We start from the raw sequence: 144,179 nt of genomic DNA, 5'->3' as shown, positions 1-144,179 counted from the left end.
ACTCGACCCAGAGGTGTTGCAGCACTTTAAATGTCCCATTGATTGTGGAGATGAAGAGATGTGCCCTGGATGACAGGTTGTTAAGCCAACTCCAGGACTTGAACCTGGTTCAACAGTGAGAATGTTGGAAGCTCCGGCAGTAACCCCACTCTGTCTCCTCCACATGAAACACTGGGTTTAAACTGCATATAAACCCCCCTTCTGGTGGAGGCGCGAGGTTCGCTTTTCATACTGCAGGAGCTCAGACAGTGCAAAGGTCTGTCCCTTGGTCCTGCTGCGGTGGCCTTTTTGCTGCTAATTATTTTTGAAGCTGCGGCATTTCCTTAACTTCGCTGCACTCGTGGGCACCGAGTTCGGTCACATGCCATCTATCCCTTCAGAGCATTCATACATAAAACAAATGCTCAGTGCCATGTTTACATCTCCAGTTCCAGACTTTGCCACCAAGGAAGAAGGGGATATAATCAAAACACCGGATTCAATAGGCAAAATATTCTTGATTATGACATCAGCTGGAGCCGGGTCTCCTGGTCCGCATTAGGAATCCCACAAGAATAAGACCAACGGTCCTTCATCCTGGCAAGACTCAACTTAGTGACCACAGGATCCGCACAATACACTGTTGCAGAATCTGGGGGTCACGACCAACTTTCAGAGCCGTGCTACAAGACGTTCCTTCTATAGTGATGAGGCACAAATGTATGACGTTACAACGCATACATTTACAATGCATACCTTTTCAACGCAGTTTTTACAACGCAACATCCTTTACAATGCATGCAGTTACATTGCATACCACTACAACAATTTCTTAGAAAGTACACTTACAACACATTCAATTACATTGCATTATACCTTTACATCGCCTACCATTACAAAGCATGCCATTATATTGCATTTAAAATAAGTGTTGTATAGTGCAGGGGTAAAATGACTATTTTAACTCCAGGGGGTGCAACAGTAGGGTAAGTGTTGGATAGTGTAGGGGTACTATACGTTGTTATGTTTGTGTTGTAAAGACATGCAATGTAGTGTCATGCATTGTAGTGACATGCAATGTAATTTCATGCATTGTAGAGACATGCAATGTAATGGCTGCATTGTAGTGACATGCGTTGTAAAGGATGTTGCGATGCCTGCGTTGTAAATGTAGTTCGATGTAATGATTGCGTTTGTAAAGGTTGTTTCCCACGAGGCACTTCAACATAGTCATACACTTAACATTAAATGTGCATTTGGCCAATGTGACCGGGATGACTATCCTCTTGTCTGACTACCTCATGTGGTTAGAGCGAATCAAGCAGCACATATTGCCTTGGTGCCACCATTTAACAGAAAACAAGCCCAATGCAGTCTTAAAAACAACTTCCAATAATCACTGTGAAAGTTGTCTCAGTACAAGATATTCACACACAAAGTCTGTGTGTGTCTTCAACAGGAACAGCCGATGTTCCCTTTGTACTTCGCAACAGCAGCATATTACTGCAAATGACACAACTTTCAAATGTCCAAATGAAGATGAAGCAGTGAAGGTTCCGAAAACAGATGAAAACAAAAAGGGTACAAAATAGAGACCTTACAAATGAATATATTTGAGAACACATTTTCTAAGAATAATCAGAGATGAACAATGCAAATGTGCACAGTAGTCAATGTGTCTAAACTTTGATCAACAAATATCTTTGCCCGGGATGTCACTTTACTTTGCCTTTTAAAACAAACTGTCAAGCTCAGACTTTTAACCTCTTTACATTTAAAATTGGTTTGACATTTAATGTATTATTATGTAAATATATACTCACACTCATGTGAAGAAGTTGTCAATAATATCTTGACTGAAGTCAATTTCTTCCTCTTCATTTGGCATTTCATCATCCTCAGCCCGTGGTTCTTCATGGTCACCATGCTCTGCGTTGTATGGAATGTCCCCCCGCAGGGCTATGTTTTGCAACATGCAGCAGGCCATGGGGATTGGCACACCTTATCAAGTGAGAAGAGGAGGGCTCCACCAGTCTTATCCAGACAGCAAAATATGACCTTCAGGAGCTCAAAAGCCCGCTCCACTGGCCTCAGTGTTCTTCCATGGACCTTACTGAAGCAGGCTTCCCTTGATGTGGTTGAATTTCTGAGCGGTGCCCACAACCATGGTCAATTAGGATAAGCTGAGTCTCCCAAAAGGATAAAAAAGGCAGAGTCGAAATATGCAGCACGATTTCTGTGAGAAGTTGGCCTGATAGGTAGTGTTTCCAATTCTGGAACCACTGGTTATCAGTCCAAACAAACCCCAAAGATGTCAGGTTGTAAGTCAACCTTGTAGACAAGCTATCCTAGTGGTAGCATGGACTAAGCAGCCTTAAAGGCTTAACTTAAGAGGTCGTGTTAAGCGAGCTGTTTCACCACATACAATCCTGTAATCAAATGAAAGGACACCACACAAGTATATATTATAAAAATATATGTATTTATTTCTAAATTACTCCCCAGTACTCTTTATGAGGAAAGGGGCACAAGCGTTAAATCAAAAGCACTGTTACACATATAAAGTTGCACGTTTATGGATGAGGGCGGGTGGCCACTCAGACCATATATTAAAAAAGTGGTATAAGTAACACTTATCGAACAATGGTTAGGCCTAGGGCCTAGAGATTCGCTGGGAGCAGTCAGGACAAGCAATGAAGAAGTCGGGAGTAGCCCACAGGAGACGGGTGCAGCACGGAAAGTGCGGCGCGCACCAATGCACTGTCAATGGTGCGTAAAAGTCAGTTAAAGTGAATTAAAAGATACTTCCGCTGAACCTAGGAACACAAAACTTTAGACACAGACCCTAGAGGTGTGTACCAGTGTAAAGACACCGGCGTTGCAAAGTTACCTCACCCACAGGCCGTGGGTGCACAGGGTCGAAGTGGCGTCGGGTTCTGACACGCAGGTTCTTGGTGCTTGAAGCTGTTGCAGCTGCAGGCGATGTGAAGCAGAAGTGTCCGGTGGATCCAAGGGTGGATCTGAAGTGGTGAAGACCTGAAAGCAGAGGGGACAATGTTCAAAGTCACTGACCAGTGACCACCGTGGAACCAGATTGGAACCAGGCAAAGTCGGGTGCAAACAGGTGATCAGGGGTTGCTTCTCTCTGCAGCCACGTGGACACGAAGAGGTCAAGGACGTCCAGGAGTCGATCACGAGCTGTCCCTCGAAGGCTCTAGCTGATGGCGGTGTCGGCAACTCGATTGAAGCAAACAAGCTTTAGCTAATGCAAGCCACGGGGAAAGTGAAAAAGGCTTATTACTCAGACCAGCAAGGTCAGAGCGGGTACTCCTTTCTACAGGAGCGAGGGCAGGTCTGGAGCAACCAGACCCACAGTGTAAATCGTAGGTTTCGTCGCCAAGATGGCCGCTGACCACGTGACAAGCGGACGGGATGGCGAGTCGAGTGGCACAAAACAAAAGGGCCCCACGCAGATCGTGGAGATGCTGGAGGGTTGATCTTTGGTGCAAATGCTGCTCGGTTATGGGGCTTCTTAAACCCCAAAGCACAGAGTCGAGGGTGCCTCGGGTGCTGCGCAGTCAGCGTCTCGGGGGTCTTTCAAGATGGCCGCTCCCACGTCTCTCGGTGCCTCCACGGGTCCCTTCTTTGCAGGGACTGTGGATCGGGCTGGGAGAAGTCTGGGAAGCTGGGTCTTGTCAGGCTGTGCACTCGGGCTCCGGCGGGAGGCGGCGGCAAAGCAGACGTCGAGGTGCTGGGTGATGCCTGTGTTCACAGGGTGGCCCCTCCTAGGCCACAAGGGAGATGCTCTTCAGTCTTCTGTCATCAGAATGTCGAAGTCCAGTCGTCTTCTTAGTTTAAAGTTGATTTCAGGATGATCTGAGGTCCGTTGGGACTGCTCCCCCTCTTATTCGAATCTAGGGGGTTGGACATCCTGCTAGGTCCCCTCCTATGGGTGGGACCCAGGAAGGGGGTGGTTACACCCCTCTCCTTTGATCCTGGCCGCGCTGGGACAGGGGCTGGGAGGCCCCAGAACCGGTTTGGCCGGATCCTGCAAGGGGCAGCCTTGTGCTCCCCAGGCAGTGTCTGGTTTCATTGAAACCTCCCTACTCCAATCCACTGTCTCCTGTCTGGGGTGGTTTGACACCGCCCTGTGACAGGAAACTCTTTGTCCAGGCCTCCTCTGCCGGGTTTCGGTCAGCAGCAGGAGGTCAGACCCGTGTCTGTGGCAGGGGCATCCATTTTGTGGATCTGAGGCTCATTTTAAATCAACCGCGTTTCAGTAAAGTAACATGTCTTCTCCCTCTAGAAGGGTGGAATGCTACCCCCGTCGCCAGAACTGGCGAGGGGGTAGTATTCCAATTCGTATGACACCTTACACGACATGTTTTGATAAAGCCAAACCAAAGTTGCTATATAACCGCGAGGATTATAATGCGCTTAAGAGTATATGGTATGGCATTATCCCGGATCAGCTTAGGGAGTTGTTCCCGACAGCTGCAGACAGGCTCAGCTCACGCCAGAGCACCATCTCACATAAAACCACGCACTCTGCCTCCAGGATTGATGAGGCCTTCCATAGGAGTGGCTTATAGGCTATATATGTGTCCAGATATAGGTTTAGATATAGGTATACTATATCTAAGCAAGGGGTGATTACACCCACTTGCCCCAGCTGAGTGATCAGCCAGTTGTGTCAATTTAAGAACCAGCCAGGGGTGGCAAAAGATATGCTGCAGCCCCTGGTAGGCCTTGGATGCACCTATGCCCTGGGCACCTATAGTGCTCTGTACAGGGGCTGATAAGGTGACCCAAGCCAATCTAGTTATGCACCTAGGGTACATGGAATCCATTTTACAGAGAGAGCAGATAGCCTGGGGCCCTGATTAGCAGGGAACCAGGCCAACTAAGTCGAAAACCAGCTAAACACAGGGCAAAAAATCTGGGGTAACCATAGTCAGGTAGCCACCTTCCTACATAACCCCCCCCCAAACGAAAGGAGATAAGGCTATCCTTGGCCAGGTAAGCCTTTATTGCCTGAGTGGCCATATAAGGAAGTACCTGCACTAGCATGGGTACCCCCTGTCTCATGGTCCACTAAGCAGTCCCTCACCCTAGGGGTATTAGAGGGTCTCCACCATAGGGAATCACTACCTTGGGTGTGTTTATGCAAAGTTAAAGGCTGGTTTGGATATGGAGTATTGAAGTGAGGCTCCACTATTTTTGGGCTCAACTTCCTCCAATTATCTTCCACCATATGTGCCTTTCTTTCTTCAACTGAGTTGCACTGAGCTCTCAGGGTCAACCTCTGGCTACCTAAAGCTGGAGGCTGGGTCCCTCTGTTTGGCTTGCTGGAGGGACAGTTCAGGTTTGGGCCCTTTGGGTCCCAGGTTTGGCTGTGCCCAACAGAATCCATCTGTGGGAGGTCCCTAACTGTTTTTAAGGGGGCTCCCTCAGGAGTTTTTAAAGTTTTCACCTTACTAGGCCTACTAGTTTTGGTGCCCCTAATCTGTTGATGGGGGTGCTTTATTTGACAGGGGGCCCTCTGGGTCTCACTGTCCTTCTTGCCCTCTGCAGCCCTGGGCTGACTGAGGCAAGGTAGAGAGGGGCAGGTTACCTGCTCCAGACTGGATCCCACCTGAGAAGGGTCCACTGCCATCAGAGGCTCTGTCAGGCCAGGCCTAACAACCTCTGGGGCAGTTCCTTCATCAGGGGTAAGATCAGTTCCCTGAGGAGGCTGATCCTGTCCTAATGTCTGGTGAGGGGGAGATTTCTCTTCCTCCTCCATGCTCTCAGTTTGGGTGGAGTGATCCATCATTTCAGGCTTCACAACACACATATCTGTTTGAGTTTGGGCTGTGGCCATCACAGCCCCACCAACCTTTTCAGGAGGAGACTCAGTTTGGGTCTCTGCTGTTATCATAACAGCTTTGCTACTCTGTCTTGGAAGAGCTTCTAGTAAAGATGGGGCCGAGAGTTGCTCAGCCCTACCAACCTTTTCAGGAAGGACATCTTGAATTGGGGCTATAGCCAGTACAGCCCCACTAACCTTTCCATTGGAATTTACCATTCTAGAATGGATTTCCTGTTCAACCTCAGCCCAGGCTGAGATTTCCAAATCATTACCCAGTAGACAGTCTACAGGCAAGTTTGGTGACACTGCCACTCTCTTTGGGCCAATGACACCTCCCCAGCTGAGACTTACTACTGCCATGGGATGATTTGTTTGGATGCCATCAATGTTTGTTACCTGGTATGTGGCACCTGGTAAAAGTTGTTTAGAGGGGACTATACAGTCAGCCACCATGGTGATGCTAGCCCCTGTGTCTCTAAAAGCTTCCACTTTCAAACCATTGATGATGGGTTCCTGTCTATATTTGCTCAAGGTATTTGGGCAAACAGAGAAGTTGGCAAACCCCATGCCAGTCTCATAGACAAGATTATTTGGGGATGGAGACCTGGATAGGCCAGGGTCCCCTTGGGCTCCAAAAGTAAACCCACCCAGATTCCTGGGTGTGCTCCCACTTCCTGGGGGATTACTGCTGACAGTAACAGGAGGTGTTGGAGCTGGCTTTGGAGGTATGTTTTCTTTATTGCCATTCTTGGGACAACAGCTGTCTGTTTTGTAATGCCCAACCTGTTTACAGGCATGGCAATAAGGCTTTTTCTCTGTTGAAGAAGTGTCTTGGGACCCACCCCCCTTCTTGGAGTTTTGGGGCCCTGGGGAAGTGTTTTCTTTACTTTTATCCCCCCCCCTTATCTTGAGGCTTGGTAGACTCCTTCTTCTGGTTATTGTCCTGATTCTTAGGCCTAATCCTGGTTCTGACCCACTTATCTGCCCTCTTTCCCAATTCTTGGGGAGAGGTCAAATCTGAGTCCACCAGGTGCTGGTGTAAGAGCTGGTTCTGACAATTACTAAGGATCTGCTCCCTCATAATCAAATTATACAATCCTGTGAAGTCATGTACTTTGCTGCCATTCAGCCAACCCTCCAGAGCCTTAGTTGCACAATCAACAAAATCAGTCCAGTCCTGAGTCTGTGTCTTCTGGGTATCTCTGAACTTTAACCTGTACTGTTCAGTAGTTAAGCCAAACCCATCTATCAGAACACTCTTCAGGACTTTGTAATTGCTGGCATCCTCATGTCTGACAGTGAGGAGCCTATCCCTCCCTTTCTCTGAAAAGGAGTACCATAAGATTGCTGCCCACTGTTCCTCAGGAACCTGCTGTACCATGCAGGCTCTCTCCAGAGCAGTCATCCATTTGTGGATGTCATCCCCTTCCTGATAGGGGGGCACAATCTTTGTCAGGTTTCTACTATCATAGGACCTGGGTTTTTCTGTAGGAACTTTGCTGCCACCAGTGGCATCTAAGCCACTTATTTTCTGTTCCCTAGCCAAGGTAAGTTTAGCTTGAGCTAAGGTCAGTTTAGCTTGAGCCAGAGCTACCTCCTCCCTCTCTATCTGGAGTTGGACAGCCCTCATCCTGGCCCTATGCTCTTTTCTCTGGGAGGAAGTCATTCCTCTTTGAGATTCTCTTGAGGCACTAGAAAGGTGAGAGTCCCTTGACAGAGATCTCTCCCTTCTATTACCTGGGAGAATTTGGTTATGAGATCTGGAGTGGTGCTGGCCCTCTCCATTCCCATGTAGGTCCAAGTTGGCCTGGTTAAGCCTGGCAACCTGTACCTGGTTTCCCTGCTGATCCTGATCTTCAGGCTCTTCTACATCAGAGCCTTCCTCTTCCTCTTCCTCCTCCTCTTCTTCTGGAAGATTCTCATTCTCAGGGGAGTTTATCCCTTCACCTGAATCTAAGGGAGCCTGACTCACCTTATCTAGATCATCCTTTTCTAGGAGAGCTATTAGGGAAGGAATGGTAGGGCCTCTGCCCTTTTTTAGCCCCCTGGCTGTGCACAAGGCACTCAGGTCTTTGTGGCTAAGGTTGTCATATCTGGATGTTGTCCCTATAGGATCAACTTCTACAGGAGCAGAGCCTGAGGCTCTACCTGTATCAGACATGACTGCTAGTGAGGTGTAAGTGGTGCACTTACCTACACTAAGTGGTTTCCTACTGTACCTTGCTAGTGAGTTGTAGTCAGGGTGTGCTAATCCCTTTAATCTACAACTACTAAGTTCAGTAGAACTTAATATGCTAAGCTTTTGATTTATATGTACCTAGAGGTACTTGATGTGATCTTTCAATTTGATAAAGATTGCAATGGTAAAACAAACAGCAAGCTCAAATCCGCACCGCTGCACACCAATGTGAGAAGTTGGCCTGATAGGTAGTGTTTCCAATTCTGGAACCACTGGTTATCAGTCCAAACAAACCCCAAAGATGTCAGGTTGTAAGTCAACCTTGTAGACAAGCTATCCTAGTGGTAGCATGGACTAAGCAGCCTTAAAGGCTTAACTTAAGAGGTCGTGTTAAGCGAGCTGTTTCACCACATACAATCCTGTAATCAAATGAAAGGACACCACACAAGTATATATTATAAAAATATATGTATTTATTTCTAAATTACTCCCCAGTACTCTTTATGAGGAAAGGGGCACAAGCGTTAAATCAAAAGCACTGTTACACATATAAAGTTGCACGTTTATGGATGAGGGCGGGTGGCCACTCAGACCATATATTAAAAAAGTGGTATAAGTAACACTTATCGAACAATGGTTAGGCCTAGGGCCTAGAGATTCGCTGGGAGCAGTCAGGACTAGCAATGCTGAAGTCGGGAGTAGCCCACAGGAGACGGGTGCAGCACGGAAAGTGCGGCGCGCACCAATGCACTGTCAATGGTGCGTAAAAGTCAGTTAAAGTGAATTAAAAGATACTTCCGCTGAACCTAGGAACACAAAACTTTAGACACAGACCCTAGAGGTGTGTACCAGTGTAAAGACACCGGCGTTGCAAAGTTACCTCACCCACAGGCCGTGGGTGCACAGGGTCGAAGTGGCGTCGGGTTCTGACACGCAGGTTCTTGGTGCTTGAAGCTGTTGCAGCTGCAGGCGATGTGAAGCAGAAGTGTCCGGTGGATCCAAGGGTGGATCTGAAGTGGTGAAGACCTGAAAGCAGAGGGGACAATGTTCAAAGTCACTGACCAGTGACCACCGTGGAACCAGATTGGAACCAGGCAAAGTCGGGTGCAAACAGGTGATCAGGGGTTGCTTCTCTCTGCAGCCACGTGGACACGAAGAGGTCAAGGACGTCCAGGAGTCGATCACGAGCTGTCCCTCGAAGGCTCTAGCTGATGGCGGTGTCGGCAACTCGATTGAAGCAAACAAGCCTTAGCTAATGCAAGCCACGGGGAAAGTGAAAAAGGCTTATTACTCGGACCAGCAAGGTCAGAGCGGGTACTCCTTTCTACAGGAGCGAGGGCAGGTCTGGAGCAACCAGACCCACAGTGTAAATCGTAGGTTTCGTCGCCAAGATGGCCGCTGACCACGTGACAAGCGGACGGGATGGCGAGTCGAGTGGCACAAAACAAAAGGGCCCCACGCAGATCGTGGAGATGCTGGAGGGCTGATCTTTGGTGCAAATGCTGCTCGGTTATGGGGCTTCTTAAACCCCAAAGCACAGAGTCGAGGGTGCCTCGGGTGCTGCGCAGTCAGCGTCTCGGGGGTCTTTCAAGATGGCCGCTCCCACGTCTCTCGGTGCCTCCACGGGTCCCTTCTTTGCAGGGACTGTGGATCGGGCTGGGAGAAGTCTGGGAAGCTGGGTCTTGTCAGGCTGTGCACTCGGGCTCCGGCGGGAGGCGGCGGCAAAGCAGACGTCGAGGTGCTGGGTGATGCCTGTGTTCACAGGGTGGCCCCTCCTAGGCCACAAGGGAGATGCTCTTCAGTCTTCTGTCATCAGAATGTCGAAGTCCAGTCGTCTTCTTAGTTTAAAGTTGATTTCAGGATGATCTGAGGTCCGTTGGGACTGCTCCCCCTCTTATTCGAATCTAGGGGGTTGGACATCCTGCTAGGTCCCCTCCTATGGGTGGGACCCAGGAAGGGGGTGGTTACACCCCTCTCCTTTGATCCTGGCCGCGCTGGGACAGGGGCTGGGAGGCCCCAGAACCGGTTTGGCCGGATCCTGCAAGGGGCAGCCTTGTGCTCCCCAGGCAGTGTCTGGTTTCATTGAAACCTCCCTACTCCAATCCACTATCTCCTGTCTGGGGTGGTTTGACACCGCCCTGTGACAGGAAACTCTTTGTCCAGGCCTCCTCTGCCGGGTTTCGGTCAGCAGCAGGAGGTCAGACCCGTGTCTGTGGCAGGGGCATCCATTTTGTGGATCTGAGGCTCATTTTAAATCAACCGCGTTTCAGTAAAGTAACATGTCTTCTCCCTCTAGAAGGGTGGAATGCTACCCCCGTCGCCAGAACTGGCGAGGGGGTAGTATTCCAATTCGTATGACACCTTACACGACATGTTTTGATAAAGCCAAACCAAAGTTGCTATATAACCGCGAGGATTATAATGCGCTTAAGAGTATATGGTATGGCATTATCCCGGATCAGCTTAGGGAGTTGTTCCCGACAGCTGCAGACAGGCTCAGCTCACGCCAGAGCACCATCTCACATAAAACCACGCACTCTGCCTCCAGGATTGATGAGGCCTTCCATAGGAGTGGCTTATAGGCTATATATGTGTCCAGATATAGGTTTAGATATAGGTATACTATATCTAAGCAAGGGGTGATTACACCCACTTGCCCCAGCTGAGTGATCAGCCAGTTGTGTCAATTTAAGAACCAGCCAGGGGTGGCAAAAGATATGCTGCAGCCCCTGGTAGGCCTTGGATGCACCTATGCCCTGGGCACCTATAGTGCTCTGTACAGGGGCTGATAAGGTGACCCAAGCCAATCTAGTTATGCACCTAGGGTACATGGAATCCATTTTACAGAGAGAGCAGATAGCCTGGGGCCCTGATTAGCAGGGAACCAGGCCAACTAAGTCGAAAACCAGCTAAACACAGGGCAAAAAATCTGGGGTAACCATAGTCAGGTAGCCACCTTCCTACAATTTCATATTATTCAGCTTGAAATCACCCAAACAATATTATGTCAGAATGTACTTACCAAAAAGCCAGGCCCTCTCACATCCAAGTTGTGATACACAAATCAAGTAACCAGACAACTTGCACATTGATTGAGTAGAAGTGATTCTGATTCAGTCAATGAAAGTGTAAACAACATTGTGCTATTATCGCATTAAACCACAGTAATGTACAACATATAATTATTGAGTAGCAATCGAGTTTTGTATGCATAAACAAAGTAACCACAACTGTGAGTTCTGGTGACCCACTAAACAATAACAAACACACTATTTGACCATCTAAAAAGGTGGCTGCCTGACCTTGCCACTTAGACATTTGGAATTAGTCCACCGCAGGGGAAGTTGACTGCCTAGTAGGTGTGAAACTCCAAAATAAACCCAGTCATAGGCTAACGTGTGTGAAAGCAAAGTGAAAGCAAAGTATGGCAACCAATGGATATGTCCATCGTCATTGACTATGGAGTACGTTGTGCACATGTACACAGCGTTTTGAAAAAAGCTAACTTGTCTCTTAACACTGAAGCCAACAAGACCACCTCAACTTTTGCTGCTGTTTCTGACTTTTGGATGCCTGGGAAAGCAGGAGACAGGGCCCCAGCTTTCTCACCAGAGGAGCTAGATTTTCTGGCAAAGGAGGTCCTGCCCTTGTACAGCCAGTTGAAATACTTTTATACCCTAAAACATGTTACAGGACATCGCAGACATGGAAAAGTTTACAATATAGCCCAAGTGGGTTACTGGTATGCATCGAAAATAATACCAATTAACCTGTTTCCATCACAGACACGCATGTGCTACTAGACTGGCTGCAGCATAAAAACTTGTCTACTAAGCATAATAATGTAAATAATTAAATCAAACGCAATGCTCAATGCACCCACAACCAAGAAAATGTAATCACAGTAGTTCGCATATTTCTTGGCTCCTTAGGTAAAAATGTGCCTTACTATACCCATAACTAAGGGGTAACTTCCCGCACAAGTGGGCTAGTAGTCTCACTCACTGCTCTCTGATCTTCAAGTCTTCTCTGAATGCACATGCATTCTCTCTAACCTGAAAAATAGAGCAAATAAAATAAAACATTAGTTGTCTCGTCACCAACTAATTAAAATAATATACAAAACATATTGGCTTCAAAATTGACTATTTTGTATTCAAACTACTGGCACATCTTGGCATTCACAGTATTCCTAAGGTTCAAAGCACATATACATAAAACATTGTAATGTAATTACAGATTTAAATACAGCTCTCATCAGCATTGAGCCCCTTTGGCTCCATGCTATCCAATGCCAAGATATATTTGGATTCAAGAATCCTAAGTTTCTTTTCTCTGCCCTTCATCAGCCTTCATACCATCAATCACACTGTGCTTTATGTCCTTCGTCTCATTGTTGTGACAAGTATGGTAATGCCTTGCTAATCTATAACTTTGATCATTGTACTTAACTGCTCTCAAGTGTTGTAGGATACATCTATGTACCTGTAAGGTGGTACTGGCTACATACAGCTTGTCACATCATATTTCAGCACATATACTATGAACTCACTTTTGCAAGGGTAGTGTCCTTTCATCTTTTGGGTTCTGTTATTAATGGAGAACTCATTAAAAATGCCCCTGTTTTTACAGGCTTAGCATTTGCTGCATCAGAAAAAGCCATCTAACGGTCATAACCAGGTTTCTTTTTCCACTCTCACATCACAGTGCGCCAGCCGGTCACAGATCCAGTCTGCTCTTTTGAATGTGATCAGCAGGTTTTTGGGTTTGTCTACGCCTATAATGGGGTCACTTTTTAGAAGATGCCAGTTTTTTTGTAGTATAGTTCTGAGTTTATTATGTGTGGTGTTGTACGTTGTACGTTGTGATGAAACAGTATTCCACTTTCTTCTCTATTCTGAGCTTCTTTTTATAAAAGAGAGTTTCTGTCTATATCCTCTCTACACTCTAACTCGCTCTAGATAGGGCGTGTCTGTTGTATCCTCATTCCTGAAACGTAAGAGTCATATCTTCTTTTGCTTTACTAAAGCTCTTGTCTGAGTCAGATTGATTTGCATATAGCCATGTCTAAACTGGGGTGGCAGAGTGGGCTAAAGAAAGGTGATGGATTAAACCCAGATCTTTTGACTGGGTGTGAGTGTTTGATTGGTTCAGATGCTCCATCCATTACCACCCCCTTTTGTACCGCGTTTGGCCGCCATAAGTGTGGCAGGGTATGCTCAGACGCGAGTCCCTTGCTCACTTTGCCACTGGATTCAAGCAAGCCGGGCTGAAGACGGCTGGAATGCCAGAAACCGGTCCTCGGAAGCTTGTTTCCGGTCCAGGGAAGGCATGGCTTGGCAGTTCGGGATGGACTGTTCCCATGAGGCACAGGATCAGACTGATTTGAATATAGCCATGTCTGAACTGGGGTGGCAGAGTGGGTTAAAGAACGGTGATGGATTAAACCCAGATCTTTTGACTGGGTATGAGTCTTTGATTGGTTCAGATGCTCCATTGCTCCATCCTTTACCACCCCCTTTTGTATCACTTTTGGCCACCATAAGTGTGGCAGGATATGCTCAGACGTGAGTCCCTTGCTCACTTTGCCACTGGTTTCAAGCAGGCCGGGCTGAAGACGGCTGGAATGCCAGAAACCGGTCCTCGGAAGCTTGTTTCCGGTCCAGGGAAGGCATGACTTGGCAGTTCGCGCTGGACTGTTCCCATGAGGCACAGGGTCAGACTGATTTGCATATAGCCATGTCTGAACTGGGGTGGCAGAGTGGGCTAAAGAACGGTGATGGATTAAACCCAGATCTTTTGACTGGGTATGAGTCTTTGATTGGTTCAGATGCTCCATCCTTTACCACCCCCTTTTGTACCGCTTTTGGCCGCCATAAGTGTGGCAGGGTATGCTCAGACGTTAGTCCCTTGCTCACTTTGCCACTGGATTCAAGCAAGCCGGGCTGAAGCCGGCTGGAATGCCAGAAACCGGTCCTCGGAAGCTTGTTTCCGGTCCAGGGAAGGTATGGCTTGGCAGTTCGGGCTGGACTGTTCCCATGAGGCACAGGGTAAGACTGATTTGCATATAGCCAAGTCTGAACTGGGGTGGCAGAGTGGGCTAAAGAACGGTGATGGATTAAACCCAGATCTTTTGACTGGGTGTGAGTGTTTGATTGGTTCAGATGCTCCGTCCATTACCACCCCCTTTTGTACCGCTTTTGGCCGCCATAAGTGTGACAGGGTATGCTCAGACGTGAGTCCCTTGCTCACTTTGCCACTAGATTCAAGCAAGCCGGGCTGAAGACGGCTGGAATGCCAGAAACCGGTCCTCGGAAGCTTGTTTCCGGTCCAGGGAAGGCATGCCTTGGCAGTTCGGGATGGACTGTTCCCATGAGGCACAGGGTCAGACTGATTTGCATATAGCCATGTCTGAACTGGGGTGGCAGAGTGGGCTAAAGAACGGTGATGGATTAAACCCAGATCTTTTGACTGGGTGTGAGTGTTTGATTGGTTCAGATGCTCCGTCCATTACCACCCCCTTTTGTACCGCTTTTGGCTGCCATAAGTGTGGAAGGGTATGCTCAGGCGTGAGTCCCTTGCTCACTTTGCCACTGGATTCAAGCAAGCCGGACTGAAGACAGCTGGAATGCCAGCAACCGGTCCTCGGAAGCTTGTTTCCGGTCCAGGGAAGGCATGGCTTGGCAGTTCAGGCTGGACTGTTCCCATGAGGCACAGGGTCAGACTGATTTGAATATAGCCATGTCTGAACTGGGGTCGCAGAGTGGGCTAAAGAACGGTGATGGATTAAATCCAGATCTTTTGACTGGGTGTGAGTGTTTTATTGGTTCAGATGCTCCGTCCATTACCACCCCCTTTTGTATCGCTTTTGGCCGCCATAAGTGTGGCAGGATATGCTCAGACGTGAGTCCCTTGCTCACTTTGCCACTGGTTTCAAGCAGGCCGGGCTGAAGACGGCTGGAATGCCAGAAACCGGTCCTCGGAAGCTTGTTTCCGGTCCAGGGAAGGCATGACTTGGCAGTTCGCGCTGGACTGTTCCCATGAGGCACAGGGTCAGACTGATTTGCATATAGCCATGTCTGAACTGGGGTGGCAGAGTGGGCTAAAGAACGGTGATGGATTAAACCCAGATCTTTTGACTGGGTGTGAGTGTTAGATTGGTTCAGATGCTCCGTCCATTACCACCCCCTTTTGTTCCGCTTTTGGCCGCCATAAGTGTGGCAGGGTATGCTCAGACGTGAGTCCCTTGCTCACTTTGCCACTGGATTCAAGCAAGCCGGGCTGAAGACGGCTGGAATGCCAGAAAACGGTCCTCGGAAGCTTGTTTCCGGTCCAGGGAAGGCATGGCTTGGCAGTTCGGGCTGGACTGTTCCCATGAGGCACAGGGTCAGACTGATTTGCATATAGCCATGTCTGAACTGGGGTGGCAGAGTGGGCTAAAGAACGGTGATGGATTAAACCCAGATCTTTTGACTGGGTGTGAGTCTTTGATTGGTTCAGATGCTCCATCCTTTACCACCCCCTTTTGTACCGCTTTTGGCCGCCATAAGTGTGGCAGGGTATGCTCAGACGTTAGTCCCTTGCTCACTTTGCCACTGGATTCAAGCAAGCCGGGCTGAAGACGGCTGGAATGCCAGAAACCGGTCCTCGGAAGCTTGTTTCCGGTCCAGGGAAGGTATGGCTTGGCAGTTCGGCTGGACTGTTCCCATGAGGCACAGGGTAAGACTGATTTGCATATAGCCATGTCTGAACTGGGGTGGCAGAGTGGGCTAAAGAACGGTAATGGATTAAACCCAGATCTTTTGACTGGGTGTGAGTGTTTGATTGGTTCAGATGCTCCGTCCATTACCACCCCCTTTTGTACCGCTTTTGGCCGCCATAAGTGTGGCAGGGTATGCTCAGACGTGAGTCCCTTGCTCACTTTTCCACTGGATTCAAGCAAGCCGGGCTGAAGACGGCTGGAATGCCAGAAATCCGTCCTTGGAAGCTTGTTTCCGGTACAGGGATGGCATGGCTTGGCATTTCGGGCTGGACTGTTCCCATGAGGCACAGGGTCACAGGTTTGCAAATAGCCATGTCAGAACTGGGGTGGCAGAGTGGGCTAAAGAACGGTGATGGATTAAACCCAGATCTTTTGACTGGGTGTGAGTGTTTGATTGGTTCAGATGCTACGTCCATTACTACCCCCTTTTGTACCAATATTGCTTTGGGCACTGTGCCACTGCTGATCAGTGCCACAGTGCAAGTGCTCCCTATGTTAAATTGGTACATTAATTGGATTCCATGTTTGGCTTATTTGGGTTACTGTCAGTCCCTAGTATAGTGCACCAGGAGTGCCAGGGCTTGTAAATAAAAATGCTGCTGGTGGGCTTGCAGCACTGGTTGTGCCACCCACAGAAGCGGCCTAGTAAAATATGTCTAAGGTCTACCATTGCAGAATCTGCGTGCAGTCTGGTACTGTCATGCTGACTGCGTAAGTACACCTACTTGCCAGTCCCTAAAACCTTCCCTTAACTTCATGTTAGTCACCCCTATGGTAGGCCCATGGGCAGGGTGCATTGTAAGCATAAGGTAGGACAAGCCCTGATGTGTGTGGCATGTCCTAATAGTGAATTACAGCCATTTTCGTTTTTCACTATTGGCAACCTGCTCTCCTTAGGCCAGAATGGGCTGCTGGAATTATTACACTATATAATCCTAACAGACTCAGAGAGCATGCTGGAAAGTCGTGTTTAGTATCCCTGAACTCAGAATTTCATAACACATCCTTTAGGATGGATGGTTTTTAGATTCTGAGTTTGAAAATAGCACTTTTAGAAAGTGACTAGTTTCTTGTCTAACTATTTACCGGTCTCTGCTGGTTTGGTGTGTGTGACAGGAGCTGGGTGGCTCCAGAAGTCTGAGTGAGTCAGTGTGGGGTGAATGAGGCATTTGCGTTTAGAGTGGGGGAAGAGTAGTTCCTGATAACCTGCCCTGCCTGACACAATGCTGGCTCCACCTCCTGCCGGGCGACTGATGGCCCTGCCCCTGCCAGTGACAATACTGTCTCCACCTCCTGCCGGGCGGCTGAAGACTCTGCCCTGCACAGTGAATAGGCCAGGTGCCTCGGCCTGGCAACACCCACAACAAACCCAGGATGAGGGAAATCTCCCTGCATAGACAAAGGGATCAAAGCAGAAAAGGGGTATAAGAGAAGGACTCCTGAACTAAGGAATTTAGATCACTTCTGACAAGGAAACCTATACCAAGGACAAGAAGCCTGCTGATCCAAGGACTTGCCTGCCCCTTCTGTTTACTGGGGGGAATCCTGCTTTTGCTTCTTTATTTTTGCCAAGAAACAAGGAGAGAGGAACTGAGTGTATACTCTCAAGCTTTGCCAAACTACTCGGGGGCACCAGAGTGCCAGTGTTACCTCACCCACAGGAAGCGGGTGCAGTGGTGCCAAAGTGTGTAGGGATTCTGCAGGAGTCCAGATGGAGCCTTTGAGTGTTGATGCTGCAGGCGACCTGATGTGAAGAGTTCCGGTGGATCCAAGGGTGGATCTGAAGAGGTGAAGACCTGAAAGCAGAGGGGACAATGTTCACAGTCACTAGCCAGTGACCAGCGTGGAACCAGGAAGGAACTAGGCGTTGTCGGGTGCCAACAGGTGATGTTGTGAAGCTTGTCTCTTCAGCAGCGTGGAGTAGGCGACGATGACGACGACCAGGAGTCACTCACGAGCTGTCCCACGTAGCTCTAGTTGATGGCGGAGTCGGCTTCTTGATTGGAGCAAACAGGCCTTGGCTAATGCAAGCCACACAGGAAACAGAGAAGGCTGCTCACTCTAACCAGCAAGGTCAGAGGGGTTGCTGCTTTTGGGAGCAGCAAGGGCCAGTCTGGAGCAACCAGACCAGCGGTGGAAAGTTGTCATTTGGTCGCCAAAATGGCCACTAGCCAACGGACTAGTAACCGGATAGACGCGTCGAGTAGAACAAAGCAGAAGGGCCCCACGCAGATCTCGTGAGAGTTGGAGGGCTGGTCTTTGGTGCAAATGTAGCTCGGTGGTGGGGCTTCTCAAGACCCCAAGCACAGCGATGAGGGTACCTGAGGGGCTGCGCAGTCAGCTTCTCGTGGATTTTTCAAGAGGTCCGGTCCCACGTCTCAGGTCGCCTCCACTCGTCTCAGCTTAGCAGGGACTGTGGATCGGGCTGTTAGATGTCTGGGAGTCTGGTTCTTCTCAGGCTCTGGGCTCCGGCTCCGGCAGGAGGCGACGGCAAAGCAGTCGTTGATTGCTGGATGGTGCCTGTGTTCACAGGGTGGCCACTCCTTGGCCACAAGGGAGATTCTTCAGTCTTCTGAGCAGCAGAACGTCGAAGGTCCAGAGTTTCTTCTTCTTGTAGTCGAATTTCAGGGTAATCTGCCGTCTTGGGACTCAGCTCCTACTTTTAAGCCAATTCTAGGGGCTGGACTACCTACTAGGTCCCTCCTATGGGTGGGACCAGGAAGGGGGGTGGTTACACCCCCTGTCCTTTGTCTAGTTTCGCGCCAGAGCTGGGGCTGGAGTGCCCCAGCACCGGTTTGAACTGGCCTATGCGCAGGGACACCTTGTGTGCCCCGGGCATGTCTGATTCTATTCAGCCCTACCTAACCAGATACACCAAATCCTGTCTGGGGTGGTGCTAGCACCTCCCAAGGCAGGAAACCCTTTGTCCAAGCCTCCCTCGCTGGAAGGACTCCCAGCAGCAGGAGGTCAGACTTGTGTCTGTGGTGGCAGCATCCATTTTGTGATGCTGAGGTTCTGTTTAACTTTAACCGGGGTTCAGGTTCTGTACATGTTGTGTCCCTCTAGAAGGGTGGAATGCTACCCCCATCGCCAGAATTGGCAAGGGGGTAGTATTCCAATTCATATGACACCTTACTCGACATGTTTTGATAATGTCAAACCAGAGTTAGCATTTACCGCAAGGTTCATAATGCACTTAAGAGTATATGGTTTGACGCTATCAGGAAACAGCTAAAGGACATGGTTCCAAAAGCTGCGACAGGCTCAGCTCATGCTAGAGCACCATCTCACACATAATAAAGCACTCTGCTTCCAGGATTGATAAGGCCTGCCATAGGAGTGACTTATAGGCTACTGTGTGTCCTTGTATGTGTTAGATATAGAGATACTATGCCTAACGCAAAGGGTGATTACACCACCTTGCCCCAGCTGAATGATCAGCCAGTTGTGTCAAATAGTAAGGCCAATCCAGGGATGGCACAATACGTGCTTCAGCCCCTGGTAGGCCTTGGATGCACCTATGCCCTGGGTACCTAGGGTACACTGTACAGGGGCTCACAAGGCGATCCAGGTTCCAATTGGTAAGGCACCTAAAGTGCCTTGGCATAAATTTAGAGAGAGAACAGCAGGCTGTGGGTCTGATTGGCAGGCCCACAGCCACATTAAGTCATAAACCAGTGAAGCAAAAAGCAAAAATGTGGGGTGACCATAGGATAGCAGACCCTACTCTCCTACACACAGCACCTCTGTGGTAAATCATTACATTTACATTACACAGCGCCCTTTAGCAAACCTTAGTCTATGCAACTGGACGTGGATATTCAGCAATTAGTTTGTTTCCTCAAATGACCCTGAGAAATTCTTTCTAGCCAGCTGCAGTCCATCTGACTTATCTCCTAATTTCTACCTTGGTCCTGGGGTCAAGCAACATAGCTCGGTACATTTAAGACTCTACAGCTGTGTAATTTCCAAAAACAGTAAATATTTCCACACAGCCAAGAGTGAACTTGGATCCCCACCTACAAGGAGAAATATGCTGCTTCTTTTTCAAGATCCTCGTTCTTGCATCTTCATAACTAAGTCATGGGTCCTGCTGGTCTGAAGAGACAATTAGAGCTCCTTACTGGCTCACCCGTTACACCTGGGAGTTACGGGTAAGGTCCAGTAGTACAATTACACTTCAGGATCTCATCTGGTTCTAGTCAGGGTCAATTGTCTAACCCCATTGGGACATGGCCTTAATCGGGTCTATTGGCATGTAAGCCCCTATGCCATTCTAATGTACGCCACTCCACTCTATACAAATGTAATCTAAAACACTCTACTGAACACTCCACTCTATGCCAATTTGATCTATACCACTCTCCTGTGTGCTACTCTACTCCACTCTATTTCACTCCACCCTACTCTACACTTTGCACTCTACACCACGCCACTAGACTCATTGCCCCTCTACTCTACACCACTCTACTCTATAGCATTCCACTCTGTGTAACTGAACGCCACTCCACTCTAAACCATGTCACTGTACTCCACTCCGCCCCAATTTATGCCACTCTACTCTACACCACCCTATGCCATTCTACTCTACGCCACTCCACTCTATACCAATGTAATCTAAACCCCTCTGGTGCACGCAACTCCACTCTATACCAATTTAATCTACGCCGCTCTACTCTGCGCAACTCCACTCCACGTCACTCCACCCCACTCTAGTTTATGCCACTATATGTCACGCAATGGCACTCTACACTACTCCACTCTACTCTATGCCACTCCACTCTACACTACGCCACTACGCTCTCATAGCTGCCAACTGCCTCGTTTTTGCAGGTACAGTCTCTTCAATTGCACTTGAAAGGAATGTCAAACTTTAGCCGAGCTGTAAAAATTCTCCAATGCAGCTAAATGGGAGAATGTTTCCAACTCAGCTACTTTGGCCTTAAGTTTGAACTGCCTGTCTCAATTACCCAGCATTCTCTCTTTATTGAGTAGACCCCTAGATTCTGTGACTGGGCGGAGCTTTGGGACAGTGGGTGTGGTACATTTTCAAGTAAATAATTGAATCGAGTACTTTAGGAGCGCTGACTGCAAGCGCGACTAGAAGACTGGTAATTCTCCTGAGGCGGAAGCCGGGAGAGGTGTTTGTGCTTTTGAAAACTTGCTTTTAAAAATGAATTGTTTACTGTGTTTTTAAACTCACCCTACCTGCTGCTCTTGTGCAATCACGCCCAGCGGACTCTAGCGCTGACGTGCATCCACATTTAGGCTTGCCGCCATTTGCCCGGCACCACGAGGCCACGCCCACCACCCTCAGGCCACGCCCCCGAATCGAGTACTTTAGGAGCGCTGACTGCAAGCGCGACTAGAAGACTGGTAATTCTCCTGAGGCGGAAGCCGGGAGAGGTGTTTGTGCTTTTGAAAACTTGCTTTTAAAAATGAATTGTTTACTGTGTTTTTAAACTCACCCTACCTGCTGCTCTTGTGCAATCACGCCCAGCGGACTCTAGCGCTGACGTGCATCCACATTTAGGCTTGCCGCCATTTGCCCGGCACCACGAGGCCACGCCCACCACCCTCAGGCCACGCCCCTAACAGTATAATCATGTGCAGTTCCCGGCCGCGCAGCGGACGAGCGCAGCGGGCGCGCCGTTTGCGCGCCGAAGGCGCGCCTAAGGCAAGCCCGTCTGCGCCCGTCCGCGATCGTACTCGGTCTAGGGCTATACTCCATGCCCCTCAGGACGTTTACTTACGGTGGACTAAGCAGGAACTACTCACCTTACGCCCTAATATTGCTGAGTCCTGCAAGCACAACTTACGAGTGGAAACCAACATGGGCTGCGAATACTGTCACTTCTCCTATGACCTTGGTAAGAACACGACCAGCACGGACCACATCATATACTGTGGTCTGATCAATGTACGCTCGTTACGGAAACACAAATTGGACCTATATGACTTACTCACAGATAAGCAATGGGATCTTGTGTTTCTAACAGAGACATGGCTAGACAAGGACTCTACACCTGATGCCCTGGAGGCACTTCCTGCAGGATATACTATACATAGACAGGACAGACCTACAGGTAGAGGAGGGGGCATTGCAATTGCAGCTCGAGACAACCTGCAATGCCAACTAGATAGCTCTCCCACCCTGGACAGTGAGGCAGGGAGCTTCACTATTAAAGTGAACAACAGCTACACGTTAAAGGGTGTGCTAATTTATAGACCCCCAGGCCCTATAGCCAAGTTTGAGGAAAGCCTGGTCGATTGTATTATGGAAACCGCACTATGTAGTGATAAATTTCTGGTACTCGGTGACCTTAATTTACATTTTAATAATCCCTCAGACGTCGCCAGTAAGAATTTTAGCCAGGCATTAGGTGCCCTCCAACTGAATCAAATTGTTAACGGTCCAACTCATCAGTTGGGTCACCTGCTGGACCCCATATTTGTTAATTGGGGGGAAGTAGAAGCTTTGACCCCTATACCTATCCCCTGGTCAGATCACCATTTGGTCCCTTTGTCTATACGGATTCCGGGAAGCAGACCCTCACAGCCAACAGCAATGTATCATCTTAGGCGGAAATGGGCCACCTTCTCTCAGACCAAATTCTGCGAGGAGCTGACTAAAGGAGGGAGCCCCGGGGGGGAGGACGCTGACACGGCCAACACTAATCTTTGCACACGAATTAATAAGGCATTAGATTGCACCGCCCCTCTCTTAAAAGCTAAACCGAGCGGCCGTGCTCATAAAACTGCCCCATGGTTCAATGATGAACTAAGAGTCCTGAAAACCACATTGAAAAGAGCGGAAAGAGAGTGGCGTAAGACCCCCTCCAAACAAATCAGAAACGCCTACCTGACTGAGAGGCGACTTTACCATGGCCTAATTAGAAAATCCAAAACAGTCTACTTCACGTCCAGAATTAGTGAAGCTGGCAACTCCGCGAAGGAGATGTTTGCGCTCTATAAAACTCTTTTGAGTGGGAAATCAGCCACTGCCCCGGTCAACTGCTCTCCCGAAACGTGCGATAAAATCGCAGACTTCTTTGCAGAAAAAATAGACAAAATCTATTCGGCATTCCCAAAGCAGCCCATAAATGGGACTGAATTTGAGGAAGGTCCAAGGGATTGGGGAAACAGACTCAGACTGACCAACTTTGTCACCCCGCCTACAGAAGATTTCCTTAAAATCTGCAGATCGGTGAGGTCGGGTTCTCCCCGGGACCCTACCACCCCTAAACGTCTGGCAGATAGTATGGTGGTATTAGAACCTTACATCAGACACCTACTAGACGTGTCTTTTAGCACCAAGACCGTACCCAAAGACTGGAAAAAGGCGGTGGTTCTACCCCTAAGGAAGAAACCAACTATTAGTTTCGAGAAACTAGAAAACCTCCGTCCTATTTCGCTCCTACCCTACCTGGCCAAAGTAGCCGAAAAAACAGTCAATCTGCAACTGATGGACTTCGTGGACAAGGCTGCCCTATTACATGATACTCAGTTTGGCTTCCGACCGCGCCATTCTACGGAGTCTGCACTCCTCACAGCTGTGGAAGCCCTACGTCAGGGGGCGGATGAGGGCCATACCATGGCCCTCATCCTATTGGACCTGAGTGCAGCTTTCGACACTGTAGCTCACACCACCTTGCTACAGTGTCTGAATAACGGAGGAATATCTGGAGCTGCACTCCAATGGATTCAATCCTTCCTGACTGGGAGAAGCTTCCAAGTCCGCCAAGGTGACCACTACTCAAGAGACATAGGATTGAGCCAGGGCGTTCCCCAGGGATCGTCCTTGAGCCCAACCCTGTTTAATCTCTACGTCTCTCCAGTGGCTCCGATTGCTATGAGTCATGGATTGAACATTGTGTCATACGCCGATGACACGCAGCTGGTTATCTCCCTCTCACGTGCACCCGGACTTGCTATGGACAGCTTCAGGTCGTGCATGCAAGATCTTGCTACCTGGATGTCCACCAACTGCCTTAAACTTAATGGCAACAAGACCGAGGTGCTCGTGGTGGGGGGGAATCCATCTGTTTGGTCATCGGCGTGGTGGCCCCCATGCCTAGGAGAGGCCCCCATTCCTCGCCAGGAAGTCAAAAACCTTGGCGTTTGGCTCGATGCCGACCTGTCCTTTGGACCCCAAATAGACCGAGTGGCAGGCGTCTGTTTTGGCGTTTTAAAAACCCTTCGGAAGGTCCTGGCCTTCCTTCCTAGCTCTGCTCGTAAAACGCTAGTACATGCTCTCGTGACCTCACGCCTAGACTATGGCAACCTGCTGTACCTGGGAGCCACTGGCAAGGCAATGAACCGCCTCCAGGTATTACAGAATGCTGCCGCCCGCCTTGTCTTAAAAATCCCTAAAAGATCGGACTCCAAAGCTGCCTTGCAGACCCTCCACTGGTTGCCAGTGAGAAGCAGAGTGGAATTCAAAGCCCTCTGTACCTGTCACCGCATTCTTGCTAACAAAGCGCCAAAACCTTTACAGAACCTAGTTACCAAGTATGTACCATCTCGAACTCTGCGCTCCTCAAACGGAGGCCTACTTGAGGTACCTAGGGTAAAAAGGGCCCGCATGGGAGGGCGCTCGTTTCGACATCTGATTGCGAAGAGTTGGAACGCCCTGCCTACCTATCTCCGCCTAGACCCATCTGAATCTAGCTTCCGGAAGAACCTAAAGACTTACCTGTTTGCAAGATAACAGAGCCCTCTTTTCTTCTGCTTGGAGGTTTCTTCTCAGTCTTAGCGCGGGGACACGCTTTTAGCGTAACCAGGCGCTCTACAAGCTTCCCTATTATTATTATTATTATAGCTGTGCTGCAAAGTGTCCCTGGGATTTTTTTTCACATGTTGCCGATTATGCTCCCTACTCTACACCACTCTACTCTACGCCACTCTACTCTACGCCACTCTACTCTACGCCGCTCTACTCTACGCCACTCCACTCTACGCCGCTCTACTCTATGCCACTCCACTCTATGCCACTCTACTCTACGCCACTCCACTCTACGCCACTCCACTCTACGCCACTCTACTCTACGCCGCTCTACTCTACGCCACTCCACTCTACGCCGCTCTACTCTACGCCGCTCCACTCTACGCCACTCTACTCTACGCCACTCTACTCTACGCCACTCTACTCTACGCCACTCCACTCTACGCCGCTCTACTCTACGCCACTCCACTCTATGCCACTCTACTCTACGCCACTCCACTCTACGCCACTCCACTCTACTCTACGCCGCTCTACTCTACGCCACTCCACTCTACGCCGCTCTACTCTACGCCGCTCCACTCTACGCCACTCTACTCTACGCCGCTCTACTCTACGCCACTCCACTCTACGCCACTCCACTCTACGCCGCTCTACTCTACGCCACTCCACTCTATGCCACTGTTTGGCACTCCACTCAAGGCTTCTCTACGCCAGTTGACTCTATGCCTCTCTGCTCCACACTCCGCTGCGCCACTAACTTTCAGCAATGTTAACCAACAGCCATGCTGCAGGACAACATGGCTAAAAGACATTGGCAAAGCCAATAACTCTCAGATAGGCAAAGCCTATTGGCTTTGCCAATGATTGTTCCTAAATCTCTCTCTTCTCTGTTCCCAAACAACGGGCGTCGGTGTGACACAAAGGTGGGCCCCGAAACTCAAGGGCAGGATTAGGGGCACATATTGTGATATACCACCCCGCAGTCCCCATGAGGCACTGGAGCTCTGGGTGAGGTATCGAGAGGGTGACGTGTCCTGCCAGGAACATCACTTATTATAATACACCCCCAGCCTTGATAAAGGGTGACTATCCAGGCCTCCATGAAGCTGCCAGTGTTTATTAGACAGGGCAAGGCTCTACTGCGCATGCGCGCTGGGCACTAAAGCACGGTCTGGGGCGTCACTGCTTTGGGGCATGCGCGTTGGGCACCACAAGCGCTCCTCGGCAAGAGGTCTCTCGTACGCATGCGCACCAGAAATCAGGGCATGCAGGATCGCTGGGATCAGCGCATGGGCGTTGGGCACTGCGAACGCTCGGTGGAGACACCTTCCCACGCATGCGCACAGCTCGAGGCGCCGAGGAGCCATCCAGCAGTGCGGCTCCGCGCATGCGCACAGCGTGCCACGAAGAGACGCTATCATGCAATGCGGGGATTTGCGCATGCGCCCTAGTGCTTTTGTGCTCTGCTGTATACCACATGCTGCTGGCTGTGCAGGAAGCAGACTCACCTTCACGGCACCTGACACATGCCCTGGGGGCGTGCTGACTCAGTGAGGGGGCCTGGCTGCTGATCATAACCGCCCTGCCCACCCCTGCAAGCTGATCACCCACCTGCCTGACCCCAGCAGGCCTCACTGGAGAGGAGCAAGAAGACCCCTGCAGCAGAGGAGCCCCCACCCCCTTACCAGAGAGGAGCATGCAGACCCCCTGCAGAGGAGCCCCCCAGCTGCAGCCAGCAGAGGTGAGCCATGCCCAGGGTGCCCCTTCACCTGCTGATGAGTGAGAAACAGTGTGTTTGTCATTCTCAATACTCAGTGAACCCTGGCAATTATCCCTACTTTTGTCTTAATCATTTGAAATGATTGCTGTGTTGGTTCAGATTTCAGGATTTCAAAAGGTTTAGAAGATACCACCATGCACTAGTTTTTGCATGTTTGTTTTACTGGCAGGACATATAATACAGTCCAGCAGTAACACAACCTGCCAGGTGGGGGCACTAGGCATGCTGCCCCCAGGAGGAGGTGGATGGATGCTTACACATGTCTAACCACTGGCAGTCGCTGCGGGTACCTCTCCAACCATCACTTGTCACTCACAATGGCACGCTAGCAAAAAGTACTGACCCTGCTCCTCATGGTAACAACCTGTCTGCGAGGGCCCCCAGATGGGACGGCAAGCAACCCCACAACTGGTTCTAGCCATAGGTCGGAGAGTGTGGGTTTCAAGGGGCGCAACACCCCTAGACTTTTTTGATATTATTAAACAGTTCCTCCACTTTTTTAGGTCGCAGTCTGCCAGACAGCGCAGCTGTCTCGTTTGCTAAAGACATCTTGGAGCCATTCAGAATGTTGACCTATGCATTGTGCACATTGCTTGCCATTGACTTTGTGGTTTGTAACTCATGTTTTCTTGCTTTCCATTTTCGGACTTTATTTTTTTTAGGCTGCCCAGCTTGAGTTCGTACCTTCCCTTGTCCAAAGCTTATTTACAGTGCCCTTCCTTTTCTGTGAAAAGGCCTATCAATCTTGTTCTTATCTCATCACATTTGCTGTGCATGCAAAGACCGAGGTCAAATGTCAGGTGCTGTCTTCCGAAAGCGCTTGTGTAGTTTTCTTGCTCTCCCTTCAAAGTTAGCAGATTTATGAGACAATATTGCTGTGTCCTGGGGCAGGAAATAGTTTTTTTTCTAGAACTCGACAACCTTTAAATGAACTGTGTAAGTATTACAGAATTAGGAACACAAACAAAGCAATTTTTTTTATTTCTGAAGTTTGTTGGAAACAAATATTTTGATATGATCAAAACAAATCATTACACTAGGTGATGCAATTTCCACACACTTTTGTCTGTGCACTGAATAGTTTTATTAAGAAAACAGTATGTCTATGCAAATGTAATTGTCATTTCAAAAGAAAATATGTTGTCAGTAACGACAGTGCAATACCACACCATGCATACTCAACTCTACGCCACTCAACTGCATTCTGCACCACTCCACTCAACTGCATTCTGCACCACTCCACTCTAAACCGCCCTGCTCTACCCTGCACCACTCTACTCTATGCCAATACACTCTTTGCCACTCTACACCACTGCACTCTTTGCCACTGCACCCTACACCACTCCAGTCTAGGCCACACCAATTTACTTTGCACAACTCCACTCTACACCACTGTACTGTACTCCAGTCTGCCATACTGCACCACTGCACTCTACGCAATACACTCCACAACAATGCACTTTACTCGGTAACACTCAACTCTATGCCCCTGCACTCTACGGCAATCCACTGTAAGTCACTCTAATCTACTCTGCACCACCGCACTCTACATCACTTTATGCCATTAGACTCTATGCCACTCTACACAACTGCACTCTACCCTGCTCCACTCTATGCGACTTCACTCTATTCTGAGACAATCCACTCTACTCCGCTGCACTCTAAGCCACTGTACTCCACTCTGCGCCACTCCACTCTGTGCCACTGCACTCTACGCCAATCTACTCTTAACCACTGCACTCTGTACATCTATCTGGTGTCCTTTTCATTGGAGATCGGTCCGTCAGAAAAGAGCTGGAGGGCCTATCTGGGTGAATCTACAGGGGGGGACGAACCTTGAGATCAGGGCTCGACAAATCCACTCGCCCGATTGCATTTGCGAGGGAGAATGGATCAGGATGAGCTATTTTTAGGTCCTACTCGCCCTTTCTGGCGAGTAGGAAGTAAAACTAACTTTTGTCCTCTGTCTTTGAAAACAGAGCAAAAGTGACAAGATAACATGATTTAAAGGCACTTTTATTGCTCACAAAGGGAATGAGCAATAAAGATGCCTTTAAATCTTGTTATCTTGTCACTTTTGCTCCGTTTTCAGAGACGGAGGTCAAGTGGGTTGCAGTCAGGTCGAGGGGATTTTCCAAGGTACTAGACCTGCAGGACTAGTACCATTTTTCGGATTTGTCGAGCTCTGGAGATGCTCGGGCACGTAGAGACACTGGTGGTCCACTTCTCCACTAGCTGTGGGGCTCAGGTGCCTTGCTGGAGACACTGTTTAGGGGATCTACTTAAAGAGGCTGCAGGCAGCGACTGGAAGTTCAGTCTGTCCAGACCCAAGGGTGGGCTGAACCCTTTGGGTCTCAGAACCCCGTGGGCATGGTCACCTCTATAGGACGTGGGCTGTGGGGCATGGGTGCAGAGGTACTTTGAGGTGATGGCTGACGGTGGTTGGCGACACATTTTTTTAGCTTTTTTTGCAGGTCTCGCTAACCCTGAAGTCCCTCGATGTGCAGGTCGGACTTCCTTGGCGTTGGTATCCGTACTGGACATAGCAAGCCATGGTTGCTGCAAGGGGTCCAGTACCCCTGGTATTGGTCCTGTGCGGCTCCAGTTGGTCCTGGCGTCGCCACACTTGGAGGGAGGATGTATCTGACCTGTAGGAGCCCGGTGACCTCTTTCTGGGCAGCTCCTGCGCCCGTAGTCCCGGTGACTGGCTGGTCAGTGAACCGGATCTTGCTTCCTCTGTGCCTGCGGCTGCAGGGAGTAGCTCCTTTACTCCAAGGGAGTTTCTCAGGCGATTGGCAAAGCACCAGCTGCCCTCCAGGTTTCTTCGAGTCTCTACAGCAGCAGGCCAAGTCTGCTTCTTCCATGACTGTCGGGGGCAGCAGGCAGGCTGGCAGGGTTGGCATCAAGTCAGTCGTTACTTCTCTGCTCCTGTGACAGCACTCTTTTTTTTTTTGTCAACTCCTTCTATTGTCTGTTGAAATCTGAACTCCTGGTATTATGGGGTCCACTAAATACTCAATTTAGGGGCGTTAAGGGGAGTGAGGGGTAGTAGCCAATAGACTACTTACCCCTGTGGTCACGACACCCACTAGATGACCACTTCCTTTGGGGAGTGGGCATCACCCTGTCCCTGAATTCCTAATTCCACCACACACAAGATGGAGGAATTCCTAACTTTTTGTTCACTTCAGGCTGCTGACACTAGAGGTGTATCCAGCTGGCAGTGCAACACGTCTCCTGCATAGCTAGTTTTCCCACCTGTCCTGGGGCCAGATGGGCTGGCATCTCCCCTGTCTGGGGAAGCATTGGGTTGCATAGCATAGGTGGCAGAGGCTTTTGAAGCCTCCTGCCCTGATATACTGATTTACCAGCCTTCCTGGAGGAGGAGGAGGTGTAAGCACCTCTCTCCAGAGCAGGCATTGTTTCTGTCCTTCAAGAGTGTGAACTCCCACCCCTGAGAGTCAGAAGCTTGTCTGTGCTGGCAGGCTGGACTGGACTAGTAGGGTTCAGGGGGTACCTTCTATGGTACCCTCTGGGTGCATGTATGAATAAATCCATCACTGGATTCAGTGTGGGTTTATTATTCTGAGGTGTTTCAGTGAAGCCATTCTGTAGCTGGAAAACTCGTTTTGACCAGTGCCCAGCACATACCTTAAGATGGCTTCCCTGTTCACTTGTAAATTCCAGCAACAGAATTAGACATCACTGTGGCATATCTGCTCATGCAGCTATGTCCTCACATATAATATACTGCACCCTACCTTAGGGCTCAAAGGACTGCTGTAGGGGCGACTTACATTTATTAGATGCAGTGACTTTGGCATAGCACACAGGAGTGTGCCAGGTCGTGTTTTCTCTCATGGTTTGCCCCATGCCACTTAGCCTGCAATGGCAGTCTGTAAAATTTGTGAGTACGTGGGGTACAGTTTACTAGGGACTTAGTGGGGTGTTAAAATCCTTAGCCAATTGTAGCACAATTAGACATCAGCTTGTTGTAGTGAAGGAGCACTGGCCCTGAAGTCTGGTTAGCAGGCCCCAGTACGCAGTCCGAGTAGAAAAACAGCATCTAGTAGCTAAAAAGGGGCAAAAAGTGGGAGGACAACTGCAACAAAAGTCCAGTTTCCTACAAGATGGGAATACAGCATTGTTTTACCATTGAATTGGATAGATACTGTTCTGTGCCTCCCTGTGATGGGTCTGGAGATTATTAAACCAGAATGAAGTCTCTCACGTATTATCCTCTCTACAGGAGACCACATTTGCAAGGGATGGAAATCAAAAGCTTAACTCCCAGTCAATCAATCAATCAGGGAATTGTAAGCGTGCTACTCACCCGTGAGGGTCTCAAGGTTCAGGTGGGGGGGAGGGGTCCACAGATCTGTTTAGCCGAAGAGCCAGGTCTTGAGGGTCTGCCTGAATGGGTTCAGGGAGGGGGCCCGTCTGATGTCTGCCGGTAGCTCGTCCCAGGTCTTGGCTGCGATGTGAGAGAAGGATCTTCTGCTTGCTCTGGCTCTGTGGATGCGTGGGGTTTCGGCCAGTGCGATGTTGGAAGATCGGAGGTTTCTTTTGAGTACGGGGAAGTTGATTCTGTCGTTGAGGTATTTGGGTCTGTTGTTGTGTATGCATTTGTAGGCGTGAGTAAGGATTTTGAAAGTGACTCTTTTCTCCACAGGGAGCCAGTGGAGACTTCATAGGTGTTGGCTGATGTGTTCGTGTCGGGGGAGGACGAGTCTGGCATCGGTGTTCTGTAGTGTCTGGAGTTTGCGGAGTAGGGACTTGTTGATGCCGGCGTAGAGTGCGTTTCCATAGCCCAGTCTGCTTGTGATGAGTGCGTGGGTGACTGTCTTCCTTCACTCAGGGGGGATCCACTTGAAGGTCTTGTGGAGGTTGCAGAGGGTGTTGAAGCAGCTGGAGGTGACGGCGTTGACCTGTTGGTTCATGTTGAGCGATGAGTTGAGTACGATGCCGAGGTTCTTGGCGTGGTCTGAGGTGGTAGGTGGTCTTCCAAGGGCAGCCATCAGGTGCTGTCCCATGCAGAAGGGGTGATACTGAGGACGAGGACTTCTGTCTTCTCAGCGTTGAGCTTCAGGCAGCTGTTGGTCATCCAGACTGCAACGTTTTGCATTCCTTTGTGGAAGTTGAGTTTGGCAGTGGTGGGGTCTTTGGTGAGGGAGAGGATGAGCTGGGTGTCGTCGGCGTAGGATACGATGTTGAGGTCGTGTTGTCGGATGATGGCTCCGAGTGGGCCATGTAGATGTTGAATAGGGTGGGGCTCAGTGATGAACCCTGTGGGACTTCGCAGGTGATTTTCGTGGGGTCGGAGAGAAAGGGTGGGAGTCTGATCCTTTGGCTTCTTCCAGTGAGGAATTATTGGATCAAGTCTAGGGCTGTTCCTTGTATGCCTGCGTTGTGTAGTCTGGCGACTAGTGTGCGGTGGGAGATGGTGTTGAAGGTCGCTGATAGGTCGAGTAGGATGAGGGCTGCGGCGTGGCCTTGGTCCAGGAGGGTGTGGATGTCATCTGTGGCGGAGAGTAGGGTGGTCTCTGTGCTGTGGTTGCTTTGGAATCCGGATTGGGACAGGTCGAGGACGGCGTTCTTTTCAATGAATCGTGTCAGTTTCCTGTTCACTGTTTTCTCTGCAACTGTGGCTGGAAAGGGGAGGAGCGAGATGGGTCAAAAGTTCTTGAGTTCGATGGGGTCAGCTGTGTGCTTCTTGAGCAGTGGTCTGACTTCTGCGCACTTCCAGTCGTCTTGGAAGGTGCCTGTTTTGAAGGTGGTGTTTGTTGATGGTGCGTTGTTGTTCGGTTGCGTTGGTGGCCGCGGCTCTGTGGTAGATGTGAGGGGGCATGGGTCGGTGGGAGCCCCCAGGTGGATGCTTTTCATGGTCATGTTGGTGTATTCGGCCGTGATCGGTGTCCAGTTGGAGATGGTGGGCTGGCTGGTGTTTCTGGGGGGCGGGCTGTCTACGGCGCTTGGTGGATGGTCGATTAAGTTGTCGTAGAGGTTTTTGGTCTTGAGGTGGAAATAGGTTCCAAACTTGTCGCAGAGGTATTGGGATTGGGTGATGTCTGTGGCTTCGCTGCGTGGATGGTGAATTCTTGAATGACACTGAAAAGTTCCTTAGAGTTGGCCAGGATTTTGTTGTGGATGAAGTTCCTCTTGGTGGCTCTAATCTGGTTGTGGTAGTCCGTCATGGAGTCCTTGTAGGTGTTGTGGTTTTCGGTTGTCTTGGTATTTTTCCAGTTCTTCTCCAGGCTTCTGCAGGTGTGTCTGGCTTCTTGGAGAGCGGTGGTGAACCAGGAGTCTTTCCCGGGGCGTTGACTGTCGGGATTGGCATTCTCTTGCTGCGGCGCTTGCGTTGGGTGCCCAGGTGTGGTTGTCTCAGGTGAGGGTGGAGTTAAGTTGCTCGTCGGTAACCTTGCTCCAGTTCCTTCGTTGTGGGTGTGGGGCTGGTTTGGGTGCCTTGGGTTTGTTGATGACGAAGTGTATGCAGTGGTGGTTGGTCCATGGGGGCTGTGTTGTGTGGCTGAATTGGACGCTGTTTCCTGCTGTGATGTTGTGGTCGAGGGTGTGTCCTGCTCTGTGGGTCGGTGTGTTGACGAGTTGTTTAAGTCCGATGCTGGCATGGTTGTCACGAAGGATAGTGGAGTTGGGGTCGCTGGGGTTGTCGAGGTGGAAGTTCAGGTCTCCAATGAGTATGTAGTTTGTTGAGGCAATGAAGTCGGTGATGGTGGGGGTGAAGGGTATTCGGGGGCCTGGGGATCTGTAGACAAGGGTTCCTCTGAGTGTGGCTTTGGGGGTAGTCTGGATCTGGAAGTGCAGGTGTTCGGCGGAGGGGAAGGTTTCCCTGGAGGTGGTGAGGCGGAGGTTGCTCTTGTGGGCAATGGCGGGGCCCCCTCCTGGGTGGTTGGGGAGGTCTTTCCTCTGGATCTTGTATCCGTCTGGGATGGCGTTGCTGATGTCGGGGGCAGAAGATGCTTTGGTCCAGGTCTCGTGAAGAACGCGATGTCAGGAGAGAGAGAGTCGAGTAGGTTCCAGATTTCCATGGCGTGTTTGTGTATGGAGCGTACGTTGAGGAGGATGCATTTTAGGGTGTTGGCGGTGCTGGCATCAGTGGTGTTGGAGGCCGCTGTGGGGTGAGGGTCTGGCGGCAGTGGAGGCAGGAGGACTGGCCGTGGGTCGTGTTCAGCGAGGCCTGTTGGCATTCTCTAAGTCTTCCAGGGTTGAGTGCGATGAGTGTGGTGGTGTCGTAGCGATGGGTAGTGGGAGGTCCAGGGTTCCTGGCGCTGGCCGCGGTCGGGTCGCGCTCTGACGGGGTTGCCTTTGGCACGCCTTCGGCACAACCGGGCTTCTATGAATGATATCCGATCTCAGTTTGAAATCCTGAAGTGAACTCTCACCGGGCGCTCTTACTACGTATTTCAGTAACTGACGTCCGAGCAAAGGATGGAATCCAGGCGGGAGATTGCAGGAGGCCCTCTTTACCACATATTCCTGAGATTGAGCATGAAGTGCAACGACGGAATGTAGGAACAGGACCTCTTAATGTTATTATCTATGAATTACCTCCTAGCACAGGTTGGAATCCAGGAGCAGTTAGGGTAAGAGAGGGCAAAATTGCACCGGGTTTTGTGCCTGTTAAACTAAAGAGAAAGAAAACTAAACGCTAATGACTAAACTGACACTAAAATTATTTTGATATATTCTAATATTTTATTGTTTTTTTATATCAACTTTTTTATAGAAAATATTTTTTGTCTTATTATAACTTAGTACATACAAAAATCCATTACATATAACACAATATATGTGAATAATGACAAACAGTCCAATTAATTTATAAAATACAGAAGTGCATTCCCATTTCACTTTGAACCGCGCGAAAGCGCAGTCTCGTCAGAGACCTATTGTGAGCGACTCTGCTTTCCAGGAGAGGGGACAGGAGCTGGCCGCGCGCTCGGAATTGAGCGGGCCACGCGCACGCGAACGCGCTCGCTGTGGCCAGCTCCTGTCTCCTCTCCTGGAAAGCTCCAAGACCCACGCATGCGCACACACAGAGAGACAGTCCCCACTGTCTGCTCTCCCCATGCGCACACACACAGAGACACAGTCCCCATGTCTGCTCTCCCCTCTAGCAGCCATACCCAGCCCTTTTAAACTTACCAGGCCAATCTTGGGGGACTCCGCTCTCGGCACGCGGCAGAAGCAGGCACCGGGCATGTGCTTCGTGCCCCCTCCGCAAAGTTCACGTTGTGGCTCTTGCCAGCTCCTTTCCAGGTGCTCCCCCTTGGTCAAGGGAGCCCCGCAACACTTGCGCAACCACCTGCTGGCGGTCCCGGGGCTCTCCACCGCTCACAGGAGCCCCGAGCCGCGAGACGCATTTACTCCGCCTGCCTCCTCTTCCGGTCCGGACCCGGCCCCGCCCCCGTCACAGGCGACCTTGCCTGACTTCCGGTGCGGCGGGATTCCGGGGGCATTTTCTGCACTATTCATCCGCCCATCTATGCGTGTCTGTCGGTTTTTCTTTCAGTCTGTTCCCCGATTCCCCTGCAACCCTCCGCCTGTCTGTCCAACCAACCGTCAGACTGCAAGAGTAATGACCGGGCTAAAGGAAGGAGAAAGGGTGAAGAATCGGAAAGATTGGAACTGAAATAACAAGCCAAAAGCTTAAATTCTGGAGTATGAAAACACTAGGAGAAACTCAAAGCGTTCTGATGCTCTGAAGGCAGAAAGAACCTCCCTTAAATAGGCCTCAGCCAGGAAGAGGAAACAGAATCACATGGATCCCTCCATAATAGTTTGGGTTGAAATGTGAGTTGGAATGGTGGCGCCATTTTGGATTTGGAAAATACATAGACTTCCAGAATCCCTACTGACGGATTCTGGGACAATTTGGGCAGGAAAATGGCCCCAAGGAACTGTCTGGACCCCCTATCGCTAGGAGAGCTCTCTGGAGAGCGGGTGCAGGAGACCAAGCGCGAGATAAGTGTGGGATAGGGAATCGCTGACACGCCAGTGCTGCTGTGTGAGTGTAGGCAATGCATTTCACCACGCATGCTTCAGCCAAGGGGATTGTGCATGGCTAAGGCAGCCCAACAGACCATTTATTTCAGGGCTTTGCAGGCAACAAGTTGTAGGGTGAACTTTCAGGGTACACTCTTGCATTTTGAGTCCAGCCCAGGCCATAACCTTTCATCAACCTGGTGCCCACTGCCCTTTTCCTCTCCCAGCTCCTCAGCCTGGCAGCTGGCAGAGGCAAGAAAAGCCAGCACATTCAGGGAACAGAGGCAGGAAAACGAGCACAAACAGGGAACAGAGGCAAGAAAAACGATCACAACCAGGGAACAGAGGCAAGAAAAACAAGCACAATCAGGGGCAGAAGGCAAGAAAACGGGCACAATCAGGGACCAGAGGCAAGAAAAACGAGCACAACCAGGGAACAGAGGCAAGAAAAAACGAGCACAACCAAGGAACAGAGGCAAGAAAAACGAGCACAACCAGGGGGCACAGGCAAGAAAAGCGAGCACAACCAGAGAACAGAGGCAAGAAAAATGAGCACAGTCAGGGAACAGAGGCAAGAAAAGCGAGCACAACCAGGGAACAGAGGCAAGACAAGAAAAACAAGCACAACCAGGGAACAGAGGCAAGAAAAAAACGATCACAATCAGGGGGCAGAAGGCAAGAAAAACGAGCACAACCAGGGAACAGATGCTAGGAGCCTATGAAGTGTTCACATATGTTGAAATCAAGCATTCATTCTCGATTATGTCTGCACCCAAGCATCCTTTTACTCCTTAGACTGAGGCTACCAATTTGGTCAATTGCTCTGTCTTCCATTTTGCTCACAGAACTGAAAAGCCTGAGGCAGAAGAATTGACATTGGCGCCTTACCTCACCAATGACTGGCGTTATTTTGTCTTAGAGACCATTTGCTCCTACGTTTGTATGCCAGGATGCATTTAGCCTGAAACGATTTCCCACATTTTAGACATTGAATTTTATGACTCCTTGTCAAAACAAAACGGCGCTCTGCACTTTACTACAACAACCTTCAGTGTATCCACAAAGGAAGAGAATCCGAGACGAAGCTGGTAAGGTAGAGTGACCGCATTATTTAGATTGGAGTGTAGGAAAGAACGGACACATTGGCAACAAAAACTGCCTTGACTGGGCTCCCACTGCAGCCTGAGGTCACCGAGGCTCGAGACCTCATCCTAATGAGTGGGACGTCCAATTTAAATTCATAATGCCATTGTTTGTCAGGCGCAAGGTCAGGTGGGGCTTCAAGGCCGCCTCCATTTTGAAATCTAGAGGCTTCGCTACCGGGGCAAAACCGGCTTACATTATAAAGTACTTTGAAATAAAACGCTCCGGCGAGACAGAGTTTATCGCAACATTTTTTAGAATCCTAAAACACACAAAGCCGTTCGTTGCTCTGTGAAACCGGCTGAATGTGTGTCAAGGCTGCAATTGCATGGCCTTGTATGTGCTTTGAGTCACATTCCTCTGCAGCCAGAAGCATGAATAATTATCATAAAGAATACCTTAAAGTAGGCTTATCAAAATAAATGCAGCACGCTCGATGGTAGCACAATCTCAAGCTGTCTCAGAAGCGATAAGGAACAAGCGCTCACCATTTGCACCATGTTTCCCCGAGGTCAAGCAGAAATGGATCGGAGAAACGCCCCGTCATTTTCAGACTGGGGGCGTGTTTTTCTTCCTGTGACAAGCTTTGGAAGGTCTTGTCGGATATGGGGCTTCCGTGTCACCTCTTGCAGATGGTTGTTAGACTCCACGAGGACAATTATGCCAGAATCCGTTGGGGGAGCCAGGGCCAGTTAACAGAGAGGGTGCCAGTTAGCAGAGGGGTTCGCCAGGGCTGTGTGATGGCCCCGACATTGTTCTCCCTCTTTATCAATGGGGTGGTAGACCATTTGAGGGAGGAACCTGCCGATGCCCCAGTCCTGGCCGGGGAAAAAAACCCTACCCTACTCTTTGCGGACGACACCCTCCTAATGTCCAAAACCCCATCGGGTTTGCAGAAACTCCTCGACTGCTTTAGTTCATTTTGCAATGAACGTGGGCTAACTGTAAATACTGCAAAAACAAAACTGATGGTGTTATCCTCTAAAAAAAAAAAGCCAGGAAGATTAACCTTACCCTAAACGGGTCAGTACTAGAGGTGGTGGAAGAGTTTGACTACCTGGGAGTCAGGTTGAGTAATAATATGAAATGGGACTCCCACGTAGCACAAATGCTTTTAAACCTAAAAAGAGTCTCAGGAATTATCCTAAGGAACCAACGGTTGTCCATCAGTAGGCCAATAGCTGCAACCCTTGCGGTCTACGAAGGAAAGGCACTGGCCTCTGCGGTCTATGGCTCAGAACTGTGGGGGTGTGAGAATGTAAGGGATTTGATAATGGCCGAGAATAAGTTTGTGAGAGATTTGGTCTCACTTCCTCTATCAACCCCATTGAAACCCCTGTTTATCGACATGGGCAAGCGATCAATTGCAGACAAAGTATGCCTCCGCCCTTTACTGTTTTGGGTGCGACTGAGAAGGACACCTGAATTATCAAAATATGCCTTGGTATTGGATGAGCTGATTGCCCTGAATGTCTCAAATAAGATAAAATGGCTAAACAATCTGAGACAGTTGGTCGTGAGCTTAGGAATGGTTGAATTCTGGAACTCCCAGTCCCCGCCCAATAAACAAATTGTTAAGAAAATATGTTGGGAGTGGGTTGACTCAGAGGAATTAACAAGCACAAAGTGGGGGCAGTTGATGAACCAATTCCTTGAGCATGAGCCAATGAGGAGGTTAGTGACCTTTTTGGACTACATACAAATCCCAAGAGACAGATCCCTCTTCCTGAAGATGAGATATGGTATACTCCCCCTTAAGAAGTTCACAGAGGGGTGGAAAGGAGTGAGGGACTACGATCTCACTTGCCCTGGCTGCCCATGTAAGAAAGAATCCCTGCCACATTTCCTGTTTGCTTGTAAGGCTTATAAGCTTCCTAGAGCAAGATGGTTGAAACCTGTGTGCAGGGAAATGGGCGTCAGAGATTTTAGGATTGTGCTGCGTATTTTTTTATCTGATACTACATCACTGTATATTGTTTGTGGGATTGCAAAGTACTTGGCCAGTGCTTGGTTTATTCGGTCTAAATTGTTATGTAATATCCAAAACTAAATGCCCACCCTTTGAGATGATTGAATTTTATAGGAATGCACCTTCTCTGTAATAATTTTAATTGTAAATAGTTTTTAAAGTCTTTTTAAGAGATGACGAATGTAATACTTGTAAATTGGTTTTATGTATATCGATGTTCGTACTTTTATGATATGAAACATATTGAATAAAGTATTACAACAACAACAACAAAGGAAGAGAATCCGAGACGAAGCTGGTAAGGTAGAGTGACCGCATTATTTAGATTAGAGTGTAGAAAATAAAGAACACATTGGCAACAAAAACTGCCATGACTGGGCTCCCACTGCAGCCTGAGGTCACCGAGGCTCGAGACCTCGTCCTAATGAGTGGGACGTCCAATTTAAATTCATTACGCCATTGTTTGTCAGGCGCGAGGTCAGGTGGGGCTTCAAGGCCGCCTCCATTTTGAAATCTGGAGGCTTCGCTACCGGGCAAAACCGGCTTATATTATAAAGTACTTTGAAATAAAACGCTCCGGCGAGACAGAGTTTATCGCAACATTTTTTAGAATCCTAAAACACACAAAGCCATTCGTTGCTCTGTGAAACCGGCTGAATGTGTGTCAAGGCTGCAATTGCATGGCCCTGTATGTGCTTTGAGTCACATTCCTCTGCAGCCAGAAGTATGAATAATTATCATAAAGAATACCTTAAAGTAGGCTTATCAAAATAAATGCAGCGCGCTCGATGGTTGCACAGTCTCAAGCTGTCTCAGAAGCGATAAGGAACAAGCGCTCGCCATTTGCACCATGTTTCTCCGAGGTCAAGCAGAAATGGATCAGAGAAACGCCCCGTCATTTTCAGACTGGGGGCGTGTTTTTCTTTCTCTCCTCTTCCCATTGGCTGGAATGTAAACAACAGGCGTGTTTTGACTTGTTGTTGTTTACATTCCAGCCAATGGGAGGAGGAGAGAAAGAAACGAAAAAACACACCCCTCAATCTGAAAAAGACGGGGCTTAAATTGAAAGACAAACCTCTTCTCCAATGGCTGGCCGCCGTTTAGGAAGCCAGCCAATGGAGAAGAGGGGCGGGTTTAAGCCCCATACTAAGAAACATAAAATCTCGCCAGCGAGACTGCCCAAGCGCAGCCTTCGCTAGCCGAGACCTAACAACACAAATTTAGCTAAAAACCTTTGTGAAATTGGACTATGAACACGTCCGGGACTTGGCGCTTACCATTTTAATTGCAGCTTTGGCGCTGCATCTTCCTGTGCCTTTCTATCGCTAGCAGCACGTCACAACAGTCTGCGGTAACTATGTTGTTTCTGCTTACATTTCACATGCGTTACTTAATCAGGCATTCCCTATAAGTGTTTGAATGTTTGCTTTTTCCAGAATGTTGTTACTTTATTTTTCCAGGCAGTATATTACTCTTATCTCCCCTCTCTCATAACCTATTTCCCATTGACTTGTTCTTCAGCACTGCAAGGTCATACCAATGCCAATAGCGCTATGCAAATATAATCACACCACTGCAAGTAAAAAAACAAAAGTAAAAAACATTGTCATTTTCGACGCCAACAGCTCTAACTTGAAAATATTTGCGAGACCTATTGCATTGCAAATGCTTGTTTTTGGGGGGGTTTTATATAGCGCAAACTCGACCCAAAAGTATCCAAGCGCTTTACATGAGCATCAGTTGCGTTACAGACGACACATTCATTTTGTTTGGCACGGGGAGATTAAGTGATTTGCCCAAAATCACAGGATGTTGAGTGGCCCTTCTGAGACTCGAAACTGGTTTCCCAGCTTCAAGGTCGGCCACTCTAGACATTAGATCATTGAATAACCTTCCCCATAAATTACCTAAAAAAAACCAATATCTAGGGGGATAAAATGTAGCTGGAAATAATGGAATGTGCAAAGATGGAAAACAGAGAGGAGCACAAATATAACATTTTAATATGGTATTTAAATAGAAAAATATATAAAATATTAAAACTCTGGAGGGCACTCGGAGACTCTAATGCACGTCATTTGCATCTGTGCCTTTTTAATGCCACTTAGAAGGTTTTGAATGCGGCCAGTTTTTCTGCAATTAAATTTGAGAACATGTCATGATGCCATTGCTGCCTGCCAATCTGGGAAACTCCACCCACTATTTGCAGTGTATATGCCCGGCAGTCAAACACTTGAATGACACAAGCAGCATTGCCCGGTTCAAGACCTCAGATGCGTCTGGACCTCGAAAGTACAAATGGAACCATCAATCAATGATACATTTACTAATTTGTTAATAATTGTACTCCATCCATTTGACTGATTAGTATTTTTAGAATGTAACTGTATTAATTGAATCTTAAGTATAAATATTGGATCTTTAACTTCAAACACACCTTACACACTGCACAAACCACACACGCCTTACACACTGCATGAACCACACACCTTACACACTGCACAAACCACACATGACTTACACATTGCATGAACCACACACACCTTACACACTGCACAAACCACACACGACTTACACACTGCATGAACCACACACACCTTACACACTGCATGAACCACACAAGCCTTACACACTGCATGAACCACACATGCCTTAAAAACTGCACAAACCAAACACGCCTTACACACTGCATGAACCACACACGCCTTACACACTGCACAAACCAAACACGCCTTACACACTGCATGAACCACACACGCCTTACACACTGCACAAACCAAACACACCTTACACATTGCATGAACCACACACGCCTTACACACTGCACAAACCAAACACGCCTTACACACTGCATGAACCACACACGCCTTACACACTGCACAAACCAAACACACCTTACACATTGCATGAACCACACATGGCTTACACACTGCACAAACCAAACACGCCTTGCATAAACCACACATGCCTTACACACTGCACACACCAAACACGCCTTACACACTGCATGAACCACACACGCCTTACACACTGCACAAACATGCCTTACACACAGAATGAACCACACACACTTTACACACTGAACATACCACACTCGCCTTACATACTGCACAAACCAAACACGCCTTACACACAACCCCTATGCACTCAATGCTATAAATATGGCTATTCCTTGGACCAGAGAGCTCCATGTGAGAGATAGTCATTAGAGAGGTATATTCTAGGATGAAAGAAATTGTGCTCAGCATACATCAGAGTTCAGTGCGTGAAGCCGCTCAGTGACTCATGCACATGTATCTTCCACTTCCAGGTCACCGGCCATGACGCATTCTCGTGTTTCTCCCAAGAGGAGTGGGAGCTCTTACAGAAGTGGCAGAAGGAACTCTATGAGAACGTGCTGAAGGAGATCGACCAGGCCCTGGTCTCCCTGGGTAAAGTCACTTTACATTGTTAACCATTCCTCAGAGCTGTGGGAGTCAAGTGGGAGCTGCTCGTCACTTTGTGTCCCCAGACCAAGGGCTTGATATTCTGGCTTTGACTTGTCCTATTGAACTGTGAGATTGTACTGTATTCATGCTGTAAACACAAGTGATATGATTTGGTGGAGGAAGTTTGGAATCTGATGCATAAAAGCAGAAATAAAATGAATATGAGATTGTGAAGTGTCAGGAGAGGCCTGCAGTCAGCTCTTCCTTGCAGCCAATGATCGAGCAGGTGAAGGGCATGGCGTCCGTACCCTGGTGAATGCACAGGGATCGACAGGGTGAACCCTTGGTCCTCCGTGGGTGATCTCTTTCAACTGCAGACACAGAAACATGTGATCTTCTTGTGTGGAACACATAAACATGTGATCCTCTGGTGTCTGCTCACCGAAGGAGTGTAGAAAGTGATGTCTGTGGCCTATGGAGGCTGAGAGACGGTCCTGGTCTCAATGCAGGGAACTGTGACTCCCACAAGCGCGCGCACACACACACACCCACTGACTCTCTTTCTCTATCTCTCTTTCTCTCTCTCTCTCCATGCCTTTCTTTCTTAATCCAATATCTTTTGTTTAACCTGCAGTTTGTGATATGTCGTCAGTCTCACTGCATTCTCCCTTTCTGTCTATTTCACACACCCTCTGCCGCTCACCCCTTCTTTCTCTCTCCCCCGCTTTCTCTCTCTCTCACACACACATTCTTTCACTCTTTCTCACACACAAACATACTCTTTCTCTTACTCTCTCTTTTTATCTGTCTGTCTCTCTCTCCCATGAAGGAAGTGACTCGATCCCGGGTCACTCGCGACCACCTCTCAGCCTTCCATACAAATGAAGAGTCTGTCAGAAAGTAGAGAATTCAAACCAAGTATATTTATTCAGGTACACTAGAGTGGAGCCCAGTCTGCCCAGTGTCTGGGGATTGCTGCAGAGGGACTGACATCAGCAAGCATGGTGATACATTATTTACGATGATTCAGAACCAATGAAGGCACGCCCAGACTGGAAATTTCTAGATGGAGGCAGCTACACAAAGGAGGTACAAAAGTCGAAGTTTCGATGCTATGACCGGGCACGCAGTATCTCTATGCCAAGGTCGTTCTGCCTGTGCCCATCGCTGGACTAGCGGAAGCAGGCCACTATCTAGTGGTAATGGTATGCGTTAATGGGACCAGTGTATTCATTAGTACAGCAAGACCGAACCTTGAAGAAAACGAAAATTACCAAGGCTGCTTCTCGGAAAGATAGAGAAAAGCTACTTTTGATCATTGCTCAAAATGGCAGCCAAACATAAAATGGTGCTGCAAATGCGAACTTATGCAAACAATATATGTAAACAACACAGCTAAAGCATTTTTATTCTAACACCCACCCACACACTCTCTTTCTTTGTTTCTCTCACACACAAACACTCTTTCTTTCACTCACTTACTCACTCACTCTTTCTATCGGTCTGTCTCTCCCTCCCTCCCTCTGTTTTATTTACTGCATTGTCTGTGGCCCTAACTGGAGTCTGAGACGTCCCCATTTTTTGTGCAGGGAACTGTGACTCTCTTTCACTCTGTGTCTCTCACACACCCTATTTCTCCTGCCCCTCTCCACCTTTCCACCTCTCTCGCTCTCTTACTCCAATGTCTTCTGGTTTTACCTGTAGTCTAATATGTGTCCTCACTTTATGGATCCGCGCACACATGGTGAAGGAGGTTACTAATTCTCTTAGTCCGAGACGTGGAGGGCCCAGGGTACTCTTTGTGTCAGGTTTTTGTTCTTATTTGCAAATGACCCACTTCACAACATGGCACATCAAGGTTTTATTTGATAATGAAGGAGGTGTGGCCTTCTCTCAGTTTAGACTGACACAATTTCCGTTGCTTCCTCTGTTCCACTGTCTCCATTTATTTTTGTACCTTAAACTTTGCTTTCTTTTGGTCAAATCACTAATTTTCACTCCCTTTTTTCTCCTGCTTTTTCACTGTTCTATGGTATGACCTTTGTATTTATCTCCTTAATTTAATTTAATTTATTACATTTATAAAGCGCCTGACTCACCCCACATGGGGTATCTCCGCGCTAAGGACCAATTTTTACAACAGCACTGGGAAGAGAAAGGTTAAAACAGCTGAGTCTTAAGTTTTTTCGGAAAAGACAAGTAGTTAGTTTCATGCCGAAGATCTAATGGCAGTTGATTCCACAATTTGGGGGCCAAATAGGAGAAGGATTTACCTCCCAATCTAATACGAGGAATAGTGAGCAGACTTTTGCCTTCAGATCGAAGTGAGCTCATCGGGGAATATCTAACTAGTTTTTCTGTCAGATATGCTGGGCCCATAGAATTAAGGCCTTTAAACACCAGGCAGCCACTTTGAAACTTGCGGACAGGAAGCCAATGTAGGCTGTGCAAGAGAGGGAGGGAAGGAGCACGATAAGGAGCGCTGGTCACCAGGCGGGCCGCAGTATTCTGCACCACCTGCAAGCTTTGTAGGTCAGAGTCCTTAGCGGATATCAGCAAAGCATTGCTAAAATCCAATTGCCTCAGGACCAAAGCGTGAATTAGTGTCCTGCGAGTTCTCACCGGCAGAAAGTGAAAAATCTTCCGAAGCAGACTCAAAGCATGGAAACAAGATCTTTCGGCTGCAGCGATGTGACCCTCTAAGTTGAGGTCTCTGTTGACTAGAACTCCTAGATCTTTTACCACAGTCGTTGGGGTGGAGCAGCACCCGATTCTTCAGGCCACCATCCAGGAGACCATCTCGAGATGGCATCCTTAAACAGCATGATCTCTTGTTTTCCCGGTGTTCAATTGCAGAAAGTTTCTTTACATCCAAAGGGTGATGGTTTTCATCCCTTTGGAAAACACGTTCTGAACATCAGGGGTAAATTTGTTATAAGTAAAGATCAGCTGAGTATCATCTGCGTAGGAGATTGGGAGGAACCCAATTTTCCTAAGCAGAGCAGCCAGTGGGGCAACATAGACATTAAACAAAGATGGACTAAGACAGGAGCCCTGTGGCAAACCTTTCGTTACATGACTGAGTTTAGATTGGAATGGGCCTAGATTAACTGTTTGGGTCCTGTCGGTGAGAAAGTCCTGTATCCACTTCAGAGCTAGGCCTTGGACTCCTATACGACAGAGTCTGTCTACTAGGATTTGGTGAGATATAGTGTCGAACGCGGCGGACAGGTCAAGCAGTATCAAAATCACTGCCTGACCTGCATCCGCCAGCATTCGTATATTATCAGTAACCTTCACCAAGGCCAGTTCGGTGCTATACTTTGGTCGGAACCCGGATTGGGAATAATCCAAACAGTTGGAGGATTCCAAAAAGGCCGACAGATGTGTCTCTCCAAAAGTTTACTATATAGGGGGAGCAAGGAGATGGGGCGGTAGTTGTTAATGACATCAGAGGCCAACTTCGTGTTTTCAGGGATAGGCATTTTTTGGGCTGCTCTCCAAGCTTTAGGCAGTTTACCCTCTATGACGGAATGGTTTAGAACAGAGCAGATAGGTTCAGCTAATTCTTCTGCCAATTTCTTAGCAAACTTTGCAGGAATTAAATCAGTGGGAGAACCTGATTTAACGGAATTTAATAGTTGTATAGTGTCTTGGGCTGTAAGCAGGGGAAATTCTTTTAAGACACCCTGATCCTCCGGCTCGGATAGTTGGTTGATATCAGCATCATCTTTATGCGTTGGGGATGAGACTATTTTGCTATAAATATCTTCTATTTTTTGGGTGAAGTAATCCTAGATGTTGTCGCAGAGGGATTGGGTAGGTTCTTCTTCCGTATCAAGGGTTTTTGGATTGACAAAGGTGTTAAGGATCTGAAAAAGCATTTTGGGAGAGTTACCTGATTGTTCCAACTGCTTGATAATTTGGTTTTTGCGCGCTTTTTTTATGTTTTTATGGTAATTAAGCAGAACCGTTTTGTAGTGTTCTTTGCTTACCCCATCTTTAGTGTGCCGCCATTTACGTTCAAGTTTTTTGCGGTTGCTCTTCTCTTCCCTTAGCTCTGGGGTATACCAAGTAGCCTGAATACGGTTTGTCCTCATATTCGACATTTTCTCTGGGATTATAACATCAAGAGTGGTTTTTATAGTGTGATGAAAGGACTCCAGATGATCCTCCACTGTTGCTGGAGTGGGAACATGCCTATTTTTAGTGAGCACTTAAATGTATCTGGAGATAGTTTCTGCCAGTGTCTGAAAGTCTTTTTAGACGGAAGTGTCTTCACTTTCTCTTTCCTTACACTAAGAATGTCAAAGGAGATCATAGAGTGGTCAGACCAAATTAATGGATCGGTCGAGATATAAGCAAGGTCTGTTGAATTTGAAAGAACCTGATCCAATATATGACCTGCTTTGTGGGTGGGGGCGTCATTCCTTGTTGTAAGATTAAGTGATGTCATTTCCCTTGAAAAGATAATCGCTTCTGGGTCTTCTTGGTTATCATGATGTACATTAAAATCTCCCAAGAAGATAAACTTCTCTGAGGATATGACATGTGGTGCAAGTATGTCCAGCAGGTTAGAGATGGAATTAACAATAGGGCCAGGGGGGCGATATACAAGCGCTCCCTTCCAGCTCAGCTGTGGATGAAAGGCCAGTCTAAATACTAGGATTTCGATGTTATCTGAGCTGAATTTATCTAAAGCGGTGGCCTTTATAGGATCTTTGTAAATAACGGCAACTCCACCGCCTACTTTGTGAGACCGGTCAAGTTTTAAAATGTGGTAGCCTGCTGGTATCGCAACCGCAATATCAGGGGCAGAGGTAGGTCTTATCCAAGTCTCCGTTAGGAAACCTATGTCTGGAGCTAAGGTGGAAAAAAGATCCCAGATATTTATAGCATGTTTGGGAAGTGAACGGACATTGGCTAGGAAGCAGTGCCAGTTAGTTTTAATAGGCTTGGAATCAGTGCGCTGTGTGGCTAGGGATCCTGTCCTCTGCGAGGGGGTTAGGCTCTCAAACCTACACTTAACGCATGTGAAACTGCCCTCGATGTTAGAGGGGGGTCGGTTGGTACAAATAATACAGTCACCATAGCCCAAAGTGTGCCTTGTTGTCTTCCTGATGTCCAACAGCTCCAATCTGGAGTATTTGTGATCTTTCCTGCGGGCCCCTGTGTTATCCCTCCACAAAGATGTAAGGGGTATGGCGTCTGGCGGCGACCAGGCGCGGACGGGCGCAGACGGGCTTGCCTTAGGCGCGCCATCGGCACGCCCGCTGCACGCATCCGCTGCGCGTCGCCCAGCACATGCTTTTAAGTGGTCCAGGCGTTTGAAAACTAGAACGCAGACCCTAGCTCGGAAGGAAGTATTTCTCAAAGCCACTGAAAGTAAAGATCTCCCTCCACAGAAAACGAGCGGTGCTCGCAGTGGACCGGGGAGAGTGAAGAAAGTCCCTGATGTCTAAAAGTTAAAAGTACTAAAGGTTCGTTTTTAAAATAGTATCACAGTAAAATAGTATCACGTTTCAATTTTAAGCATATGAGACATTCAGTCATGCTCCTAACACTTGCTCGTCTTAACACGTCCTAACACGTCTTCTGTGGACATTGCTCTGTTTTCTTTTAGTTTGCCTCTGTTCCATTTAGAGTATGGTCTTTGTAATAAAAGACAATGAATCAGTTTGGCATTGTTGTTAACCGACTACACATTTCCAAGCTGAATTTTTTACTTCTGTCCCGACTACTACCATTTGACATCTGCTCCAACCACTACGGCTGTCTGTCTGCCACAGCCACAGCCATTGGACTTTTACTACACCACAGCCATTGGACGTCTGCCACAACCACTGCCATTGGACGTCTGCCACAACCACTGCCATTGGACTTCTACTACAACCACTTCCATTGAACTTCTACTACAACCACTGCCATTGGACATCTGCCACAACCACTGCCATTGGACATCTGCCACAACCACTGCCATTGGACATCTGCCACAACCACTGCCATTGGGCGTCTGCCACAACCACTGCCATTGGACGTCTGCCACAGCCACAGCCATTGGACGTCTGCCACAACCACTGCCTTTGGTTGTCTGCCACAACCACTGCCATTGGTCGTTTACCACAACCACTGCCATTGGTCGTCCACCACATTCATTGCCATTGGTCGTCTATCACAACCAATGCCATTGGTTGTCTGCCACAGCCACTGCCATTGGTCGTCTACCACAACCACTGCCATTGGTCGTCTGCAACAACCACTGCCATTGGACTTCTGACACAACCACAGCCATTGGACTTTAGGGGGGCACTTTTCTCTGCTCTTTGTGGCATGGGTTTGTCTCTACACTCACTTCCCTCGTCCCTCGCACCTTTGTCTTCTGTGTGCTTCCTCTTCCAGGTCTGTCTCTGTTGTTTGCCTCTGTGGCTGTCTGTGCCTGTGTGCTCTTCCATCTCTGGACCGCTCCCTCCTTGAGTCCAGCTCTTTGTGTCTATGTGTTCTTGTCTCTTCACTTCTTCCTGTAGGCCTGTGTCTTTACGTCTCTATTCATTGCTCTCACAGCATCTAGCTCTGTTCTTTTTTTCCATCTCATTGTGCTTATGTGCTTCTAGGTACACTGCATTCTCCATGTCCCTCCGTGTGCTTTTGTTCTCCCTGTAAGTCTCTGTTCTTTTTTGACAGCCTCCTGTGGACACTGCCATTTTTTTGCATGTATTTGTATCCCACACTGATTTTCTTGGTGTTTCTATTATAAAAAAAAACACATCTTGCAGTAAATGTCAGTTTTATAGTCCAACATTTGACACTTGGGAGAATATCACACGTTTCTCAAGTTTACAGGAGGTCCTGTGAAGAGTGACTGGTGTCGGTTCTCTTTTGCTGACAGGTCCTGTGCTCGCCACCGTCTTTTCTTTGAGAGCCCAAGGGAAGCAAGAGCTGTTGTCCAGGGACCACCAGGAGTCTTTGAAAGGTAGGTAAGAAGTGCCATGGAAGGGACTTGGCAGAGTTACCAAGGATGCTCCCCTCCGCTCTTAGGGGTCCAGAAAGACACACATTGGTGCCCAAATACCTTCCCACTCACAACATATATGTCTCACATATGCACAGACATGCACATGTGCTCCAGCACAGTCCTGGGAACGTACTACAGATAAAGTAGGTCACAAAGGGGCTTGACATGTAGTTTGCAAAGGAGGAGAAACAGACAAGAACCTTTGGGGAAGCTGAAGCCGTAGACATGGTCAGACAACACACATATGTGAGTAGATGCTAACCCAGCGACACACACAGACGTGCATAGATGCTAACACAGCGACACACAGACACATAAACACATAGATGCTAACCCAGCAACACACACAGACGTGCATAGATGCTAACCCAGCGACACACACTGACGTGCATAGATGCTAACCCAGCGACACACACACAGACGTGCATTGATGCTAACCCAGCGACACACACAGACACAAACACATAGATGCTAACCCAGCGACTAACACAGACGTGCATAGATGCTAACCTAGCGACATACGCAGACTCGCATAGATGCTAACCCTGTGACAGACACACATATGTGCGTAGATGCTAACCCAGCGACACACACAGATGTGCATATATGCTAATGCAGCGAAAGCACACACAGACGCGCATAGATGCTAACCCAGGGACACACACAGACACATACACGCATAGATGCTAACCCAGCGACACACACAGACACACATACATGCGTAGATGCTAACCCAACAAAACACATAGACACACATAACTGCAGCAGTGCTAACCCAACACGTTCACACAAGCACCCTAATGCCACATTCTTACACTGACACCCTTATGTACACATAAGCTCTGCCAGAGATAAGGCAAACACAGAGAAACAGACATGCACACTCGGAGGCACACAGGGGTGTGCACCTTGAAACACATCATCACACAAACAGAGGTGTATAGATGCTGACCAAAACAAACACACCTGTGCAAAGGTGCACATTCAGAGAAACACCCTAATGAACACAAACAAAAGTGCACACATGCTTACTTAGAGACACACTTTGAAGCAGAGACACAAAGGTACACATATGCTTGCCCTGACCCATTCACACTGCTGCACATACAGGCACACAGGTGAACTCTCTGCAGACACACTAACACACCCAAATAAAAGTGCACAAAGTTTCACAGAGACCACACTCACACAGAATCTGCTTTGGGAACTCAGCTGATGTTCTGGGAAGGGGAAGGACTTCTGAAGCAAGTTCGGTCCCTCTGTCCCTCTACAGACCCCTCTCCCTGCTTGACTGGGGGAGCAGGAGAGTCAGAAGGCGGGCAGCGAGCTAGCTTGCTGAGTGGAAGCAATAAATATAGGGCCCGATTCACAAAGGCAATCTGAGACAAAAGTTTAACTTTACGACGTTTGGTATACACAGAGTTATTTTAGGATGCGTATCTTTACGTCCGCAGTCGGGCAGAATGAAGTGAAATCAATGGGCCGGAACGCAAGTTTAGCAAAAAAGACCATTAGGAACGTGAGATAAATGGTAGAGGAGGTCATGAAAATCAGTTTGGGCAGGGAAAAGGGTGTGGCCGGACACTACATCATATCCCACAAATGTTTGCTCTTTTGTTTCATGGTACAAGCAGTCCATGATTTGCGCCCCCCTCAGTGTTGACTGTAGGGCAGAGGAGGAGGAGGGCAGAGGCTGGGGCAGAGGAGGAGGAGACCAGAGGTGGGGTCAGAGGAGGGCAGTGGAGGGGTGCAGAGGTAGGGATAGAGGAGGAGGAGGGCAGTGATGGAAGGCAGAGGTGGAGCAGAGGAGGATGGCAGAGCTGGGGCGGAGTAGGGTGAGGGCAGAGGATGAGGAGGGCAGAGCAGGAGGATGAAGAAGAGGGCAGAGGCTGGGGCAGAGGAAGAGCAGAGGAGTAACGCATGAGGACACGAAGGACTCCCCGCAGACATCTCTCTCTTTTGTGGTTGTTGAAGGAGGCGAGAACCGCAAGAGTGAGCGGCCGGCGAGGCTCACGAGTAACACGGAACCAATACTTTTAGCAGGACTGTTGGGTTCCCCACATGCGGAAAAGAGACCCTTGTGATATAAGAAGGTGCAAGAATAAGAGCGAGAGAGACTGTGGAGGGGAGAGAGAGTACGAGACTCATGGAGAAGGGGGGTTATTGGAGCACTGAGGGTCTCTGGGGGACCTGAGAGTACAGAGGGTGCAAAGGAGGATGAGTGTGAGAGTACAGCGGGTGTGAAGGAGGATGAGTGTGAGAGTACAGCGGGTGTGAAGGAGGATGAGTGTGAGAGTACAGCGGGTGTGAAGGAGGATGAGACCCTTGTGATATAAGAAGGTGCAAGAATAAGAGCGAGAGAGACTGTGGAGGGGAGAGAGAGTACGAGACTCATGGAGAAGGGGGGTTATTGGAGCACTGAGGGTCTCTGGGGGACCTGAGAGTACAGAGGGTGCGAAGGAGGATGAGTGTGAGAGTACAGAGGGTGTGAAGGAGGATGAGTGTGAGAGTACAGAGGGTGTGAAGGAGGATGAGTGTGAGAGTACAGCGGGTGTGAAGGAGGATGAGCGTGAGAGTACAGAGGGTGTGAAGAAGGATGAGTGTGAGAGTCCAGCGGGTGTGAAGGAGGATGAGTGTGAGAGTACAGCGGGTGTGGAGGAGGATGAGCGTGAGAGTACAGTGGGTGTGAATGAGTGTGAGAGTCCAGGGGGTGTGAAGGAGGATGAGTGTGAGAGTCCAGCGGGTGTGAAGGAGGATGAGTGTGAGAGTACAGCGGGTCTGGAGGAGGATGAGCGTGAGAGTACAGAGGGTGTGAAGGAGGATGAGTGTGAGAGTACAGAGGGTGTGAAGGAGGATGAGTGTGAGAGTACAGCGGGTGTGAAGGAGGATGAGCGTGAGAGTACAGAGGGTGTGAAGAAGGATGAGTGTGAGAGTCCAGCGGGTGTGAAGGAGGATGAGTGTGAGAGTACAGCGGGTGTGGAGGAGGATGAGCGTGAGAGTACAGTGGGTGTGAATGAGTGTGAGAGTCCAGGGGGTGTGAAGGAGGATGAGTGTGAGAGTACAGCGGGTGTGGAGGAGGATGAGCGTGAGAGTACAGTGGGTGTGAATGAGTGTGAGAGTCCAGGGGGTGTGAAGGAGGATGAGTGTGAGAGTACAGAGGGTGTGAAGGAGGATGAGTGTGTGAGTACAGCGGGTGTGAAGGAGGATGAGTGTGAGAGTACAGAGGGTGTGAAGGAGGATGAGTGTGAGAGTACAGCGGGTGTGAAGGAGGATGAGTGTGAGAGTACAGAGGGTGTGAAGGAGGATGAGTGTGTGAGTACAGCGGGTGTGAAGGAGGATGAGCGTGAGAGTACAGAGGGTGTGAAGAAGGATGAGTGTGAGAGTCCAGCGGGTGTGAAGGAGGATGAGTGTGAGAGTACAGCGGGTGTGGAGGAGGATGAGCGTGAGAGTACAGTGGGTGTGAATGAGTGTGAGAGTCCAGGGGGTGTGAAGGAGGATGAGTGTGAGAGTACAGAGGGTGTGAAGGAGGATGAGTGTGAGAGTCCAGCGGGTGTGAAGGAGGATGAGTGTGAGAGTACAGCGGGTGTGGAGGAGGATGAGCGTGAGAGTACAGTGGGTGTGAATGAGTGTGAGAGTCCAGGGGGTGTGAAGGAGGATGAGTGTGAGAGTACAGCGGGTGTGGAGGAGGATGAGCGTGAGAGTACAGTGGGTGTGAATGAGTGTGAGAGTCCAGGGGGTGTGAAGGAGGATGAGTGTGAGAGTACAGAGGGTGTGAAGGAGGATGAGTGTGAGAGTCCAGCGGGTGTGAAGGAGGATGAGTGTGAGAGTACAGCGGGTGTGGAGGAGGATGAGCGTGAGAGTACAGTGGGTGTGAATGAGTGTGAGAGTCCAGGGGGTGTGAAGGAGGATGAGTGTGAGAGTACAGCGGGTGTGGAGGAGGATGAGCGTGAGAGTACAGTGGGTGTGAATGAGTGTGAGAGTCCAGGGGGTGTGAAGGAGGATGAGTGTGAGAGTACAGAGGGTGTGAAGGAGGATGAGTGTGTGAGTACAGCGGGTGTGAAGGAGGATGAGTGTGAGAGTACAGAGGGTGTGAAGGAGGATGAGTGTGAGAGTACAGCGGGTGTGAAGGAGGATGAGTGTGAGAGTACAGAGGGTGTGAAGGAGGATGAGTGTGTGAGTACAGCGGGTGTGAAGGAGGATGAGCGTGAGAGTACAGAGGGTGTGAAGAAGGATGAGTGTGAGAGTCCAGCGGGTGTGAAGGAGGATGAGTGTGAGAGTACAGCGGGTGTGGAGGAGGATGAGCGTGAGAGTACAGTGGGTGTGAATGAGTGTGAGAGTCCAGGGGGTGTGAAGGAGGATGAGTGTGAGAGTACAGAGGGTGTGAAGGAGGATGAGTGTGAGAGTACAGCGGGTGTGAAGGAGGATGAGTGTGAGAGTACAGAGGGTGTGAAGGAGGATGAGCGTGAGAGTACAGAGGGTGTGAAGGAGGATGAGTGTGAGAGTACAGAGGGTGCGAAGGAGGATGAGTGTGAGAGTACAGAGGTTGTGAAGGAGGCTGAGTGTGAAAGTACAGCGGGTGTGAAGGAGGATGAGTGTGAGAGTACAGCGGGTGTGAATGAGGATGAGTGTGAGAGTCCAGCGACTGTGAAGGAGGATGAGCGTGAGAGTACAGAGGGTGTGAAGGAGGATGAGTGTGAGAGTACAGAGGGTGTGAGAAGAAGAAGAGTAAGAGATGCTTGTGAAAGAGAGAGGGGATGTGAGAGCAGAATCTGAAAGAGTACAGGTGTGAGAGTCCAGAGGGTGTGAAGGAGACGGTTGTGAGAGTACAGAGGGTGCGAAGGAGGATGAGTGTGAGAGTACAGAGGGTGCGAAGGAGGATGAGTGTGAGAGTACAGAGGGTGTGAAGGAGTACAGGTGTGAGAGTCCAGAGGGTGTGAAGGAGACGGTTGTGAGAGTACATAGGGTGCGAAAGAGGATGAGTGTGAGAGTACAGAGGGTGCGAAGGAGGATGAGTGTGAGAGTACAGAGGGTGCGAAGGAGGATGAGTGTGAGAGTACAGAGGGTGTGAAGGAGTACAGGTGTGAGAGTACAGAGGGTGTGCGCGACTGTAAGCAGACAGACAGGTGGTGACACTTGTGAAGGTGAAGAGAGATGTGAGAGCTGAAGCAGAGGAATCATGGATTCTCCATCCTCTACCAGCAGGTGCCAGACTTCACAATCCCGGTGACTTACATAAGATGAACAAAGAGGAAATCATTCATCTAAACAATATTCCAGAGACTGAAGGACAAGAAGGAAGGGAGTGCCTTGCTGAAGGTAAGGACTAATGGACACTATGTGTGCAGTCTAAAACCAAAGCGCCTCACAGCCGCCTCTGATTTGTAGGTCCCCTTAGGAATAATGTTCAGCAGTGACGAGGTTGTATTCGTGAAAAGATCCGACTCCCAGGAAGAAATCATTTTGATATGAAATACTTATGCTTATACCGTGGAGAATGTGTAGACACACTTATGAGCTACCTTTGAAGATGTGACACAGATGGCCGGATTGTGTTCCGCGTCTCCTGCCTTTCGCATTTAGCAGAGGCGCTGCCACTGGCTTCTGTCTGAGATCAGCCTTTGTGGGGTGGGATGCCTTCAGGGGAACTCTTTGCGCCTTCAATTAATATTGACCGGGTCTGGTGGCTCAGTGGACAAATGCATCCACTGCAAGGGCCTGTGCTCGACCTCATGGTCACAGGTTCAAATCTTTGCGGGTCCACTCAGCCTTTCATCCATCTTAGGTCAATAAAATGAGCACAATTGAGTTGGATAACAATAAAACATCTGTTATTCTGCACCAAGATACCTACGTGTGAACATGCGCTTTACAAATACATGTGTTATGTTATTGAAGCCAAGTGTGAACGAGCGGAGTGCACTGAATACTAAGGCGACACCATAGTGGGGGAGCCTCCTCTCTGCCTTGGATCAGTAAGGTAACGTTGCCGGCCCGTCTGTGGTGGCGGTGGTCTCTGGATGACTGACACATGTCTGTCTGAGCCCTAGGTTCAGGGATTTGCATAAACATCAGAAGTTAGCTCCATCTGCACAAGGAGAGACCTTGTCCTCCTCTGCAGGTCCAGGCAGACCCTTGTCTCAGTGACTCTCTCCTCATCCGTTCCACTCGGGTTTCATGAGTAGAGGAACGAGACGGAGTGAGAGTGGGCATTGATGCCTCCTCCTGCCATTTAGCACAGGTTCTTTTGGAGATGACCGCTCGTCCTGACTCTGGCCATTAGATCCTTGTTTGGTAGAACCGCACGGCAAACTTTGGACCAACGCCCATCTTCCCAGGACTGGCAAGATGTAGGAAAGTGGGTTTCTGTTGCTGTAACCCCCCACTTTATTGCCACACTACTGATGCACTTTCACTTGATGTGCCCTGGATCCCTGCCAATCAGGTTTCCTGGGCCTGTGTTCTTTCCCCAAAACTAACCTAATGGGCATTACTGGCCACAGGTCAGCCCCTGGTAAATGGTACCACAGATACCCAGGGCACTGTGACCAGGGAAGACCTCTTAGGGCTGCAACACTTATTGTAAATGTAAATGTAAATGTAAGGTGTTTTGTAGCGCGCTCAATTACTACCGGAGTATCCTGGCGCGAATGACCGCTGGGGAACCCGTCCTGGCTTTCCCTGTGAGATGGTCCCGTGCTGGGTATCTCCAAGGTGAAGCCAGGCATCCCTGGCGTCTGTGGGGGGCCGTTGTAGAGATGAGGCAAGCTTAATGCCCAGAGTTACCGAGTGTGATCACTGCCCAAAGTGGGCACCGAGGCGAGAATTATCAGTCCGCTGACCCTGGTCCTCGACCCTGCCGCGTCGGGAATCGAACCCTGGTCCCGGGCCGTTCTCAGCCTCCGGGTCTGCCGCCTCTAACCAGTGAGCCACACCTCTCTATTGTGCCACCCTTAGAGGCCCTGTGCCTCCACACACACACACACACACACTGCCTTTGCAGGCTGAGTGTCTTGGTGCAGAACAAACTGAAGAGCCTACAACCCACTACCCTGGCATAAATCAGTCACCCTTCTAGCTGGGTGCCCTATGCCAGTGGTGAGGGTACAGGAGCACGAGCCCCATACCCCTACAGTGTCTAAATCCATTCTTGGACACTGTAAGTGCAGTACTGCCATTTAGAGTATATGGTGCTGGGAGTTTGTCATTTCAAACTCCACAGCACCATAATGGCTACACTGAAAACTGAGAAGTTTGGTATCAAACTTCTCAGCACATTAAACCCACACTGATGCCAGTGTGAGTTTTAATGAAAAATGCACGACAGAGGGCATCTTAGAGATGCCCCTTGGAAAACGACAAGCTTCTGTTGGGTTCCCTGACAGGTACACACCAGCCTGCCACCACGAGACACGTTTCTGGACCCTGTGGTGGGAGCATTCGCTCCCTGAGCCCAGAAACCAAGCCTTTCCTGGGCAGAGGTGGTCACACCTCCCCCAGGCCGGGAAGAGTCATCTGTGGCAGGGGAGCTTCAAAGGCCTGGCAGCCTTTATAATGTGACCCCCATCCTCTCCTGCGATCAGGAGCAGCCCCCTTCCTGTCTCCCCTCCTTTTCGACGAGAAGACAGGCGGGAAAAACTAGCCAGCCCAGAAGGTCTGCTCACCTCTGCCAACCCAACCCCTAAGGTGGGTGAGGCGAGGTGAAGCCCACTCTTCAATGCACGCCATCTTGCAGATGGCAGGCCTTCCCCAATCAGGATTAGGGATTGTGCCAATTCCCACACCTGGGGTGAGCACACTAAGAGTGTAGTTGAAACCCCTAAATGCCCCCTAAATACAGTATTTAGGGGGCAGCCCTGAACCAAGAAGACAGATTCCCGCAACCTAAGAAGAAATAGGACGAAAGAAGATGCCCAGCAGAGGAGACTGCAGAGAACAACTGACTTGGCCCCGGCCCTACCAGCCCGTCTGCAATTTCCAGAGATCCTGTGGCAGAAATCGTCTTGGGAGGACTGACTGCCTTCAACAAAGACCGGATCTCATGTAGAAACACCAAGGAAAGATTCAGAGCCTGCTGAGCAAAAAGAAACCTGGCACCTGGAACCACCACTGCACCTGTCGCCTACGGCCCGAGTTCGAGTGGCTTACCGGTTCCAGCGAGGTCCCCCAGCGCTCCAGAGTCCGAGTCCACTATGGTTTGACTCCTCCAGGACTCCCCGACGTCGCCTGCAGCCTTTCCACGGAGACCCCACCAACCGCAAGGGGCCCGTTAAGGTGAAATCCGACCTCAAAAGACACACCTGCATCCAGCCGCCCTGCACCCTAGATAAAAGAACCCGAGGTGCACCTACGTCCCTGAGCTCTCTAACTTACCCGCCTAGCTGTTGGTTCCTCCCGGAAGTCTGCCTGGACAGAGCCTTCAGCTGAAAACCAAAACCAAAAATCCCCATTGAAAACAAAAGGGCACCCAACGCCAAAACGGCACCCTGCACCCAGCCGCCCCTGCGCCGCCCCTGCGCCGCTGCGGGTGCACTTTGTGTGCTAAACCGGATCCCCCTTTGCCCTTAGCCTAACACCGGGTGCTTGGCTCACAGAACCTTGTGGCCTGCTCTCCAGCAGCCACACACCGGAGGCCCCCTACTCCCCATTGGATAACATTGAGCCTCAGCACCCTGCACCCTGCACGCTGTACCCTGCACCCAGCCGCCCCAGTACTGCTGAGGGTGCACCTCTGGTGCTACTTTGTTCCCCCATTTGCCCTGAGCTAAAGTCCACAAGCTTTGTTCCCACAGCCCAGTGACCTGCTCACCAGCAGCCACCAATCGGAGGCCCCCTATCCCCCACTGGGCCTCAGCACACTGCACCCGGCCGCCCTAGTGCCGCTTAGGGTGTAACTGGAGTGCATCCTTGACCCTCGGGACCCCTGAGTCTACCCCCAGAATACCAACTCCCACAACCGAATACTTACCTTTGAACCGATAACACTATTTTCCTCCATAGGATAACATTGACTGCTTTTCTTGGAAAAGTTTCTAAGTGTTGAGTTAACGCTGTCCTCTGATGCTGCCTTACTGCTCGCCCACACTACCACAAATAGAGAGTGAGGTGTTATCTACTTTACCTCTGCCTACCTTTGGGGTTCCATTGGACTGCGTACACACTATACCTTACTTTGGTATAGTATAGACGGAGTCAGCTTCCTACACAACATGAGAGTTTAATCGACTGAGTTACATAAGTACCTGAGATCCCTCCAGGCCAGTGATCCCCGCCCAAGGTGTGATCCCTCCAGTCATGTGATTCCTCCAGGCGTGTAAACCCTCCAGGTGGCTGCTTTTGCTCTCTCCTTATACAGGAACATGCAGCTCTGTTTCTGGCACAGAACAAATCACTCTGTTCTGCGCTGATTAGTGTCTCCATTGTAATTCTGACGTATCTGCCAGTCTCGGTGACAAACATTTATGCAAAAGATTGACTTGTAGACGGTGAGGTCTCCGTAGAGACCGTTGTTTCTGGATGCAGTTGCAGTACTTGTCAATCTCCGGCCTGAGGCGACTGCCTCTATCTTTGAGTTCTCTTAATGTCTGCAGCATGTTTCGGTACACCGTCCCTTTCTGCCTTCTGCAGGACATTTATCCTACCTGGATCTGGCCAGTCATCGCCTCTTGGATCTGCGGAGGAATGTCAGATCATTAAGACAATCTCTTGTTCTTAGGCCCCTTTGTCATTCCTAATGGTCCTCACTCCATGGAGGTATCTCACTCTCGGTAAAACTTGGCAAAGAGCTATGTCTTGTCACTGAAAGCAGCTTTTTACACCTTGGCCTATGAAATCCTCTATGAATCGTAATGACTGACACAAACCATCCCTCCTGACAGACATGTGCAGGATCGCCCCGTCAACAAGTAACGCCAGCCGTGGATGAGACACTTTAGTAGATGTGCACCTGCGACCAGATGTCCCCTGAGCATGATGGCGGTCTCTCATAGACTGGGACGAATGACTACCTGTCCCTAGAGAGAGGATTCACCTGTGACTGATATGTGACTTCATGCTTTGGAACATAATACTTACACGTTTCGATTTGTTTGACAGGAGATGGGGACTGTCCGTCCCCAGTAAAGGATGAAGATGAGGCCTTCTGTGTGGAACACATGGACAGTAGCAACGAAGAGAGCATTGGCAGTCCCTCAGGTGAGAGGTTAGCCCTCTGTGGTTTGGAGTCAGACCTACAGGAAGCAAGACGCCATAGCTACAGGATTACAGGAAACAAGCTTAGGTAGCTATAGGTTTATGGGAAGCGAGCCTCAGTAGTTATAGGTTTACTGAAAGTGAGCGTTAGTAGTAAAATGTTTAGAGGAAGTGATCCTCACTGGTTATAGGTTTACAGGAAGTGAGCCTCAGTAGTTACAGTTTACAGGAAGTGAGCCTCAGTAGTTATAGGTTTACAGGTTGTGAGCCTCAGAAGTTACATTTTACAGGATGTGTGCCTCAGTAGTTATAGGTTTACAGGAAGTGAGCCTCAGTAGTTTTAGGTTTACAGGAAGCGAGCCTCAGTGGTTACAGTTTTACAGGAAGTGAGCCTCAGTAGTTTTAGGTTTACAGGAAGTGAGCCTCAGTAGTTATAGGTGTACAGGAAGCGAGCCTCAGTGGTTACAGTTTTATAGGAAGTCACCTCAGTAGTTACAGGTTTCCCGGAAGTGAGCCTCAGTGGTTACAGTTTTACAGGAAGTGTGCCTCAGTAGTTATAGGTTTCCAGGAAGCGAGCCTCAGTGGTTACAGTTTTACAGGAAGTGACCTCAGTAGTTACAGGTTTCCTGGAAGCGAGCCTCAGTGGTTACAGTTTTACAGCAAGTGTGCCTCAGCAGTTACAGGTTTCCAGGAAGCAAGCCTCAGTGGTTACAGTTTTACAGGAAGTGACCTCAGTAGTTACAGGTTTCCTGGAAGCAAGCCTCAGTGGTTACAGTTTTACAGGAAGTGTGCCTCATTAGTTACAGTTTTACAGGAAGCACGCCTCAGTGGTTACAGTTTTACAGCAAGTGACCTTAGTGGTTACAGTTTTACAGGAAGCGAGCCTCGGTAGTTACAGGCTTACGGGAAGTGAGCATCAGTAGTTATATGTTTACAGGAAGCAAACTCTCCCTCTTCCTGCTGACCCTAGTGTATAGTTAAAAACACGTGTTTATATTCACAATGTACCCATAGGTGGTATGCTCATATCTTCCCTGCTCCCATTCCCGTGTGTCTATAGAGCATCACTCCTTATGTAACATGTGCAATCTCCTCCTCTCACTCCTCTCTTGGTCTACATATGACCACCCTTCTAACCATTGACATACAATCTTTCCTTGCACTATACACATTTCCCCTCCCTTGGTATGTAGATTAGTTCTCGTAATCCACATGTAATCACTTAATATATGGATACAATCACTCATCTCATCATCTGCATACAGTCACTCATCACTCAACATACAATCACTCATCTCAGTTTCTGCACACAATCACTCATCTCAGTGTCTGCATACAATCACTCATCTCAGTGTCTGCATACACTCACTCATCTCAGTGTCTGCATACAATCACTCATCTCTGTGTCTGCATATAATCAATCATCTCAGTGTCTGCATACAATCACTCATCTCAGTGTCTGCATACACTCACTCATCTCAGTGTCTGCATACACTCACTCATCTCAGTGTCTGCATACAATCACTCATCTCAGTGTCTGCATACACTCACTCATCTCAGTGTCTGCATACAATCACTCATCTCAATGTCTGCATACAATCACTCATCTCAGTGTCTGCATACACTCACTCATCTCAGTGTCTGCATACACTCACTCATCTCAGTGTCTGCATACAATCACTCATCTCAGTGTCTGAATACAATCACTCATCTCAGTGTCTGCATACAATCACTCATCTCAGTGTCTGCATACAATCACTCATAGCAGTGTCTACATACAATCACTCATCCCACTCAACATACAATCACTCATCTCAGTGCTGCATACCATCACTCATCTCACTGTCTGCATACACTCACTCATCTCAGTGTCTGCATACAATCACTCATCTCAGTGTCTGCATACAATCACTCATCTCAGTGTCTGCATACAATCACTCATCCCACTCAACATACAATCACTCATCTCAGTGCTGCATACCATCACTCATCTCACTGTCTGCATACACTCACTCATCTCACTGTCTGCATACACTCATCTCAGTGTCTGCATACAATCACTCATCTCAGTGTCTGCATACACTCACTCATCTCAGTGTCTGCATACAATCACTCATCTCAATGTCTGCATACAATCACTCACCTCAGTGTCTGCATACACTCACTCATCTCAGTGTCTGCATACACTCACTCATCTCAGTGTCTGCATACACTCACTCATCTCAGTGTCTGCATACAATCACTCATCTCAGTGTCTGCATACAATCACTCATCAATCACTCATCTCAGTGTCTGCATACAATCACTCATCTCAGTGTCTGCATACAATCACTCATCTCAGTGTCTACATACAATCACTCATCCCACTCAACATACAATCACTCATCTCACTGTCTGCATACCATCACTCATCTCACTGTCTGCATACACTCACTCATCTCAGTGTCTGCATACAATCACTCATCTCAGTGTCTGCATACAATCACTCATCTCAGTGTCTGCATACAATCACTCATCCCACTCAACATACAATCACTCATCTCAGTGCTGCATACCATCACTCATCTCACTGTCTGCATACACTCACTCATCTCAGTGTCTGCATACAATCACTAATCTCAGTGTTTGCATACAATCACTCATCTCAGTCTCTGCATACAATCACTCATCCCACTCAACATACAATCACTCATCTCAGTGCTGCATACCATCACTCATCTCACTGTCTGCATACACTCACTCATCGCAGTGCGGCATACAATCACTCATCTCAGTGTCTGCATACAATCACACACCTCAGTGGCTGCATTCAATCACTCATCTCAGTGTCTGCAGTGCATACAGTCACACATATCATGTCTGCATACAATCACTCATCTCAGTGTCTGCATACAATCCCTCATCTTAGTTGCAAACAATCCCTCATCTCAGTTGCATACAGTCACTCATCTCAGTGCTGCAAACAATCACTCATCTCAGTGCTGCATACAATCACTCATCTCAGTGCTGCATACAATCACTCATCTCAGTGCTGCATACAATCACTCATCTCAGTGCTGCATACAATCACTCATCTCAGTGTCTGCATACAATCACTGATCCCACTCAACATACAATCACTCATCTCAGTGCTGCATATAATCACTCATCTCAGTGCTGCATACAAGCACTCATCTCAGTGCTGCATACAATCACTCATCTCAGTGCTGCATATAATCACTCATCTCAGTGCTGCATACAATCCCTCATCTTAGTTGCAAACAATCCCTCATCTCAGTTGCATACAGTCACTCATCTCAGTGCTGCATACAATCACTCATCTCAGTGCTGCATACAATCACTCATCTCAGTGCTGCATACAATCACTCATCTCAGTGCTGCATACAATCACTCATCTCAGTGTCTGCATACAATCACTGATCCCACTCAACATACAATCACTCATCTCAGTGCTGCATATAATCACTCATCTCAGTGCTGCATACAAGCACTCATCTCAGTGCTGCATACAATCACTCATCTCAGTGCTGCATATAATCACTCATCTCAGTGCTGCATACAATCCCTCATCTTAGTTGCAAACAATCCCTCATCTCAGTTGCATACAGTCACTCATCTCAGTGCTGCATACAATCACTCATCTCAGTGCTGCATACAATCACTCATCTCAGTGCTGCATACAATCACTCATCTCAGTGCTGCATACAATCACTCATCTCAGTGTCTACATACAATCACTGATCCCACTCAACATACAATCACTCATCTCAGTGCTGCATACAATCCCTCATCTTAGTTGCAAACAATCCCTCATCTCAGTGTCTGCATACAATCCCTCATCTCATTTGCATACAATCCCTCATCTCAGTTGCATACAGTCACTCATCTCAGTGCTGCATACAATCACTCATCTCAGTGCTGCATACAATCACTCATCTCAGTTGCATACAGTCACTCATCTCAGTGCTGCATACAATCACAGATCTCAGTGCTGCATACAAGCACTCCTCTCAGTTGCATTCAATGCTAGTTACAACCCTTAAAGAGAATGGTACCTCTTTACATGGGTTCTTTGTATCCATTGCTGCCATCACACATTGCAGCCTTCTGATGTATGTACAGAGCATATGGAAATCTACAAAGCAGACAATGGATTGGCACCTTCTCCAGAGTGAGCCTGTCACAGACTTGTATGGAATCATGCTCGGTCTTACCTCAAAAATACAACAAAGGAATCCATCTTCGAGTGTCCCTCCCACGTTTGTCCTGGAAAGGCTGGTGCACTGTGTGAGGTGCCGATATCTGATTTATGGGACAGATCAGACTAGAAATGCTGCAGATTACACTGAAAAGATGGCCTCTGCTTCCAGGGAGGGGTTAGTGGACTTACTTTTTTATCCCAGAGTTCAGTTTGAGGGGGTATTTATTGCCTTTATGGGGGCAGGTTGAGAGGCTCTACTCTTCATTTGCTTCATGGGAGCTTGAGATTTCACCATTCCCCCTGGATGTTGATCACAGCAGTGGCATTGTCCAGTGTCTCTCCCATAACGTCACTACTTTCCTTTTACTAAGGTTTGTTTACACTTGAAGTGGCCTTGGGCAACGGGAACAGATGATCAGCCTTTTTGTCCGTCCTTCGGTTGCAGCCTTTGTTTTGCTGCCCAACGTATGTGCTTTGAATGTGGCTTTTTTTTGCAGAGTTTTATGTACCGCGAACTAGACCCGAAGATATCGGGTATCAGAACGCTTTACCTGGGCACCAGTTGCATTACATGAGGACACATTCATTTTTGTTAGGCACAGGGAAGATTCAGTGAATTGCCCAGAACCACAGGAGGTTGAGCATCGTTGCCGAGACTCGAAGCCGGTTCGCCAACTTCGCGTTGGTTGCATTTACTGAACATGATCCTCATTGAACCCCAGATCGCACTCTCCAGACGCATGACTTCAGCAGGTATTTAAGCCGCAGAGCATCATGGCTGTCTGGATGGTGCTTGGCTTATATCTTATTGCAGAATGGTTCTGTATATTCCCATGTGTAGGGTTTTAAACTGTAAGGGTCTTTCTTACTTACAACATATCATCCAATCCCTGCTTCCTTGTCAGAACTTTGACAGCTTTGTTTCTGGCTCTGCTAGAGACAGGATCCGCTCCCACCACTTCAACAGGGCAAGGGCCCTGGTCTGTGTCATTGTCTGTCTATGAACCATCGGTCTTGCCACCCTTGCCCCCATACTGTGGAACTCCCTCCCGTTAGAAATACGGTCTTGCACAGACCTTTTGTAATTTAGGAAGTCCCTGAAAACCTGGCTATTTGCACAAAGTTAGACTCTATGTTCCTCTTTGACAGCATTCAGAGCCTTTTTAGCGCCATGAAGCCACCCGGCGTACGTGCGCTCTATCCATTTTTATTAACATTAACATGATCTCCAAGATATTCCCTTATGTGGTGGCTCCTCCCATGGCCCCCGTATTCACATTATGGATTCAGGTGAACAGTTCGAGGTCACTACCCATCTGAGACCTCGAATCGAGACAGGAGGCTTCAGGGTAGCGACTGCGAGGAGTCTGAGACGTCTCAAGGAGTCGATGTGGGCGGAAAGAGCTCAGAACTGAATAATGAACCAACAGACACAACAACATATTATCCTGCTCAATGCTTTTCATTTGGTCAAAGTAAGTACTTTAATCACTCAGCAGAACTAAATTCTGCACAGTTCAGTGATGGTACACGAAGCTAAGTTGTGTCTCTGATTGTGTTCTCCAGAAGGCTCCAGTCTGCTCTCCCCACCCGGGTAACCCTAGGAGCTGTAGTCCCCCTATCTAGCGGCAGAGGCATGAATTGGGCACTGGTGTAGATGACATCACAGTCCGGGACATAATGCAGGCCCCTGCAGCCTGTGAGCCACAGGGGCCTCATAACCCTCCAAGTGGCCCCCAATTCTTCAAGGGGGCAGCATCCAGTCCAAGGCCATTGAATAGCAGTGAGGTATGGGAGATTTGGGGCCCCTCATCACATTCTGCAGTGGGGCCCATCATTTTGCAGTACAACACCGATCACTGTTGCCTTCCAGGGGTTCAGAAGTGCAACTGTGTCACTTGTTTTACCACTAGTCATTTTTGGGCTGAAATAAATATGGTTGTTTTTGTGCAGAATATTGACATGTTATGCCCCATTACTATCATCTACTTTAGACAGAATCTTTTTTCTCCGAGCAGGTCCCAACTAGTCAAACTAATGAACTGGACATCGGGAATTGAACCTGTAAATTACAGAGACCCACAAGGTTCCACTCTCTTCCCTGTCCTGTTCACACTTAATCTGTTGCTAGAAGGCTTCAACCTCCGGCTCCATAATATATACACAAGACATGCTACTAACTGCCCTCAATTCAGCCCTCTCCCCAAAGGGGTATCCTCAAATTACAAGAATAGCTGACAGGCAACTTCTTGAAATTGAACCTGTAAAAGTCTGCTTTTCTTCTCATCTCTCATTAATCCAAGCATTAGGTCAACCACAACCCGTCCTCTGAACTTTTGGAAATCTGCTTGCTCTCCACCCGCTTGGAATGAGTCAAATCACCGGATTTCTGGACTGATACCACTCTTTCATTGGCAATTAATGTAAACAAATGAGCTCCCTTGGCCACTTTCTACCTATATCCCACTCCGTTCCATCCCTGACCTGCTCCCTTTTAGGAAGGCATTAAAAACCATCCTATTTTCCTCAGTTTAGTCCCATTCCTGTCTGGTTACCTCTGCTGTGTTGTGTTCCACCATCTCCTAAAGCGCCGGGACGCCTCTTGGCTGCGGCATCTGCGCGCTATATAAATTAAAATAACATAACATATCATCATCTGAAGAGAATAAAAATTGCCTTTACCAGCCAACAGCTGAGAACTGCTGCCGAAGACCTGGTCACGTCCACAATCAATACAAGTAATAATATCCTTACCGGCATGCAGACTCACAATGCAGCTCCTAAAAGCTGCCCTCAACACCACCACTGGACTAATCAAAGAAAAGAACGACTCTAGGCTCATCACTCTCAGCTCTAAGCTCATCTCTAAACTCTAAGCTCATCACTCTCAACTCTAGGCTCATCACTCTCAGCTCTAGGCTAATCACTCTCAACTCTAGGCTCATCACTCGCAACTCTAGGCTCATCACTTTCAACTCTAGGCTCAACACTCTCAACTCTAAGCTCATCATTCTCACCTCTAGGCTCATCACTCTCAACTCTAAGCTCATCACTCTCAACTCTACGCTCATCACTCTCAACTCTACGCTCATCACTCTCAATTCTGAGCTCATCATTCTCAACTCTAAGTTCATCACTCTCAACTTTCGGATCAACACTCTCAATTCTAAGCTCATCACTCTCAACTCTAAGCTCAACACTCAACTCTAGGCTCATCACTCTCAACTCTAGGCTCAACACTCTCAACTCTAAGCTCATCACTCTCAACTCTAGGCTCATCACTCTCAACTCTAGGCTCATCACTCTCAACTCTACGCTCATCACTCTGAACTCTAAGCTCCTCACCCTGAACTCGTTAGCTCATCACTCTTGTTTTGAGAAACCTCTACAGGCTCCGTATTAAGCATAACATGTGCTCCTCTCTTTTAAATCACTTCTTTCAGGACAGCCTAGTTACTTGCCCAACTTCCTAAACACTGCTACTGGAAACACCCAGATTTTGCACCACTCAAGCTTTAAACCCATCCCTCAGCTGCTTTAACTTCCCTTCCTCTGCAGACGCGGCGGGTACTGAACATCCTCTCCTTTGGAAAAGCCTTAAAGACGCTCCTCTTCAGTACTTACATTGACAATTTAGGTCCTGATGTGGCCTCCAGATGTCCAACCTGCTTGCTGATGCTACTCTTGGGCCAAATTTCTCATCCTCTATGCAGTGATGGTTCCTTGTTTCCTTTCACTACTTGAATCCTTTCTCTGCACCTTTTCCCCCTTTCTCCTACCTCCTGAGCCCTTATTCTGGGTCCCATTTCATCGGATACAGTGCTCCGCATTCAAAAGCTGTTGGAGGTTTAAACCCTGTTCTTTTAAAATCCTGTTTCTTCTAAAGACCTCTTACCATTGTGGTTCCTTGTAAAGACATCTTACCATTGTGGTTCCTTGTAAAGACATCTTACCATTGTGGTGCAGCGGTGCTAAAGAAATACGGTAGTTAAATACAGTTTCAAATCCCAGGATTATCTGGCTCTCAGCGGTGATCTGCAGTTACGACCTCCAGGATAATCCGGCTCAGAGTAATGATGTGCAGTTAGTACCTCAAGGATTATCCAGCTCACAGTGGTGACTTGCAGTTATGACCTCCAGGATTATCCTGCTCTCAGCGGTGATCTGCAGTTACGACCTCCAGGATAATCCGGCTCAGAGTAATGATGTGCAGTTAATACCTCGAGGATGATCCTGCTCTCAGTGGTGATGTGCAGTTACGACCTCCGGGGGGGAGGGCGCGGCGCCCAAATGCCTCCATGGAAGAGCCGCCACTGCTAGCGATACATCTTCATGATCTTCCGGCGTCACCAGCACTAGTTCACAGCCCTACAGCTCTGGCCTAACCCCCCCCCCCCCCCCACCCCCCTTCGACACAGACACTGCAGTCCCATTTTACATCCCCTACTTGTGTGCAGAGAGACTGTGTGCCAGTGCGGTGGGCATTGAGAAAGGTGCCGCCATGCCTGCCTGGAGGTCCTCAGCTTGTACATAGGGGACAGCTCTGCACCAGGCCACATTGTGCTCACAGGTTGAGAGACTGCACTGACTGACATCTTTGCTTGGTTGGAATATATTTGTGGCTCCTGAGCAGGGGACAAATACCTAAGCTGCAGATTTCCTGTCTCGTGTCAAACAGAGTTTTGGAATAGATACAGATGTGTTTCTTTGGGAATGTTTCTGTTATAGGAAGGTTTGACAGTGACACACACGTTTATTTAGTTTGTGTTAGGATGCTCCCAGCTGCTCTTGTGTTTTCACTTGGTTCTGTGATTTATATATTGTTCTTTAATCGGTGTAGATCAGTGTGTGACATTGTCAGCAAATATAAAGAAACAAAGGGAGAGACAGGGAAATTGAGAAACACTCTCTTGGTCCCCGGTTAAGGCTATACAACAACAAAAGAGAGGTTACATGTGTCTCAGAAGCCACAGAGACGGAGCCATGTAAAGAAAAAGTTAGCCAGCCCAATTTGGGAGGATAGGAAAGCCCTCACACACCGACCTAGTCAGTGTCATGCTTCATCATAGGGCCCCCCCTCATTGCGTCGATGTTGGGTGACACAATGCACTCAATAAACTAAATGACTCGATTATGACTCCCAATAATTAGGCGCCGTATGTGCTTGGAGTTCAAAGTAGGTTTGTTCAGTTTAGCAACATACGAACCGACTGCACTGGTGGTGAGCGCTGAGGGCGTGAGTTCGCTTCTTTGACTCGAGGGTCACGCTACTGGAAACATTTGAGCTAAGTAAAAATGTAACCGATCGCTCCCAATCTTGTATGTTTGTTTGTGTCTGTCTATTTTGTTTTCTCTCCCATAGGTGCAGATACATCCTAAATCAGGATTTTTAGGGATTTGACAATTGTCCTCCCTATCTTTTTTCACTTTTTCACAATTTTTCTTTTTTCACTTTCACGTCCTCAGGTTAGGGTGGATGATTAGAGAGTCCATACCGCCGGGGTTACACTAGTCCTGACGAATGCCGAGGTAAATTGAAACCATCTAAAGGCTGAAACATGTTGACTGATTATAATATTCTGAATTAAACCAATTCATTACCTTTGGCTGTAAATTCAGACACATAAGACCAATTTTAACTGTGTTAAAGGGATCTACCAATAAAGTATTTTTTGAGATACCCTCTAGACACTTTTACTTTATCTTCTTCACTGCACGCCTTATCACACAACCTGCTCCGCAGTCTCCTGGCGTCGTAGCACACCGAGGAGGCACTTGGCCTCCGAGGTGGGGCCCTATGATGAAGCATGACACTGACAAGGTCGGTGTGTGAGGGCTTTCCTATCCTCCCAAATTGGGCTGGCTAACTTTTTCTTTACATGGCTCCGTCTCTGTGGCTTCTGAGACACATGTAACCTCTCTTTTGTTGTTGTATTGTCAGCAAATAGTCAGATTACTTTCTCTGTGCATTTGTGGAAGCCCTGTGACAGCTACCTGTTCGTGGGAACGGGCCAACCAAACCCTAGTAATAACAATAATAATATTACTGTTTGATAGATATTTACCTCTCTCGGTACCTGCAGCCCTTCACAGTCCCCCAGATAAACAGAGGCATGTGTCATGTCTCCTCTGACGCTACCGGAGCGACCACTGATTGAAATAAAAAGGCAGCTCCTTCCCAGACAATACTCCCTCTTCACTGATTCATTGACTGTATGGCGTAGAATTGTTCCTTAATGTTTACTTCATATTACAGGACATGAGATCGTTTCCTTCCCTATAAAAGATGAGGAAGACACCTATTGTATCTACCGTCCGGAGAGCAGGAGTGAAGACCGGGTCACCCGTTCCTCAGGTAAGAGAATTGAACAACTCTGCTTGTAGTCCGCAGAATTACTCATCTATAGGACAAGAATAAATTGCTTACCTGTAATCCTAGTTCTCTTCCAGGGTAATACTCAGCAAAATCATAAGCACTGAATCGTCCGACCCATGCACGTGGGCGCTGGAGCAGATATTAAATATTAGATATATATACTTGTATGTATTTGTATTAATGTACATTGTGCCAGAAAAGTAACATACATATATATATATATATATATATATATATATATATATATATATATATATTTTCCTCACAAAGCAGTAAGAATTCGTTTACTTCCCAAATTAAGAGGCACACGCAGGGTGATGATATAAAGCTAGGAATGCTTTATTTGGTGCTTTTGTTCCCTCTCCCCTCCTTCTCGACAGACGCGTTTCACCTCGCGGCTTTTTAAAAAAAAAAATATATATATATATATATATATATATTTGTGTGTGTGTGTGTTTGTGTGCGTTTTATATAGAGATAGATAGATAGATATGTATCTATACACATATAAAAAATGCAGACTATAGAAAAAGGCCAAAAAATGCCCACATTACATTGCCTTTTTCATTTAAGATCTCCCACAACCATTCAACATTCATGTAAAACAGACAATTAGACTTTAAAGAGTAAAACACAACCTTTATTTGAAAGAAAAAAGGAAGGCAATAGAAGGCATTGTTTGCCAATAGGCTGCATTGAAACTACAACAGAGAAAACTGACACCGTGCCTTTAAGTTTGCACAGGAGCTCCTGAATCCCATCCTGCCCCACAAGTGACAGTTTGGTCAAGTCTTTTTTTACTTTGACAAGAACATTCAGAGGATAAACAATATAACTGCTGTTGCCTTAAGAAGTCACCCGGGGAGGAGGGAGGGTTGCTTATGACTTGGATGTGGATTCCCTGGAAGGGAACTAGGATTACAGGTAAGTAACTTTCCTTCTCTTCCAGGGGATACTCACAATACTAATAACCACCGAATAGAGTAGCAAGCCCATCCGACACACCTGCAGACGAATTGAACCACTGAATAGCCGCTGAAAATAAATTATCCAAAGAGATTTCTTAAAGAACCCTGCTCTACTTGAGCATCTGCCTGGGTGTCTAAGTCAAGACAATAATGCTTAGTAAACGTATGTACCGATCTCCATGTCGCAGCTTTGCAAATTCCTGCAGTGGGTACATTTCTTAGTAGAACAGCAGTTGCCACCATACCCCTCGTAGAGTGGGCCTTGGGTCTGGACGGTAGGTACCTGTTGGCTAAGTGGTAGGACAGAACTTTACAGGAAACTATCCATCTAGTGATGGTTTGCTTAGAAGAGGCTTTGCCAGTTCTCATTGGACCATAGTTGATAAACAGAATGTCTGATAGCTTTTGTTTTTTCGAAGTTAAATGTATGGACTCGCTTGAAATCTAACGTGTAAAGCCCTCTCCGCTGGGGTGGAAGGATTAGGGAAAAATGTTGGAAGAAAAATGGTATGATTAATTTGGAAATCGGAAATCACCTTGGGGAGAAATCTCGAATGTGTTCTCAAGACCACCCTGTTCGCATGAAATACAAGACAGGGTTCTTTAGCATTTAGAGACTGGATTTCACTGACTCTACACGCTGAAGTAATATCAGCCAGAAACTGTTTGTTCGAGGCATATTGGCTGCAGACCACACACTAGTGCATAGATCGCCATCTGGTGATGGGCCCGGATGATTACACCTTGTTGTTGTCTTGGAAGAGTCTTTGTCTGTTGGATGACTCCTCCTGTACGTACCATCGTAGTGCGCATGGGCATCGACTCCATCGTCAGATTGTTTTTTTTTGCCATCGGGCTCGGATGTGTTTATCGCTCTGTCCCGTTACTGATCTCTTTTCAACTTCCAATCCTACATCATACCATCGGGATCGTCTTCGACAGTAATTCCAGTTACCTGCGTTGAAGAAAGCTTGCACTTCTCCATTCCAGCGTTCGGCGGGGCCGTCGGGCCCAACTGCGCCAATGGGCCTTTGGCTCATGGAAAGAACACCCTTCAAGAAGTGCCCTCAGTGTGGACACAAATTTCCGCACACTGATCTTCATGAGGTTTGCAATCTGTGCTTGTCCCCGGAGCACGAGAGTCAATATTGCGAGGCCTGCACTTTGTTCCGGTCCAAGAAAACCATCAGAGACCGTAAAGCTCGAAGAGTCATGGCGCAGTCCTCTTTATCGACGAGGCTCTGAACGAGATAGAGTCCGAAAAACAACAGCAGGATGACATTGTTTCCGAAGCAGAGGATTCAGCTTCCGGAGCCGAGGAAAGATCAGAAGGCGACGATCTTCTTTCAGCTGGTCAACAGGTCGTGAGTACAAGCGTCGACCCTGTTCACCCCCCCATACCGGGACAGGCTTCGGTTCCACCTCCACCTTCGGGTCCAGGTGCACACCGACCAAAACCTTCTGATGCCCCACCTTCTGGCTCGGCAAGGAAGATTCCAAAAAAGCCTCCAGTCAACTCGGGCTCGAGTCAGTCTGTCGGTCCCGACAAGCAAAATGTCCTCAAACCAAAACTAACTCTGGCACCGAAGCAGCCCTTGGTACCAAAACCGGTCGAGCCGAAAACAAGCTCAGCACCGAAAGAGGTTCCCAAGTCTATCGAAGACAACTCCGGTTCCGAAAAAAGTCGACCCGAAGCCTGCTTCGGCACCAAAACACACTTCGGCTCCGAAGGTCGATGATTCCAAACGTGCATTGGGAACAGAAATTCCGGATCCAAAAAAAGATACGGATACAGCAAAATCCATGGGAGCTTTACAAACTCAGACCCATTGAACGTCCTTTTGTCGCTCCTTTTACAGGGGCGCATCTAAAGGTTTTCAAACTGACAACACCTCCTCTTCTTATAAAGCGCCCACCCAAACCTCGCCCAGTAGAAGGTATTACAGAGGAGGATATAGAGGTAACAACAACAAGGGTAGAGGCAGAGGCAACAACAACCGCAATGCCTCTACTCCAAAACAGTGACTTCCCTCCCATCCCCCCAGACCATTCCACTCCTGTCGGGGGGATATATATATTTATTTTTATTATTTTATTTTGAAGACATTTTGCCATTATACAAATAGTATCAGTACAACAGATTCATCCAACTCGGTGCATTGACTATCCAGACCTTAGATACAAGATTCAGAGGCATACAGTATGAAGCGATGATGCAATTGTCCAAAGGCGATTCCAACCATTCAACATCTTTGGGACGACAGTCCATCAAGCAAGGGGGTATCACAGTTTTCCAGTCAGAAGGAGCACGAAGGAGCAACATAAAGCAAGACAGAACCTCAAGTAACATCATTTATCACTATTCTCTTATTGGTACTACACCGATGTGAGCAGTAACAAAAGGCAAGACACAATTTTGCTATAGCGTTCTGCTACAGTAGCACGATTACCTGGATAAGCATGTGCCATAGAATCAGAATTACGTAGTTAGGTCTCCAGTCCCAACCTCCCTTGGCATTGCAGACTCCGCAGAGACACCCTCCTCATTGTACATCAAATAATTCTGTAAAGGACCCCAGACATCCTTTGGCCTAGAGGACATTGGTAACAGTTCCGCATATATAGAAGACTGCTCCTGATAGTACACAAGATCATGTATCCATTCTTTGAATTTCGGAGCTCTCTCCCGCCCCCACCTGCAAGCAATTCTACGTTTCGCTAATAGGAGAGCAATGTCTAAGAATTTTTTGTTCTGTTTAGGAATATGCACTGTATATCCCAATAGCATCACCAAGGGGTCCATGTCAAATGTAGCGCCCACCATATGTTCCAGTGCCTCATGGACCTGCGTCGAATACGCATGTATAGCTGGACATTCCCACGCCAGATGTATGAATCCCGCCCCAGCTCTCTGACACCTTGCACATCTGTCATTATCTGATAAGTGAAACCAATATTTCTTGGCAGGAGTGTAGTACACACGTTGCAGAAATTTATAGTGTATGACTTTGAATCTACAACTAGCAGACACATTTTCTGTAATACTACAACAATATCTCCATTGATCGTCCGATATCTCTTGACCCAAGTCTTCCGACCAATGGATACGAGCTGAACCGGTAATACCTGTCCTGCCCACCAGTATTGTTCTGTACGGTTTTGATACTAGGTGCTTCCCGTCAGGGGAGCTAAGGATGTGGTGCAGTGGGGCAAAGGTTTCCGGCTCACAAGGAATTTCTGGAAGTAACAACCGCATTCCCTGTCGTAGACGGACATATAAAAAGATCTCCAATGGTGTGGGGTGAGTATCTTGGAATAGCTTACCCTTGTTCGAAATTGGTCAACAGAAAACAAATCACCCCATGTAGTAACATGCAGCTGCTTAGACATTGCACGAAACCCCGTTTCCTGCAATATGACCATGCTCAGGTGATAAGTGAGAGGAAGGCGCGGCGAATACAATAGGTGTATTCCCATGATGAGTGCTATACGTCTCCAGGCATCTATTGTGCAAGTAACTGTTGTAAAAGGTGTTTCCACAGCACTGATTGGACCATGAATGATACCACTGAGTGGGATCGGGCGAGCCACCCACCCAATCTTCAACAGCTAGCTGGGGCTTGAAGGGCGTAGGCGTCATCCAGTGATAAGCATAGTGAGCTTGCGCACTGAGATAATAAAGCTCAAAATCAGGGATATCAAATCCTCCTTTATCATATGGCTGTGTGATGATTGCCCATTGGAGACGAGGCTGTCTGCCACCCCACACCAAGCGTAGCAATTCAGACCGTAACGTCTTAAAAAAGAAGGCACCAGGGTAGTATGGGACATTGATGAAGAAGTATAAGAATTGGGGGAGTACCACCATCTTCGCAAGAGACGCTCTACCTGCCAGCGATAATGGCAAAGAGATCCACCGGGTGATCCTAGCCTCTAATTTAGTTATTGCTGTGCCATAATTCAGTCTAAGCGTTTCTTCCCGATCTCTAAATACCTGTATACCCAAATATCTAAGGTCACTGTCGCACCACTCTAAAGGAAAGTCTAAGGGGAATTTAGAAACGGCGGGCATAAGCGGGAACAATTGTGATTTTCCCCAATTAATGTTAACCCTTGAAAGCTGTCCGAAGACCAAGAATTCCCTCAGGAGGGGGTTAAGATTTCGCTCGGGGTCCCTCACATAAAGCGTAATGTCATCAGCATAGTGATATCAACAGTTGGCGCTGATAACATTGAAATGCTTTGTCATTATAAATCTGACGCAGTCTGGCCGCTAATGACTCATTCGTTATTGCAAAAAGCAATGGTGAGAGCGGGCAGCCTTGGCGCGTGCCCCTGGCGAGTTCTATAGCCGAGGACATATGGCCATTTATCACTACCTTAGCTGAAGGCTTATAATACAACAATCTGATCCATGACACAAACGTCGGCGGGAACCCCATTCTCTGCAACACTTTAAACAGGTAGCTCCATTCCACGGAGTCGAATGCCTTTGAGGCATCTAAGAAAATTGCTGCAACCGGAAATTCCGGTTCTACCATTTGTATCAATGAAAATAGGGTGCATAAATTATGAGTTGTGGCCCGCCCCAGGAAAAATCCCGATTGATCAGGGAGAACTATCTTATCCATTAATAATGTTAAACGGGTAGCTAAAACTTTTGCCAGAATTTTGGTGTCACAGTTAATGAGCGATAAAGGTCGATAGGAATCTGGCTTCTGGGGAGGTTTCTCAGGTTTTAGCAGTGATGTAATGACCACCTCTCTCATCGAAGAAGGTAAGACTCCTACTTCCATAGATTCCTCAAATATTTCACGCAATACCGGGGCCATGATATAAACATAGAACTTTTAAAATTCGGCTGGCAAGCCATCCAACCCTGGTGCCTTCCCATTTTGTAAGGACATGATCGCCTCCCGGATCTCGTCAGTCTCCAAGGGAGCACCCAGGAACTGCCTATGAACATCACTCATCCAACAGAGTGCCACATCCCCTAAAAAATCTTCTAAGTCAACTACATCATGTCTTTGTGTAGAGTAAAGAGTTGTGTAGTGATCCTTAAAGGTGGCTAGTATTTCTTCCGTGTCGTGCCGTAGACTGCCCTCTTGCATTTCTATCTCCAAGACAGTATTGTTGAATCTCGGGCATCTAGTGATCTCCGCTAAAGCCCTCCCCGGGCCCTCCCCCTCCCCATAACAACGTGCCACCCTGGTGGCTTCTTCCTCAGATGCAGAAAATTTGTCCCTGAACTCACCCTGTAGCGTCCCCACCTCCCCCACCATACGATCCTCAAGATTCTTCATATTGCGTTCTAGAGTCCGTAGTGTACGTTGGATATCCCTCAGGACCCCAAAACTCTTAGAGATACAGTAGCCACGTATGGTGACTTTAAAGGCCTCCCAGATAACTTCAATGCTATTCACAGACCCCTTATTCCTAATGAAAAAATCCTTTATCTCCTCCTCCAATTCTGTTCTGAATACTAAATCAAGCAACGCTTTCGGGTGTAGCCTCCATGTAGGCCGCAGTCTATCAAGCCCAGGCATGTTAAGTATGAGTTTCACTGGATAATGGTCAGAATACGTACGAGGAAGGTGCAAAGCATGCCCCAGTCCCATAACCAATCCGCTAGACAGCAAGCAATAGTCCAGCCGTGCCCACGATCCAGTGCGTGGTGTAAAATGTGTCCCCTCCCTCTCGTGTGGGTGTAGTCGCCTCCAGCCATCCACCAAGTCCCCCTCTGTCATTATATCAACCAACAGCTCCCGGGATCTATTATGATATTGCTCCGTACCCTCCTCCCTATCCACTGCAAGAGCCAAACTGACATTAAAATCACCTCCCCATATTACATGCATAGACCCTATGTTTGCTATTTTCCCCCATATTGTGGCAAAGAAATCAGGGGTATTTACATTAGGAGCATAACAGTTGGCAAGCGTCACCGTGTCTCTGCCCAGCCTCCCCAAACAATAACATAACGACCCTGTGGATCAGACATTGAGCCTACCATCACAAAGGGGACACCCCGTTTTATTAAGATAGCAGTCCCTCTTGCGTAGGAGGAATAAGATGAGAATACACTAACGATGCCCATCGAGCAGCAAAGTTGTTCTGCTCTGGATCAAGAGATCCAGAGCAGGAGGCAGACAGTTCTCGTACAATGCGGCCAGGCTGTGGAACTCACTTCCTCTGCACCTTAGATCCAATCATAACATGCCTTCTTTCCGTAAACAGCTTAAAACCTTTCTTTTTAATAAATGCGAATAACCTTCTTAGGCTGACTGTTCCAGTAGGTAGTACCCTCGTTCTTTAGCGCTTGGACACCCCAGGGCAGCAATCGCGCTCAATAAGATTTCTTTTCATTTCATTTCACGGAGGGTGTAAAAGTGTCTCCTGCAGCATTGCTATCTGAACTTGCTATCTATTTCAATACGCCAATATCTGTATACATTTGTGTGCATCATTTAACCCCCTCACATTCCAAGATAAAATAGTCAAATCAGAGTCCTTATCCTGCCCTTCCATGCCGTCCGCCTCCCCCATATTGGCAACACAGCCTCTTGCTGTAAAGTAGCAAATACCGAGTCCTTACATGCAATGCCTCCTCTTCAGCACAACCAAACCTAACGGCAACAATACCCCCCCCCCCCGTACCCCATCCTCCCTCCTCCCACTGAAGCATCCCATTCGTGCCAGTAACCCCCATTCCCCCACCCCAACAACGAAAAAATACATCTTAGAAGGGGTATTCCCATTGGGGGAAAGACCTCCTGGTGGCTCATGTGTTCCTCGCCCCAAAGCAGGAGAGCGTCGGCATCCATGCCATCTCCCTTTGGTCAGCGAGGTTGTCCAGCTCAGTGTCTCGATAGATTCCTGCTCGTCCGACTTTCAAAAAAAATAAAGCCAGTCTTCACAGCAGCTATAATATGGCACGTAGAACCAGTGCATTATGATTTCCAGAGTGACATATGAGCTGTTCCAGTCCAAGGTTCCGCCGGTGTAGATTAAGTAGTATAGTTCATTCAACATCCGAGAGATGGGCGTCACAGGCGGCATCATGCTCCGTACTCGCTTCCTTCCGCCGTTTCAATGTCCGTATGAAGTCTTCCACTTGTTGTAGTTTAGTATAAATCGTTTGCTTCCCCTGGAAAGTAACTCGCAAGCGTGCAGGGTACAGCAGAGCATACTCCCACTTGTGCTTGCCGCAGTTTTTGCTTAACAGTAGTAAACATTCGGCGCTCTTCCTGCACTAGTGGGGTAAAATCCGGGTAAATGGTAAAATTCACCCCGTCATAGTTGAGTTGACGCTTCTCCCTGGCAATTCTGAGCACCGCATCCCAATCCCTATAGTTAAGGAGGCGGGCTATAATGGGCCTAGGTGTGCTACACGGCGGAGGCCGGGGCCCAAGGGATCTGTGGGCCCGTTCTACAACAAAGTGTGGTGTGATCGTGGGTGTGCCGCAGGCTGGAAAATCGGGCAAGGAGGCCGGATATAGTGGGCTATGCCGGGGTTTTATTGTTCACAAGGCAGAAAACAGGCAGAACATAAACAGAAGGGCTTCCAAAGGTGGGTGTCCGGGTCTTCTTCGGGGCTTGGGTCCGGTTCTTTTCCTCGGGTCGGGTGGCGGGTCTAGCGTTGGGGAGGATCCTCAGAGGGCAATAAGAGAAACAAAAAGGTACCGTTAGTCCTGTCTGGGACTCTAGAGCTAGCATTCACCGTCACCCGGGTAGTGAGGGATGGATAGAAGACCGTGAGGAAGGGAGGTATCGAGGAGGTAAAGGATAGGTATAGAGCGAGAGTGTCTGATAGGGTCGTGAAGGGGGGGGCCTTCTACAGTGAGGGTGCTCTACAAGTGTACACAGTACAGTTACCACGACGCTTGTGCCTACGAGAGTTATTTCCAGGATATTTACAACGAGCCCCTAGCGTGCTCTTACGGATGGAATTACGGGTACTCACACGGTCCACCGCAACTCTCCAGTGAGTTGCGGCCGCTCTTCAGCCACCTCCTAGGGACTCCACCAATCTTCCGTCCACACGTCTTCTTCGGTATTCGCCTGTTCTCCGTCTTCTGCGCCAGTCCGAGTGTCCTGCTCCGACGGTGTTCTGGTCTCTGCGTTCAGGTTTTACTTGTTCTGGCGCTGCCACGGGGGTGGGACTTCCGGGGTCAGAGGGAAGTGCTTCCTGTCAATGCCGGCCTCCGGTTGGTTCCTGCAAGACAGAGAAGGGCGGGGGTCTGACTGTCATGGTTACTGCTTCGGGACTGGTTCCCGACACGGGGAAATGTCCGTGGGGGCTTACTCCTGGCGAACATGATAGCGGTATGTTTTTGGGAGAGCCCAGTCCTGGCGGGGAGGGTAGCAGGACCGTATCACATGCGGTGTTAAAGAGTCCTTGCCAAGTACTGCTTCTAGCATCTTCTCCACATAGCCCTCCAGCCTGCCAGTGTTTGTGCTCTCTGGCACGCCTAAAATTCGAACGTTATTTCTTCGGCTGCGAGCTTCAATGTCCTCATTCTTTGCATTAATAATTTTCATCAATTTGTCCATCTGGGACATAGCGGTTTCCAGCTGCGTAGTGACATCTTCCGTATTCGAGATCCGCTGTTCCGCTTCTTTCAATCGCGTATCATGTCCGTCCAACGTGCGAGCAATGGCATCCATACGCATTGTGACTGTATCTATCTTGTCCACCATTGTCGCAAACCCTTGGCGCATCTCCGACAGTATGGTACGCATGTCACTTGACATTTCAGCAGCCTGCTCGTTTGAGGTTTCTCCTCCACCCTGCTCAGGCTCCTCAGCCGGTGTTCACCCAGACTTCCTAGCTTCAAGCGTTAGTCGCGGTTGGCGGGCATCCGTCCGGCCCATCTTATAGGAGTCAGGCCCACTACCCTTTCCAATAGTCTATTGATTCAAGGTGTCACGCCGCAGCAGCAGTTATTATCTTCGGCCCGCGGCATTGAATGCACGTCCACCACACCTCTCAGCCTTCGTAGCAGGTCACCCACCGCACCACATAAATTACATCAATTATCACCGATGAAGTGCATCCAAGGATCGTTTCAATGCACCCTCCGCCCTCCCAGTGCAGTCAATGTTTGCGAGCATGACATGTTCATAGACCCCGCAGCCTTCTATAAATGGTCGCGCCAGATTATATAACGCCACAAGCAATGATCAGGGTGCCCCACCACCGCGCAGTTTGTGGTGTTAGAGCCCTTTGTGTGCACCCCTATTGACAGTCAAATATAATATATGCATTCAGGCCTCCGGTAAGCAAGCAAGCATTTACACAAGTAGTGTGAGGTGTGTTGAGTAGCTCCACTATCCTGCGCGTTCCGCAATGTTCTGTCCTTGTGGCGCACTCTCCCGCTAGTATATCAGGCGATATGTCCAACAAGAAGTCACATCTGCAGCCCTCACTCCGGCGTCACCTCCCTCTAGGCCTCTCTCCATGTCAATCCCCAGTCCGCCATTTTGTGCCCAAGCGTCCAGTAGATATTCCCAGCTCGTGCAGGCGATCAATAAAGTGGCAAAATCTCTCCGCCGTGACCAAGGCCGCCGCTGAATCCACAGCGCACACCTCCACTCATTTGCCAGCTCTAGGCAAGACTCCCGCTGTCTCTTTTCCGGCGTCGCCGAACCGTCTATAGTCGCCACGCAGCCTTTCACCTCGTGGCCGCCGCAGCGCTCACGTAGCTGCTCACCCCCAGCGCAACACCAGGGCAGGTGCAGCTATTCCCCGCTCAGGTCTCCAATGCGGCCACGGGTCCGTAATCACCGCGCCGCTTCACACAGGGCCGGTGCCGCCAACTGCACAACTACCTCCGACTGCCTGTGCGGGGACCCCAATGCAGTTACCTCGTCAGGAATGCAGGATAATTGAAGAATTTAGGAGCCGGGCGTTGGGAGCCTCACAGAGGTGCCTGTCTGGGGGGAGATTACAACAGTTCCTACCTGTCTGGAACTCCATCACCACAGACAGGTGGGTAAGACAAATAGTTCAGTGATGGTTATTGCCTGGAGCTCACTTCCACTCGTCTAACAATACCACCCAGACCGCGTCCTATGTCACAGGAACACCTCATACTACTAAAACAAGAGGTTGCATCTCTACTGCAAAAGAATGCAATAGAACCAGTCCCAAAGCACCAGCAAAACACAGGAGTTTACTCCCTATACTTTCTCATACCCAAAAAGGACGGGTCCCTCAGACCTATACTAGACCTCAGGCCCCTAAACCTGTACATACAATCCGACCACTTCCATATGGTCACAATACAGCAGGTTCTGCCTTTGTTGAAACAAGGCGACTTCCTTGCCGCATTAGATCTCAAGGACGCCTACTTCCTTATTCCTATCCATCAAGCTCACAGAAAGAACCTTTGACTCGTACTAGACGGTCAACATTACCAATTCAGAGTACTCCCTTTCGGAGTAACTACAGTACCTCAAGTTTTCACAAAGTGTCTAGCAGTAGTAGCAGCACACTTAAGAAGGGTCAACATTCATGTCTCCCCATACCTAGACGACTGGTTAATAAAATCCAAGTCATACCATCAATGTGTACAGCACACGCATCAGACCATATGCCTATTACACAAGCTATGATTCACAGTAAATTAAAAGAAGTCACATCTCCAACCGTCCCTGTCTCAACAGTATCTGGGTACCACAATAGATACCTCCAAAGCAATTGCATCCCCCAATCCAACAAGGATACAAAGTATGCAGGAGCTCATCAAAAGATTCCAGCCACAACACTCACTCCCAGCTCGAGTGTTCATCCAATTAATCGGAATGATGGCATCTAGCATTTTCATAGTACCACACGCAAGACTACAATAGGCCCATACAAGAGTGCTTGGCAAGTCAGTGGAATCAGGCTCAACAACAAATAACAGATCTGGTGGTGGTGGACGACCAGACACATCGCTCTCGGAAATGGTGGAACAACAAAACCATTCCCACGGGCCGGCCGTTCATAGAGCTTGTTCCACAAGTGGTGCTAACCACTGACTCATCTCTCTCAGGATGGGGGAGCGCATTTCGAAGAACACAGAGTACAGGGTACATGGACACCGCAACAAAAGCTACTCCACATAAATCATCTAGAGTTGCTAGCAATTTTTCTAGCTCTAAAATCGTTTCAACATTACCTATCGAGCAAAGCTGTACTAGTCCATACCGACAATATAACAGCCATGTATTACATCCAAAACAAGGAGGAACACACTCCCTACAGCTCTCCCGGCTGGCGCAGAGCATATGGAAGTGGGCCATTCCTCAACAAATCTTTCTGTTAGCAGAACAACTACCAGGAGTTCACAATCAAGTTGAGGATCTGTTAAGTCGTCAAAGACAACAGATACACAAGTGGGAACTTCATCCTCAAGTTCTTCTGCCTTTCTTTCAAAAATGGGGCCAACCAGAGATAGATCTGTTCGTCACACATCGCAACTCCAAATGCCCAAGCTTCACCGCCAGATATCCACACCCATTGTCCAAAGGCAATGAGGTATGGATGAACTAGTCAAACAAATTTGTGTACGCTTTTCCACCTCTCCCACTAATTCCGTTAGTGGTGCGCAAGATAAGGCAACATTCCCTCACATTGATTCTCATTGCACCAACGTGGGCAAGACCACAGTGGTACACCAGACTACTGGAGCTCTCAGTAGTACCACATCAAAAATTAAAACTCTCTCCACATCTACTGACACAGAACTATGGAAAGATCATGCATCCAGACCCAATGCAGCTCAACCTAGCGATTTGGCTCCTGAGGTCTTAGAATTTGGATACCTCAATCTTCCGCATGATTGCATGAATGTCATAAGAGAAGCGAGACGCCCCACCACTAGAGCATGCTATGCAGCCAAGTGATAAAATTTGTTTTGTCTTACGAAAAGTTTGTGTCCTTTCAATGTAGTAAAGCAATGCACTTTTGACATCTAAGGTGTGAAGAGCTCTTTCTGCGACTGTTTGTGGCTGCGAGAAACATACGGGCAGCTCAACGGATTGATTAAGATGGAAGGTTGAAATTACTTTTGGAAGGAATTTAGGAATAGTACGGAGAACCACTTTATTTTGGTGCATTTGCAGAAAGGTTTCTTGAATGGTGAATGTGTGTAGTTCACTAACTCTTCTGAGAGAAGTAATAGCTACTAGGAAAGTGTTGTACACAAATCTAGGACTCTATTTAAATATTCCTGATCTATGCCCTTATGTGGTTATATCAAATCATATCCTTATAAAGGCATAAGAATCATGCCCATATTAAGTCATAGCCAATGCAGTCCAAATATGGCAAGGCTACTCCCATAGACTCCTAGAAAGCACAACGCGTTCTTAAACAAACCGAGCCTCCAGCAGCCCGGGAATTCCCCCTGCTTCTGTATTGATTTGTCCTAGAACTCCTGGAGTCCTGAAATAACTGCGAGTTCTTAGTGACGTCTTATGTCCAACCTTACGTCAAACTCGGCACCTTCCAGGTATAAATATACCAACATCTGCCCTAGCAAAACACACGGTGGTTTGGAGCAGATCGGCTATCTACTTGCCCGACGCCCTGCTGATGCGAGTGCCGAAGGAAGCCGACCCTCCCATTGACGCACTGACTGAGACGATGTCTTTTCTCCTGTCGAGAAATCCAGCTTCAGTGTTTCCCTGTCACCCTTACGGGTTGTTGGGAGATCAAACTACATCTCAGTTACTCCTTCCCATGTACTAGGCTTAGGTTAGGTACACCGGGGTAGGCGTATCTTAGAAGCACCAGTGGAGTACGTTTAGTCATTATTTTATCAGTGTATGCATTTTATCCATTTTAAACACCTTATGGCTTAGAAACCATACCATGCTTTTACAGTATTATTTTATAAAACTCCTTTTACTGTACGCACTTTACTTTATGACAAGTATTGCGATTGTAGCAATTCACTTCTCTTGCATGAGAAAGAAGACTGTTCAATAAAGAACCTCTTTTATTGAAAACGCCTGTCTCTCTGTTTCTCTGAACTCCTGGTGAAACTAAGCATGCACGATTGACTGAGTAAAATAGCTATCTATTGTTTCCATGACTCTGGAGATATACTCCTTGTTCTAGGGGAGCAAAGTTGTCATGTTTATGCGGTTGTCAGAAACTAATCCCTTCTTGTGTACTCGAGAAAGTTTCTAGTGACCTCTGAGCTAGCTGGCACGCACAATTAAGTCTAACATATTCAATAGAGACCTAGTCGACCTAAGTCCTACGTCTAAACTATCATTTGTTATTCCAATGCGCAGAGCCTATTGGGAATACAGGAACTACATTACAAAAGCTACTTTCCAAGTTAGGAATTGCAATTCACATTTATGTGACGGTTCAAAGGGAGGTCCCATTAACCGTGAGAGAACAATGTTTAAGTTCCTCACTGATGAGGGTGGAGTTCTGGTAGTTTGCGTACCACTAATGGAAGTAGTGGGAGAGGTGGAAAAGCGTACGCAAATTTGCCGGACCAGTTCATCCATATCACATTGCCTTTGAACAACAGGTGTGGACATCTGACAGCAAAGCTTGGGCATTTTGCGTTTTCGTGGGTAGCAAAGAGGTCTATTTGAGGTTGTACCCACAGTTGAAAGAACGGTTGAAGAACTTGTGCATGAAGTTCCCATTCGTGGATCTGCTGTGTCTGTCGACTTAGCAGATCTGCTATGGTGTTGTGAACTCCATGAACATGCTGGGCTAAGAGGAAGATCTTTAGAGCCCATCTCCATATCTGCTGCGCTAACCGAGAGAGCTGTAGAGAGTGTGTTCCCCCTTGTTTGTTTATGTAGTACATGGCTGTCATGTTGTCTGTGCGGACTAAGACAGCTTTGCCAGATATTTTCTTTTGGAATGCTTTTAGGGCTAGAAATACAGCCAGTAACTCCAAGTGGTTGCTGTGGAGTGACTTTTGTTGCGGTGTCCACCTGCCCTGCATGGTGTGCTGCAGTAGGTGAGCTCCCCAGCAGGAGAGCGATGCGTCCTCTGTTGTGACTATTTGAGGAACTGGCTCTAGGAACGGTTGGCCCTTGAAAGGTTTTTGGTGCTCCACCATTGCAGAGAGCGATGAATCCGACTGTCTACCAACACTAGGTCTGTTAATTGACCGTGAGCCTGGTTCCATTGTCATGTTAAGCACTCTTGAAGTGGACACATTTGTAGTCTTGCGTGAGGTACTATGAGTATGAAAGATGCCATCATTCCTATGAGCTGCATGAACACTCAAGCTAGAACTTAGTGTTGCGGTTTGAACTATGTTATGAGAGTTTGTACACTTGTTATCCTGGCTGGAGAGGGATAGTTGCAGATGTGACTTGATGTTATTTACTGTGAATCCCAAGTTGTGGAGTAATTGGATTGTAGCATGAGTGTGTTGTGCACACTGGCTGCAGGGCTCGACAAATCCATTCGCCTGCTTGCATTTGCGAGGGAGAATGGATGAGGACGAGATATTTTTAGGTCCTACTCGCCCCTTCTGGCGAGTAGGAAGACTAACTTTTGTCCTCTGTCTTTGAAAACGGAGCAAAAGTGACAAGATAGCAAGATTTAAAGGCACTTTTATTGCTCACAGAGGGACTGAGCAATAGAGATGCCTTTAAATCTTATTAACTTGTCACTTTTGCTCCGTTTTCAGAGACAGAGATCAAGTGGGTTGCAGTCAGGTCGAGGGGATTTTCCAAGGTACTAGACCTGCAGGACTAGTACAATTTTTCTGATTTTTCGAGCCCTGGGCTGTATGAGCTGGCTTTTACGAGCCAGTCATCTAGATATGGGAAGACATGAATATGCTGTCTTCTTAGATGTGCTGCTACTACCGCCAGGCACTTGGTAAACACCCTTGGTGCTGTTGTGACTCCGAATGGGAGTACTTTGAATTGGTAGTGCTGCCCGTCTAGTACAAATCTGAGATATTTTTTGTGCGCTTTGTTGATAGGAACATGGAAGTAGGCGTCCTTGAGATCTCGAGTGACAAGGAAGTCATTTTGTAGAAGGAGTGGAAGGACCTGCAGGAGTGTGACCATATAAAAGTGGTCTGATTGTATGTACAGCTTTAGGGGTCTGAGGTCTAGAATAGGCCTCAGAGATCCGTCCTTCTTTGGAATTAGAAAATAGAGGGAGTATACTCCTTTTTTTTGCTGATGCAGTGGAACTATTTCTATTGCTTTTTCCGCAAGAGGGATATAACCTCCTGTCTGAGCAGTATCAAATGTTCTTGTGACATCGGACGCTGTTTGGGTGGTATGTTTGGGGGGGTAGATGTTAGTTCGAGACAGTAACCTGACTGAATTATTTGCTGCACCCACCTGTCTGATGTGATGTTTTCCCAGGCTGGCAGGTATTGTTGTAGTCTTCCCCCGACTTGAGTGGAATGGGGCGGGGGAAGGGGAGGGAAGTCATTGGGCAGGGGTGGAGGCAGAGCGGGAGTTGTTGTTTTTGCCTCTGCCCTTATTGTTGTTACCTGTGTAACCACCCCTTTGGTAGCCCCTACTATAGGTGGACTGTGTGGGGGTTTTGTAAGAGGAATAGGGTGTGTCTGAAGAGTATCCCCTGGTGGTGCCCCTGTAATATGAGCGGCGAAAAGCCTGGGACTGCAAGGCTCCCATAGATTTGGCTGTATCAGTATCCTTTTTCATCTTTTCTACATTAGGTCCAAATAAGTGTTGCTCATCAAAGGGCTGGTTAAGTATGGTACTTTGGACTTCAGGTTTGAACCCTGAAATGCGTAGCCATGCGTGTCTACGCAACAGAACACTTGTATTAATGGCTCTGGAGGCAGTGCCTGCTGCATCTAGTGCACAATGAATCGAGGTGTTTGTAATATTTTTCCCTTCTTGGATAATCTCATTTGCTCTGTCTTTATACCTGTCGGGGAGGTGCTGCATTAATGATTCTAATTCATCGTAATGAGCCCTGTCGTATCTTGCCAGTAATGCTTGGGTACTGGCAATACGCCACATGTTTGCTGCTTGAGACGCAGTTCTTTTACCGGATGCGTCAAGGAGCTTAGACTCTTTATCTGGTGGAGAGCCTCACCTGATGTTTGGGAATCTGCTCTCTTGCGTGAGTTGGAGACCTCAAGAGAGTCCAGTTGTGCTGCTCCTTTAATATATTCTGGATCTGAAGGGGCAGCTTTATATTTTTTCTCTATTCGTGGGTTGATGGCCCGAGTTCTAACTGGGTCCTTGAAGAAGTCTGGAGCATGCTTAATAACTCCTTTAAGCATTGGTAAAATTGACGAGGACCTTTGTGTTTTATCAAAGGTATCCATTAGGAAGTCTTCTTCTACAGGGTCAGTATGCATGTCAACCCCATGGTATTGCGCAGCCCTGTGTACTAGCTGATTAAATCCCATAGTGTCTTCTGGTGGCGAAGGCCTAGAGGGATATATGTTGTCTTGAGGGACGTTAGGGACGTCTGGGGTATTGTAATCATCGCGAGGGTTCAGTGAGCCCGGAGGAATAGAGTGATCTAGTGGCTCACTATGTGCACCATCCTCTGCGTCGTCAGAGATATCATCTCTGTTATCATCATCTGGTATGATAGAAGATGTAGGGGAGTGCTGTGGTAGGGGTGGAGGTGGCGATGGCATATGTGGAGGAGGAGGAGAAGGAATCCTTACAGGAGAGGTAGCAATGTCCTTCTTTGGATGAGGAGCCGGTGTAGGTGTATCCAGTAGTCGTTTCTTTGAACTAAGAGTTAGTCGACCAGTCTTTGAATCTTTAACAAGAGTCTTTTGTGCAGGGTCTGGATGAAATCCTCTGCAGGAGGCAGATCTTTTGGTGCTGAGTGTTTTTGGGGCACCGAGCTGTGAGCTTCTTTTGGCTTTGAAGCTTGTTGTTTGGCAGTGTCTTTAGCCAGGGAAGTATGTGCCTTTTTCGGCTTCGATGATTTTTTCGGTTCCAAGTTTTTTTTGGCTCCGATTCGGTTTTCGGGTCCGATAATTATTTTGACTCCGAAGCGGGTCTGCTTGGGTCAGAGGGCCCTTTCAGTGCAGAGGAGCTACTAGTTGTTTTCGTCACTGATTGTTTCGATGCCGACGATGGTATCTTTTTCGGTGCCGGTAGATGTGCGCTGGCACTGTAGGCAGGCTGACTTGAGCCTGAGTCGCCTGAAGACTTATTGGGCTTCTTAGCCGAGCCCGAGGGCATTGGAAGCAGTGTCTCGGTGTGCACCTGAGCCCGAGGGCGAGGGTGTGACCGAAGCCTTTTTGGGTTGTGTCGAGGAAGGGTCGGGGTCGACGTTCTTACTTACGACCCTTTGTGCTGGAGTGTTGTCCTCGACTTCTGAATCTTCTGCTTCAGAGTTGCTGTCGATGCCATGTTGTTGTTACGGGACGTCGACGCCCTTTTGGAAGATGTCGTCTGGAATTGGATCTGATGAACGAGCCATTGTTCCCTAGCTCTTCGGTCCAGAAGCAGAAAGAGGCACAAGCGGAACAGTCTCTGGCCTCGTGCTCTGGTGAGAGGCAAAGGTTACACGCCTCATGTAGATCGGTGTGGGGAAACTTCGACCCACATTGAGGACACCTCTTAAATGGCGTCCTTTCCATGAGCTGGTAGTTGAGGCCTTGGTAGGCACAAATGCCTTCGTCCACGACCAGAATCGAAGACTTAGGAGTTAAAGAGTATCGTCGACTGGAAAACGCGTTCAAAACAATACCGTCGAAGCTGGTGAGGATTGTGCGTCAAAGGAAATCGGTTCCAACATGGAGCGCTGGAAACGCATCCGAGCCCGGTGGCGGAAAAAAACAATCTGGGGATGAAGCCGTTGCCCATGCGCAGTATGATACAAAGAAGGAGTCACCTATCCTGTGACTTCCAAAGACTTTCTAGAACAAAAAAAAATTGCAAACATCTGGGCCCAATACTAGGTAGTCATCTATGCACAGTGTGTAATCTGCAGCTCATATGCCTCGAACATAACTAGACTTATGGGTCCTCCATTTGAACCCTTGCATAAGTGTGAATTACAATTCCTTACACGGAAAGTTGCTTTTTTAGTTGCTATTACCTCACTCAGAAGAGTAAGTGAGATCCAGGCATTAACAATTCAAGAACCATTCATACAACTTCATCACAACAAAGTGGTTCTTAAAACAAACCCGAAATTCCTTCCAAAAGTCATTTTACCATTCCACATCAACCAATCTATTGAGTTGCCAGTATTCTTTGCTCAACCACAAACAGTTGCGGAAAGAGCTCTACATACATTAGATGTAAAAAGATCACTCCTCTACTACATTGATAGGACAAAGCCATTTCGTAAAACAAAACAATGGTTTGTGTCCTTTTCTCCTCCACATAAAGGTAATCCCGTTTCAAAATCGAGCATTGCAAGGTGGATAAAGCGCATTCAAATCTGTTACCAAAAAGCAAAATGCACTCTATCCATTCCCCCTAGGGCTCATTCCACCCGTAAACTAGGGGCACCTATGGCATTCCTAGGAAATATATGTGAGAAGTTGGCCTGACATATGGTGCTCACTAGTTCTAGTGATCACCTTGTATCAGTCCAAACAACCCTTATGGTGATTGGTTGTAAGTCAACCTTATAGACCAGCTATCTTAGTGGTAGCATGGACAAAGCAGTCTTAGTCTAAACTCTTTTGGCATGTGAAGCCAGCTGTTTTACCACAATATAACCCCTTGAATACCAGATGAAAGGACACCACACAGGTTGTTATGAAAATAAACAGTATATTTATTAATAACAAACACCTCTGAACTCTTTATGAGGTCATAGGGCTAAGCACATGACAATCTCTAAGGAAAAATACGATAAGTTGCACAAAATTACAATGGTGCCCTAGGGGCACGACAAACCATATACTAAGTAAGTGGAATGTGAAAGTCGATAGAAGGAATGGAGCTGTCCAGAGGCTGGAGGTTCGCTAGGACTACGCTATCTTCACCTTAGGTAAGTAATAGGAGGCCCACAGGACGCGTGTGCAGAGTGTGAACTCACACGCGAGATGCGTAACAACGTCTATGGACAGTACAGTTCAAGTTAAAGATGAGTACGGACAATCCTGACTAGGTAGGACTAAAACGACTGTGGAACTGGACACTAGGACAGTTAAACTACCCTTGAGCACCGAAATGCTCTTGTTACCTCACCCACGGGCTGCGGGTGCAGAGGTGTCAAAGTGCGTCGGGTTCTCGCGTTGAAGTCTATAGAGCCTGGAGGAAAAGATGCTGCAGGCGACCAGGAGGAAGATGTCCAGTGCGATCCAAGGGTGGATCGGTGAAGATGAGGACCTGAAAGCAGAGGGGACAGTGTTCAAAGTCACTAGCCAGTGACCGGTGTGGAACCAGGAAGGAACTAGATGCTGTCGTCGCGATCAGGTGAAAAGTGGACGCTTGTCTCTGCAGCCACGTGGACCAGGAGGTGTCTTCGAAGACCAGGATGGAGGCACGAGCTGTCCCACGCAGGCTCTCGCTGTCGGCGGTGTTGGATCCGGAATCGGCGTCACCAGGCCTTGGCAAAGGCAACCCACGCGGTGAGTGAAAACGGCTTCTGGAGTGGACCAGGAGGGTCCGGGGTGCTCCTCTTTTGGAAGGGAGCAAGGGCCAGTCTGGAGCAACCAGACCAGCAGTGAAGGTTTCAAAGTTCGTCGTCTAGGAGGCCACTAGCCAGCCGGCAAGTGACCAAACAACGCGTCAAGCAGCAAACAAGCAGAAGGGCCCCACGCAGATCTCGTGGATGCTGGAGGGCTGGTCTTCGGTGCAGGAGCTGCTCGGGGTTCGGGCTTCTCAGTCCCCAAAGCACTTGGTCGAGTTTACCTTGGGAGTCGTGCTGGAAGCGAAGTGCAGATTCTTTCAAGATGACCGGTCCCACGGGTCTCGTCGGGCTTTGAAGTCTGGATCCTGGAAGGAAGACGACAAAGGGAATCCGCTGGACGCTTGATGGTGCCTGCAGTTGCAGGGTGGACACTCCTTGCCCACAAGGGAGATTTCTTCAGTCTTCTGTGTAGCAGAATGTCGAAGTCCAGAGTTTCTTCTTGTAGAGTAGTTCAGGATTAATCTAATTTGGAATGGGACCAGCTCCTACCTTTATCGTGCTAAAGGGGGCTGCACTGCGACTAGGTCCCTCCCATGGGTGGGACCAGGAAGAGGGGTGGTTACACCCCCTCTCCTTTGTCCGGCTTCGTGCCAGAACTGGGGCAGGGATGCCCCAGCAACTGGTTTGAACCGGTGTATGCACAGGGACACCTTGTGTGCCCCAGGCATGTCTCATTCCTTTCAAGCCTATCCTACCCAATACGCAAAATCCTGTCTGGGGTGGTGCTCACACCTCCCAAGGCAGGAAACCCTTTGTCCAAGCCTCCCACGCTGGAAGGACTCCCAGCAGCAGGAGCTCAGACTTGTGTCTGTGGTGGCAGCATCCATTTTGTGATGCCAAGGCTCGAGTTAACTTTAACCGGGGTTCTCAGTTACATACATGTCGTGTCCCTCTAGAAGGGTGGAATGCTACCCCCGTTGCCAGAATTGGCGAGGGGGTAGTATTCCAATTCGTATGACACCTTACTCGACATGTTTTGATAATGTTATACCAGAGTTAGCATTTAACAGCGAGGTTGATAATGCACTTAAGAGTATATGGTATAGCGTTATCATGGAACAGCTATTAGGACTTGGTTCCGCAAGCTGCAGACTGGCTCAGCTCATGCCAGAGCACCATCTCACATAATTCCAAGCACTCTGCCTTCAGGATTGATAAGGCCTGCCATAGGAGTGACTGATAGGAGAATATGTGTCCATTTTAGGGTTAGATATGGGTATACTATATCTATAGCAAAGGGTGATTACACCACCTTGCCCCAGCTGTCGTGCAGCCAGTTGTGTCAGATTTGGGTGGCCAGCCAGGGGTGGCATAATACATGCTGCAGCCCCTGGTAGGCCCTGGGTACACCTATGCCCTGGGCACCTAAGGTACACTGTACAGGGACTGATAAGGTGGCCCAGTACCAATTGGTAAATGCACCTAAAGTACATGGTTGTCAATTTAGAGAGAGAACAGCTAGGCTGTGGGTCTGATTAGCAGGCCCACAGCCAGGGAAAGTCGTAAACCAGTGAAACAAAAAGCAAAAATCTGGGGTGACCATAGAATTGCAGACCCCACTCTCCTACATAACCCCGCCGCACCCAAACTTTGGGACATTAAACTAACCTTGACCAGGTGAGTCTTCCTCTTCTAAGTGGAAATACCTGGAGAGACCATCTGCATTGCCATGGTCAGTCCCTGGTCTGTGCTCCACTGTAAAGTCCATCCCCTGTAGGGAAATAAACCACCTACGAAGTTTGGGGTTTTCACCCTTCATCTGATTTAGCCATAAGAGGGGCTTATGGTCGGTCTGAATCTTGAAGTGAGTTCCAAACAAGTATGGCCTCAACTTCTTCAGGGCCCAAACCACAGCAAAGGCCTCCCTCTCAATAGCTGACCAACGTTTCTCTCTAGGGGTCAGCCTTCTACTTATAAGAGCAATGGGCTGGTCATGACCATCAATATTCAGTTGAGATAGAACAGCTCCCACACCCAACTCAGAAGCATCTGTTTGGACAATGAATGGTTTGGAGTAGTCCGGACTCTTGAGGATAGGCGCCGTGCACATGGCCTGCTTTAGGTCATCGAATGCCTTCTGACAGCTAACTGTCCACTGAACTTTCTTTGGCATTTTCTTGCTTGTCAAGTCATTAAGTGGTGTCACAATGGACCCATAATTGTTTACAAACTTCCTATAGTAACCAGACATGCCCAAGAAAGCTCTGACCTGTGTCTGGGTGGTTGGAGGAGCCCAGTCCTTTATGGCCTGTATCTTGCTCTCCAAGGGTTGAACCTGGCCTCCACCCACAAGGTGGCCCAGGTATACAACCTGACTCTGCCCTATCTGGCACTTAGTGGCCTTGATAGTGAGGCCTGCCTTTTGCAGGACATCCAAAACTTTCCTCAGGTGGATCAGGTGATCCTCCCAGGTGGAGCTAAAGACAGCAATATCATCTAGATATGCTGCACAAAAGTCATCCAAACCAGTGAGAACTTGGTTCACCAACCTTTGAAAAGTGGAAGGTGCATTTTTCAAACCAACGGGCATCACCACAAATTGGTAATGACCTCCTGGGGTAGAAAATGCTGTTTTGGCCTTGGCATCCTCAGCTAACCTGATCTGCCAATACCCAGCTGTTAGGTCAAATGTACTCAAGAAAGTTGCAGAAGCCAACTTGTCTATAAGTTCATCTGCCCTAGGTATTGGGTGGGCATCTGTCTTAGTGACAGCATTGAGACCCCTGTAGTCTACACAAAACCTCATCTCTCTCTTACCATCCTGGGTGTGAGGTTTTGGCACTAGAACTACAGGACTAGTCAAGTCAAGTCAAATAACTTTATTCGGTTATTAAAAATAACAACCATAAAAGCATATTTCATTGGACATATGTTAACTCATACATACAAGAAAATTTTTAAAACAACATAGGACAAGAGAATCACAAGCAGAATGTACTATAAAGATATAAAAAGTACTATAAGAATATAAAAAGTTATTGTTAACTAAGAATATATCGGTCAATGGCACTATTACCCCTCCATACTTTTCCTAAGTGCTAATTTTAAAAAGCTGCATACAAATAGAGTACAATCACAAATTAACAGCTGAAGGTAGTAAAGTGCAGGTGTAATTTGTTAAAAATTCAATTTTTTGAGGCAAGGTTTTAAATATAGCCTCCGTGGTACAATATAATAGGGGCAGATAAAGAGAAAGTGAGCCAGGTCTTGCGGAGACTTTTCGTCGCAGCCGCAAGCCGACAACACTTGACCACGGTGGGTCCCCTTAGGCATGGCCAGTAATAAGTGAAATAAGTCCAGGCGAAACCTCGTCAGCAGGAAACGATCGTAACCTGACATAGGCCATGTCAAGTACGGTTCCATGAGCAGAGATGTTTTTAATAGCACATGTTTCTGTACACTTCCTTTCTTTAATTCGCCATCCTCCCTGGCTAGATATCTAGATGTAATAAAAACCTTCTTCACATTAGTAACATCCAATTTCGTAATGGATTCTGGGGTTAAAAAGAGTTAGGGCGCCCTAATTCAGTAAAACAATTACTTAGGTACTTTATCCAAGGAACCTTAAGCCTATTTTCCCATGTTAATGCTTCCCTCAAGATTTGCTGGGTAAGAGGTAGATCACTGTTTAACCAGCAATTTAGCCAGCACAGTAAGGGGTTGACAGCTACCGTATCACATAGGTAAGGCATACCTAGCTCTTCATGTGCGGAAAAGTTGGCTGTTCCCCTTGGAACCCTCAATATCTGTTTTAAAAAGTTATTTTCTACTACCTCCAGGGCTCCTAGTGAGGCATATCCCCATAACTCTCTGCCATAGCATGCAATAGCAACACTCTTAGCCTGGTAAAGTTGGAGCAGTGCAACCACCGGGCTATTGCCCATTTTTCTTGAAAAGTCAAGTATTGCAGCGTTTGCCCGGGTTACCTCTCCCTTTTTCTTCTGTACCGCGGGTCCCCAGTTCAGATGGTGGTCGAACAGGACTCCGAGATAGGAGAATGTTGTTGTTGCTGGGATTTTTTCCCCGTTAACATTTGGGTAATTTGGCTTTTTGTTACCTTGGCCAACCTTCATTACGAAAGATTTGGCGTTGTTAATGCTCAGGTCTCGAGACTTCATAAAGGCATAGAAGGAATTTAACAGTGTTTGAAGGCCAATTGCAGTCCTGGATAACAGGACTGTGTCATCCGCATAAAGCAGAACCGGCGGTCCCTTCCGTCCGACATAAGGGTAATCTGCTCCTGTGTTTAAAATCTGCTCTTCCAGGTCATTAATGTATAGATTGAAGAGGAAAGGGGCTAAAATGCACCCTTGCCGGACACCCCGGTGCACTCCAAAGTCCCTTGTCACTTTTAGATCTTGTGTGTACCGGACATTTGCTCTCGTGTCAGAATGCATATCTGCTAACAAATTAATTAGGTTCTGCTCTACACCCATTTTAGCCATGGCGTCCCAGAGCCTACCACGGTTTACACAGTCGAAACCCGACGATAGGTCCATGAACGCCATGTGAATTGTACCTTGACGGGCCATTGTGTACTTCCCTATGATCAAGTACAGGTTCAAACACTGAGTGATCGTGGAGTAACCGGACCTGAAACCATATTGAATTGGGGATATTATTTTATTTTCATCTGTCCATGCAACAAACCTGTTTAGAATTACTCCCCCCACTACTTTGACCACAGAGTTAATTAAAGATATTGGCCTATAGCAGAGGGGGCTATTACGGTCTCCTTTCTTGAACACGGGTACGATGGTGGACACCCCCCACGACTTTGGGCAACCAGAAACCACAGCCGCATTGAATACAGCAGTGAGGACAGGCGCCCATAACAATATGCAAGATTTAAAAAGGTCCGGAGGGAGGCCATCTGGCCCTGGGGCCTTATTGCTTGTTAAGCCTTGAATTCCTTTTTCCACCTCACTAATTGAAAAGAGCAAAACATTCTCCTTAGGTGCAACCAAACTATATTCTGCTTGAAACTCATTACTTTTAAAAATTGAACTAAAATGATTAACCCACTCCTCCTCTGGGATATTTGTACCAAGAGCAAAATTACTTGGATGATCAAACAGGGGTTTGTTTATTATTTCCCAAAACTTGGCACTATTTCCCAAAGTTTTGGGATCCAAGAGGGTCTCCCAGACACTTTTCCTTACCTCTTTCTTTCTAGTGGCAAGGGACTTTTTATACCTGGCACGCATGGCCTTAATGTGGTCCGGGTCTCTGGGTTTAGTTTTCAGAGCCATCTTAAGATCTCGGCTAGCCTTAGAGCAAGAATTATCAAACCATTTTGGGTCACTGCCAGCATTCCCTTTAACTGGCACCATTAATAACGACCCTACTGTTAATGCAACACCCTCAAATGCAGCCAAGATTTGTTGCGATGATGATACTTATGACACACATAGAGAGAGTTCAGAACTGCACAAATTATTAATAGAGGTGTACACATTTTCACAGTTCACCATTGCCCATTTTAGGCAACGCTTTCCATTTATACACTTTAAGGACCCACAATCTTCACGTGGCTTTCGCTGTTCGAAGATTCCCCCACCCAATTTAATGCAGATAGGGTTGTGGTCACTGTAAATGTTCATTTGGATGGAGAAGTCCAAGACAGTGTTAGCAAGGTCAGCGGATAATAAAATGTGATCTATGTATGACCCATTTGTGTGTCCTTTATACGTGGGGACGGGATAAAGAGTTTGTTCCGCCGCCATGGTCATGGCTGTGATTAGGTTATTTTCATTCATCAGGGTATTTAGTTGTGTTCCACGCCGCGAATGATCGAAGTGGAAGCCTTTTAGGCTGTTACATCCCAGTTGGTCGATAACAGTCACTCCTGGGTTTCCGCAGGGATGTGTATTAAAATCACCTGCGATCTGCATTTGACGAGGCAGGTTCCCCCCGTTGTCTCTCAGAAAGTCATACAAGGGCAATATATTACAATCTCCGTTCTGATTTACTGCATTATAAAAGTTAATCAGAATAAGGGTGTTTTTGCCCCTTATTAGCTCTAAAACTTGAATATTTCTGTTTCCAGAATGACGCTTGATTTTGTGACAGGTGAGAGCCAAGTTAACGTAGGTTACCAGGCCCCCCTTTGCTCTTCCACTATTCGATGGTTCTGCTGGAGTGAAAAAGCTTTGATACCCCTCATTGTGAACATTTGTTTCCACCAGCCATGTTTCTTGAAGGCATATCACTGTGTGTTGCGTAACAAAGGACAGCCAGGTGATGTCGCAAGCTTTATCGACCAACCCTGCAATATTCCAAGAAACTAAGCTTGCACTACAGGGTATTAATGAATACAATGTTTTGGTGTCTGTATCCGTGTTTGCCTTTTCAGCTGGGTTAGCATACGATGACTCTGTACGTCTAACTACCTGTTCTTCCATGGTGTTATAAATTTGGTCAACTTGAGTGGAAACAGAACTATGCGAGATTAGTAAATTGATGGGTCGATTTAGCTGGGCTAATGATGGTGCAACCTCGGGTAGGGATCCCATTTCCTGATCTATGAGATTATTCAGTTCAAAGGTTTCAACGGAAATAGATCCGTGCAACGCATTTGTGTTAACCTCGTTTACTAGGCCTATGTCATGTTGTTTATAGTCAGTGTTATCAGACAAAATTGGAGTTCCAGGTAGTCAGTCAATAACTTCCAATCCTCCCTGTCCATAAAGGACGTCAAACCTGTTTGTGATGGGGACACTATACTGGTTATTTAGATGGGTTGGGTATGATACTTGTGTTGATATAGGTGGTATGGGCCATCCCGCCTCTCTAGACTACTCCCCCAGTCGCTAACAGGAGCACCCATACCCCATTGGTTTGTCATTACATTCCACTCTGGCCTAGTAGAATTAGGGAATGTCTTGGGGTATGTCATGCTACGCTGTTTTCCACACAAAAATTCTAAGATAAGTGGTACAATAGTACCACTCCTACGTTGAGGGGGGAGTATATTTGACAGAACATTGGGGAGTACAGCCAAGTTAGAAAAGTTTAATACTATACAATCTCCTTTGAACTTTTTTGGTCTGTTCCCTTTCCAGGGTACCCTTCTGGCCAGCTTGACCTCTCCTGCTAACTGTTGTTTCCCCCAGGGAGCCATCTGCATGTTACCTGACAACCAGTGCAGGGCTTTACTTATTAGGGATTTTGAGGATTCTAATTGATCAGGTCCCAGAGGAGGTGCATTTGCCAATACCAACACCAGAGGTGAGGCTTCCACTATAAATTGCAAGGAATCTTTTTCTAGACCTGATGTAGTCGTTACAGTTGGTGTTGGTAGGGGGACTTCTCTTATCTCTGGCCGATTATGTTCTATTGCTGGTGCATGTCCAGGGAGGATAATCAGCGCCACATTTTCACCTCCCTCTGTCCCGCACATAGAGCAATCTTTATTTGTGTGGGCTAGATTTGAAACTAGGGTTGCTGTGTTAGCCACCTCCTCAGCTATCTTTTTCTGGGCCCCACCCAATTTCTTTACTTCAGCGGTGAGTTTATCTATTTTAGCCACCAGCGGTTTAATGATAGTCTTGATCTTACAATCGATCATATCCGCTATCCTATTGAATAACTCATCTTCCATGATTTGTTTTTCGCTGTCTTCCCCGTACCCCCTACTTTTATCCCTTGTTTTCACCGGTGATGCAACCCTTTTTCTCCCTGGTCGTGACCCTCCACGATTAGACTGAACTTTTCTGCAAGTTCTAACCGCCCGAGTTGCAGGCACAGGGATGGGAGGTTCCTCTACTATTGTGTCCACTTGTGTGTCCACCTGTGTGGGGGGATCCACTACTGTAACATCAACCTGTGACTCAGGGTCAATTTCTTGGTCTGTTTCTGGGTCAACCTCTAAAAGTACACTTTAATTTAAAGATTCGCTATCACATAGATCTATGTCAGGAACTTCATTGCCTACAGCCTGAGATGATATATCTACCCATGGAGAGTTTGGAGGTGGGCTCAGGGAATAAAGAATGGGGGATTGACTTAGTCCTAGCGACTGCCTTCTTTCACTGTTAATTTTAGATACTACCTGGACCAAATAATTATCCATAGTATTAGACACTGCGGCAGGAATCTTTTTTGGCATACTATATATTGTTAATTGTGGCACAATTTCAATACCATACAATAATAGTGTACAATGTAGAAGAATGAAACTAGATAATGTTCCGCAATGTATCTTACTTTAGGGGGGTATCTTAGTATTAACACAGGCAATATGTCGTGCCCGGTCCAGTCACGACCTGTCTCGGACTGTCTAAGACTGTCCGCCCTTTGTCCGGGCTTCGTCCCGTGCTTCGTCCCGCACGCGTCCCGCTTCGAGGAGAGCCTAGACTGCTTTTGTAGCCCTCAGCAGGCAATGGGGCGTGGCCGCATGCGGGAAGAGGCTACAGCTGTTTCTAATGCCTCGCAATCCCGCAGCAATCGGCGGCACTCCGGTGGAGCGAGAGTGGCGCTTGTAGGCGTCCTTTAGCGGCCCCAGCAACAGTAACAACAGGACTCCAAGTCCTCCGCAGATCCCAGCAGCAAGTTTTTCAGCAAGTGAGTGGCACCCGCGAAGCGGGTGCGGCGACAGGTTATGGTCTCGGCAGGCAAGGGGGCGTGGCCGCTGCGGGAAGAGGCTACAGCTGTTTCTAATGCCTCGCAATCCCGCAGCGGTAGAGGAGCAATCGGCGGCACTCCGGTGGAGCGAGTGTGGCGCTTGTAGGCGTCCTTTAGCGGCCCCAGCAACAGTAACAACAGGACTCCAAGTCCTCCGCAGATCCCAGCAGCAAGTTTTTCAGCAAGTGAGTGGCACCCGCGAAGCGGGTGCGGCGACAGGTTATGGTCTCGGCAGGCAAGGGGGCGTGGCCGCTGCGGGAAGAGGCTACAGCTGTTTCTAATGCCTCGCAATCCCGCAGCGGTAGAGGAGCAATCGGCGGCACTCCGGTGGAGCGGGTGTGGCGCTTGTAGGTGTCCTTTAGCGGCCCCAGCAACAGTAACAACAGGACTCCAAGTCCTCCGCAGATCCCAGCAGCAAGTTTTTCAGCAAGTGAGTGGCACCCGCGAAGCGGGTGGCGCGAAAGGTTATGGTCTCGGCAGGCAAGGGGGCGTGGCCGCTGCGGGAAGAGGCTACAGCTGTTTCTAATGCCTCGCAATCCCGCAGCGGTAGAGGAGCAATCGGCGGCACTCCGGTGGAGCGGGTGTGGCGCTTGTAGGTGTCCTTTAGCGGCCCCAGCAACAGTAACAACAGGACTCCAAGTCCTCCGCAGATCCCAGTAGAAAGTTTTTCAGCAAGTGAGTAACTACAGGACTAGCCCAAGGGCTCTCTGAGGGTTCAATGACTCCCAACTCCAACATCTTTTGAACTGCTTTCTTAATGCAGTCCCTGACGTGGCCAGGTTGCCTGTAGCTTTTACTCTTGACAGGCAGACTGTCACCAGTGTCCACCTCATGGGTGCACCAGTTTGTCTGACTGGGGGTCAGTGAGAACATGTGTCTAAAGGATTGAAGAACCTGTTTACAATCCTTTTGTTGATGCTCAGAGAGGCTGTCAGAAAAGACTACATCATCTACTGACCCATCATCAGGGTTCTGAGTGAGCAGGTCTGGGAGAGGGTCACTCTCTTCCTCCTGACCCTCATCTGTGGCCATGAGCAAGCCCATGTCCTCCCTGTTGACAGATGCCTTGAGCCTGTTTACATGAAGCACCCTGTGGGGGCTCCTGGGAGTTCAGACGAATACTTTGAGGTGCTGACTCGCACACCTATTTAAACACGTTCGTCACCACCTCAAAGTATTCGTCTGAACTGTCATCCTACCTGACTCAGCACCCGTAAAAAGTGTGGAATTTCGAAGAACGATGAGAACGCATTAACTACATACTAACTTGAAATGTATATATTGTATCATTGGACATTATGACACCATGGAATGTTTCACTTGTTTGATCCCGTTTAAATGTTTTGCATATTTATTAGTTTGTGCCGAATAACAGCCATATGTATTAACAGCGTAGCGATTAAACATCCGAGGGTAGGGCGGGGCAAAGAATGGTGACCGAAGGGGGTTGGACTACGATATGACGTGAGTTCAGAAGGGATACAATGAGGCCAGGAACATTAGGTAGATTGGCAGGTTTCAACCCGGTGAGAAAAAGACGCAGTTAACAACCAGGCGAAGAATGTGGGCGGGATTAAGGTGTTAAAAACAAGAGACGAAACTAGAGAAGGACTAGAACTGGAATTGGGAGAGAGGATTCAGAGCGTTATGTTCGTAGTTGATGAGTGAAGAAAGGTACGTCAATATACCGCTTGTCAATCGGCCGTATGTCGGCAGTATAGACTGTTATCGAAAAGCTAGAAATATAGAGGGCATAATTTATGAAACCACTCCAGTAAGTTATGTAGACAGCATTTTTTGCACATAGAGGGAAAACACTGGTTATGGTGAGGTATAACAGGGTATGCAATGGGCGATTGAAAACTGCTTGACATTTTACATTGACATGTGAACATAAGTTCATAACGTAAATGGTAATATATTTGATTTCAACTTTACAGATTTGAACCCCTGACGAAGGGCCAGAATGGCTTGAAATGCATTGGGTTAAATACTATCATATTTCATGGAGCAAGGGATTTTACATGCTGTATTCAAAGGCGATTGGGCATTATACATGCATTTGAAAATTGAAATCACCTTGGTTTGAATATACCAACAAATGAACAATAAACTGTTTTAAACATGGAACAAAAAGTGGACTGTGGATCAATTGGTTTATGAGCAAGGTTACCAACCTGTACAACGTGATGCATCCTGGTACTGATAGTACTTTACTTATCAGTATTCCTTTTTGGCTCCTGGGAGTTCCCATGTCCACCAAGTAGAAGACCTCTCCCTTTTGCTCAATGATGGTATGGGGTCCAGACCATTTGTCTTGGAGAGCTGCTAGGGCCACTGGCTCCAACACCCACACCTTCTGTCCTGCATGATACACAGTTAGGACAACCTTTTGGTCATGCCAAGCTTTTTGAAGTTCTTGGCTGGCCTCAAGATTTTTGGATGCCTTTTCCATGTACTCTGCCATCCTGGAGCGGAGACCAAGTACATAGTCCACTATGTCAAGAGAGGTAACTCCCATCCTTCCTTTACAAGACATAGAGGTCCTCTTACAGGATGCCCAAACAGAAGCTCAAAGGGGCTGTAGCCAACCCCCTTCTGTGGGACCTCTCTGTAAGCAAACAGGAGGCAGGGTAAAAGGATGTCCCATCTTCGCCTAAGCTTCTCAGGTAACCCTTTTATCATCCCTTTGAGGGTCTTGTTGAATCTCTCAACAAGCCCATTGCACTGTGGGTGATAGGGTGTGGTAAATTTATAATTTACTCCACATTCCTTCCACATAGCAGTCAGGTATCCTGACATGCAGTTTGCACCTCTGTCAGAGACAACCTCCTTAGGAAACCCCACTCTGGAGAAAACTCCAAGTAGGGCCCTGGCCACAACAGTAGCTGTAGTGGTCCTAAGGGGAATAGCTTCTGGATACCTGGTGGCATGATCCACTACCACCAGTATAAATCTGTGCCCAGATGCTGTTGGGGGGTCCATTGGTCCAACAATGTCTACCCCCACTCTTTCAAAGGGTACCCCCACCACAGGTAGTGGTATAAGGGGGGCCTTTGTGGTGCCACCTGATTTGCCACTGGCTTGGCAGGTGACACATGAGCGACAAAAGATTTTGGTGTCTTCGGACATGTGAGGCCAGTGAAAGTGTGGGGCGAGCCTGTCCCAAGTCTTGTTCTGGCCTAAGTGACCTGCTAAGGGAATCTCATGGGCTAAGGTTAGAAGGAAACCTCTAAGAGACAAGGGGATGACCAGCCTCCTGGTAGCACCAGGCTTGGGGTCTCTTGCCTCAGTGTACAGGAGTCCATCATCCCAATATACCTTATGGACACCTGTAGCATTCCCTGCAGCCTCAGCAGCAGCCTGCTGTCAGTGGGGTTCAAGGGAGGAACAGTCTAACTGGGCCTGCCTCAAGTCTGCCCTGGAAGGTCCCCCTGTCCCAAGAAACTCAACCTGTTCAGGTTCAAGCTCTTCTAGGACAGTTCCTTCTGGGGTCTTTGGGTCAGCCTCCTGTGAGAGCTGATCCTCAACCTGAGGCAGGGGGAAGGCTCAGCCTTACCCCTACTGCTCTTTCTCTTGGTTAGTGTCTGGTCCATTCTTCCAGGATCCAGCACTAGTTCAGCTGGGCATTTCTTGGCCTGTGACCTCGTCACAGCAAGGACATGTGAGGAGAGACCTAGCATTTCTACATGAGTCCTGTACTCCACATCTTACCACAGTGAGGATTCCAAATCATTGCCCAAAAGACAATCTACTGGGAGGTCTGAACTAACTACAACCCTTTTGAGGCCAGTTACCCCTCCCCAGGAGAAGTTAACAACTGCCATACTGTGATTGGTAGTGACATTGCTAGCATTGATCACTAGGTAGTCTGAACCTAGTATTACCTGTCCAGGGTCCACAAATGTTGGTGTCACCATAGTGACACTGGCACATGTGTCACATGTGTCCCTGTAGGCCTGAGCCATCTTTCCATTAATCAAAGGCGTTTGCCTGTATTTGCCCAGAGTACTAGGACTTACAGTAGGGGTCATATCCATGTCCCCAGTACAAACAAGAACTGCCTGAGTAGGTATTATGACTAAGTCAGAACCCACCTCAGTTCCCAGGGTTAACCCAACTATAGCCTTGGGAGGTACACTACCACTACTAACTGTACTAGGGGTTGCAGGTGTCTTAGGGATAGTAGTGGTAGAAGTTTGGCCTTTCTTGGTGCAATCACTAAACCAGTGAGTTTTACTTTTACAGTATTGGCACCAGGGTTTCTTTGGACCATCATTATTCTTCTTTTGGGGATTCTGGGACCCACCCTCCTTAGATTGTTGGGGCCCTGTTGAAGTCTTCTGATCATTTTGCTTATTCTCATTACCCTTCTGGTCTGCTTTCTTCTGGCCACCACCCTGGTTCTGATTCTGCTGCTTGACCCTTGTCCTGACCCATCTGTCTGCCTTCTTTCCCAATTCTTGGGGAGAGGTCAGATCTGAGTCAATCAAGTGCTGATGCAACAACTGGTTCTGACAATTATTTAAGATTTGCTCTCTCATAATTAGATTATACAATCCTGTGTAATCAGTAACTTTACTTCCCAGTAACCAGCCTTCAAAAGCCTTAGTGGCACAATCAACAAAGTCAGTCCAATCTTGAGCCTGAGTTTTCTGGGTGTCTCTGAACATCAACCTGTACTGTTCAGTTGTTAGGCCAACCCCATCAATCAGTGCAGTTTTCAATACTTGGTAATCATTAGCATCCTCATCTCTAACAGTGAGGAGCTTTACCTTCAAAGGAGAGCCACAATATAGCTGCCCGCTGACTCTGGGGTACCTGCTGTACTTTGCAGGCTCTCTCCAGAGCAGTTATCCACTTGTGGATATCATCTCCTGTCTTATAGGAGGGCACTATTTTACTCAGGTGTCTATAATCAAAACTCCTGTCTTTATCCTTAGGGATACTGCTGCCACCAGTGGGTGTTAACCCACTCAACTGTTGCTCTCTAGCAAAGGAAAGCTTCTCTTTGGCAAGGGCAAGTTCTTCCCTTTGGATCCTCGGATTAACTTTCTTCATCTTTGCTTCATGCTCTCTCCTCTGAGGGGAAGTCATTCTCCTCTGAGCAGATGCATGAGAGTGCACAGATCTATTGGAGTCCCTAGAAGGAGATCTATCTCTCCTAACCCCAAAGTTAGGCCTGCTAAGGGTCAGCACTGGGGGTCCCCCAGTTCCTTCCCTATGTAGGTCTAAGTTGGCCCTTGTTAGTCTGCGGACTAAAGGTTGCCTATTGTCTGCCTCATCCCCAGATGGTTCCTCATCCTCCTCCTCCTCCTCATCTACATTCTCTGTTTCAGGGAGGTCTGGATCACCACGAGTACCTTCTAAGGGGGGCATGCTCCTATCTGGATTAGAGGGGTCTGTGTCAGCAGCCCTTCTGGTATCATATGTCTCTAAGAGACCTAACAGAAAAGGAGTGGTAGGGTTAGAACCCTGTTTCAATTTCCTGGAGGTACACAATTGTCTCATCTCCTGGAAACTGAGAGCTGCATATCTGGAAAGGACCTGTGGAGGGTCACTAACCACTAGTCTCTGAAGACTCTCCATGGGTAGACATGCGTTCTAGTGAGGTGTAAGTGATGCACCTACCTACACTATGGGTTTTCCTACTGATCCCTTGCTAAGAGTTGTAGTCAGGGTGTGCTAGGCCCTTTCTACTACAACAGCTGGGTCAGTAGAACTCAGAGTATTTCTAAGCTTGTTATATGTACCTATAGTACCTATGTGATCTTTCAATCAATCAATCAATCAATCAAAAACATTTGTATAGCGCACTACTCACCCGGAGGGTCTCAAGGAGCTTGGGGAGGGGGGGTCCGCTGCTCGAACAGCCAGGTCTTGAGCTGCTTCATGAAGGCGAGGTGGTCTTGGGTCAGGCGGAGGTGGGTCGGGAGGGAGTTCCAAGTCTTGGCGGCCAGGTAGGAGAAGGACCTTCCTCCTGTGGTGGCTCTTCGGATGTGGGGGGCGGCGGCGAGGGCGTGGCTGGTCGATCGAAGCTGACGAGTGGGAGTGTAGAAGTTGAGGCGGCTGTTGAGGTATCTTGGGCCTTGGTTGTGTAGGGCTTTGTGTGCGTGGGTGAGGAGGCGAAAGGTGATTCTCTTGTTGACCGGGAGCCAGTGCAGGTCTCTCAGGTGTCCGTAGATGTGGCTGTGTCGGGGGATGTCGAGGATGAGTCTTGCGTTCTGGATCCGCTGGAGTCTCTTCGGGAGCTTGGCGGTATAGGGCGTTGCCGTAGTCCAGTCGGCTGGTGACGAGGGCCTGGCTGACCGTCTTCCTGGTCTCGGTGGGGATCCAACGGAAGATCTTACGTAGCATGCGCAGGATGTTGAAGCATGTTGAAGCATGACGAGGAGACAGCGTTGACTTGTCTGGTCATGGAGAGGGAGGAGTCCAAGATGAAGCCCAGGTTGCGTGCGTGGTCTGTTGGTTTGGGTGCGCTGCCCAGGGCGGGGGGCCACCAGGAGTCGTCCCAGGTGGAGGGTGAGGAGCCCAGGATGAGAACTTCCGTCTTGTCTGAGTTCAGTTTCAGGCGGCTGTTCGTCAGCCACTCGGCTACGTCTTTCATCCCTTCGTGTAGGTTGGCTCTGGCGGTGGCGGGGTCGTTGGTTAGGGAGAGGATCAGCTGGGTGTCGTTGGCGTAGGAGATGATGTTGAGGTTGTGTTGGCGTGCGATGGCTGCAAGGGGGCTCATGTAGACATTGAAGAGGGTGGGGCTGAGCGAGGAGCCTTGAGGAACGCCGCAGATGACTTCGGTGGCTTCTGAGCTGAACAGGGGTAGGCGGAGTCTCTGTGTCCTTCCGGCGAGGAAGGAGATGATCCATTCTATTGCCTTCTCCTGGATTCCGACGTTGCTGAGACGCTGGACTAGGGTGCGGTGGCAGACAGTGTCGAACGCCGCGGAGAGGTCCAGGAGGATGAGGGCCACTGTTTGTCCGTTGTCGAGCAGGGCTCGGATGTCGTCAGTGGCTGGGATGAGGGCGGTCTCGGTGCTGTGGTTGGCCCGGAAGCCAGACTGCGAGAGGTCGAGGGATCCGTTCGTCTCGAGGAAGGCGGCCAGCTGCTTGTTGACGGTCTTCTCGATGACTTTGGCCGGAAACGGGAGGAGTGAGATGGGACGGTAGTTTTTGAGTTCGGTGGGGTCCGCTGATGGTTTCTTCAGTAGAGCGCTGAGTTTGGCGTGCTTCCAGCTCTCCGGGAAGGTGGCGGTGTCAAAGGAGGTGTTGATGATGTCCCGCAGATGGGGTGCGATGACAGCGTCGGCCTTGTTGAAGACGTGGTGAGGGCAGGGGTCGGTTGGAGATCCGGAGTGGATGGAGTTCATCGTACGGATGGTGTCTTCAGTGGTGATCGGGGTCCAGGCGCGGACGGTGGTGGTGGGGGGCGTTGGTGCGGTCGTGGGGTGCGTCGGTTGTGTGCTGAAGCTGTTGTGTATGTCTGCGATCTTGTGTGGAAGTAGGAGGCGAGGGAGTTGCAGAGGTCTTGAGATGGGGTGATGACGTTGTTTCCGGCGTTGGGGTTGGAGAGCTCTTTGACGATGTTGAAGAGTCCCTTGCTGTTGTGTGCGTTGTTGTCCAGTCGTACCTTGAATGCAGTTTTCTTGGTGGCGTGGATCAGTTGGTGGTGTTTTCGGGTGGCGAGCTTGAGGGTGGTCATGTTGTCTGGTGTCGGGTCTCTGCGCCATGCTTTCTCGAGGGCTCGGCAGTTCTTCTTGGAGCTCTTGAGTTCGTCGGTGAACCATGGGGCTTTCTTGCTGCCGGGTCTGCTGGGCGGGGTCCTCAGAGGGGCGAGGTCGTCTGCGCAGTTGCTGATCCACTTCGTGAGGTTGTTGGCGGCCTGGCTGGGGTTCGCTGAGCTGGTGGGTGGTTCCTGCTCAGGGATGCGGCAAGCTGGTCGGCTGTGATCTTGTTCCAGCTTCTGCGAGCAACCTGTTGCTGGTGGTTCAACTGATAGTTCAAGATTATATTTGGTAAAAACAACAGCAAGCTCAAATCCCAACCGCTGCACACCAATGTGAGAAGTTGGCCTGATATATGATGCTCACTAGTTCTAGTGATCACCTTGTAGCAGTCCAAACAACCCTTATGGTGATTGGTTGTAAGTCAACCTTATAGACCAGCTATCCTAGTGGTAGCATGGACAAAGCAGTCTTAGGCTAAACTCTTTTGGCATGTGAAGCCAGCTGTTTTACCACAATAGAACACCTTGAATACCAGATGAAAGGACACCACAGAGGTTGTTATGAAAATAAACAGTATATTTATTAATAACAAACACCTCTGAACTCTTTATGATGTCAGAGGGCTAAGCACATGGCAATCTCTTAGGAAAAATACGATAAGTTGCACAAAATTACAATGGTGCCCTAGGGGCACGACAAACCATATACTAAGTAAGTGGAATGTGAAAGTCGATAGAAGGAATGGAGCTGTCCAGAGGCTGGAGGTTCGCTAGGACTACACTATCTTCACCTTAGGTAAGTAATAGGAGGTCCACGGGACGCATGTGCAGAGTGTGAACTCACACGCAAGATGCGTAACAACGTCTATGGACAGTACAGTTCAAGTCAAAGGTGAGTAAGGACAATCCTGACTAGGTAGGACTAAAACGACTGTGGAACTGGACACTAGGACAGTTAAACTACCCTTGAGAACCGAAATGCTCTTGTTACCTCACCCACGGGCTGCGGGTGCAGAGGTGTCAAAGTGCGTCGGGTTCTCGCGCTGAAGTCTATGGAGCCTGAAGGAAAAGATGCCTAGGCGACCAGGAGGAAGATGTCCGGTGCGATCCAAGGGTGGATCGGTGAAGAAGAGGACCTGAAAGCAGAGAGGACAGTGTTCAAAGTCACAAGCCAGTGACCGGTGTGGAACCAGGAAGGAACCAGATGCTGTTGTCACGATCAGGTGAAGAGTGGACGCTTGTCTCTGCAGCCACGTGGACCAGGAGGTGTCTTCGACGACCAGGATGGAGGCACGAGCTGTCCCACGCAGGCTCTTGCTGTCGGCGGTGTTGGATCCGGAATCGGCGTCAACAGGCCTTGGCAAAGGCAACCCACGCGGTGAGTGAAAACGGCGTCTGGAGTGGACCAGGAGGGTCCGGAGTGCTCCTCTTTTGGAAGGGAGCAAGGGCCAGTCTGGAGCAACCAGACCAGCAGTGAAGGTTTCAAAGTTCGTCGTCTAGGAGGCCACTAGCCAGTCGGCAAGTGACCAGACAACGCGTCAAGCAGCAAACAAGCAGAAGGGCCCCACGCAGATCTCGTGGATGCTGGAGGGCTGGTCTTCGGTGCAGGAGCTGCTCGGGTTGGGGCTTCTTAGTCCCCAAAGCACTTCGTCGAGTTTACCTCGGGAGTCGTGCTGGAAGCGAAGTGCAGGTTCTTTCAAGATGGCCGGTCCCACGTCTCTCGTCGCACCCACGGATATCAGCTGTGCTGCAGATGTGAGTTGAGGTCGGAGAGGTCTGGGAATCCGGGTCTCGTCGGGCTCTGAAGTCTGGATCCTAGAAGGATGACGACAAAGGGAATCCGCTGGACGCTTGATGGTGCCTACAGTTGCAGGGTGGACACTCCTTGCCCACAAGGGAGATTTCTTCAGTCTTCTGTGGAGCAGAACGTCGAAGTCCAGAGTTTCTTCTTGTAGAGTAGTTCAGGATTAATCTAATTTGGAATGGGACCAGCTCCTACCTTTATCCTGCTAAAGGGGGCTGCAATACGACTAGGTCCCTCCCATGGGTGGGACCAGGAAGGGGGGTGGTTACACCCCCTCTCCTTTGTCCGGCTTCACGCCAGAACTGGGGTAGGGATGCCCCAGCAACTGGTTTGAACTGGTGTATGCACAGGGCACCTTGTGTGCCCCAGGCATGTCTCATTCCTTTCAAGCCTGTCCTACCCAATACACAAAATCCTGTCTGGGGTGGTGCTAGCACCTCCCAAGGCAGGAAACCCTTTGTCCAAGCCTCCCTCCCTGGAAGGACTCCCAGCAGCAGGAGGTCAGACTTGTGTCTGTGGTGGCAGCATCCATTTTGTGATGCCAAGGCTCGAGTTAACTTTAACCGGGGTTCTCAGTTACATACATCTTGTGTCCCTCTAGAAGGGTGGAATGCTACCCCCGTTGCCAGAATTGGCGAGGGGGTAGTATTCCAATTCGTATCACACCTTACTCGACATGTTTTGATAATGTTATACCAGAGTTAGCATTTAACCGCGAGGTTGATAATGCACTTAAGAGTATATGGTATAGCGTTATCATGGAACAGCTATTAGGACTTGGTTCCGCAAGCTGCAGACGGGCTCAGCTCATGCCAGAGCACCATCTCACATAATTCCAAGCACTCTGCCTTCAGGATTGATAAGGCCTGCCATAGGAGTGACTGATAGGAGAATATGTGTCCATTTTAGGGTTAGATATAGGTATACTATATCTATAGCAAAGGGTGATTACACCACCTTGCCCCAGCTGTCGTGCAGCCAGTTGAGTCAGATTTGGATGGCCAGCCAGGGGTGGCATAATACATGCTGCAGCCCCTGGTAGGCCCTGGGTACACCTATGCCCTGGGCACCTAAGGTACACTGTACAGGGACTGATAAGGTGGCCCAGTACCAATTGGTAAATGCACCTAAAGTACATGGTTGTCAATTTAGAGAGTGAACAGCTAGGCTGTGGGTCTGATTAGCTGGCCCACAGCCAGGGAAAGTCGTAAACCAGTGAAGCAAAAAGCAAAAATATGGGGTGACCATAGGATTGCAGACCCCACTCTCCTACAATCTACCCCTAGATGATATCTGTAAAGCAGCTATACGGTCTACACCGCACACATTTACAAAACACTACTGTGTAGATGTGCAGGAAAAACAACAAGCTAGCGTGGGCCAGGCTGTACTTAAGACATTATTTCAAACTGCTACAACAGATACACGTGGTCGCCGCTAAGGGAGAAAAACTGCTGTGCAATCAATGCACTAGTGTGTGGTCTGAAGCCCATATGCCTCAAACGGAAAATGCTACTTACCAGTATGCATCTGTTCTTGGCATGTAGGGCTGCGGAGCCACACACGTCCACCCGCCTCCCCGGCTACCTATATCTGTTCCAGTAATATCTTAATTAGATACACAAGTCATGGACATCCTTTTCTGTACTCCTACAACTCCATCATTTCCCCAATGGCGAAAAACAATCTGGCGATGGAGTCTATGCCCATGCGCACTACGATCTACAGGAGGAGTCATCCAACAGACAAAGACTCTTCCAAGACAACAACAAAGTGTAATCATCCGGGCCCACCACCAGATGGTGATCTATGCAATAGTGTTAGGCTCAGCAGCCCTACATGCCAAGAACAGATGCATGCTGGTAAGTAGCATTGTCCTTTCTAAGTAAGGTGTTGTAAGAAAGCTCTGTGTATCGGTTCGAATGGGGGGCTCATCCGTTTTGAGAGCACCACATTGAGTTCCCATGGAGGGGGCGGTGATCTTACCAGGGGGTATACCTTGTTATGCCTTCTAGGGAATCTTTGACCTCAGGCATTTGAAAGAAAGAAATCTGTGGAAGTTTTTCTGTAAGCTGGAATGCCTGCAGGGTGTACCTTTATAGAGAAATTGCAGCCCAGACCTTGCTAAATGTAGGAGATGAGGTAAGATTACACTACCTTGCCCAAAATAGGATGATGACTATTTAGGGCACACTACAAGAAGAACCGTTTCCACTTGAATGCATAGTATTTTCTGGTTAATGGCCTCTCGGACTCTCTCAAAATGTCCATACAGTCTTGCGAGAGTCCTTATTGTCCATACTGGAAGCATTCAGGAGCCATGCTGTCAAGGACTGCGAGGGCAGGCTGGGGTGGAAAATCTGCCCTCCGAACTTGTTAAGCCGCTCCTGTCTGCATGGCAACCTCTTGTGTGGCCTTTCTGATAGACAAGTCCGGGAACCACCACTGGTGAGGCTGTTCCAGTGCTTTGAGATTCATTCTGGTCTTGGACTTGTACAGCTTGTTGATTACTACAGGAATCAATGGAAATGGGGGAACGCGTAGAGAAATCTCCTGGACCAGTTTATCAAAAGGGCTTTCTCCTTCGATCCTGGTTGGGAGAACTTGAATGCGTAGTCTTGGCATTTTATGTTGTTTTCTTCTGCAAACAGGTCAGTTTGCAGCTGCCCTCATTCCCAAAAGATGTCTTGTGTGACTTCTTTGTTTAGAATCCAGTTGTGAGCTTTGGCAAAGTTTCAACTGAGAGCGTCTGCTTGGGTGTTTAGTGACCCTGGCATGTGAATGGCGGAGATGTTGGGTCTCTGGCAGTTAACCGCTTCCAGATAGCTTGTGCTTCCAGAGATAGACAATGAGACCAAATTCCCCCTTGTTTGTTCAAGTAATGCATTGTGGTTGTGATGTCCGTTTGTATCATGAGAGAGCTAGTCTGTAGGGATAGATAAAAAGACTTGAGTGACAGATGTACTGCCCTCAGCTTCAGCATGTGGAAGTGTTACAGCTGCTACTTGTTCGACCACAGCCTTGAGTTTGTAGAGGCCCTTGTGAGCCCCCCAACCCTGAAGGGAAGCATTCGTGATAAGAGTGTGCGTGGGAAGTTCCTGTGAAAGGCAGCTTCTACCAGTAGGTGTTGGCTCTGCATCCACCATGGAAGCGACTGTCTCGTATCTTGTGAGAGAATCACTTTGTCTTCCCAGAGGTGCAAGAACTGAGACCACTGATCTTCCAGAGCTCCCTGTAGAGGCCTTGTGCAACCTAGCATTGTGGACAATGAAGATGCCAGAGGCCATCAATCCTAGCAGAGACGCCACCTGTCTGGCCAAAGGATGAGGAGCATGGAGGAGAGTGTCATTTTTCATACTGATTGAAAATAATCTCTCCGCCGAAGGATGTTTCATTTGTGTCTAGAGTTGCTCACAGGTAGGGTATATTTCGAGTTGGTAATTGACAAGACTTCTTGAAATTGAACTATAGTTCCAGATTTTGCAGGATTTCGAGGCAGATCTGAAAATGTTCCTCCAGTAGCAATGGGGAGGCGGTTTTGATCAGCCACTCATCGAAGTAGGGATAGACGAATATTTTCTTCCTCCTCAGGGATGCTGCGCCTACTCCCATGCCTTTTGTGAAAGTGTGAGGTGCTGGTTGGAGCACAACCGGCAGTACTTTGTACTGGTAGTCTTTGGATGGCACTTTGAAGCACAGAAACTTCTGATGTTTCCTGGTGATCGGAACATAAACGTAGGCATCCTGGAGATCGATGGAACACATCCAGTCCACCTGATGGAGTTGGCGGTAGATCTGATGAAGGCAAGCATCCCGAATTTCTCTTTGCGTATAAACTTGTTCAGACATCTTAAGTCTAAAATGGGTCTGTATTTTTGATTTGCACCTTTTTTCTTCACTAGGAAGTAGCAGTGAGTAAATTCCCAGTCCCCTTTGAGAGAATGGGACTTCCTCTATGGCTTCTCTCGAAGCAGACTGTCTACTTCTGTAATACGACTTGTTGATGGCAAGATATTTTCCTTGGTGGGACAACAGAAGGAGGGGACTTGAACATGAGTGAGTTACCAGTTTGAACAATATTCAAGACCCACTTGTCGCTTGTTATCTTGCCCCACTCATCCATGTATTTGACGATACTTCCCCCCAACCGGAGCAAGAGATCATTGCTTGGCTGACATCTTGGAGGAGGATGAGGGCGGACGAGGGCTCCTCTTCGTCGAGCTGGTCGCCGGGGATGATAGTTTGATCGGACCTGGTACTGCCTTTGTGGAACCCAGTGAGGGGTTTGAGCCCTCTGTTAGTTTGAACGCCGATCATAGAGCCTGAATCTGCAATGAAATTCTATATATTTGGCTAGGCCCACCGCCTTGAGCGTATCTAGCTCAGTCTTTATTTTGACCACCTCATCACCCCCTTGTGTTCCGAACAGCGAGTTTCCAGTGAATGGCAGATTTAGTAATCTGTATTGGGCTCATGCTTCAGATCTGTAAGGCGGAGCCAGGAGGAACATCTTACACAAATTCCATGGGTATATCCATGACCTGAAATGAAATGAAATGAAATAAAACTTAGACCGCGCAAACTTTGCCCGAAGGCGTCAAGGCGCCTACAAAAAGAATCATAAAAGGCAAAACCAAAGAACTAGGGGTAAGCTTTGACAAAGAGCCATGTCTTCAGGGCCTTTCTGAAATTTTGTATTGAGGGCAGAGTCCTAATTTCTTGGGGAACCATATTCCACCATCTAGGAGCAAGGCTGGAAAAGGCTCTACCTCCCCACTTAGTCCTTCTAACTCGGGGGACTGAAAGAAAAAATGTGTTTGACAAGCGGAGATTTCTAGAAGGGGCATAGGGAATCAAGAGATCTTTTACTCCACCAGTCTTGTTTCTATTCAGGGCTCCATAGACCAAACAAAGGACTTTAAAGGAGATCCTGGCATCAATTGGAAGCCAGTGCAAGGATTTCCTGGCAAGAGTTGCTGATGACCTCCTGGGTAGGTCAAGTACAAACTTGGCTGCGGCGTTTTGCACGGTTTGAAGTCTTTGCAACAAGCATTTATTAACTCCAGCGTATAAGGCATTGCAATAATCAAGCCGAGAGCCTATCAATACTACCACTGTTCGTTGCCTGGCTTGCACGGACAGATAGTGCTTAATTTTACGCAGGATCTTAATAATGCCCCAGCAAGTGGAGATGGTCCTGTTGACTTGATGACCCATATCAAGGGCCGGATCGATCATGACCCCCAGGTTTTGTGCTACGGGGGTTGGAACCGGGCAAGTCCCCAGAGATACAGGCCACCATTCCTGGGACCAGATATCTTCCTTCTCGCCGAACACAAGGATCTCCGTCTTTTTGCCATTTAGCCTTAATGAATTGTCAATCATCCATTGCGCGACTGCCTCCATACAGTGTCTGAATTTGGAGGCAGAAGAGCTAACAGGCTGGGCGAGAGACAGCAAGATCTGAGTGTCATCGGCGTAGGAGACTACCTCCATCCCTAAAGATCTAATAAGCCTGGCCAGGGGGGTCACATAGATGTTAAACAGGGTCGGGCTTAACGCCGACCCCTGTGGGACCCCCCACTTCACAGGCAGGGATGGAGATAGGAACTCCCCCAGCTTTACTCTCTGTTCCCTCTGGTCCAAGAAGGAGGCCAGCAAGCTTAAAGCAGGCCCCTCCACCCCTATCTCCCTCAGTCGAGATGTTAAGATGAGGGGAGACAGGGTATCAAACGCAGCTGTAAGATCTAAAAGGATCAGCAACGTACTCCCACCCTTATCGACTGTGGTGCAGATGTTATCGAGCACCACAGTCAGGGCCGATTCCGTGCTGTGACCCTTTCGAAATCCGTGCTGCGAATGATCCAGGAGACCAGAGGTTTCCAGGAAGGATGAAAGATGCTGGTTAGGTGGGTTTCCAGCATCTTTGCTGGGGCTGGGAGCAGCGAAATGGGGCGGAAGTTTTTAAGCACCTCCGGGTCCAAGGTAGGCTTTTTTAAGAGGGGTTTCACAATGGCTTTCTTCCATTGGGAAGGAAAAATGCCATCCCTCATGACCCTGTTCATGAACTGGAGTAGGGGGGGGCAAAAGAATATCCTTGCATTGCTTGAGGAGATTAAGAGGACAGGGATCAAGGGGTGAGCCTGACCTAGTCCTAGCCAGGAGAACTTCCAGTTCCTGCAGGGAAAGAGGAGGAAAGCTGGGCAGAGGAATCAAATTGGGAGCTCTAACAGACACTGGGAGGGGAGGGACCTGAGAGGTGGAAACAAATGTTGAGGCCCTTTGTAGCTCTAGGGCCGAAACAATGTCAGCAATCTTGGCATGGAAATATTGGGCAATATTATCAGACAACTGTTGCGTGCCGGTAACCGGGTCGGGAATCTTCAAGAAGGTCAGTGAATCCACGATGTTAAATAGCTCTTTCGACGAGGAGAGAGAGGTAGTGAGATTAAAGAAGTATTCCTGTTTAGCTCTTATGACCACGGCCCTATATTCCCTCAAAAGAGCTTTATGGGTCTCCCTATCCCGTGTGTCCCAACTGGTCCTCCAGAGTCGTTCCTGCTTTCTGCAGCCCTGTCTTAATAGTCTTAACGACTCCAAGTACCAGGAGGCTGACGGCCTTTTTCTGGCTGTTTAGCGTAAGGAGACAGGTGCTAACTCATCCATGGCAGCAGAGGTGGCGTTTTCCAACCTCTGAACCGCTGAAACAACTTCCTCATCCATAGAGATCGCCATGGTAGGAATTAGAGGAGCTAATAGCTCGTTGGTTATCCTCTTCAGATTTCGCCTAAGTTCCATTCTACTAGGGCCAGTCGGAATATGATTAATATGAGTGATATCCAGTTTCAACGGGACGGCAAAGTGGTCTGACCAGGTGAGCGGGAAAGGGGCATCAGTAGTCAGGCGCCTATCATTCGAAAAATCCCCATCTAGCGTATGGCCCGCAATATGGGTAGCACCTTTAACTAGTTGCTGCAGGCCACAGGCAGATAGGGTATCGAGGCGAGAGAGGGTTGCATTTACCTCTAGATTATCTAAATGGAAATTCATATCTCCCAAGACTGTGACATTATCACAGCCAAAATAGGGTTCTAAAAAACTAAGCAAGTGCTGACCAAATTCTGCTCTGGGCCCAGGAGGTCTATATATGAGAATGCCCATAAATGGGACGACATAAGATGCATTAATAGAGAAATGTAGGGCCTGAATAACCTCGTGGGGGGCTGATAGAGGAGTGATGCGACACGACTGGGAATCCCTATACAAGATAGCTATCCCTCCACCTTCGCGTCCCACTCTATCATGTCTAACTAAGGTATAACCGTCCGGCACTGCCTCTACCAGATCCGGCCCAGAAGATTCTTTAGCCCATGTTTCGGTAATGAAGACCCAAGAGGGTCTACTATCCAAAACGAAATCCTTAAAGGAAACATTGTTCTTAATTAGGGATCTCGCGGTAATCAGAAAGCCATGATCTCCACTTGTGCTATTTACTGACTTATTTAAAAGACCTACGCTTTGGGACCGGAGAGGTAGCGCACCTCCTACACAACATAACCTAAAGCATGTGCAAGCGGGCGAGTGTTGGAGAGCCTCGGGAGTGAGCGAGTAGTGGCACAGTAACCAGGAAGGTTTAAGATCCAACAGGACCTGATGGGAATACCTGGTGCGACCACTTCCATTCTCTGTAGAACTAAACGCCCCCTCGTCCAGCTCGTCCTTAGCGCAGACGGGCTGGACTCTGGCGTGACTCCGGCGTTACTACGGCACACCCGCCGTGCGCATGCGCCGTGCGCTAGCATGTTGAAATAGGGCTCAGGCCAGTCAACCTGACTGCTGGAGCGCTAACCTACTATGGCGTCCAGCGTCCCTTTCTAGTTCAAGTTCAAGTTCGAGAATTTGTATAGCGCACTACTCACCCAGAGGGTCTCAAGGTGCTTGGGGGAGGGGGTTCATTATTTATCGAATAGCCAGGTTTTAAGTTCTTTTCTGAAGGAGATGTGGTTCTGTGTAAGGCGGAGGTGAGTGGGGAGTGAGTTCCAGGTCTTGGCCGCCAAGTAGGAGAAGGATCTACCTCCCATGGTGGATCTTTGGATACGCGGAACTGCGGCGAGGCCTTGATTGGAGGATTTTAGTTGGCGGGTGGGTGTGTGGAAGGATAGTCGAGTGTTGAGGCATTCGGGTCCTATTTGTAGAGGGCCTTGTGTGCGTGGGTGAGGAGACGGAATGTTATTCTCTTGTTGACGGGAAGCCAGTGGAGGTCTTTCAGGTGGCCGGTAATGTGATCTTGGCGAGGGATGTCCAAAATGAGTCTCGCCGATGCATTTTGGATGCGTTGGAGTTTTTTCTGTAATTTGGCTGTAATTCCGGCGTAGAGGGTGTTTCCGTAGTCTAGTCGACTCGTAACCAGAGCATGGGTGACAGTCTTTCTTGTCTCGGTGGGGATCCAATGGAAGATTATTTTGAGCATACGAAGAACGTTGAAGCAGGAGGATGAGACGCCGTTGACTTGTCTGGTCATCGAGAGGGAGGAGTCTAGGATGAAGCCTAGGTTACGTGCGTGGTCTGTGGGTATGGGTGCAGAGCCCAGATCCGAAGGCCACCATGAGTCGTCCCAGGCAGAGGGGGATGATCCTAGGATGAGCACTTCCGTTTTGTCTGGGTTAAGTTTTAGGCAGCTGTTTTTCATCCATATGGCTACTTCTTTCATGCCTTTGTGAAGATTGGTTTTGGCGGTGTTGGGGTCTTTGGTGAGGGAAAGGATCAGCTGGGTGTCGTCAGCGTAGGAGATGATGTTGAGGTTGTGTTGGCGCGCGATGGAAGCGAGTGGACTCATGTAAACGTTGAAGAGGGTGGGGCTGAGTGATGATCCTTGTGGTACAACGCAGATGACTTCGGTGGCCTTTGATTTGAATGGGGGAAGTTGGACTTTCTGAGTTCTCCCAGCTAGGAACGAGATGATCCAGTCCAAGGTTTTTCCTTTTATGCCGATGTTGCTGAGGCGTTGTATGAGGGCTGTGACAGACAGTGTCGAAGGCGGCGGAGAGGTCGAGTAGAATGAGGGCCACTGTTTCTCCGCTGTCCAGTAGTGTTCGGATGTCGTCTGTTGCTGCGATGAGGGCGGTTTCGGTGCTGTGTTTGGCTCGAAAGCCAGACTGTGAGGGATCGAGGGAGTTGTTGGATTCGAGGAAGGCGGCGAGTTTGCTATTGACGGCTTTCTCAATGGCTTTGGCCGGGAATGGGAGGAGGGATATGGGGCGGTAGTTTTTAAGTTCAGAGGGGTCTGCTGTGGGTTTCTTCAGGAGGGCGCTGACTTCGGCATGTTTCCAACTTTCTGGGAAGGTAGCAGAGTTGAAGGAGCAGTTGATGACATCACGGAGATGGGGTGCGATGATGGAGTCTGTTGTAGATGTGGTGGGGACATGGGTCGGTTGGCGAGCCAGAGTGGATGGAATTCATTAGGCGGATGGTGTCTTCAGTGGTGATTGGGTTCAAGGCGCTGAGGTTGTTAGAGGGCGGTTTAGGTTCTGAGGGGGGTGGAGAGGATTGTTTGTTGGAACTGTTTTCGAAGCTGTTATGTATGTCGGCAATTTTGTTGTAGAAGAAGGAGGATAACGAGTCGCAGAGGTCTTGGGAGGGAGTGATGTTGTTTGAGGCTGCGGTGGGGTTGGTGAATTCTTTGACGATGTTGAATAGTTCCTTGCTGTTATGGGCGTTGTTGTCGAGTCGATTCTTGAATGCTGATTTCTTGGTGGATCGAATCAGCTGGTGATGTTTGCGGGTGGCTGACTTGAAGGTGGTCATGTTGTCGGTGGTTGGGTTTTTTCTCCATGTTTTCTCGAGAGTACGGCATAGCTTCTTGGATTTCTTAAGGTCATCGTTGAACCAGGGGGCTTTTTTGTTGTCTTGTTTGGTGTGATGGTTTTTCAGGGGTGCTAATTCGTCAGCGCTGTGAGTGATCCATTGTTTGAATTTGATGGCAGCTTGGTTTGGGTCCGATGAGAGGGCGGGTGGGTTCTGGTTGAGCGATGTGAGGAATTGGTTGGTGGTGATTTTGTTCCATTTTCTCCAGGGGATAGGTTGTGGGGGGTTGTGGGTCGAGGTGGTTTTGTAGCTGAAGTGAACACAACAGTGGTCCGTCCAATGGAGAGCTGTGGTGTGATCGAAGGAGATGTGTTTGCTGGAGGTGAAGATTGGGTCGAGCGTATGTCCGGCTACATGGGTGGGGGTGTCAACAAGTTGTTTGAGGCCGAGATTGGCCAGGTTGTCAAGAAGGGTGGTGGTGTTGCTGTCGTTTTTCTTTTCCAGGTGGAAGTTGAGGTCTCCTAGTAGAATGTAGTTCGCGGGGGCGAGGAGAGTTGCGGCGTCATACCTAAAGCGAGTGGGGTGGGTATGGCGCGGACCAGGGGTTCTGGCGCTGGGCGCGGTCCAGGCACGGACGGGCGTAGACGGGTTTACCTTTGGCTTACCTTCGGCGCGCTAGGGGCGCCGAAGGTGCCCCTTGCGCGCCGAAGATGACGTATAAGGTGCCGAGGAGCGCACAGGAAAGCCGCTGAAACCGCGGTGTGGGCACAATTACAGTGCAAGAGTGTGGAGTCCGTTTAAAAACAAGGCATACAGTTAAAACAAAATTTTGAAATCCAATACAAAAACGGGATGATTAAAATACAGCACAGCGCTAAAGCACAGGCTTACACGCAGCAGTGGGTTGCCTTATCAAGGCTGACCTAACCTTCGTTCAGCGTTTAAATACCCTTCAGGCTCGCGCTCACCTCAGGCCAGTCAACCTGACTGCTGGAGCGCTAACCTACTATGGCTTCCAGCGTCCCTTTCTGACCCCTAAGATGGCGTATAAGCTGCCGAGGACCGCACAGGAAAGCCGCTGAAACCGCTGTGTGGGCACAATTACAGTGCAAGAGTGTGAGACCTGGCCGCCCTTTTGAAGAACCTCCTGAAAATCCTGTCTGCCCTCTTTCTGTAACTTTTTCATAAACATGGACAGAGCGTCCCAGAGTGCCCTGTCACATCCTGTCACATCTTCCTAATAATGAGGAGTGCTGGCAACCTTTATAAAGGATGCGCACATGCTGCATACCTATTTGCCCACATAGTCCTTCTCTTTGCTGTCCTTATCTGGGGCACTGTCAATGATGATGCCACAGGGTGTGTTTTTCTTGCGGCAGCTATGAGCACAGCATCCGGCGGTGAATCAGATCTCAGGAAAAAGTTGGTTGTGGCCAGGAGCCTTGAATTTGTTAAAGATACCTCATGGTGCAGCTCATAGAGTTTCTGGAGTCAGGAAACGTTGCATTGTCGGCTCCAATAGACCTGGGACCAGAGGTAGAAGTGGTCTAGATGCCGCTCTGTGATGCAGAGTTTCGAAGATGATGGAAGATCAAGTGACAGGTGCAGGTATGTCTAAATTCAACTTCGATGCACCTTTGATTAGTACATCATTGAAAGTGATGAGATCGTCTACTGTAGAGACCCTTGCAGGAGGTGAATCTGATAACGGTGAATAATCTATTACTGATGACAGAGATGGTGGACCAGGAAGTCATCCTATGCCTGTCTCGGGGAGATCTAGATGGATGAGATCAACAAGACTTGAAAAGAGTATTTTTTTTTCGGTGTCCTGGACCTTAATCTAAGCCTCTGTGGGGTCCTGGACGTGATCTGCATCCCTGTGAAATCTTAGAACTTCATGGAGACTGTCTCTGAGGAACTGAGGATGGAGCCTCCTGAGAAAATGTACAAGGAGGAGTATGTTTTGGTGGAGGCATACGTTCAGAGACTGGATGGTGAGTAGGTCTGAGAATAGTCTTTAGCCTGGACTCTGATGAGTGTCACTCCATTTACTTAGACTTTGTAGCCAATGGGGAGAGAGGTTGATGGGTGGATCAGTAGGAGGTTTTCCTGAGAATCTGGATACTCTGATGGAGGCTGCAGAATCATCACCTTAGATGAGCAAGAAACAGCTTCTCAACATCAATCTTCTTTTGGATGCCTTTGAGGTCTATCAAGATGTCTCTGGCTCAGAGGTTGGATGTTGCACATCTTTCATCGATGACAACTGTCTTGACGTCGGCAACCATCGTACTTCCTTTGATGGCGGAACTACAGCCCTTGGCTTGTGTGTCGACGACTGGCAGTGTTGTGTCGCCGTTGATGCAGTTGCCAGCGAGTGCCTTGATGTCGAGCCTGATGACTTTGACGGATGCTCCAAGTTCGACCTTCTGTGATACGTCGACGGGCTCGATGGCGGAGGTCTAGACTTCGACCTTGATGTCATCATATGGTGCCTCGACGTCGACAGTCTTTGGATTGACAGGGCTGTTGACGCACGCCTCGACAATGCTCTTTCTGACGCCGGTTGCTTCTACATTAAAATAGTTTTTGCAAGCAATCACAATGTCGATGCTTATGGCAAGCACACAGGTATTTCCCCTGATGTCGATCTCCTACTTGCCGACGACAATGGAGAAGTGCGTTTTTCATGTGCCTTTTGTGTTCTTCCTCTGCTAGCTGAGTTTTCTCAAGAGGAGGACTTTTTGATGGAGTACGTAGACCCCCATGGCCCCTGAAGGTCCGACCTTTCCTCCCTGAAGACCATGAAGTCTAATCCCCGTGAAGTAGTGTGGCTCACTGGTTAGAGGCGGCAGACCCGAGAGCAGAGGACGGCCCGGGACCAGGGTTCGATTCCCGGCGCGGCAGGTTTCTGGACCAGGGTCAGCGGACTCGATAATTCTCTCGCCTCGGTGCCCACTCTGGTCAGCGATCACACTCGGCAACTCTGGGCATTAGCTTGCCTCATCTTCACTAACGGCCCCACCAGACCGCCGGGGATGCCTGGTCTCACCCTGGAGATACCCATTAAGGGACCATCTTCAGGGAAGCCAGGAAGGGTTTCGCAGCGGTCGAAGCGCCTTGGGACCCTACGGGTAAGTAGTGCGCTATATAAATGCCAAAACAAAGTCCTTTTAGAAAACTTCTGACAGTCATGACATGTCTCTAGACAATGTGAGGAAGGTACCGTCTGAGTGTGGCTCAGACTCGGCCATCTTCTTACCACTCAAAGGGCATTTTATGATAAGAGAAGGCATAATGTGACTGATAAAAAATATTTTTCAAACAAAAAAATGTTTAATGGTCAGAAAGTACTTAAAACTGTCAAATGAAGATAAAATCTTCTGTTTTAAATAGAATTCTTTGACAAAAATGTCAAAAAGCTGTAGAGCTCAGTGTTCCAGGATCCTCACAGGAGGAGCCAGAAAAAAGGACTGACCTGTCACCTGTTAGGCATGATAGGATTGAGGACTACCTGTGAGGCACGGCACCAGTTTTCTGTTATGACTTCAATTCATCTTATTGGCTAACAAGGCCTTCCGTTCACTTCCTTGTAAATAAAGGCTTTGTTTTACACTTTAAAGTCAAATTTTCTGTATCGCAGAAATTTTGAATGGTTACATATATATATGTGTGTGTGTGTGTGTGTTACTTTTACGTACATTAATTATGCTGAACATATATATATATATTATATTTATTGTACACTTTGGATCTCCGGCCATGGGCGGGAATATTGATTGCTTATGACTACTGATGAGTATCCCCTGGAAGAGAATTCTACAAACCACTGGAAGCCAACACCAGTCCCTTGTTCTATTTCCTGTTCTCCATAGTTAATAAACTCTTAGTCTGAGTGCATTATTTGTATTTAAATGATTCCCTCTGAGAGTCATGTGGTCTTGTACCTTAGTTGCAAGAAACCTTTGCCCATTGGGATGACTTCCAAATGATCTTAAAATATAAAAGTTCGACTACCCCCACACTCACGATATTCAGTCCTGGGGGGTGAAGACGTGGCTTAACCTGAAAGGAGGTAAAAGTAAATTAATGTTGATCTGAGGTTAAAATGAAAGCACTCCTTGTAAGCCGCCATCATCGCTGATGTATCCCAACCTTAGTTAAGATTGATCACGTGTAGACCGTGGCTGACAGGCTCCTGTACATGATGTCCACCTGTGTCAGCAGACGGTACTCCCTGGTGAATATGGTTATCTTTACATCATACTTTTTTGATCTGATTATTAGGTTTTACAATTTTATCATTTCAGGCATTAATTAATAGATCAATTTTCTGCATCCTAGACCTGCAGATAGACTTTGCCGTAAAGTTGTAGGTACTTCATGAGGCATTCTTTGTAATCTGTCTTGAATCATAAACCATAACCCAGTGTCCTGCTGTTGCTCTGGTGCCCTGCTGTGTTTTTATAGCACACCCTTCACTTGTCCCATCTGCTGGCGGGCATGGTCCGGGCAGTCACGTCTTTGTCCCCCCTGTGGACTGTGCACCTCTGGTAACGTAATCACTGAGGTTGGGCTGCGAAGACCCGTGTAGTGATACCTGCTTAGTGATCGCCTTCCCATTCCTGCCGTTTGTGTTGTTTGTAAAGGTGCTTTTTCATCCCTGTCCTCTTCAAAGAGGCCACACATTGTCTGTCCCATATGCCTGCGCCTAGACCCCTTCCTCTCTGTGTGTATGGATTTGCATCGGACGCTCTCCAGTGCATTGCTACAACTGGTTTCGACAGTATTGGTCGATACATCTGTTGACTGCTCAGGCTCAGTATCTGGTGTATACAATCCCTCCCTGTTTAAGGTCTGCTTGAGGCATCATGTGGAAACAAAATGTTGTGTAAGTTGTTGTTTCTGGGACACGTTAGCGTGTTAAAGCCCGCTATCCTATTGGTTCTCTTGGGGATCATGTATGTTGCATGGGAGTAATTGAGCTGCTGGTTAAGTATCTGCCTTTGCTATCCTCCCAAGCCACGCTCAGCTCTGCTCACACCCACCTGGCTCTAGACTTCACACTGTATGTTTAATTTTGTATCACAGGACCCGACATGGATTCATTTCCCATAAAAGACGAGGAAGAGGCCTACTGTATCGAGCACCCCGGCAGTAATAACGGACAGAGCATCACCAGCCCAACAGGTGAGCAAATCGCGAATCCAAATAGTTACATGTAAGGGCATCAGGTCTGTGGATGCAACAGAGAAAGGGTTCTGGTTGCCCCTACTAAGCCTAGTTCATGAGTGGAACTTGGAGAACGTGTGCCCTTCAACATCACTCAGGGATTGTGCTCAATATTAGTTTTCTTCAATGTGCGCATAGAACCACTTCTTGTCCCGGTGAGTCTTGCACTCAGATAGATGACGGCCAGTCGTATCTTCAGCTGTCAGACTGCAAGGATTCCGCTATGAAGCCATGTTGAGTCTAGGATGGCCACAGCGTGTCTTGAATTGAACGGAGGTAAAACTGAAATCGTGCAGCTTCTATCTTGAGAGATTCCATATAAGCCACCATCAATGATGACATCGTCCAGCTTTTGGAGTCTCAGTTTTCTGGCAAGTAACTGCTATTGGGCCTCTGTTGAATGATCCTCATGCTGGATCTACAATGCGTGTGTTACCCATTCATTCTGCAGAAAGTATGTTTAACCTTCTCAAAGTAAAACATTCACGTCAGCACTGCGATTACAGAAGTCTTAGATAACCCCCAATCTGAACCTGCTCTGGAAACGAGTTTCCTTTCGTCGAAGCATGCAAACTAAGGTATCCAGCTGGTATGCAAAGTAAACTATGGAAATCTATAAGGTAGGCGGCTAGAATGCGACTGAAATCGACACAAGCTCGTACACAACTGGAGACCTGCTTCTTCACCTGGCCCTGGCTCGGCCCATGCAGCCCCTACTTTCCGCTCCAGGGTACCCTCCTGGTTGAGCTGTGTGCTGTACAAATACACATAACACAACAGCAACTGTTCCAAAGCTATGAAACTGCATCCCTATCAGCTGATATTGTCCAATTAGAATAACGCTGAAGACCTTGCGTCTGGAGATTGGCAAAGATTGTCCTTTTCAGATGCGTTGACGTAACATGAACTACTGAGCTTGTCATGTAAGGTGAGCAAAGTAAGAAGCAGCTGCAGGTGATCACGTTAGTAGCATTCGCTGCACAGTCCCCAAAGATAATATGTATTGTTCTAGCCTGAAATGTCAAAAACATTCCCATATTGTGACACAACAGGTCAGTTCAGCTGTTAACTTCCAGACAAAAAACAAACGCAACGCATGACATCAAGATCTTGTCTTCAAGAGTCTGATATTCTTGCCTCTCTGAGCGAATTATATGCCGGGACACTTCTCTGCTCATCCAATACACTGTATGGCATATTTACGAGCCGCTTTGCGTCACTTTTGCACCACGCAACATGGTGCAAGAGTGACGCAAATTAAAAATGAGATTTATGAAGCCGCTAAAGGCCGTCTTGTATGGCCTGAGTGTCTTACTTAATCTCGAAACAGAATGCAATTGGAGAGACAGCAGTGGGGAGACCAAAAAGCTGCGTATCACCACGCCAAAAAGATCCAGTCAATCCACGCTCCACGTGATCTTCAGGCATCGAAAGAGGGGGAAGATGACAGCCAATTCGACCGCTCGTGTTGTCACCATCTTGTCTCAGTCTATTGGCTGACTTCACTGTGAGTTGGGGCACGCTGCCCTTTCACAATGAGAACATCCACAAAAAAAGTAGTTCCCTTCAGTACCAGGTACGTCTATGGTAATTAGAGCTTTTTTGAGACCAAATATTTTTGCCCTTTGCCAGTGAGTTTCTTAGATTGATGAGGGGCTGTCAGCTTCCCTAACAGTAAAGTTTTGCAAAGGCCCTCAGAGAAAAAAATAAGAATTATCAAAAGGCTGGTGGCCCAAGGCAGACCTACTGGCTTTACCAATGCTTGTTTAGTTTAAAATGGTACATTCAAAGTTACATTTTCACTCAACTTTAATGTCACTTTAACCTTTGGTTTACTCAGGGATTGCTTTTAGGTTTTTTAAAGCAAAGTCAAATATTATTACCATACCCAACTATAGCGCCACTTTAACTTTTAGTTCTGTGAATTTCTAGGATTTGTTTTAACATAAAGTAGTATTTTTTTAACATACTTTTGTAGGCCAGCCCAACCATGCACAGCCTTCAGGTGTGTGCAGCGTGGGGTTGGCTGCAAGGCCTGGGCGTAGTGCACAGCCACCCCACCCCGCCGTGCACAGACACCCCACCCCGCTGTGCACAGCCACCCCACCCGCCGTGCACAGCCACCCCACCCCGCCGTGCACAGCCACCCCACCCCGCCGTGCACAGCCACCCCACCCCGCTGTGCACAGACACCCCACCCCGCTGTGCACAGCCACCCCACCCCGCCGTGCACAGCCACCCCACCCCGCCGTGCACAGCCACCCCACCCTGCCGTGCACAGACACCCCACCCCGCTGTGCACAGCCACCACACCCCGCCGTGCACAGCCACCCTGCCGTGCACAGCCACCCCACCCCCGCCGTGCACAGCCACCCCACCCCGCTGTGCACAGCCACCCCACCCCGCCGTGCACAGCCACCCCACCCCGCCGCGCACAGACACCCCATCCCGCTGTGCACAGCCACCCCACCCCGCCGTGCACAGCCACCCCACCCCGCCGTGCACAGACACCCCACCCCGCCGTGCACAGACACCCCACCCCGCCGTGCACAGCCACCCCACCCAGCTGTGCACAGCCACCCCACCCCGCTGTGCACAGCCACCCCACTCCTCCGTGCACAGCCACCCCACCGTGCACAGCCACCCCACTCCTCCGTGCACAGCCACCCCACCCCGCCGTGCACAGCCACCCCACTCTTCCGTGCACAGCCACCCCACCCCGCCGTGCACAGCCACCCCACCCCGCTGTGCACAGCCACCCCACTCCTCCGTGCACAGCCACCCCACCCCGCTGTGCACAGCCACCCCACTCCTCCGTGCACAGCCACCCCACCGTGCACAGCCACCCCACTCCTCCGTGCACAGCCACCCCACCCTGCCGTGCACAGCCACCCCACTCCTCCGTGCACAGCCACCCCACCCCGCTGTGCACAGCCACCCCACTCCTCCGTGCACAGCCACCCCACCGTGCACAGCCACCCCACTCCTCCGTGCACAGCCACCCCACCCTGCCGTGCACAGCCACCCCACTCCTCCGTGCACAGCCACCCCACCCCGCCGTGCACAGCCACCCCACCCCGCTGTGCACAGCCACCCCACTCCTCCGTGCACAGCCACCCCACCCCGCTGTGCACAGCCACCCCACTCCTCCGTGCACAGCCACCCCACCGTGCACAGCCACCCCACTCCTCCGTGCACAGCCACCCCACCCTGCCGTGCACAGCCACCCCACTCCTCCGTGCACAGCCACCCCACCCAGCTGTGCACAGCCACCCCACCCCGCTGTGCACAGCCACCCCACTCCTCCGTGCACAGCCACCCCACCGTGCACAGCCACCCCACTCCTCCGTGCACAGCCACCCCACCCCGCCGTGCACAGCCACCCCACTCCTCCGTGCACAGCCACCCCACCCCGCTGTGCACAGCCACCCCACTCCTCCGTGCACAGCCACCCCACCGTGCACAGCCACCCCACTCCTCCGTGCACAGCCACCCCACCCCGCCGTGCACAGCCACCCCACTCCTCCGTGCACAGCCACCCCACTCCTCCGTGCACAGCCACCCCACCCTGCCGTGCACAGCCACCCCACCCCTCCGTGCACAGCCTTCGGCCAGGCGTTACGCCTAACCCCCCTCAGACGTCCATTCTCCACTGTACACGCCCTCTGGATTTGCGCGGCTTGGGTTAGCTGCAGCGCCAACCGTCGATTTGTGACAACCGACCGCATACTCAGAGGGCTGCCTGTGGGATCTTGGAAACCACCCAAATTGGCTCCAGGGGAGTTACTCTGGGACCCCCACCTCAGGGTATGGGAGGGAGGGTGGCGGGATAATCCTACCCCTGCCCTGTCGCCTTACTGTTTTTTAATTTACTTGCCACAGGGACTGAGTCCCGGTGTCCTCAAATGGTGGGAGTAACATTTTTCCTTATGTTGCGGCCAGCCAGCGCCAGCAGGACTTGTTGCCAAATATAATAAAATAAAAAAAGATTCAGGCTGTGCATTTTGCCAACCCCCAGTTCCTTATGCTCAGCCTGTGCATGGAGCATCTTCATGCAGTAAGCTAACAAGCATGTGTGAATTCTTGGTATAATGTTGGGTGCTTCTCTGTACGGGTAAATGTGTGTGTGTGGGCTGCCTGCTTCTTGTTATGCTTTATCTCAGTGAGTGTAGGAGATCCATGTACTATCCATCGCTTGCAGACGGGCGGCATCTTGTTGAAGTTGGGTGTGAATGTGTGATCTTCGGCTGACGAGCGGCATCCTCATATGAGCCGAAACATCCCTCTGCTGCTCTTTGCTTGATGCTGGATGCCTTCTTAGAAAGTGTGGCTGCTCCTGTCTGTTGCCCTTTGCTTGATGCCAACGTTGTCACTGATATTGATGCCAACATAGAGAAGTGCGCCAGTTTACTTGTTTTTGTCTGGTGTTGCATGCCATCTTAAAGGTGTTAGGCTTGTACATGTCGTGTTATACTTGAATGTGAGGTCAATTCCAAACACAGGGCCAATTTAGGGTGTTATATAGTTTATGGTTAGCCACTGATGACCATATTTATTTTGCACTTTTTAAGCTACTGCACGTATCACTTTTTCACTTTTATATTTTACAGCAAACCTACCTGGCATATCAGTCAGAGGAGGTGTGACTAAAAAGAAGCCCTATGCTTGTCGGGAGAAGAAGGGGGCCACTCACGAGTCCCCCGTTGCACGACGTCCAGAAATCTATACAGGCGAGAAGCTCTTTCCCTGCGATATCTGTGATAAACGGTTTTCTAAAAAGAGTTACCTTCAACAGCATCAGAGATTACACGGAGGCCCAAATTCCTTTCCTTGCATGGATTGTGGGAAGATCTTTTCTAAACCGTCAGATCTTCAGCGTCATGAGATTATCCACACAGGGGAGAAACCCTATTCCTGCGCTGAGTGTGGAAGGAGCTTTACTCAAATGTCAGGCCTCAAACGCCACCGGAGACTCCACACTGGTGAGAATCCCTTTCCCTGTACCGAGTGTGGCAAAAGCTATACTTTCAGGTCAGATCTTCAGCGTCACCAGCGAAACCACACAATTGAGAAACCCTTTCCCTGAGGTTAAGGTGAGAGTAACTTTGCTCAACGGACAGACTTCCACATCTTCAGAGAGCTCCCATGGTTTTAAGGCATTTTCTTGAACTACGTGAGAGAAGAAATATACTGTCCACCATATCATCTATGGAACCAAAGAGAGCATACATGCCGCAGGCCGGCTCTCCTCTCTGAATGTGGAAAAATGACAGATCTACGACATCTACATAGAACTCACATTCAGCGTACAGTAGAAAAGCAGTTTTAGGGAAGGTAACCACTTCAAACAGCAAGATCATATATCGGTGAAGGGTTTAGATTTAAACACAGGAAGTGATGGCGCTCTTACTTGTGCATGTATCAGATATATTAGTGATTGATGAGTATACGGTGCAAAACAGGTCAGGGGAGAACAAACTCAAATGAAACAACCCCTGCAATTGTGTGGATGTGAGTCCACACGTACAAATGAACACAAGTCCTGTGCACACGTTTCTATCTAATGGGTTTTGTTGTCAAAACCAATTTCAAATACATGAGCTGGTGCAAATAATGAAGGTTGAGAGCTTGGAAATTTCAGCAAAAGGGATTTATAAGTCAATGCAGATCAGTACAAAGTACATTCTACCAGCCGACACGTTTTTCGACACAACGTGTAAAGATTGTGACTTTTCAGGGCTGTATGTAAGAAGGGGGCAAATATATCAGTTCGAGCCGAGAAAGACGCATGAAAAGTAGGGGTCTAATAATATATTCGGTGATGTGCGATAAACATCACAAATGTTATGGTAGAGTCGAGAAGAAATAATGAAGGACGGATATGTCCCTCACGTAGCAGGAGCTATGCCGGCTGCCGCACGTCTCGAGGTTCATTCAGTTGCATCCGGCTGAATACAACTGACTCACACTGAATCGTGTCGGCTGGTAGAATGTACTTTGTACTGATCTGCATTGACTTATAAATCCCTTTTGCTGAAATTTCCAAACTCTCAACCGTCATTATTTGCACAAACTCATGTATTTGAAATTAGTTTTGACAACAAAACCCATTAGATAGAAACGTGTGCACCGGACTTGTGTTCACTTCAAACAGCAAGAAGGCCCACCCGACGGCAGACAGTTTTCCTGCATTGTCTGAGAAGAACATTACTCAAAAGCAGGCGTCCTGCAGCTCTCAAGGATCCAGGCAGAAGTGAAGCACATTTTATTTTTGACTTTATGCATGGATCATCATGTCTGTGTCTGCGTGTGTGTGTGTGAATGTACACTCAGCTCACCACTATTGTGGCTCTTTCAAGTTTGTTATTTTTCACATTCTGATGAAAAGTGCTTTTTCTTAAAGAGAATATATAACTATAGGTGAAAGGTAGAGGGATTTTTGACTAGTTGCATACATTTATAGCCAAAAATCACTAGATTTCTGCCAGGTGGTATTCATAACCGTACCAAGCAGGCTTAACTCCATTTTCTCCTGGGTGATTCTACGCTGTGACTGTAGCACTCCCCTGACAAGAGCTCTTACTGTTACCGCCTCACATAGTTATGTTGATCCACACACTCAGGGGCATATTTACAAGATAATGGCACAGCGCGGTGCTGAAAGCCATCTTGTTGCGCCGAGCTTTGTCGTTAGGAAAGTGCAAGGATGCGTCGTATTTACAATAATACAATGCATCACTGTGCTTTCTTCTGCGCTGTCGCACAATAGGCTGCCTAGCACCGATGCCATGATACAAGGGTGTATGAGTTGTAGGAATGAGTGTTTTTGTGCAGGAGGGGACATCTTTCTACACAGAAGCAAGCATTCATGCATGTTCCTCCTTTCATGCATGCTGCAGAATGCAGGACACATAGAAAGTGGAAAGAACAAGGAGAAATAAAGGTATGTCGTCTTCTTGTTGTGCCACTTTGAGGCCTCCCCTGGGGTGGCATTAGAATCTGACGCATTATCAAGTTTCCGAAACCTTGTAAGTCTGGGAATGTATCCGAATCCATGGGTGTTGTGTGGGAACACACACAGCAACACCCATGGAACGTCCCTTTAACACACAGTCATGCGTGAAGAGAGGCCCATATTTACAAGGCCATGAAAAACCACCCAGGGTGACGTTGCGTGGCTTTGTAAATATGGCTCAGAATTGTGCATCACTCTAGCGTTAAAAAAAAGCGGTGCTCCGTGGCGCAAGGGACTTGTAAATATGGCCCCTTAAAGTGTAGCTGTCCGGCTACCTAGCCCTGCTGAGAAGAGTAGAGAATGACCCTTTATAACAGAACATAATCTGGAAGGACTCGTGCTCCATCTGGCCTGTTTACCAGCTGCAAACAGAAAGCAGAGCCTTGCGCATTTTTTTTGCAGGGTTTTATATAGCGTGAACTTGACCCGAATCGGGTATCAGAGCGCTTTACATAGCACCAGTTACATTACATGAGGACACACATTTATTTTTGTTAGGCACGGGGAGATTAAGGGGCATATGTAGGTAATTTTTGTTTTGCGATTCTCAAATTGCGATTTTTAGGGAATCACAATTAGAGGATCGCAAAACGAAATGTAGGTAGGATTAGCTCATTTTTTTGCAAATCCCACTTATTCCCTATTTGCGATCGCAAATTGAGATTCGCAAATAAGGAATACCTTCTCATTCATTCCTATGGGCTAGAAGGCCCATAGGAAGGAATGGGAAGACATTCTCAATTTGCGATTCTCAATTAGAGAATCGCAAATTGAGAATGCAATTTCAGGGTTGTAAGGGTGTCAATAAGACACCCTTTTGCACCCCTGAAATTAACATGTGCGCACATGTGGCCCACATACATGCCCTAAGGCCATGTATGTGACCCACATGGCACTTTGAAAAATGCCAAAAAGTGCATTTTTAAAAGAAATCACAAAATTCCACAAACCTGAAGTTGGTGGTATTTTGCGATTCCTTAGGCCAAAATTTTCACAACTTGAGTGCTTCCGACATTGCATTTAAGGAATCGCAATTTGTGATTCTTTAAATGCAAGAGCAAAATATGGAATCACAAATTTTGCGATTCCTTATTTCGCATGTGGGTTTTTGTGTGCTACATAGCACACTGCCCTAATTGCGATCGCAAAAGCTGAAATTCAGCGAATTTCAGCATTTGCAAGCGCAATTAGGCTTCCTACATATGGCCCTAAGTGATTTGTTCAGAATCACAGGATGTTCAGCGTCATCGCCGAGACTCAAACCCATTTCCCCAGATACAAGGTCGACCGCCCTAGCCGTTAGGCCACTTCCTCTCCTAAATATCTTATTATTCAATCAAATGGATAACTGGCTTCAGAGTTAGTAGAGCAAATCCTGCTGCTACCGCTGTATTTGCTTTAGGAAATAAATATAATTTGTACCAGCTCAGTTGTGACTTCTATGGGAATTGAAGAGGCGCAAAGATCCCTTCCTTTTTCAAAAGCATAATATTTGTTTCAAAGCTTCTCCTGACAGCCTTTGGCTGCTTGGACGAGCACCAGTGTCAGACTCCTACCCCTGGCGCTTCAGATCGCAGGACACGGGAACGATGACACTGTCCTGGGTACACAGAACCCACAGCAGTATTCATCAATGACAAATGTCCCAAATAAAATGTAAAAACAGAACAGTATGCTTTCTGAAAACAAAAAGTCAGTAAGACACACACACATACACTAAATGAATGGGACAATTGTAAAAGTTATGGTAAACTAGCTCTAACTGTAAGAACTCATCCTCTGCCATTCATTCCTAGACAGCCAAAGTGTCTTACCAGTCTGATATTGTATTTGTCTTCTACAAAACGTTGAGCAACATTTCTGAAACCTTTGTACGCCCATTATGGAATAATGGGTCTACTTGTGCATCGCAGAGCTCAGAGGAACAACTGGACACAACAGACTTGGAGACCCAGGCTGCCCCGTGCAGTCAGGTCAACCTGTAGCAGAGACCTGAACGAGTATCCCAGAGATGCGCCAGAGTCTTAAATCCATGGCGGCTCTTCCTTGGATTCCAACAATTCCTGATTCTAGGTGTTACCGCACAGCTTAGGGATTTTCCACTACTCGGGGGGCGACAGGACTAGCATCATTCTGGAGCCAGGCCTCATCACCGCACTGAAACTGTGGGAGTGGTTTCACTTGCTGATGCACTGGCAGCAAGGGACGCAGGGAATGCCCCCTCACCCTTTTGGTCCTTTTGCAGTGTTCATCACATTTTACTTTGACCTATCTCTCACTGCACTTAGGTCTGAGGATCTTGTGTCCAGCTAAGCTATTTAGGGGTTAGTTCCTTCCTGGGGGTCATACATGAAGAGTCATAATTGCCCCTTTATTCTGAAGTGGTGATTAAATGTGAGATGCCAAGGGCTCCCAGACGTAACCCTACTGTTCCATATATCTATCAGACAAGTATTTGCCATAAGTGGAGACCAGGGCGTAGATCTCCACACTTAATCAAGGACGCGCACGTTTATCTGCAAGTCAGTGGCCCTGATGACTTCCTTAACCCTCAAACTGTATTAGAATACGCCCCACAACAACGCATGATAGTGGCCTATAGAAGGCAGCTGGGAAAACACCGCATCCCGTTAACAGCTGGTGTGTAGCTTGTGGTGCTGTAGATTCACAAGCTGCACACTGCGGCCATCTCATGTTAGAGCCAAGACTTTTTAGCTTGTTTTTTTCCTCAGCTCTTTAAGTAACAAAGCTTGAAGTTCATTCAGTAAAAAGAGGTGATAGTTACAAGGAAAACAAACTACCAAGAGAAACATTGCAGCTCACATATAGCGCGGGGGCAAAGTGATTCCCTCATTTGCAAGGGCCCACTCCACATACAAATGAGCAAATGCCCTGCCAGGATAGCGTGCGCCAGCGCTGTCACTGTCACAGAAGGGGCTGCGCAAGTGTCCGAGACCCCTTCTATAATATCATATTCCCAGGGGACCAAAAAGCGGGCACATACACCCACGCTGCCTCCAGGGCACTATGTGTACTACAGCCATCGGTGTTCATGCGCCTTTGGGGGCAGCCTTAGCTACCTCCAGCACAAGCGGTCGGATATGTTCCGGGGTGATCTCTGAGATCAGACACCCACCCACACACTCTTGAAAACTTCAAGAACAAAGCAATATTGTAACGGAGGTCTGAGGGTTTCTGTTGTGGAGCAAAGAATACATTTGGGGTTGATAATAAACGCAACACATTGGGCGTAACTGAACTCCTGAGGTTGCAGCTGGATGAAGGCAGTACAGCTGTGCCTGTTTTACTGGATCTTAGCAGGGCAGCCCATTATGCGCCAGCGGAGGGGTAAAGGACAGGAATGTGCCGTATCTCATTGATACAGTGCATTCTTGCCCGGTTCTTTTGACGCAGGGCAGTGCAGCAAGATTCCTCGACACACTGCCCGGCGCCAAACCCTTGAAAATGAGGTTCACTGTGCGTCCTTCTGCAGGTGAGTTCAAAAACACTGTGCGTCCTGCCCTAGGTGAAGATGAACACACTGCGTACTTCTGCAGGTGAAGATAAAGACACTGCGTCCATCAGGTGAAGACAAACACGCTGTGCATCATTCTACATGTAAAGGACTCTTCGGTCATTGGGACCTAGCGTGACACCGTGGACTCCTCCTGTTTTCACTCAGGTGCTGTTTGGCTTCATGGCAATAAGTACGGACGGAAATGGGCTTGAGCAGTTTAAGAATGTTGTCTGTTTTGTAAAACCGTGGGCCACATCTAAAAGAAAATGACGCAGAGCAGCCCTGCACGTCATTTAGCTGCACCGTGCTGCGTCATTTCCAAAGCACAGGGATGCGTCGTAGTAACAACAATATGACACATCCGTGTGCTTGCCTGCGCTGGTGTACAATTAATCACAATGCTCCAGCACAGGCGCCATTGTGTCATTTTGCAAGGGTGCCTGCGCTCCAGTAATGATTGCTTTTTCCAGAGGGACACCTTCCTGCACAAAAACAATAAAAATCTATGTGTGCTGACGCGTCATAGAGGAAAAAATTAGGAAAATTAAAAGTATTTCTCTTTTTTGCGCCATTCTTACGCTTCCCCTGGGGGGGGCGGAGGATTCTGATGCATTCACAGTTTTACAAAATGTTGTAGTTCTGGGATGTGTCAAGTTCCACGGATGCAGACTGATGCGTGCAAGCGCCCATACTTGCAAGGCCATTAAAAGTCATGCGTGGGGACTTTACATGGCCTTGTAAATATGGGCCAGCTCACTGTGCCGCCTCTGTGCCAAGAAAGGTGAGGCACCAGCGGCACAATGGGCTTGTACATAGGCTCCCCAATATCCATCTGGGATAATTTTACAGATCTAAAAAAATTATAGCCAAGAAACTGAAAATGTGTACGTAATATGACATTTTAGTGTTAGCAACCCTGACACACAGGTGTATGTACCAGCTGTATAAGGCACTCTGTGGTGTGTTCCCTGTTTAAATGCATGCAGCTGCACATGTGATCTGCAAGGACAGTGGAGGACAGAGGCAGCAGGAGCCCAGCATGAGGAAAGTGCAGCTAAAAGTGTTGAAAACGGAGCACCGTGATTCAAAGTATTCTGTACAGTGTGGGAGTCACGAGGCTGGCTACTTACTCGCATTTGCCATTGTAATAGCCAGCCAGGTACATCAAATGAAAAAAATGCTATGATCTTGTGAATGTCTTACTTAGCGTGTATTTGGTATCCTTTTTGAGTCGGGTAAATCCATGTTATTACTCATTGTTAATTCTAATTAGTTCGCTTTTAGTGGAATTTTGTGACCAATAAAATATTTTTAACAAGAACATTTCTGGACCACTTGCATCACATGGAAACAGGCTTGTGTCAAACACCCACTTTGCCTCAAATGTCAGCTTTGCCATTGTTGTATCAAAACACCCCTTTCCGCGTGTTTACCCCCATTTTGTGCTAAATTTCTTTGCTTTTTTTGCTCTGTGTCCTGGGACTCTACAAACCAGCACCCTGTGCATGTGCTCTGACCCCTATCTCATTGGCTAAATCCCTGATTGGCACATTAAACTTAGCTATGAGTTCCTAGTAGAAGTTTAATGGGGACTTCAGTGCTTATGTGCCACCACTAAAGTGACAAGTTAAAACATTTCTCCTGGCTTGCCACTATAGCCTAATGGTGGAGTTTTAAAACTGCAATTTCGGCCAAAGTAAACCTTTTGACTGGATCAAACCTTCCTCTGTATTACTTATACGTCAGGACTGAGGTAGGTCTTAAAAGCCCATGGGGCATGGTGCATGGTATTTAAAATGTAGACATGAGGGGGGCGTGGCCAAGATGGCGGGCTGAGAGGACGCTCTTGCCGTGAGCTCCCGAGCCCCTGGAAACCCTGCACCTTTTTCCACCGCTGATCTCCCCCGGATCGAGCGGAAAACGCACCCAGTGCTCCCCGTGGTGGTGTGGAGCAGCCCGCAGCCCTCAATCTCCTTGCTGCGGCGGCGGAGCCGCTTGGGAACCGGCCTGCAGCGAGGGCCGCCCGAGGTACCGCCGGAAGGACCGGAGGCCCCTCGATCACGGGCCCTCGGTTATCCAGCGAGGGAGGCCAGTAGCACGGAGTAGACCAAAGGCTTGCGGGCGTCCCGACACTACGACCCCGCTGTGGCCTGAAACGACCTTCCTTGGCGGAGCGGAGCCGCATTAGCGGAGAGTGAAGAGGCGGAGCCGACAGGAAGCAGCTACGCAAGCCCGGGGATCAGGTAGGCCGCGAGGCCTGTGCCACATGGCCCGGCCCTGAGCCCCGCCCTTCGCCACTGCCGGGCGCTTCCAGCCCCTCAAGCACCCACGGTCGCCTTCGCGGCCCGCGGGACCTAACCCCTCTCCGGTGCCAACTGCTGAACGACTTGCACGACCGACCCCCAGCCATGTGGTAATTGAGTGGACCAGCGGGGGAGGACTGCTGCGATCCCCGAGAGCGGGCCTAGACGGAATCACTGGATGTGGTGTTCTGAGACGATGATTGGAAGGACTGTCCAGTAGTGCTCTCTTTGTACCGGCAGACCCTGACTTCGAACTTGGGCGGAGCGGAACAGCACATATATAGCCCGGGAGACGAGACTACGCCACACCGGCGCTGGTTCCCCAGGCCGTAGCGGACGGCCATCTTGGACGGAAGCGGAGCGATTGCATCGGCCTCTTGGAGCGGCCCTCGCTCACGGCGATTGGAGGCGCCTCACTGGGATTAGGTCTGCATTGGCGCTTTAGAGCCCGAAGATTCCGCGAGCAGTGTGGATTGCCACCCCCTGCCGCACCGCTGCCCGGGCCTGTATCCCCTCCTCGCCACAGCACGTGGGCTTTGGTGATCCCCCCCCTCCGCGATGTCGAATGCCAGAGGGTCGAAAAAGGGTGACCGGACCTTGCCGGACATGCTGGGTAGAGGCGCACCGAGGCAAGACAGGAACCAGCCAGCTCCGAGCCCCCCGACTAGTTCCCGGGGCGCGGAAGGCGGGGAACCCCCGGTGACTAGAATGTTCCTGGAGTCACTGTTCAGCTCTTTGAGAGAGGACTTTCAAGCCCTGAAACAAGAGGTGGCCGGGGAGGTCCGGGAAGTTCGGAGAGAGGTTGACTCCCTGGGAGAACGAGTGAACACGGTGGAGGCGGCTGGCCACTCTAGGGATGAGGAAATCACTCACTTGCAACAGGAGGTCCTGAGGCTGAGAGACCAGTAGATTGACCTACAGGCCCATGCCGAGGACCTTGAAAACAGGTCTAGACGTAACAACATAAGGGTCCGAGGCGTTCCATCCAGCGAGGAGGGTGAGGAGGCGGCCGCCTACTTAGGAGCCCTGTTTCGTGATATTCTGGGAGAATCTGAAGACTTCCCAATCCGGATCGACAGGGCACATAGAGTTGGTCGGCCCCGCAGGGCCTCAGCGCCTCCTCCGGACATTTTGGCTTTCTTGCCGGATTTCCCCCTGAAGGAGCGGATTCTTCGTGAGGCCCGAAGACAACAGCCTTTGCGTTTCAGAGATCACCCGGAGGCTCTATACCAGGATCTGTCCGCAATAACACTACAGAAACGGAAGGCCTTTAAAATTGCTACGGACTTTTTGAGGGAACATGGCACACAGTATTCGTGGGGGCATCCCTTCCGCCTCATCTTTCGCTGGAATGGGGCTCTGCACCAGCTCCGGTCCCTCCAGGATGTTTGCGGAGTGCTGGGAATCACTGCATTGGACACGGACACCCCAGCGCCTCGTCGCAGGCGGAGCACGCGAGATGGCTGGCAGCTAGTCGGGGAACGACTATCCCTGCCGCCCGCGAGACCCGACTCGCCTACAATCCGGGCGGAAATGTCCAGCGCCATACAGGAGGCTTCCAGGACTACGGCGAATGGTGATGGGGCCTTGACGGCCTGAACATGCTCCGGGGGGAGACTGCAGTAGCCTATCTTCATCGCAGGTGCGGGGGTGGCGGGGGCGCTGGAGGTGGTGGCTGGACGTCCACTTGAACAACTTTCCACGGCCTTGTCCGTTGTGGACCAGACTGCGACAATGAAGTACTCTGCATGGTTTGGGGTGAGGGGGGTGGGCGGGGGAGTTGAATGGGTGAGTTTGGGGCGGTCACCGGGCGGCGGGGGAGAGGCGGGAGCATTGGGTTCCAGGGAAGGGGTCCTCACAGTTGGGGGATTGGGGGCCTGGGGACTGTACTGTGCTATGAGGTGGTTTACTATCACTGTGTGCTGTGGCCGCAATCTGATGCCTTTGAGTTTAGTCCGGCGGACCGTGCCCGCCATGATGAGCGATGCTGGTATTCCCCTCACTGATGGCCCTTAAGATTGTTACCCTGAATGTGAAGGGGCTGAATAATCCGGTTAAACGGAAGGCTGTACTGTCCCTCCTGGAAGACTCACAGGTGGACATCTGTCTTCTACAGGAGACTCATCTTCTAGCTGAAGACTGTCACAGGCTGCGGACCCCAAAGTTCCCCACGCAGCTCTTCTCTTCCTGTGCTTCCAAAACAGCAGGTGTAGCACTCATGATATCTAGGAGGTTCAAGGGGGAGGTACTGCAAAAGGTAGCGGAACAAAAGGGGAGGCTTCTGGCGTATAGAGTCAGGGTGGGGGGTCTAGTGTTCACTGTGGGCTCCAAATATAGCCCCAACGATCATCAGGATCAGTTTCTACACAGGGCACTGGAGGACGTGACATCCACTCCTGACAGACGCATTGTGATTGGGGGGACCTGAATATGGTATTTGATGCGTCCCTGGACAGGTCGGCGCAAAGGCGCCTACAATCGGGAGAGCTCTCGGGCTCGGTTTGTTCCCGTTTGGAGGATCTTGATATGCATGACATGTGGCGCCGCCTCCACTCCACGACCCGCGCCTATTCCTACTATTCTCACGCCCACAAATCCTATGCGAGATTGGACCATCTTCTGGTGACGGGCCCGATGTACGAGCTGGCCTCGGCCTCCGACATGGGGGTCCTGTCTCTCTCAGATCATGCCCCGGTGGAGGGCACTTTCCAGCTACCTCCAGTGTCTCCCTCGCGAGGGGTCTGGCGTCTCAGGGACACTTTGCTGCACAAACAATCCGTGGTGAAACATATCCGCGAGTCCATAGAGGAGTACAAGCGTAATAATGACAATGATGACACCACCCGCGCGACGCAATGGGCCGCCTTAAAGGCAGTGCTCCGCGGCAAGTTTATTGCCATCTCCTCGGCGGAGAATAAAGACCGTCAGCTTAAAAAGGACGAACTTACACGCCAGGTGTGGGAGCTAGAACAGGTGCATCAACGGACGGGAGCCCCTCGAGTCTGGAGGCAACTTAAGGCTGCCAGAAAGCTCCTGTCCGCGCTTGACATGGACAGAGCGGAGTACGCTGTACTTCGCCTGAAACACAAATACTACACTGGCGGAGACAGGTGTGGCCGGCTTCTTGCGCATTAACTCCGTGTACAACACCAGCAGCATCGGGTGAAAGAACTGGCGGTCCCCACTGGAGGGACAGTCACGGAGGATGGCCAGATTGCGGACGTTTTCCGTGGTTACTACGCTGATCTCTACGCCGGTGCCCCCCCTCAGCGCGTGCCGAGACTGACTATTTGGAGTCGGTGTCGCTCCCGTCCCTCACGCCGGACCAGACCCAATATCTTGAGCGAGAGATCCGGATTGAGGAGGTGGTTACGGCCATCTCCCGACTCAAACACGGGAAAGCCCCTGGGCCCGACGGTTTTATCCCTCTCTTTTACAAGACCTTTTGCCAGGACCTTGCACCACTGTTGACGCGCCTGTTTAATTCGTTCTCTGAACCGGGCGCTATCCCTCCGGAGTTCCTTCAAGCGACGGTGTCGGTGATCCCTAAACCGGGCAAGGACCGGACTGAATGCGGGCCCTACCGCCCGATCTCACTCTTAAACTCAGACCTGAAGATCTTCACCAGTATTCTCGCGGCACGTCTGGCACTCTACCTCCCGGGTATGGTTGTCCCGGGCCGGCAGACTGTCGATAATACTAAAAGGGTGACCCACATACTGGAGAAGGCCTCCCGGATACCCGGGGAACGCATGCTCCTTTCCATCGACACGGAGAAGGCATTCGATAGAGTGCATTGGCCTTACTTGGAAAAGGTATTGAGTAAATTTGGCATAGGGGAGAGGTTTAGGCACCTGGTATTCAATTGCTACCGATTCCCATCCGCGGTGGTGAGGGTGAACGGTTGCAGCTCCCGGCAATTTGCGATAGAGAGGGGCACCAGGCAGGGGTGCCCACTATCGCCACTGCTTTTCGCTCTCTATATAGAGCCGTTTGCACAAAGAGTTCGCCAGAACCCCAATGTCACAGGCGTCCGCATGGGGGAGTTCCACCACACCCTTAGTCTTTACGCGGACGACGTGATATTGACGCTCGACGACCCTAGGAGGTCGTTGCCTGCTTGTATTGTGGAGCTGGAAACCTTCGCGACTGTAGCAGGTTTCAAAGTAAACTTTGGGAAATCGGCGGCCCTCGACATCTCGCTGTCCGGCGCCACCAGGGCTGACTTACAGAGGCTTTTTCCGCTGAGCTGGTCTAAAGACCAAGTACCCTATTTGGGGATCCTCCTAGCACCCTCTCTTCCTGCTATGGTCACGGCCAACTACACGGCCTTAAGTAAGAAGATCAAGGAGGAACTGGCCCGTTGGGACAAGGGCACGTTGTCATTGCTGGGCAGGGTGGCTGTGGTGAAAATGACCCTTCTACCGCAAGTCCTGTATCTCTTTCGGGCCCTCCCGTTGCAACCCCCCAAGGGATGGCTCGGACAGACCCAGTCTGACATAACACGCTTTGTATGGCAGGGTCGCAAACCTAGGCTCAAGAGAGCCGTAGCCACGCTAGCGCCTGAGTCCGGTGGCCTTGGTATACCGGACTTGCACAAGTATTTCCAAGCTGCTCAACTGCGCTACCTAGTAGAGTGGAGCCGGTGGGAATCAGATAAACACTGGTTGTTTCAGGACCAGGCGGTGGCGGGCAGGACACTGCAGGAAGTGCCTTCCTGCGGAGGGCCCACCGCCCCCCAACCTCTATGCGTCCTTCATCACGCGGGTCCCGCTCCGAATCTGGGACTCTGTGTCCACCAAACACGACCTTACCACCTTTCCTTCTCCTTTTACACCAATAATCGGAAACCCGGACTTTAGCCCTGGTATGGAACCGGGAGACTTTGAGCTCTGGCGGGCAGCCCGCTGCTCCGCCCTATTCCATATGTATGGCCCGGAGGGTGCCGTCTCCTTCCAGGATCTCCGGCGGGACTTCGGTCTGCTCGAGACGGAGCGCATGAGATACATGCAGGCGCGTCACTGGGCGCTCCAGCCGCAGGTGCGAGCCTCGGCGGACCGGAAACTCACGGCATATGAGCGTTGGCTGGTGACACGCTCCTCGGACGCCAACCTTATCTCTGACCTTTATAAACTGTTGCAACCTCCCCCTTTTCACATCTACAATCCCGGGAGAGAACGCTGGGAGCGGGAGCTGGGACGATCGCTGAGCCACACTGACTGGGACCACATCTCCTACCGGGCACGACACTCTGCTTACAACACTGGGCTTACTGAGACTTTCACAAAAATCTCCACTTACTGGTATCGCACCCCCGAGAAACTTCACGAAATGAACCACTCAATACCCAAGACCTGCTGGCGAGACTGCGGACAGACTGGCACACTCACTCATATACTATGGGAAGGCCCCCTACTGACTCCCTACTGGGAGGAGGTGCTGAATGAGATTGACCAATGCTTTGAGATTGAATTTCCCCGCTTTCCTGCCTATGTTCTGCTTGGCCTGCCAAACGGTTTGATGTACCCCCTAAGATCTAAGTAGGGTACGCAGATAGCGATCGCCCTGGGATCGGCAATTCAGAATATACTCATTCACTGGCGCACTACCACGCCTCCTACTGTTGTTGGTTGGCTACATAGATTGTGGCATGTCTTGGGCATGGAGAAGATGTCCCTGGTGGTAGCGGGGGAGGTGGACACATTTGAGGAGCTGTGGTCGCCATTTCACACACTGTTACGCGGTCAGAATTCAAAGAAATTACCTGCCCTAGGTATCTCAGATTGCTACGGCTGACGCCTCCGCCAGCCCTGCCCGAATGAGTTGCCCGGGTAGTTAGCTAGAGGGGGGCACGGATGACTATGCTGCCATAGTGAAAAGAAGGAAGTTTGATAGCACAGTACAGGGGTGGGGGGGGGAATCGGGGGGGGGTTGGGTGGGGGGCAGTTGGTTGGGGGTGTTTTTGTTTTTCTTTCTCCTTTTGGTTTGTCCCCGCCCACAGGTGCACTAGCCATGCGACTCTGGGACAGGATGTGCCCATCGCACTGCACGAACGGATTTCATGTCTACGTTGAACTGTATACACTATTTCGCGGGGGGCACCTGTGGTTACTTGTTTGTAATGTTGTCCTTTTCTTTCAATGCTGCAATAAAATACTTTAAACCTAAAAATGTAGACATGAATGTTTAATGTCTAACATGCCCTGGCAGTAAAAAACCTCCAAAGTGGTTTTTCAATACAGCTCTCCCATAGGCTTACACTGTTTTACAATATTACATATAATTAGTGCTAAATTCAGTTTAATAATAGCCTGAAAAATGGTTCAAGGTCTCATTTTCATTTAAAATGCAATTTAATTTTAAAGTTGGATTTTATATTTTTATGAAAGACATACACTTCTAGAATGTTATCTGTTTTCTCCCCAAAACCAAAATGATTTACTGCCCGATGGCTTCCCTCGTGTGAGATGTGGATTGGTCTCAGACAGTAGACAACGGGCTTTGGGCATGGGTGGATGTCTTTCTTTCTTGAGCAGGATGGCCTGGAGTCTGACCCAAGCCCCTTCCTGAGCTTCAAATGGTGCCTACACCGTCACTGGCAGATGTAGCCAACACCTCAGCATGCCCCCTCCTTTGTCTCTGTAGTCAGCCAGGCACCCAATGGGAGAGCTGCCTCTCAGACCAGGTTTTGTGTACCATTGAGGAGGGGTCGCTCATTTTCCTGGCCACACCTCAAGGTCAGGAACAGGCTCTCTCCACCAGGAAAGAAAGGTTCTGCAATGTTCGATTTAGAGAGGGGCTCTAGGAGATTATTTAGAGTAGGGCTGAAAGGTACTGCTGCATTATTGGGTTGGTAACCCCTTGGAACAGTTTCCCTATTGGAAAGGGCAAGAGTCACCCCCATCCACAGGCTGGTGGCAAGTATAAAGGTAGCACGCCTGGACACCCTCTTCAGAACACTACTGGAACTATGGCAGACAGAAGAAGGACTACACCTGCTCTTGAGACCTGTGAGGAAAACTCTAAGGGCCAGGCCTGCTCCCAGTTCAACGCAGGACAAAGAAGTGGACTCAGTTGGTCAGTTGGCTGACCTCATAAGCTACAGGGACACAAAAGCTACAAAAAGCCCACTTACATGGGAGAACCCAGCTGGCCAGTTCCAAATGAACGTGATTTTGGCCCTGCTTGTGGCTTCTGTTGAAGTGAGTCTTAACCCCCAAGTGCTGTCCCTGAGGTCCTGGAACCCTTGGTTGGTGTCATAGTCTACTCTTTTTACCTAAACCGAGATACCTGGGACTTAGAATCGGTTTGCTAACTTTTCGCCAGGAGAGCTGCCAAGCGACCTGGACCAGCCTGCCAGCCAAACTGCTGAGGGGCGTCTAACTTCACTGAAACTCTCACTACCTTCTTCTTTGCATCAGCAAAGCCATTTAATTGCAACGGGCCTGATGCTGACTGCCATCTGATGATCTTTTCGGCTACAGGCTGCAGACTTGCCCCACTGAGGAAATCGGAGTTAAGTCTAAAGGTAGAAATCTTTACTGGATTAATGCCAAGCACCATCTGATTGACGTCAATAATGTCCTGGGTGCGAACGCCAGACTTTTCCCACTCGGGGATCTCACTTTTGCCGACAGATTCATCAAGTCCTCGTACTTAGCAGCTCGTTGTCGACTAGCCTGTCTTCGGATCCAGTCTTACCCCGCAGGAGACTCTCCCTTCCCTGAAATTTTCTAAGTGTGAGGGTAACTTTCTGGCTAGGACCAAACCACCCTGTGTATCTGGCCGTCACTCCAACTCGGTTGGCCTTAAACCGTACCCATGTACCCGTCTAAGGCGACCAGTTGACCTTTGGTTGGCGCTTTGTGCTCTTTGTAGCATTTTTGTTTTTAACTTTAAAAATTCGTAGTTCTTAACCACATGGCTGCTGGGCGTTTTCCCCCCCAGTGCTGGAAAATGCCATTTTAGTGGCACTATGACGAGCTCAGCTCGTCATCAGCAC

General features: G+C 48.8%; 1 protein-coding gene across 1 annotated transcript; it reads left to right on the top strand.

Moving 5' to 3' along the window:
* The first annotated feature begins 25,974 nt into the window (after nucleotides 1-25,974).
* Nucleotides 25,975-129,347, top strand: LOC147663364 (uncharacterized). The gene is made up of 8 exons (XM_086950498.1): nucleotides 25,975-26,237; nucleotides 41,702-41,822; nucleotides 48,706-48,789; nucleotides 54,031-54,147; nucleotides 58,924-59,022; nucleotides 69,477-69,575; nucleotides 123,202-123,300; nucleotides 127,953-129,347. Exons 1-8 carry the CDS (start codon nucleotides 26,193-26,195, stop codon nucleotides 128,426-128,428), a joined length of 1,140 nt encoding a protein of 379 aa, XP_086806624.1. The 5' UTR covers nucleotides 25,975-26,192; the 3' UTR covers nucleotides 128,429-129,347.
* Nucleotides 129,348-144,179: the final 14,832 nt, after the last annotated feature.

This window comes from Lissotriton vulgaris, unplaced genomic scaffold (assembly GCF_964263255.1).
Source record: "Lissotriton vulgaris unplaced genomic scaffold, aLisVul1.2 SCAFFOLD_388, whole genome shotgun sequence".
NCBI classification, from domain to species: domain Eukaryota; kingdom Metazoa; phylum Chordata; class Amphibia; order Caudata; family Salamandridae; genus Lissotriton; species Lissotriton vulgaris.
The sequence above is the reverse complement of the archived record's forward strand: the minus strand, read 5'-3'. Positions and strand labels throughout refer to the sequence as shown.

Bases quoted from the DNA above. Each gene is read 5' to 3' on its own strand.
- LOC147663364 (XM_086950498.1), top strand. From the start codon at position 26,193: ATGCAGACCCCCTGCAGAGGAGCCCCCCAGCTGCAGCCAGCAGAG. The intron at 54,148-58,923 runs GTAAGGACTAAT...TTTGTTTGACAG, and splicing joins AAGGGAGTGCCTTGCTGAAG to GAGATGGGGACTGTCCGTCC. The intron at 123,301-127,952 runs GTGAGCAAATCG...TATATTTTACAG, and splicing joins GAGCATCACCAGCCCAACAG to CAAACCTACCTGGCATATCA.